Genomic DNA, 144,179 nt, shown 5'->3' with positions numbered 1-144,179 from the left:
GTGAAATTGTTTTTTTTGAAAATTGTGGTAGCGATTGGGTGCAGGAATTGACACATTGGCGTTGACATTTGGTCATAAAGTCAGAGCTGAATTTTATACAGATTGCCAATACAGTGCAAATATATTTTGGAAGTTGTCTTAATAGCTTCGAACGCTAGACAACGGCAACCGCTCTTGCTGCATGTGCCCCGGTTCGCATTAACAACGAAAAATACCCAAGAATGGAACTGTCTTAGAACAATTCTAGCTCGAGTTAGAAAAGACGTATCGTAATGAAATTTGGATTGGCGTAAAGTAGACGACTGAAACCAGTTACAAAAATTTTCCCCATCATGTTTTGGGGGAAAAATTGGTTTGTCAAAAGGCGGCAATTTTTTATATCCCAAAAATCAAACGAAAAAAGTTCTCAAAATTCTTTAGGAGTGAGATTTTTGGAGTCCGTTTTAAAGTTTTGTTGCATTTGATGGTTTCTATAAAAAAAAGAAATTTATGGCAATAATCCAACTTCTTATGACAGCAGGGTCTATTGTATGCAAAAATCATGAAATCCAGCTTTCTTCGCCTAATGGTCACTAATATATTAAAAAACAAGTAAGAGGGTGCTAAGTTCGGCTGGACCGAATCATATATATCCTCCACCATGGTCGCATCTGTCGAGTTATTTGCGCAGTATCTGTTTTTAGGCAAACAAAGTATTGCGTTGCTCAAACAGTAATTGCGGATTTTTCATATAGTCGGCGTTGACAAATTTTTTCACAGCTTGTGACTCTGTAATTCCATTATTTCTTCTGTCAGTTATTAGCTGTTACTTTTAGCTTGCTTTAGAAAAAAAGTGTAAAAAAAGTATATTTGATTAAAGTTCATTCTAAGTTTTATTAAAAATGCATTTACTTTCTTTTAAAAAATACGCAATTACTTTTTGGGCAACCCAATATAATGAATAAGGACGGAGGAGCAGCTATATCAAGTTATAGTCCGATTCGGGGTTCAAGAAGCGAAATCGGGAGATCGGTTTATATGGGAGCTGTATCAAGCTATAGATGGATTCTGACCATATTGCACACGTATGTTGAAGGCCATGGGAGGAGCCGTTGTACAAAATTTGTGCCAAATCAAATGTGAATTGCACTTTCTAGAGGCCCAAGAAGTCAAGACCCAAGATCGGTTTATATGTCAGCTTTATAAAAACATGGACCGATTTGAACCATACTGGTTTGGTCCATATCAAAGCTATATTCTAAAATGATAAGGATAATAACTCTTCTACCTTAATAAAATCAGCCTATATCGATGAACTGTCGAACTATACGAGTCGAAGCATTTTAGTGTTTTCGACAGTTAATGGCGAAATCTTTCGCACCAGTTTATAAACCCTATTCATATGGCAACCAAACAGCCATTTTTAATAATTTTTCTATTTTTATTCCAATGCCAGTAATACAATTGAGCCAACACTTGCAAGTGACATTATCACCGTCAACAAATCGATGATGATGATGAGAATGATGACGACGCCGCTAACACCAACGACTGCGTTATTGTTTGTGATGATTGTCCTTCTGCTGTCATAGCTATTTGATAGGCTGACGTAGATGTGGATAAAAATGGAGTACACTACACCCACAATGGCAAAGAATGGGAGATGCGAAAGCGAACGTTGAGCGCACCAACACCGCCGCGATTAAAACTGAAAATTAAAATGAACAAAAATGTTGCTTTTTTTGACATGCATTTGACATTGACAGATCGCAAAACGAATTGGCCGCCACAATGGCATCAGGTCCGCACTCATACTTGCTCACAGACAGACGGCACACAGATATGGCAGCCGAGAATGTTGATGGCTTTTTCTCTGCTCGATTACAAACCAAGTTCGGAATTTGAAAAGCGAAAAATATGTCTAGAATATATATCCCATTTTTTTTTAACAAACAATAGTTCATGCTCTGGAGAAAAAGGATAATCGCATTAGGGTGGGTAAAAGGACATGGCGGATATGCATGTATTTTTTAACATTGGCACATTCAAATCGATTTAAACACAAATATTTTCCAAGAGACCAATGTGTGTATTTCGATTTTTTACATACAGGGTGGCTGATGAATATTGCTACAATGATGAATATTGCTACATTTTTTTTTCGGTGTATGGAATACATTTTTCTTTTATTCATGTTAAATTAAATTATTAAATTAATTATTAAATTATTATTAATTAAATTAATTAATTAATTAATTAAATTAATTATTAAATTATTATTATTAAATAGAAAAAAAGTTATTACATTTTTTTTTGGTAGCGGCTTTCATCAGCCACCCTGTACATCCCTACAAGCCAAGCTGTAGCCTTACTTTTTCGTTAACAAAGTGTAAATTGTTATATTTTTAATTCCCATAAATATTTCAGAGTTTTTGTTGTTGGATGGACATATTCCTGAGAGTTCGGAGAAATTATGCGATGCATACGTTGTGATATGACAGCTAACATTTCAGTTTTTCTGACACCACAAAATGCCGAACAAATGTGCAATTGTAACAGGAATTATTTACACGTGAATGCGCGTCCATAGGAAACGTAAAATTATTGGTATCCTTGAGGTGTCAAAAAAGTTGACATGAAGGTTTACGTAAATGGTTGCATATCACTGATTTAATAAAATAAAACCATATCTGATTTTCTGCAAAAAGGATGATTTTGTATAATTTTATTAATATCGTAAGAAAGGTTCAAAAATCGAAAATTTTTTTTATTGGTAATTAATTCATCAGAAGCAAAACCCCCTTCCCTTTGCTTTCTATAAAACTAGCATATATACATACATTGCAGTGAGCAATGGAACCATACTTAACTTTTGCTTTCCTAACTATAATAAATTGTCAAGGAGTAACAGTATCCAAATTTTAAGGGCTTTGGATAAATTCGTAAAGAATGTACCATTTTCTACTTAAGTACCTAGGAGTACAAATTTCAGCAATTTCTTCGAAATAAATAAATACTTTTTAAGGTGTAACTGAATCACAATTTTGAGTGCTCAATACATAAAATAAATACATTTGTACCTTTTAGTACCCTAACGTACAAATTCCAAAAATCCAGATCGCTTAAAAAAGACAAACAACTTGCGAATGTTCACATCCGGTAAATCAGACAAGTTCTCAAAGAAATGAGACCCTAAAGTGGAACTCCTTCTGAGTTCTAGTGTGGTACATACACACAGCAGATGTCCCATAGTCTCTTCTTCCTTACAGCTCCTGCAAAAGTCGTTACTGGCAACCTTCAGTCTGTTGGCATGTTTTCCGATCAGACAGTGACCTGGCATGACGGACACAATTACTGAAACGTCTGTTCTAGCCAGCAACAGTAGGTTAGGTCGAAAAGAGGGTACATATATTAATCCGCCCCATGCCACTATGGACATACACCTAAGCCAGTAATCGACTTGTTGTGCGCTCTAAAAACTAGAAAGTAACCTAGCCAGCAACAGTAACTCGAGTTAGAACTTCGACCTCTAGTGACTCAAAGTGTCAAATTGGGAGTTCGGTTTATATGCCAGCTATATCAGGTTATGAAACGAATGAGACCGTACCGTACATACCAGAGCGACATATGCTAAATTTCAACCAAATTGGATACGACCTTCGACGTCTAGAAGCCCAAGAATTCTAATCGGGAGGTCGGTTTATGTGGCCGCTATATCAGGTTATAGACTGATGTAAACCATATTTGGCACTGTTGTTGGAAATCATTCCTTAACGATAATTACAACATTTCAGATAAATCGGATAAGAACTGCACTCTCTATAAGCTGAAGAAGTTTAATAGTGAGATCTGTTTATATGGCAGCTATATCAGGTTATGAACCGGTTTGAACCATACTTGGCGCAGTTTTTGGAAATGAAATCGGATAAGAATTGCGCCCTCTAGAGGCTCAAAAAGTCAAGACCCAAGATCGGTTTATATGTCAGCCATATCAAAACATGGACCGATTTGGCCCATTTACATTCCCAACCGACCTACACTAATAAGATGTATTTGTACAAAATTTCAAGCACCTAACTTTAATCCTTCGAAAGTAATACTAAAAAGTAACATCGAAAAGAAAATCTGAGTCAGGAATTCAGTGCTACTTACAAAATCTCTAATTATTCTCCATACCACTCCCCAAAGTTGGTTCATGTCTGGTATTGTATCTCCACCTAAATGCCGTTAATTGTCTCTTCACCTTCCCCATTTGGCCTACACATGTTAGCCCTTTCCGAACCGATTTTGTATGAGTGAGATCGTAGTCCTTTGTGTCCTATTATGATACCCACAGCTATACTGACCTCCTTCTTACTTCCTTTCAGTAATAACTTCGTCTCTCATGATCCGCATCTCCGCAAAGGATTTTCATCCCACCGAACGTTCCTTACTCACGCCCTTGACTCGGACAGCGCCGACCCGAAAAGGTTCGGGTTTACTACCAAATCGTCTGCTCGTTTATTCCCCCTTACTCCGCCACCGCCTGGGTACCTAAATGATACGGATCTTGCATTCCTCAGTAAAGGCAGTAATCTCCTTTTTACACTCCAAACTCCTTTGACCTTACCGTCCTGTTTGTTATTGTTCTGATGGCCAGTTTACTGTCCGTAAAGATGTTCACACTCAACGTTCTCGCGATAACACCACACCACCTCACGCATTCCTTGATCGCCCAGAATTTCGCCTGCAGCACCATTTTGTGGTCAGGCATTTGAAAACAAATCTCAGTCCCTGGGATCTCAATGCAATCCCCCACGCCCACTATGTACTTTATCTTTGATCGATCTGTGTAGCTTGATCTTTAAGGTGGCAATACCGGAGTTCCGTCAAACAAAGACTGTGCCACTGGCAGCAGTGCCACGTACTCGACCTCAAGTGTGATCTAAGGCATCCGATCCGAAACCTCTTCCATTCCTTCCAGGCTTTCTATCGAGACCTCGATTATACCGCGATAGTGTGACTGCTAGTATCCACTACCCATCCTCCCAACGCCTCATGACTCATAGCGGCAGTTGCTGCCTGAGACTGAATATGTGTGTCTATGGTTTGGATATCCAGAATGTTCTCTAGTGCCTTCGGGGCATTTTCCTTATCGCTCCGGCTTTGCCAAGACAACATTTTTTCTGAACTTGTTGTAATATTCTTATGTTGTAATTTTCTCCATCGCAGTCAACCAAAATACTGAGGTGTAAGAAAGTATTGCTCTAAAAACGATCCTGTGTAGCCTGTGGATAATCTAGGATTCAGGTCCCATTTCGAGCCTTCGGCCCGGCCCGCCTTCTCGGTACGCTCCTGAATATGACACTTTTAATTCGATTTCCTCTCCAAGAGCACTCATAAGTATTTGACCTTGCCAGATATCCAAATCGTTCTATTGAGGAAACGTGGTGCCTCAAATAAGCCCACCTTCGTCTTCCTTGTGAACAGGCAGTTTGCAATCTATGCACTCGTATGCCATCTCCATGACTCTTTCGGAACTTCTGCATAGCTGATTCGCATCCTTACCCCTAAGAAGGCTAACATCGTTTGTGTAACAGAAGGGTTCAAAACCCTTCTCAGTCAGCATTCGTAATAGGTTATTTATGGTGGTCACCCTTAAGAGTGGCGATAAAATTCTCCCCTGTGACACATTCTCCCTTATATTTATGCCATGCGACCCACAATTTATCCACCTTTTCCTTAGCATACGATTTACCCAGTCTTTAAGAACCCCGTCCACGTGGAACTGGTCAAAGGATTGGATAAGTGTCAGTCCGCGCATTGTTAAACTTTCCCTCGATGTTATATGCCTACCGCCAATGTGTACGCCTTGGCATCGAAGGATTCTTCTAATTCATGCACAGCCTCGAGCAGGGCAGTCTCCACCGACCTTTTCTTTGAGTATTTCGCTGGATGTTCTACTCTTTATCATGGTATCCACAATACGTTCCATAGGTTTGAATAGAAAGGACGTAAGGCATATAGATCTGTAGGGCTTTGGTGTCGTATAACTTGCCTTGTCGGACTTGGGTATAAATACCACATTTGCCTCCAGCCAGGCTTTCGTTTCGGAGTATATGCAAGTCCAAGGCTGGCTACGAAAATAGTGCCCAGATAGGGCGCCCGATAGTTGGCATCCTTCTGAAGTAACGCGAGAAATCTTCATCATCAAAAACTTCAAAAGGTTCTCCGTTGTCTCTGCTTTAAAACACACCCAAGTGTTTTAAAGGTTAGCAGCTCTTCAAGGCTTCCTTTACCATAAATTCTGTAATGATAAGCCTTCGATCAACCTCATTATTCCAAGATTCCGGTGCCTCAGTGAGTCTTGTCATATCATGTGGAAATGTGTTTTCATCAAAAGCCTCACAATGTTCTCCGTTGTCTCTGCTCTCACTCCCATGTCTTCTACTAACGTTTCAGTTCGGACATGGGTTTCTGAGAGAATCTATTTCATTTTGGCGTCGTCCTTAGCGGCCTGTTCACAGAAAATCATTCATGAGGCATGTTTTTTCACTCTGATAATCTTATTGTATTCCTAGAGCCGTGTGTAATACACATCCCAATAAACTTATAAAGTCTGCGGACTTCTTTCCCAATGTTGCGAATCTCCCTGGCTGTCCAGCGTTTTTCGTGGGCTGGTTTCCTTCACGAAGAGGACAATTATCTTCGAAAGACCCCACCAGTGCAGTCGTAATCCTGTTGACATTGTCGTTAAAGTTTGGAAAATCTAAATTGTCTTTCCTAAGTCTTTTTCTGAGTAGCCTTCCGAAATTTTTACCCTTGGTTTTTCAACCTATTGCTAAATCTTATCGGATTCGGTGCTGACCGTGCTATTATTAACATAACTTAGCGATAGCCATGTAAAGAGTGCTCCATGGAGACGCTTCAATCCCGAATCTCACCACATTTTGTACTTTGGCACAAAGAGTTCACACCGCACCCTGTTAGTACCCCATTTCCTTTCTGTTTGGTTCAGAAACTTTGTTCCGGGTCGTCCATAGCTCCTGAATTAAAGCAATATGAAACCTGTACTCTCGGATTTTCCCCATCAGAACGTGTGTAGCTGTCTTGCTCCGGTAGATGTTCATCTGGATGACCTCAATCTTTGGTCTTCCAGTTAAAGGGCTTATTGGAAGTGGGTGATGGTCTTATCATCTGCTCCCTGTTCTTTAGGTTGCATTGGATCTTTGCCTATCCTTGTCTTTTGAACTGTTCGATAGGTGTATTGAGTCTCCCGTCCCTGCACAGCCTGATGAGCCAATATTAGGATCTTTGCCTAACCTAGTCTTCCACATCATGAGTAAATGGGCTTCTTGGGATTGGCTTACTGTTCGTAAGGTTACATTGAGTTTCCTGTCTCTGTTCATTGCCTGATGTTTCAATATTGGGACTTTTGTATAGATATTAGAATCTTTGCCTAACCTTGTCTTCAGAATGTTAGGAAGGCCGGTGAAGGTTCCATCGTTGTTGTTGTAGCCACATTTTCATATAGAGGTGGTGATCCTCGCCAAGCTTATCGCCGCGGGAACTGGATGGCGATTGCTTATTCAAAGGCACTAATAACTCGCCTTGTCATATCGAGCATCATAGGTACTCAGTATTTGTAAGAGAGCCGGTGCCGACCGGCCTCTCGCTCAGACTCTCCGCTCTATTCCGCAGATTGTCCGCGACTGCTGTTGCAGCTACTCTGTATAGAGCATTCCGCTATCCGCAACCGCAATCCGCGCCCGGTAGCTCTCAGCTTAGCATCTTGTGGCAGCAATGAACACCACACAAATTGGGGCTAATGTTCCAGCCAGTGTACCAAATAGTACCAATTTTAGTACCATAATTACGTTTTATCTACCTTCTGGTACGATTTGTTACGACATATTGTATTTTTCTCAAGATTATGATCAGTTTTTTCGAATCGCTTAAGTTTAGCTATCACTTTTCAATGTAGTCAAAAATAAGCTAATTCGTACTATTTTATACTTTTTGGTACCTAACTGTATCAACTTTGAAAAAATCATTTTGTCAACCAACATATATATCCAACATTCCAAATTTCATAGCTTTACTCAGTCCATAAAGAAGGTATCAAATGGCACCGATTTCGGTACAAACGAACGCATGTTCCAAAATTCATAGCTTTGGTCAGACACTACCAATGGTACTTTTTAGTACCTTGGCGTAAGAACTTGGCCAAGCTCCGTCCTATCTCGCACCTACTACCTAAGGTCAACATTAATGCTAAATTTCATGACTCTTGCTTTAGCCGATTGGTTCGAGCAGTGATCAGTTAGCCAGCCAATCAATTAAGAACGCTTCTATTTATACCTTACACCACTACTGTGGTAAAGGATTTTATTACTTAGTGCATTTGCTTGTAAAACCTAGAAGGAAGAGAGCGAGACTCATGGATAAGTATACTAATCGAATCACAATCACTTTCTGATTCGATTTGGCTTTGCCCGTGCATCCGTTTGTTTTTCTGTCCATGTTATTTTGTGTAAAAAGTAAAAGTTGCATTTTTCATACGATCGTCTTCAAAGCTTCGCACGGGCATATTTTTTGCTTTGGAGACGAAGTCTATAAAACTTGGGAAAAATCGGGCCAGTTTGGAATATATCTCCCATAAGTATGTTCGTCCAATTTGGACTAATACTGTAATAATATACTAATTTGTGGACCGATTTTCACGAAATTTGACACAAGGAAGTCTCTTCTGAGTCTCGACATAACTATTTAGTTATGTTCAGATTTAAATATACCTCCCATATATATGTATTATATATATTTGATAACACGTTTATCAACCTATCTTCTTAAAATTTTGCATAACGATTTCTACTATGACTCGTCGACATTCTCCTTTTTCATTTTTATTTCATTTTTCATTTCATTTATTTAACACCAAGCACAACAAGATTATATCTTATATTTTACTGTGCTGGTTCACAACAGTGCAGTTTCATCAAATAATTCCATTATAAACTATAACTTATAAAAAAATAAATAAATAAATTAATTATAACTTATACTACTAGACTACATACAATTTCTACTTATAATAATCCTTTTTGAATTCAATAGCATTGCTTATGAGTTGTATATATGATGGGAGGGTGTTCCAGAGACGAATACTGTTTACAATAAATTGCCTTTCAGTGATTTGAGATTCAAATCTAGGTTGAATCAGTTTGCGCCCTCGATTTGATCTAGAAAATTGTAGGTGTTTGTAAAAATATTCAGGTTCTTTGTTATAAATAACCTTATGTAGTAATTGCAAGCATTTAACATTTAGTAAATTTTCAACTGAAAGATCAAAAATCTGATAAGCAAATTGTGATATGTGGTCATACCGTGGTCTGTTGTATACATATCGTGCAATATCATTGTAGGCAACTTTGATTTTCCTATTGTCATCAGCACTGCAACTTGCAAATAATTCACAATTATATAGAAGAGTTGGGATTAAGTAAGATTTAGCAAGAAGCATACGAATTTCGAAAGGAGTTGACAGACGAGCTGCCCACATATTCCGCAGCATACCACGAACTTTTCCCACAGCTGCATTTACATATATGATTCGTCCAAGTTAAGGTAGAGTTGAATGTTAAACCCAAGTTTGTTGCTGCTTGAACACGGTTTACAATCATGTTCTCAATCTTTGCTTCAACTTGGTCAGGGATTGTTACACTTCAAGCGAACTTTAGTTTCGACGACTTAGTCTGTATACCCAATGTGTTGTAATGTACGAAGGATGACTTTAGTCCGTTCATACTTATTTAAATATAGGGAAGAAGATGATCTTATGAAGAGAAACTTTAGAAGAAATATCCTTAAATTATTACTCTATTGTATTACTCATCACAAGTATCTGTCTCCAACTTCGTCCATGTAAATAAGCTTAATACAAATTTCGTTTCCACTCAATGCCTGCGACTTCCGTTTCCTTTTGATAACAAAACTTTACAGCTGCTGCTGTTGCCACAGAATTGTCTCCCACTCATACTCATGGCCACTCAACTCCTTCTCAAATAGGTCTAAAAGTAATTGCTTGCAATTTCCCTTTCCCTCGAAAGAAACAGGACAATGACGTCAAATAAAAACAAAAAGAAAAAATTCTTACCCAACCCTGAAAGCAAAATGAAAATTTCATCGATATTTTTATATCAAACCAATGTCTATTGAATCGTGATATGTGCACAACAGCAGCAGCACAAGAAAAGTCAATAGCAAATCAACAGAAATCAAATGAAGTATGAACAACATGAGGAAGGGGGGAGTGTATGAAAAAAAAAAAACAAAACAAGAAATGCTCCAAAGGACACAGGATGAGTGGTGGGAAAAACAAATGCGTTACTAAATGGCTAAAAGGCAATTTAGTTAAATTGTTGCAATGCAATCGTAAAAAATATTCATTCACTTCGAACTGAGCCAACTCATCGTAAAAGTTATAATGGAAAGCGAGAAAGTTGTTCTTTCTCTAGCCGGTTGTTGTTTTTTTCCACTTTACTGCGGAAACAATTCCCTCATAGTGACAGCTAATAATGCGGCTGGACGGCCGCATGGCTGCCATGCATTGCTCTGTTTTCAAGCCAATACCATTTAAGTCAATGTGATGAAGTTGCTCTTCTCGATGAACATGGAAATTCTGATGACTTCTTGGTGGTGGTAGAGTGATGATACCATTGAATGGTTCTGCTGACGAGCGTTGGCGTTATTGCAAAATTGTACAAGTGATTGTTTCTGCGTCTTTTTGTTTTGCACTCTTCCGTTCCGTTCAGTTGTTTTTGACGCAACTTCCGGCATTGCACGCGTTTTGGTGGAAAAATTGTGATTTTTCTTTATTTTTCCCTTTTTGGAAAATAATAAACAATAGAACAACTCAGTCATGTAAAAAGACATCAGCCGGCTGTTGTTGTGGTGGCAGCGGCATGTGTTGTTCTTGTTGTTGCGTATTTTCAGATGGAAGGGCCTTTTGATGTTAACGTAAAAGTTTTCAATAATGTTACACTTCAGTGCATTTGCAGGCGGTTGGCTTTCAAGTAAATTGACAACTGCACCAGGCAAAGAGGATGCAGGGGAAATGGTTATGGGTAGGCTGGGCTTTTAGCCATCTATTGCTGGTCCCCTTTTTTTAGAAGCAATATTTATTGTGGAATGGCTATTCAGTTGATTTGTATGAATGTTCAATAAGGGGAGAGCGCTCAAATGTGTTTTGGCAATTAATGAAATTGTTGTGAATAATAATTTTTTTTGCAGTTGAGCTAGGAGTTTAAAAACTTTTGAACATAACAAAGAATTGTTTGAAATTAAATATATATGTAGCTAGAGCCTTACACAAATCTCCTCAAAACAAATAATCGATTTAGAAATCCAAAAAAATTTTTAAAATTTTGTATAAAGGTATTTTAGTTTAAAAATACCGCAGAACCAATCCCTGATGATGGTATAGAATGTTTACCTCCTAGTCAGAATGAGGTCCAAGTAGCAGTGACCCGACTAAAGAACAACAAGGCAGCAGGAGCCAACGGGTTACCCGCTGAACTATTTAAGACCGTATGCATCAGCTCATCTGCGCAATCTGGCTAGAAGAACGCATACCCGATGATTGGAACCTCAACATACTATGTCCCGTACACAAGAAAGGAGACAAGACGGAATGCGCCAACTACAGAGAAATAAGTCTCCTCCCCATCGCATACAAGATACTGTCGAAAAATTGAAACTTAAAGTCAACTAGTTAATTGGGCCCTATCAATGCGGCTTTAGACCTGGTAAATCAACCTTGGCCCAGATAAATCCACCCTGGCCCACAAATCAACACCTACCATCTCTTTGTTAACTACAAAGCCGCCTTCGATACTCATTTACGTTCAAAGGTATTTCAAGCCATGTCTGAGTTTGATATCCCTCTAAATGAATAAGACTCTGCTGGATGACACATGCTGATACGCGTTCCTCAGTAAGAATAGCAAGGACAGACGAAGATTGCACTAAACAAGACACTGATATTACCCGTGTTGTTATATGGTTCTGAAGCATGGGTACTTGTGAAAGCAGATGAGGCAATGCTTGGAGTATTTGAGAGAAAGATTCTTTGTAAAATATATGGACCAGTTTGTGTTAATGAAGAATATAGGCGACGTATGAACCACGAGCTGTATGACGACGATAGCATAGTTACACGCATCAAAATACAATGGCTGCGTTGGTTAGGTCATGTTGTCAGAATGGATGAAGAAGCTCCAGCAAAGAAGTCTTTTGAAGGCAAACACGGCGGTACAAGCAAACCGGGAAGACCAAAAGTCCGATGGAAAGATTAAGTGGTGGGAGACACCTCAAAACTTGATGTCAGAGATTTTAGAATGAGCGCAGAAGATCGAGGCGCTTGGAACGCCATTCTATTTTCGGCTAGTGGAAAAAATGTTGTGCCATATCCAATTAAAGTTTCGCTCACTCCTGCGGACCTCATTGCAGCCTTATGTGTTTCATTGTCAATGGGTTTTCTTTCGCAAGTCCTGCTCAACAAAGATTAGAGAACATTGTTCTTGTTTCTCATCTTATCGCAGAATGCAAAAGCATGGGCTCACATCGAGATGTGGTTGACGAGGGTTACCCCAGTATGTTTGTGAATTATTTCTCGGGCGACCATTAACTCAAGTATTTTTGCGAGCTTACTTGTCCTGGTGGTGAATAGTGTCGTTGATGATTTCGTGGGTTGTATTTTCAGGTTACGACACCTGAAAAATATGAGTACGGATGTCGAGGGACCGCTTCCTTCAATGGGATCCGTGAAGCTACTTTCGGAGAACCCATATTGTCGATCGCTAAGAAGGGCATTAGGCATTAAGTATTTCACAAATAGTGGTTAACCATCATCTCCCTTACATTATAGAGGGCGGATCAATTCAAAGTGTAGTGGTTCCTTTCCTCTTTTTTGTTAATTGGCTGCAAGAATTTATACTCAAGCCCTACAAAGCAAGTTATAGGACGCCAAAGGTTTACAGTCAAATACGCCTTAGTCAGATACCATGGTGTCTGAGAGCTATAGCTCTTAACGGGGACTGTACCTCAAGATAGTCCAAAGGCTCTTTAAAAGTGTTGTCTGGCCGTTTCTGACATCGGAAGTGATGGATCACAATATAGAGGAAATCTAGCGTTAAAACATAGCGAAAGGTCCAACGGACGTGATGACTTGTCATAAGTGGGGCTTTGATACCAACTCCGACTAGGAGGCTAGATTAAGACGTTTTTGAACATCAGGCCCAGAGACATATCGATAAAATATGAGGCAGCATATGGGGCTAAAAGATTTGAGACGATGGGGGAATGGATTAAAGTTAGGAGGATATCTGATAGTAACACTGGTCAACACATTTTTTGTTCTTTTTAATTTGCTTGGTGCTTCTATTTAGGGCTGCAGAGTCGAGCAATATTTTGTTCGACTCTGACTCCAACCCAAACAGCAAATACAAAACAGCAATTTTTGCCTAAAATGTCAAAAATACTTCAATAAATTGTATATGACGTTTGCAAATTATAGTGTTAAAGGATTTTGTAATGCAATTTTACCAAACTTTCTACCAAAAAAAAAAAAAATTCTAGGGGTAATAGCAAACACTGTATGCTGACAGTTAGTAGTTAATTTTACTACTGTTACAGCAGTAGTTCTGCAGTCATAGCTAAATGTTTGCAATTTCAGAACAGCAATCTGACACCTTAAAAATCCGTTGTTTGCTGACAACAACTACTGCTTAATTTATAATGGGGTTGTTGGAAGCAAAATAAAATAAAATGAAAGAAAAGATTTTAATTGTTTAAAAGAAAAGAAATTACCTGATTGCAGCCAGAAGAAAATATCTGAAATAAACAATAAAATAATGATAAGAAATAATTGCATGATCGGTCGCAGAAGGAAAACATAAGCAATAGCATATCGAAACATTCCACACAACATAACAACATTCAAGTGATGTAACAAGTAAAAAGGCAATAAGTTCGGCCGGACCGAACTTTTAATAACCACCACCTCGGTTATGTATAAACCATATTTCGTCATAGTGCGATCAAAAATGCATCATTTATGAACCCATAACAGCTATATCTAAATATAGCCCGATTACAACCACATTTATTAAGGCGATGTCCTAACACATCCCACTGTCCCAACATTTCTGCGAAATCGAACAGTAAATGTGCCTTTAATGGGCCGAAGACATTAAATCGAGCCTAATTACACAACCTAAGAGCTTAAGTCGGTATATCGGTATATGTGGCCATCCTTCAAACTTAACCTGCCTGTGAACAAAAAAAAAAAAAAGAATTTGTGGATTTTTGGGTAGGCGGCCCAAATGGGCATATGACCCATCATGACTATATGAGACTCGGTTTGTTCCGTAGAAGCAAAAACAGGTGAACCAATTTTCTTAAAATGTTCATAGATTATGTAGGTTTTTGTGCAAGAAAACATAGGTTGTATAATTTTTAGACATTGGTTACTTGGATCCAATTTTTAATACCATATTCGTATTCTACTCTTCAGTACCCTTCATTTGATATCCATATTGTCCTTATCGGTTCACTTTTGATTTTGGATGGTGTTTTTGGGGTAACTGGGTAGAGACCGCCCCCTTCCGATATCCACAAATTATAAAGCCTATTCCTTTTTCCGGACTGTATTTGTTATCTACCCCCGAATATATTTCATTTGAGCTCCATATTGTTATGCTCGTCCAATAAACCTATTTTAGGGTGTTTTTGGATTGTGGGGGCCCCTCAGTTACTAGCACCAAATTTTAATATGAAATTCGTACTCTACTCCTGAATAGCTTTCATTTAAGTCTCATATTGTCCTGATCGGTACACAGATAGGAAAAATATGTTTCAAAATCATGCGCCAACGTTGCCATTATTATACACGGGCGTTGTTGGAAATATTGTCAACAAGCGTGGATGATTTTGTGAACAAGCGTTGTTGATTTATGCAATGACCGTTGTGGACATCATCCCTTCGAAATGTGTAAACACACAATGAAGTTGATGAAACACGGGTTCGATACTCATCGGCACATTGTGCACTAGAGGTTGTCAGAATGTCTGTGGATGTTTTGTTCAACATAACTGTTGTTGGTTTATAAATATTTGTTGTTGATTTAATAACACCTGTGTGTTGATTGACTTTTATAAACGAATTTGGCCACTTTGTCAACGCCGTGCTTGATTTTTTCTATGGGTGTACATTTTTATTTTTGGGTAGTACTGTTGGGGTAAGGGGGAGGGTCCGCCCCCCTTCCGTTTCAAAGTATTCGGTTCAGCCGTTTTTGGATCTATACGGAACAAATATACAAACAAACAATTGTCAATTGACTAGAAATTTCTCTCATAAGACTAAACAACTCTTTAAAAGCATTTGGAGAAATCCGTCGAGGTGAGTAATCAAAGTTTCGTCTATAACTCTTACATTTCGTTAAAGTTTCTGAAAAATTCTTTGGAAACGCCTATATCATGCAATTTATATTAATTTAAACGAAATTCTTTTAAAGATTTTAAAACTAATGGTGATTTTTTCATTCCATGCCAAACTCAAAGCACAGTTGTCCAAGCGAACGAAAAAGAATTTGTTTTTTTTTCCAACAAATTAGTTTTACCACAATGCCCTGCCACATATTGGACTCCAAGGGAGGTGTTAGTGTATCCTTTTTTTGTGCTGCTGCAGCAAATACCACATTACGAATGGAGGACAGGGTTGGTCTGGGTGGAATGGGAAGTACGAAAGGAAGTGTGTGTGTGTGTATTGGTGAGGTATGCGGAATGTTCCCATCATTTTGAGCCTTAAGGGTATAAAATGAAAATTAATACAACATTGCTGCAACAGCTATTGCTACAAATATTATAACACCCTTACCTTGAACAAGTGGGCCAGATAAATGGGGGATGGATGATGGCATTGTGGCCCAGCATAAGGGTACGAGTTCCTTGCTGGGCGATGATGGTAATGTGAGTGTTGCTTTTTTCTTTATTTTTGGCTGTTGGAGTTGATGCCAACCATAATTCAACTGCAACATTCATTTGGAGTTTTGGCCAGGAAAGGTTTTCCTGTTTTCTTTTTTTTTTTGGGCTATGCCACGTTTAAACCAAAAAATCTGTAAAATAATAATCCCTTGAGCCAGTGAAGTCACGTGTGGCCATAAACTTTACTTCTGTTTCATATATATGGGTATTTTTTTGGCCTCGTTACTAATTTCTCCCTCAAATTCATTTGTTTGATGCTTTTCAAAAGGCAACAACGAAATGTTTGGTGGCGCAAAAAAAAAGCCACAGTTATTTGTATTCATATGAAGAAAAGGACGAGTCAGCAACCATTCTTGCAACCCAAGCCCCCACCCTTGCTCTATTTTGTGATTAGTGCGAAATATGTTTACGGAAAATTGGCGTTTTTGGGGTTTAGCCTCCCAAAGAAAAGGTACAACAAAATGTGATGTTTACCTTGTTAAAAGAGATCATTTTTTTTTTCTGGGGAGGGCAAAACCTTTTAACCAAATTAAGAGCATATTTCGAATTCATTACCTTGGGAAAATCGGTTTTATTTTTTCGTTGCATGGAATATTTAAACATTTTTCCCATGGCCATAAATTTTTGTAAAGCCAAAAACACTTTAATCCTGGTCTAAGGCATGTATTTTTTGGCAAAATTAAAAAAAAAACCAAACCCACCCCTCCAAAGCCATAAAAGATCAATAGATTTGAAAAAAAAAATCTCAATATCACGCCTTAATTTTTCGTTTGCTCCCTAACTTTAGGAAATGTAAAAAAACAAACAAGCAAAGCCTGAAGTGTGCACTCCAAACTCCACCCCTAAATGGAAGGCAAAAGAAGCGCCGTTAATGACACATTCCCATGAATCCTTGAAACGTGTAATTGTTCCAAAAATATTACTTTTTAATACCCATAGAATTAAATAAGATTTCTTGCCTTTTGCCTAAGAGAGCAAAATGAACCTATGGCCCGATTAGTTCCAATGGCGCAATCACTTCCCTTTGCTAAAGTTCTCAGGCCACAGTGACATTTCCCAGACCACCACTCGCACCACAAAATTGTCACTTGGCAAAACGCCCTGAAAATGCAAACGGCACATGGAACGGAAAATGTATTTTAGCAGCGATCTTCAGATAAGAGTTTGTAAAACATTTTACAATCCAACCAAACACAACCAACAGATTCTCAACTATGGCAAAAGGCTATGGTCCAGAAAAGATTTTCGTTTGTACTCTGGGTGTGGTACCCCCTGAGAGTGTTTTCTGCTTTTTGATGGCCAACAGATTGCCGCTTGAGTCACCAGCCCATTCAGTCTGCCGTTGAGCTATCGAGCGGAAATATTTGCGTTTTTGTGCGTTTGGTTGATAACCATCGGCTGTATGCTCATTGTTTTGCCCTCTAAAAACAAAATTTAAAAGGTTTTTTCCTTAATTTCAACAAAACGGGGCGGTTATTGCTTATTTTGGTGCGGGAATTAGGGATGCATTTCTTCGGGTGTTTTAACATCCTTCGTCCTGAAATGGGAAGTGATGGTGCGATAAAGATCACTGGTACATGATGTTAAGTTGGAGATTGTCTTTTCGAATTATTCACTCGTATGTTGTTTGGCAAGAGGAAACGGAAACAAAGGCCACATGTTTAAATGAATGAGAGTTGTAGGGCTTTTGGAATGGAAGAAATATGTGCAAAACTAAATGATTGCTTTTAAATAAAGTGCCTTGTAGTAGTTCATAGAACAGTCTAACCATTTCTTTTAAAAATAATTATGCTGTAGTTTTAAATCGGAATGCATTGCGAGAGGCAAAGGAAGGTTGATGCGATATACTATTCACAACAACTATACTATTCACACCATTGGAAATAGTGACAAGGTTAGCTTTGGTTAGATTGAATAGAGAGTGGGGATATTAATCCGCCCATGCACCTAATCCAGTAATCGGCCTGTTGTGCGCTCTAAATACTTAAAAGTAATTTTAAAACAAGTAAAAGTGTGCTAAGTTTGGGAACCTACCACCATGGATTCTGCTAAAAATGTATACAGAATAAATTGAGTTGTAGGGCATTATTTTATTCTACATACAAAACTTCTGTCATACCAGCTAAAATTAAAGCTTCTAGGAACCGAACAAGGATGATCGAGAGACCGGCTTACATGGGAGCTATATCATGTTATAAACTGAATTTGGTCGTATTTGGCACAGTTGTTGAAAGTCGTAACAGAACATCGCATGCAAAATTTCAGACTAATCGGGCAAAAATTGCGGCTTCGAGGGGCTCAAGAAGTCAAATCGGGAGAAAGTTTTATATGGGAGCTATATCAGGTTTTTGGCCAATTAGAACCGTACCTTACACAGTTGATGGAAATCATAACAGAACACCGCATGAACAATTTCAGCCAAATCGGACAAAAATTGCGGCTTCCCGGGGCTCAAGAAGTCGAATAGGGAGATTGGTTCATAAGGGAGCTATGTCTAAATCTTAACCGATATGGCCCATTTGCAATCCCCATCGACCTACATCAATAAGAAGTAGCTGTGCAAAATTTCATGCGGTTAACTTTACGCGTTCAACTTTTATCGTGATTTAGACAGACGAACGGACGGACATGGCTAGATCGAGTCAGAACATCGAGACGACCAAGAATATACATACTTTACAAACGGAAAGACTAGATTAGTATACCCCCTTCCTATGGTAGTGGGTATACAAAATCAAATTCAGATATTCTGCGGTACTAACAAAATCTTAATTTGTGTTCCATACCCTGCCCCTAATTTGGTTCATGTCCAGTATAGTGTCCCCACCTAAATGCCGCCGTCTATCTGTCTGCATAAGCGAGCTAGTAGTCCTTTGTGTCCCGTTATAATACCGTAAGATACACTGATCTCCTTCTCACTTACTTTCAGTAATTGCCTTGTCTCCCCACGATTCGGATCCCCCATAGGATTTTCGTCGTCCTACCGACCGTTTCGCTGTTCCACAGTGGTACATGCGAGTTCTTCGTACATGCCTTTAATTTGGACTTTGTCGACCAGCGGTTCGAAATAATGGTGGGTCGTCTAAGAAAGCGTTGTACAAAATGCTGGTAAATAAATTCGCTTACAGTAGCTCTAAAAGTGAAAATCGGGCCATATATAAATATGCGAGCTGTATCAAAATCTGAACCAAATTCTATGAAAATCGGGCCATATATAAATATGGGAGCTGTATCAAAATCTGAACCAAATTCTATGAAATTCGTTAATAATGTCGAGAGACATAAGAAAATCCTTTCTGTCAAATTTTAATAGAATCGGTCAACAAATGACAACATTATTCCAATATTGCTCAAAATCAGACAAACATATATATATATAAAAGCTCTTTCTAAACCTGAACCAATTTTAACCAAAAGAATTTCATATTAAAAATTGGGTTCAAGTAGTTGGGGGGCCGCCCCAACCCCAAAACACCCTAAAATAGGATAGGATTTTTGGACGAGCATGACAATATGGGACTCAAATGAAAGGTATTCGGGAGTGGATTACGAATATAGACAGGAAAAAGGAATAGGCTTTATAATTTTTTTGATATGGGAAGGGGGCGGTCCCTCCCCCGTTACCCCAAAACACCACCCAAAATCAAAAGTGGACCGATAAGGACAATATGTATATCAAATGAAGGGTACTGAAGAGTAGAATACGAATATGGTATTAAAAATTGGGTCCAAGTACCCAGGAAGTCGCCCTAACTACAAAACTTCTAAAAGCAGACAAATTGAATGTCCATATCAATATGGGGCTCAAATGAAAGGGATTCGGGAGTAGATAACGAATCAGGCATACAAAATTAGATAGATCGAAGTGTTGGGGGTTACCCCACCCCCAAAAGCGGCCCAAATGGGCATATGACCCATCATGATTATATGAGGCTCGGTTTGTTTGTTCCGTAGAATCAAAAGCGGGTGAACCGATTTTCTGAAAATTTTCATAGATTATGTAGGTTTTTGTGGAAGGAAACATAGGTTATATAATTTGTAGACATTGGATGGTAGCGGGCCCTACCTCATAACCCAAAAACGCCACCTAAATCCAAAAATTGACTGATAGACACATCAGATGAAAGGTATTGGAGAAAACGAATATTGTATTAAATTTGGGTCCAAGTACCCAGCGGGCCGTCCCAACCCCAAAATTCCTCTAAACAGATATTTTCAACGTTTCTATCAATATGGGACTTAAATGAAAAGTATTCGGTAGTTGATTACACATATGGCATAAAAAATTTAGGTCCAAGTAAAGGGAGGTCGCCCCAAACCCAAATATCCCCAAATGGACATATCAGTCGACCATGGCTATACGAGATTCAAATGAAAGGTATTTGAAAGTAGATTACAAATATGACGCTGAAATTTGCGTTCAAGTCTAGGTGGCGCTTTACCTCCTAAAAATACGTCGAAGAGGTTAATTGGCCCATTGTGGCAATATGGGACTCAAATAAACGGTACTTGAGAATAGGAAACGAATTTGATATCCAATTTTAGAGCAAAGTGTCTGGGGTTCCGCCGCAAATCACCCCCTAAACTGAACTTCATTTTCGACTATGGGAATATGGAGCTAAAATCGACGGTATTTGGGAATAAAGAACGAATTTGATACCTTTTTTCAGGGCAAAGTGCTGGTGGCCGCCCCAGCCTCAAAACACCCTCCAAACGGTTCATATTTACCGACCATGACAATATGGGTTTCAACATGGTTTCTATTGTTGGGGTCAGGTGCCACGGGGGTCGCCCATTGTGGCAATATAAGACTCAAATAAAAGGTATTTGAGAGATGGAAACTAATTTGGTATCCAATTTTAGAACTAAGTGTCTGGGGTTCCGTTCCCAAATCACTCCCTAAACTGAACTTCATTTTCGACTATGGGAATATGGAGCTAAAATCGACGGTATAATATAAACGCTATTTGGGGTGGAAATTGGTTGACTTTCGGGAAATTGATATTAACTTTCGGGACAAAGAACCCATCCTCAAACACAACTTATTTACCGATCATGCCATTAAGGGGCTTGTATGAAATGCTTTTGAAAGTAGAGCATATTTTATTTACTTTAATGGCCAAGTGACCACCCACGGGAATATTTGCCAATACAGTAATATTGGACTCAAAAGAAAGGCATTTGGGAGTGGAGTAAAAATTGGTCCAGAAACCGAGCTGGGGTAAACTTCTCATACATCAATGAGTGCTATCCGATTCAATATGAGTTTATCAATGGGGACCTTTTTATAGCTGAGTTTGAACGGCGTGCCGCAGTGCGACACCTCTTTTGGGAACATTTTTTACATGACCATGCATGGCATGGAACCTCGCAAATGTTGCCAGCATTAAGAGGAAATAACCACCACTTTAAATTTTGTCCGATGTTCTCGCCAGGATTCGAACGGATGCGTTCAGCGTCATAGGCGTACCTAGGCTACAGTAGCACGAATTCGATATTCACATTCAGGGTACCCACCCTAAAAAGATATTAGAGAGTTAAAAAAGGCAAAACGGAGCGGGTCCGGTTCGACTAGTATATATATAATACCTTCTACCTTCAAATCTGAACCGATTTCTTTAAGTTTTACCAGTAATATCGAGAATCATGAGAAAAACCCTCCTGCCAAATTTATAGAGATTTGGTTAACAAATGACCATATTATTGCAATATTAGTATGAATCGGACGAACATATATACGGGAGCTATATCCAAATATAAACGATCTAGCCAGGTTCGTCTGTCTGTTTAAATCACGCTGCAATCTTTAAAAATTGAGATATTGAGCAGAAACTATGCACAAATTCTTTTTTTGTCCATAGGTGAAGTTCGAAGATGGGCTATATCTGTACCTTGATATAGCCCTCGTATACCCCGATCTGCCGATTTAAGGTCTTAGGCCCATAGAAGCCATGTTATTATACGCTTTTGCTGAAATTTAAGACAGCGAGTTGTGTAAGGCCACTCGACATACTCATACAATTTGGCCCAGATCGGTCCAGATTTGGATATAGCTGTCATATAGATCACTGGATTGAAGGTCTTGGGCCCCTAAAAGGCGCATTTTTTGTCCGATTTCGCTGAAATTTGGAACAGTGTGTTGTTTGGTTCAGATCGGTCCAGATTTGGATATAGCTGCGATATAGCCCGATGTGACAGTGACTTGTATTTATTAGACCACCTAATGTCAGTGCCGAATTTGGTCCCAATCGGACAATTTTTCGACATAGCTGCTATGGGTGCATAAATTATGTATTTTTCACCGGATTGTGACGAAAGTCATAATCGAGGTGGTGGCTATCCAAACTTCGGCCCGTCCGAACTTAATGCCGGTTTAGTTGTTTTGTTGTCAGAGCAGCTCGAGAAAACTAAAGTCTCTACTTTCACAAAGATTGGAAAGACCCATAAGTATTGCCACACAAATCCTTTTTTTTAACACAATACATATTTTGTAATTAAAGCTATTCTCAGCAGGAACTCAATGCTGCATAAATGCCTAGGGGGGGAAAATGCCCGAAATGTAATGAATGTTCTTTTCCTTAATTATGTTAAATTTGTTACGCAGATTTTTAAGTCAACGGAAGCCACTATGGCCAGTAATGGCAATGACAACATTACCACTGCAACCACCTACATCTTCATGGAAGTCCACAACCCTAAATTCGAAACGTTACGACAAAAACATTTGTCACTACCCGCCCATGGTGTGGCAAAGCCAAAAAACGCGTATCTTATAAGAAAATATCAACTAATGAGGGAATCTTGGGAATCTCAAATCTATAAACAGAAATTATGGTTATTGAACTTGAAAGTTAAGACTTCCAAAAAACAGCAAAAACCAACAACAAGAGCACCAATAAAAGACATTCAAACAACGAAACCAAGACAACAAAGATACAGACACAAAGTAATGCCAAAAAGGATTAAATTTTATAAAGTTTCCAAGACAAATAACTATAAATTCTCAACTCTCCAGAAAAAAAAGCAAGAAAAGATGAACCCAACAAAGTCAGTAAAATTTATGGCCAGCAACAAATGGTTGGCGGCATTGCTTTAGCAGAGAACATTTTTGCCCACGAATGAAAAGGCAAAAACAAAAATAATTAAACACTATACTCTTTGAAGAGTTTAGGACACCCACAATGATATGCATGCGAGGATTTTAAGATGTAATTATTTTTTTTGCTATGACTTTTTTAATTAAAATTGCCACAACTTTAATTTGCTGGGATGTAGTCAGATGAAATGTCCTCTGTTGAAATACATATGAAACGTTGACATTTATCATGAACTGTCTGAGTAGATATAGCCAAAAGTTGAAGAGTTGTAATTTGTCTAGTCGTTGCTAGATAATTACCTTTTATTAAAATAAACGATGACATTGCCCAGCAAACAATCTTACCGTGTTGCAAGAGAAATAGTAAGATGTTGTAAATAGACCAAGATATGGGTTGTCTAGCCCTTGTTTCTTACCAAATGAATTGGTTTTTTTTTTACTTTTATCTCATGATCGAGTGAAAGTCTTGGCTATTTTTGTAGGTATACAAGTCTTAGACTCTATTTTAAGCACTTTGGAATGTATTATTCCGTCGAAAGCATGCTTGACGGAGTTTACTGTCATCCGCAAGTAAGTAGATCGGATTCGATGTCTGACCCAACAGATCGTTGATGAAAATAAGAAAAGAGAATGAGAAGGAAAAGAGCCCTGGGGTACACCTGCGGTCAATTTATGCTCATTGGATGAGAACCCATCTATAACGACTCGAATAGTGCGAGAAAAAGCTGAGAAAGCTCGAAATAAATCGAACGAAGCCATTACCGACACCAACAACTTGAATCGGTCTATGGCAACTTATCTTACTTTTCAATTTAGCCCAGATAAGTCTAGATTTGAATATAGCTGCCATATAGACCGATATCACGATTTTAGGTCTTGGGACCATAAATGGCGCATTTTTTGTCAGATTTCGCTGAAATTTAGGACAGTGAGTTGCGATAGGGTCCTCGATATCGTTGAAGATGGCCCAGATCGGTCCAGATTTGGATGTAGCTGCCATATAGACAGTACTCTCGATTTAAAGTCTTGGCCCCATAAAAACCACATTTATTATCCAATTTCGCTGAAAGTTGACACAGTGACTTGTGTTAGGTTTCTCGACATCCGTGTTCTATATGGTTAAGATCGGTCTTATTTGAATATAGCTGCCAAAATGACCAACATTGAATCAAAATACAAAATTTTACAGTCACTTGTATTTATAAGACCACTCAATTTCCGCGCCGATTTTAGACCATTAAATAAAAAATCTTGTACAGATCGGATCATATAGGAAGAAATATACATATTGGCTCAGGCAACATTTTGATAATATCGGACGGAATTTTGCACATCTATTGGGACGTCAAACAAAATATCTCATGAAAATCTTGTTAAGATCGGATAAAAATTGTGACTACTACTGCCTTAATATGCCATATTGGATGAAAGTTATGTATGGGAGCTATATCTAAAACAAAATCAATAGCATTCCTCCTTAGATCAAAACAGAAACTTGTGCAAAATTTCATTTTAATCGGACAACAAATGAGCCTTGTATCACAAGAATACATGGGGAATCAGACCGAGGAACAGATGTCAATTGATTCAGTCATCGTTTTAATTGAATCTGAACTTTGTTTTATATGGGATCATGATTGAAATTTGTGAAGTTTTCAACTAAAAAATTGATTGATTCAATCATTTTATTAATTGAATTTTAAACAAATTTATATAAAAAATGTGATTGGAAATGTTATCGTTTTCAATTAAACAATTACGGTATAGATCACTACCGCTTTTCTCTTTGTCATACGATTCACCAATTCATTGAAAACAGCTGATTTTACAAAGGGAAAGCAGCTGTTTTCATTGAATTGGCAAACGGATCGAGTTATCACCAGTAAAAGCGTGCTACGTTCGGCCGGGCCTAATCTGGGGTACTCACCAACATGGATTCCGCTAAAAATTTATCCTTCCGTCAAAAATGTACTGAGTTTGTATTTGAATTATTTTGGTCTCAAGAAGTCATGCTGGGATGTCGGTACTTTTGGGGTCTATATCACCATATTGACCGATTTGGAGAAAACTTGGCACTAATGTGGTAAGTCAAAGAGAAGTTTTTGAGCCAAATGACAGCCAAATCAGGTGAACATTTAGGCTTCTAATGGCTGAAGAACTCAAATCCGGGGATGAGTGTATTTGGGGGCTATATCTGTTTATAGACCATGGGTGATCAAAGTCATAGCACAAGTCGTTGTTCTAAATTTCAGCCAAATCGGTGAAAATTGAGGCTTCTAAGTGCTCAAGAAGTCAAATCCGGGAATCGATTTTTATGGGGGCTATATCTGTTTATTGACCGATTTGGAAAAAAACTTGGCATAGATGTTGGGAGTCGTAACTCAATTGTCTGCTCCAATTTTTAGCTAAATCGGATGAAAATTGAGGCTTCTGGGGATTCAAGAGTTCAACTAGGGGGATGGGTTTATATGGGGGATATATCCAAATCTTGACCGATATGGCCCATTTGTAATTCCCAACGACCTTTACATCAATAAGAACTATCTATGCAAAATCTGAAGCGACTATCTTTACGCGTGCGACCACTGTCGTGATTTTGACAGACGGACGGACGGACGGACATGGCTATTTCGACTCAGAATGTCGAACTAATCCAGAATATATGTACTTCATGGGGACGCAGATCAATATTTCGACGTGTTATAACCAGAGTGACTAGATTAGTATACACCCATCCTATGGTGGTGGGTATAAAAATATGAGCGCAACACAAGTTGAAATTTTGAGCTCCGATTTGTGTGTCACGAATTAACCAATGGTAACAAGAGAAAAGTCTCACTTAGAGGGGTAACGGCACAGGCTCTTGCTAAAATACTGAGTACCTATGGTACTCCATATGACATGTCGAATTATTATCAACTTTAAATAACTGATGGTCATATTGTTCAGTCAGAGGGCTGACTGCACCGGCTCTTGCTTAAATACTGAGTGCCTATGCTCGATATGACAAATGAAATTAATATCGTCTTTTAATATCTAACGTCCATAATGGTTCGGCCGCGATCAGTCTGAAAGAAAAAGCTGTCAATCCTATTGGAGCTTGGCGAGGATCACTACCTCCACACGCAAGTTTGAGGTTACAACAAAGCAAATCATTTCATCAGCTTTTGTAGGCCATTTTTGGGTTAACGTATAGGTTACCAAAAAGTTTTCTTGGTTACTTCTCACCAGATGTTAATCCCAGAATATAAAAGAATGCCAAATATGATGTCTCTATGATGATGAGTTGGCGAAAATGTTTATTAACTAATTTTATCAGCAATGTAATAACAATTTCAGATTCTCAGCGGTAACAACCATTTCATCAAAACCATAAGTAAGACCAATCATTGTAGAACAGCAATATGAAAACAGGGAGGAAATTTCGCATGAGCTTTAAAAATTATGCCTTGTCATTTGGCATTCATAGTTCATTTTTGTCATGGGAGGCGGATGAGGATGTCGGTGTTGTTATAATTCTTACTTTTTTTCGGAATTGTTTTCGCAATTTGTCATTCGTAGAGGTGGTAGTTTTATTTTCCCGGGTCATTAACAGTTGTTTTATGAGAGTTTTGCAAAGTCAAAAAGTTAATATTAGAGTTAAGCTGCAACGCAGAATATGACTGGATATATTTTTTTTTCGAAGGGGAGTATAACTTTGCTTTTATGGTTCTATTTTTGTGAGTCTTTTGTCAACTCATCATCCGAGCGGCAGATATCACGTGGTAGTTTGTTGTGCTAAAGGCTTAACGAATTAATTGAGTTCCTTGCAATGCTCTCATATGTGGAGTCCTTGCGTCAGCTACCAGTATAGTTCCAAAGTGAGTACATGATGAATTATGGGGAGTTGATGGGAAAGCCTAAAATTGTTTGGTTACCATGAACTTTAGATGGATTAATGGAAATGGGGAGTCATTTGGGACAATGGTGCATTGCGAAATCTTGCTGAAATAATTCCCAATTGAATATAGAGTTCAACGGCATGCGGAGTGAGAACTTCTTCAAATGCTTGCATGAATCTGACTCCAAAACTTGCCACATAGATTGCGATAGAAGTTCTTTTAAGAACTAAAGGTCTAGAAAATCTATCACAACATAATTGAAAATACAATTGCATTGTTAATAGAATGTTTAAGCATCCCCCTTAGCATATTATCATGCCATGGGTAATAATTTATTTTCCAAAAGCATAAATTTGTCTGTAATGTCAATATATTTTCATTACATTGCACCCAAATGTATCCATATAAAAGGAGACAATATTCCGAAATATATGGTCACTCAACAACGATATAAACACTGTCATTACGTGTAAATAATCGCCTTTTTCTGCCGAGAGACAACAATCATTTAACAAAAACCCCTACGCAAAAGCAGCTGCAGATGCAACTGCATCCGTTGCAGGCAATTGACAGGCACACTTCGAATCGCCATTCCCAGCAGGCTATACAGAGTATTTGGTAGCGGAAATAGATACTCAATAATAGCACGAGCTGGTGGTTGATGTAGCAGACCATCATCAGAAAGAAGAACCCCAAAAATGAAAATATGCTGCTATTCTCATCATCAAATCATTCAAAGGCGACATTGGCATAGGCTTCGGCATCATCAACACCAACACCAACATCCTATTTACAAATGTCATCCGCAGCCTTAAATGTCTTCCGCACACTCAGGCATAACATTTTTGCTTTAGAATACCAAATATGTGCAATGTGGCACATGCATTGAACAGCCTTGCACTCTGGAGGTTTAAACCACCCTTTCATTTGGTATTGAGATGACTTTTATTGTCTGCAAGTCCGTCCCTACGTCTGTCCATTACATTTCATTTCTTCTTCCGCATGTTTGCTTGTTCGAAAATCCGATTGATCTGTGCGAGTATGATAAGCTGATAAATATTTAACCGTACCAATGATGGCCCATCTTCATCGCTTTAAGGCTCTCTTGTGCATCATTTTTGAAATCGAATGTTTTGAAAGATGATCAACATGTGTTCTTCAGATTACAGTTCTATATTTTATTCGAGATTTTGTTGGCATTTTTGTTAAAGTAATTCAAATTCAAATAAACTCTTGAAATTTGAATATTGGTTTTGTGTCAAGAATCCAACACATTTTATGTTGTGCCTCGGAGAAATCTCTAAGGATTGTAGTTTGGAATGAAGTGTGAAGTCATGAAGAGATTTAAACTGATTTTTTTGGGACATTGGATGCAATCCCCAGAAGGATTCATGTACTGAGTACACTTAACACTTGAAGGAAAGAAATGCTATAGTATTGAATGTAGAAAATTGTAATGGGTGAATATTTTTTTTTTTTTTTTGATTTCAACAAAGTCTGTCCAAAAACTAGCTACGCGGTTTTGTTGCTTAGTATCAGATCAATATACCAACTAGGGTGTGTCACTATCCGTATGGTTTGTCCGTGGGCCTTTTTATACCCTCCACCATAAGATGGGGGGTATACTAATTTCGTCATTCTGTTTGTAACTACTCGAAATATTCGTCTGAGACCCCATAAAGTATATATATTCTTGATCGTCGTGAAATTTTATGTCGATCTAGCCATGTCCGTCCGTCTGTCCGTCCGTCCGTCCGTCCGTCCGTCCGTCCGTCCGTCCGTCCGTCTGTCTGTCGAAAGCACGCTAACTTCCGAAGGAGTAAAGCTAGCCGCTTGAAATTTTGCACAAATACTTCTTATTAGTGTAGGTCGGTTGGTATTGTAAATGGGCCATATCGGTCCATGTTTTGATATAGCTGCCATATAAACCGATCTTGGGTCTTGACTTCTTGAGCCTCTACAGTGCGCAATTCTTATCCGATTGGAATGAATTTTTGCACGACGTGTTTTGTTATGATATCCAACAACTGCGCCAAGTATAGTTCAAATCGGTCCATAACCTGTTATAGCTGCCATATAAACCGATCTTGGGTCTTGACTTCTTGAGCCTCTAGCGTGCGCAATTCTTACCCGATCAGAATGAAATTTTGCACGTCGTGTTTTGTTATTATATCCAACAACTGTGCCAAGTATGGTTCAAATCGGTCCATAACCTGATATAGCTGCCATATAAACCGATCTTGGGTCTTGACTTCTTGAGCCTCTAGAGTGCGCAATTCTTATCCGATAGGAATGAAATTTTGCACGACGTGTTTTGTTATGATATCCAACAACTGTGCCAAGTATGGTTGAAATCGGTTCATAACCTGATATAGCTGCCATATAAACCGATCTTGGGTCTTGACTTCTTGAGCCTCTAGCGTGCACAATTCTTATCCGATCAGAATGAAATTGTGCACGACGTGTTTTGTTATGATATCCAACAACTGTGCCAAGTATGGTTCAAATCGGCCCATAACCTGATATAGCTGCCATATAAACCGATCTTGGGTCTTGACTTCTTGAGCCTCTAGAGGGCCCAATTCTTATCCGAATGGAATGGAATTTCGCACGACGTGTTTTGTTATGATACCCAACAACTGTGCCAAGTATGGTTTAAATCGGTACATAACCTGATATAGCTGCCATATAAACCGATCTTGGGTCTTGACTTCTTGAGCCTCTAGAGGGCACAATTCTTTTCCGATTTGAATGAATTTTTGCACGAAGTATTTCGTTATAATATCCAACAACTGTGCCAAGTATGGTTGAAATCGGTCCATAACCTGATATAGCTGTCATATAAACTGATCTGGGGATTTGACTTCTTGAGCTTTTAGATGGCGCAATTCCTATCCGATTTGGCTGAAATTTTGCATGACGTATTTTATTTTTACTTTCAACAACTGTGTCAACAACTGTGTCAAATAAGGTTCAAATCGGTTCATAACCTGATATAGCTGCCATATAAACCGATCTGGGATCTTGACTTCTTGACCCCTAGAGGTCGCAATTATTATCCGATATGCCAGAAATTTTGTACGACGGATCCTCTCATGACCATCAACAAACGTGTTTATAATGGTCTGAATCGTTCTATAGCCCGATACAGATCCCATATAAATCGTTCTCTCTATTTTACTTCGTGAGCCCCAATGGACGCAATTCTTATACGAATTGGCTGAAATTTTACACAGGTCTCCAACATACATATAATTTAATTGTGGTCCGAACCGGACCATATCTTGATATCGTTTTAATAGCAGAGCAACTCTTTTCTTATATCCTTTTTTGCCTAAGAAGAGATGCCAGGAAAGAACTCGACAAACGCGATCCATGGTGGAGGGTATATAAGATTCGGCCCGGCCGAACTTAGCACGTTTTTACTTGTTTATAATAAAGCTGCAGTTCGCATTTGTCATCCAATCATCGCAAATTTTTCTAACGGAAATGCCATGAACTATGGTAAAAATCGGTTCAGATCTAAATATAGCTCCCATATATAAATATCGCTCGATTTTTGAAAACCTCTGTTAAATTTCATCAAAACCAGTTCAGATTTGGATATATCTCCCATATGAAGACACCAACTGACGGTCGTATTTGTCGTCAAAAACCGGAAGCTTGATTTTGATTTTAGACCATGATTTCTTGGGCATATTGTCCTAGAATTCGTCGTAGACTGCGTTTTAATAACTGCTTTGTCGACCAAAATATTAATTCAGATATTTTATGGCGTCTAGTTCCTACTGTTGAACCATCCAGATAGCTTCAACAAGTCCAACAACCTGCGAATGTTCACATCCGCTAAAACAGACAAGTTCTCAAAGTTCTGTGTTGGAGGGCAAAAGTGAACTTTCAGCCAAGAAGTCAAAACCGCGGATCAATCTATATGGAGGCCATATCAGTTTAAAGACCGATACATGAAGTCGGTTTGTATGGGGGCTTTATCCAAATCTGAATCGATATGAACAATTTGCAATCCCCAACAACCTACATCAATAACAAGTAAATGCAAATTTTGCCCATGAACATTCCACTTAGGAAAAAGGGCAAACTTCCCACATATCAATGAGTGCAGTTCGATTCAAGTTTAAGCTCTAAATTTTTTCTGATAGTCTAGCCAGGATTCGAACCCGAGCGTTCATGGTCATAGGCGGGCATGCTAACCTCTGCGCTATGGTGGCCTCCAATAAGTATCGGTTCAAATAACAAGTATCGATGCAAAATTTCAACCGTACGAACTCTATTATAGCGTATGTCGATAGGCGTATGCGGTTATACTGACGATGAAGAATACGAGGGCTGCTATATAAGTTTTTTGCCTAGTTAATACTAGGTGTGGCCAGGTCCATTCTGACATTTCCATTGAAAAGCTTGACATTTATGTAGCATAACCTTACTGAAAACATTTTGACCATTAGGGTCTTCGAAGTCGATCCAAATCCAATGAAAGTTGTTCATGGAAGAAGCACTTCGAAGCAAATTCTCGCGTATTTCTTCGGCAAAACTGATTTTGTGGCGACTTTCCCGCTTCATCAACATAGGACGATGAATTCTGAGTGTATATCACAATTTGATTGCTTGAAGTCTCGGAAGAAATTCGAAAATGGAACAAGAGAAGACGAATGATTGTTCTCCATGATAATGCGAGCTTTCACATATCGCTTTAAACCAAAACGTCGATTTGGCCATACAGCCTTGATTTGGCACCCAATGACTTTTTATTATTCTCGGGTTCAATAACCATGTTTTGGAGGTGTCTCAATCGGAGAGGAAACAAGTAAAAAGGCACTAAGTTCGGCCGGGCAGAACTTTGGATACCCACCACTTTGGATACCCACCACCATCTTTCATTATAGGCCAATGGAAAATGCATTATTTATGCATCCATAGCAGCTATATCCAAATATGGTCCAATTTCGACCAAATTTGACATGGACATAAGGTGGTATAATAAATATAAGACACTGTTTTGGTTCAATATTGGTCTTTTTGGCAGCTAAATATATCCACATAGCGAAAAGCCTTACATGAGTCACTTTGTCAAATCTCATTAAAATCGGACAATAAATGCGCCTTTTAAGGGGCCAAGACCTGAAATCGAGGGATCGGTCTATATGACAGCTATATTCAAATCTGGACCGATCTGGGTCATATTGAAGAAGGACATTAAGGGGCCTTACACAACTCACTGTTCTAAATTTTAGCGAAATCGGACAATAAATACGCCTTTTAAGGGCCCAAGACCTCAAATCGATCAGTCTATATATGGCAACTACATATATCCAAATCTGGACCGATCAGGGCCAAACTGAAGAAAAACTCGAGTGCCCAACACAACTCACTGTCTCTAATTTCAGCAAAATCGAATGATAAATGTGGCCCACAAAGCCTAAGACCTTAAATCGGCAGATAGGCCTATATGGCGGCTATATCAAGATAAAGTCCGATACAGCCCATATTCGAACTTAACCTGCATAACCATGAAGGAATCTGTGCAAAGTTTCAGCTCCATATCTCTATTTTTATACTCTCCACCATAAGATGTGGAGAGTATGTGGAGTCGTCATTCTCTTTGTAACACCTCGAAATATGCGTCCAAGACCCCATAAAGTATATATATTCTTGATCGTCGTGACATTTTAAGTCGAACTAGCCATGTCCGTCCGTCTGTCTGTCGAAAGCATGCTATCTTTCGAAGGAGTAAAACTAGCTGCTTGAAATTTTGTCCAAATACTTTCTATTAGTGTAGGTCGGTTGGGATTGTAAATGAGCCAAATCGGTCCATGTTTTGATATAGCTGCCATATAAACCGATCTTGGGTCTTGATTTTTAGCCTCTAGAGAGAGCAATTCTCATCCGATTTGACTGAAATTTTGCACGTGGTGTTTTGGTATCACTTCTAACAACTGCGCTAAGTATGGTTCAAATCGGTCTATGTTTTGATATAGCTGCCATATAAACCGATCTTGGGTTCTGACTTCTTGAGCCTATAGAGGGCGCAATTCGGTCCATGTTTTGATATAGCTGCCATATAAATTGATCTTGGGTCTTGATTTCTAGACTCTAGAGAGCGCAATGCTCATCCGATTTGACTGAAATTTTGCATGAGGTGTTTTGTTATGACTTCCCAAAACTGTGCTAAGTATGGCGCAAATCGGTACATAACCTGAAATAGCTGCCATTAAATCCATTCTAGGATCATGACTTCTTGAGCCTCTAGAGGGCGCAATTCTCATCCGATTTGGCAGAAATTTTGTACAACGGCTTCTCTCATGACCTTCAACATACGTGTCTAAAATGGTCTGAATCGATCAATAGCTTTATACATCTCCCATATATACCTATCTCCCGATTTTGCTTCTTGTGTCCCTACAAGGCGCAATTCTTATCCGAATGAACTTTAATATTATACAGTGACTTCTGCTATGTTCAGCATTCATTTATGGTCTGAATCGGACTGGAACTTGATATAGCTCCAATAGCATAACAGTTCTTATTCAATATTCTTTGTTTTTCTAAAAAGAGATACCACGCAAGGAACTCGACAAATACGATCCATGGTGGAGGGTATATAAGATTCGGCCTGACCAAACTTAGCACGCTCTTACTTGTATTTATATAATTGGAACGATAAAAGTCCCTCCCTTTTTTCAATCCATATGTACACGGTGCTGCTAAAATTCGCCTAGATTTTCTCATATCAATGCATAAATCGGTTCTTCTATTTAAAAATTTGTTCAGCTGCTAGACCTAAGGTTTTTAACTTAGTCCATAGGATTTTTTTTAGCTGGGACATTTGGTGGAGTGCTAATTAGTTTTGGACTGGCCGAAATTAGCTTCGTTATAAGTTATAATAATAAAGTGCCATAAACAAATTAGATGGACATCCCAAAACATTCCATGTTAACTGCTTACAATGAAACACCCAAACCCCTTGTATAAAATCATATGTCCCAATGGCACGCGACTATTTAAGTTTTGTTAAAATTTTGATTAAAAATGTTTTAATCCTTTATGGTCCTTTCATAGTATTGACAAATTTTTAATATCATCTGTCGAACATATCTCTTGTGGCGTGCCAACCATCAGTTGTCATTCAATAGAAATTCTTCCATTGTTTATATTTACATAAAAATGTACAATCGAAATTCCATAGAGGATACTGCCTGACATCATGAATGAATGTCTAAATGAGAATAGCATCTGGTTTAATGCCAAAGAATGAAAGATGGAATGAATATACCGGATGGAATAGATACCTTGTGGTTATACCTGGAAAATTTATTAATTTTCCAAAACATCACAAAATATACCCCGTTCTTTTGTTGCTGTTTTCCCCATTTGTCGAATGTTGTGATAGAATCTAACCAAACTAAAAGCCAAAAATTGGAGACATGACACACGATAGAATTTTCTATTTGACAGCATGTGTTACGAATGGCTGATTGGTGATGGTGGTTGCATTGTTGTCATGGTGTGCGGATATCTGGGTGTGCATGTGAATTGATGGTTAAACCACATTTGTGCCACAATGCATGCAGGCACGCATTCAACGAAACGGCACGTTGCACATCCCCGTGGGCAGGAAGAAAAAGTGCGTCTAAATGTCAAATGTTTTTTTGTAAATATACAACACTGCTGCAAAGGATATTATGCACATTCCATGAATAAATTTATCGAAACTGCATCCGCTCATCAAATTCCATGTAAATGTTGTAATGGAAAGGGTTGTCAAATTATTTCTACACTTCAACTTAAATTTTTACAGACAGTAACTCAAAGTATTTTGGAGACATCCATATTCCATAGCTGGATTAAATGAAGGCGAAATGTTATACAAAAATCGAATAAAAAACTGAAATAGTTCTGTATGACCATAATATTATTTTTGCGGGTCAGGATGTGATATGCTTTACGCATGTGCCGAGCTCGTTTCTCGACTAAAGCTTACTCCGGTGTTTCCAACGGTCCGGCTAAAAATCCACAATGTGTCACCCCTTGGGATTAATTCCACCTTGGAACCGCTTTCGCATTACTTCGAAGTTGACCCATATCTGGGTATTATCCATATCTTCTTCATTGTGTCTGTGTCCAAACTCCGTATTCATAGTCTACGCCACTGCGTCCAGGTCCATCTTCTTCCTGCGCAGTACTTCAGCGCATCTCATTACAGCCTCCCAGTACTTCTTGTCTTTCAGCATCCTCTGGAATATTGTCCCAGGCGAACCATTACCAATCGCTGTTTTCAGTTAACTGCGTCTTTCGACACAGCGCTCACAGTGGAAGAATGTGTTTTTACATCGTCTGAAACCTCTGGAAATGCAAGCTAAAGCCCAATGATAAGGGACCTCCTTTTCGTAGACGATTCTGAATGGCGTGCTGTACCTCATTGAGAAGAAGTTCTTCTATGATAGTACCTCACAAATGTCACCAGCATTAGTAGGGGATAACCAACGCTGAAAAAAATTTTCTGATGTTCTCACCAGGATTCAAGCTCAGACGTTCAGCGTCATAAGCGTACATGCAAACCTCTACGTTGGCCTCTCTCTGGTACCTCTAGCTCCTCATAAATACACTTGCTATAAGAGCATATGCCAATTCTATTCTGAAGTAATCATCGCCTGTTAAATTCTGGACAATATAATGTTGAAGTCCTCGTGCTTTCTATCTCTCCACATCCGTACATTGGGTGTAAGCAGTTGCGTCCACCTATCCCGATTCTCATTCGTCCATCTTTGTTGCCACCTCTCGATAGTCTCCTCTCGTATGGCCCGAGTATAATACGTTTGAATTTCATTCTGTCCTCTCTGGGTGTTGCACCTCGCCGTGTAGAGCCTTTCGCGCTCCATGGCCTGTAAGCCTATCGTCATTCCGGCTATTGCAAGGTCTTCGGGTTCCGCCATTGTTCGGCAGGATGATATGACTCTATGAGCCACCTTCCTCTATACCGAGAGCTGGGGGTTCCCTCGACATGCTGTCTGTAATGTCTGGTCCCATATTTCACTCCCATTGTGGAGAATGCAATTGCATGTGTACATTAAGTATGCTCGAAAGAGATTCGGCCTTTGTTGTCGCGCGCCAGATATGTTCAGCCTTTGTATCCAGTATCCAGTCAGATTACTAGATATTTGACCGATCTCTTGGTCTTCACTGGTATATCTTCTGTGCGCATATCCATTTCCACTGGGATTCTTTTTTTTCGCTAGAAATAGCAATTCCGTCTTTTGCATCGCAAGTTGCAAGCCGTGGGAGTCCAGCCAGACGTTTGCCCTAAGAATCACCTGTCGTAGTTTGCGCTATGCACCTTCCGTGTCCCTTGACGTGATGATTTTAAGAATCTGTCCGAACCATTCAATACCAAACGAAGTGTGAGACAAGGAGACAGCCTCTTTAGTATCCTGCTGGTGAAGATTATACGAGATGCAGATGTGAATAGGTATGGCACACTAATCACAAGAGAACACATGCTACTCGCCTATGCCGACGACACCAACATCACCTTCGGTCGATCACTGGAGATTGGAACTGCAGCCTTTGAAAGAATCGAAAAAGAGTCAGCGAAAATGGGTCTGGTAGTAAATGGAGATAAGACGAAATGGATGGTTTCAACTCACAAAACGCCTTGTACAACCGAGCAGATAAAGAAAATAGAGAAAATTGGGAACCACATCAATGAGATAGTCAGCAACTTTATCTACCTCGGCAGCGCCGTAACCGAAACGAATGACACCAGTTTTGAGATAAAGCGATGAATAATACTGGCAAACAGATGCTACTTTGGATTGAGAAAGCAGTTTAGAAACAAGGCCACCTCTCGACAGACGAATATCACACTATACAAGACACTGATAATGCAAATGCAAATTTTTCCCATGAACATTCCACTAAGGAACAGGGGCAAACTTCTCACATATCAATGAGTGCAGTCCGATTCAAGTTTTAAGCTCAATGATAAGGGGCATCCTTTTTGTAGCCGAGTCCGAACGGCGGCCGACACCTCTTTGGAGAGAAGTTTTACTTGGCATTGTACCTCACAAATGTTGCCAGCATTAGGAAAACCACCGCTGAAAATTTTTTCTGATGGTCTCGCCAGGATACGAACCCAGGCTTTCAGCGTCATAGGCGGACATGCTAACCCCTGCGCTACGGTGGCCTCACTGATAATACACATGTTGTTATATGGTTCCGAGGCACTTGGGAAAACAGACGAGGCAGTGTTTGGAGTGTTTGAGAGAAAGATTATTTGCAAAATATATGGACCAGTTTTTATTGACTGTATGAGCAATATGGCGACATTAGCATAGTTAAACTTATCAAAATACAACGGTTGAGTTGGTTAATTCATGTTTTCAGAATGAATGAAGAAGCGAAGAAATCTTTTGAAGGCGTTCACTATAGTATACGCAAACCAGGACGGCCAAAAGACCGATGGAAAGATCAAGTGGTGAGAAATGCCTCGAAACTTGGTGTCAGAGATTGTGGAAAGAGCGCAGAAGATCAAGCGCTTGGCACGCTATTCTAAGTTTAATGGGACACATTTTCTGCCATAGCCATTAAAAGTAAAAAGTTTAATAATTTCACATTTTTTGTACCCATTTTTATAACCCTTCCTATGTTGCTGAGGATAAATATAACACTAGGTCTATTGTACATTGCCATAAATGTTGGATCAACTCTTTCACGGTGGTGGTAGAATATTGTTGCTCTTCATGCCTTGTCCAAATTCTGGAGTGAATACTCAACCTTTCGCTGGTGAAATTGAATATAATGCATTGTTGTTTTCCGTGTATCCGTCAACTCTCTTGCCATGGCAGAGTTCATAGTTGAGTGTGACGCGTGTTTTAATGTGTTTGCTGCAGATTTACGGGCATTTATCAAATATTACCAACTTTCGAACTTCACTATGCAGTGGAAGCGGTAGAAATGTCGCAGCTACTCCACTATTTTGCGTAAGCGTGCCAGTGCATGTGTTTCAGGGTTTATTAACCAAAAATTCAAACAACAAAAACGAAGGCATAATCTGGCAAATAAACGGACAGACGGACAGAAAAAAAGGCTGACTGTGTTTGTCTAGTCGGCGTCTGCAGCAAAATATCCAGACAGACGAACGGATAAACATTCGAATGTTGATTCATCGGTTCATTCATTTGTAGGTGGTATTATGAAAAAATGAATGCTACGCATGTATTTTGTGGTTTTCATTGCGATTGTTTTCCATTTGTCTTGCTCGAACAACAACTACCGAAAGAAGAAGTTTTTGCTGATTATTGCCTGTGGTTTATTATTCAAATGGAAAAACGACGACGCACTTTCGGAGCACACTCCCACATTCATACAAATGTTAATGGCACTGTGGCGGTGGTGGGATTGTTGCTTTTCTCTCTGCGAATGATATTTTCGACGTGTGCTATGAATCCGTGAATTTCCCAGGAGAATTTATTAATGCCACATTATTATTATTTTCAACAATATTTTGTCTAATTTTCGAAAGATGATTAGACTATGCATGATTTATGACAGGAAATCTTAATCATACGAAAGGAAAAGAATTTCCAAGTCTGATATCGGTGGATAGCTAATTAATTTTTAAAATAATAAATTGTAAATATTAGCAGATTGTTATTTGATTTATAAGTAAATTGCTATATGTTATAGGATTCACGATCTGTCTTTGACGATTATATATTTGCTTTATGCCTACAATTACTGTCCAAATCGGATTATTGAGCCTTGTGCTACTAATTAATAGCCTATCAGAAAGAGCTAAATTTATATTCTAATGGTAAATGATGGTCTCTGATAGGGATCATTATATCATGATTTCATTGAGAATTGTGGCATCTGTATAGTTTGTTATAAAACTTTTAATATTTCGATATTCTTTAATCAAAGTATTACAGTATTACAACTGAAATGGAAAAAAAGCAAGAAAACCGAAGAAGTTCCCCTTTAGGTTCTTCTTCCTTTGATGGTTGTCTCAATTAGCTGATGTGAACACTCGCAAGGTGCGATGGTATTCGGACAGTGATTCGAGGACTTATCAGAAACTGCAGCAATATGGATTCCGAAGCCACAGGAAACGGTTTCGTATGGATAAAGATCGATGAAGTAACAATGTTTAGTTGGTACTTCTCCCTAAGCGACAATATCGACGAATTTGGCACCGAAGGTCAAATCATAATGACAGGTGAGCTAAACTCACGAGCTACAGAATAAGGAAGTACACAATGTGGGAAGAGTTCCTACCTTCAGGCGGCCCAGTTGCAAGGGCACCATCCCCGATTTGATACTGGTATCAGATGCCATATCGAACAGAATAATAAACTGGAGAGTCCTAGAGATATGCACAGCAAGCGCTCATCAGTATATATGGTATACATTACAAATGGGCAACACAACCACTGATCGAATGACAGTAAAAAGCACCGCAAGTGGAATCTGAATAAACTGGAAAACTCTGTACTCATGTCTGATATTGATCGGCTAGCAGGTGCTCAACAGGTCGAAGGAGATGCCAGAGACATAGTACGCCAGACAATGGGCGTATTTACCAAAGCCTGCAACAAGGCAATGCCGAAAATCAAAAAACCTAAGAGGAAACAAAACGTCTGTCTTCTGGTGGAACAAGACAATCATCAGACCAAAGCAAAACTATCTTAGATATTGAAAAAAATATAAAAGAGCTAAGCGGAGAGGTCAATACGTAGACTTTAAAGAGGCAAAAAATCAAAGAAACGCCATACAAAATAGTAAGAAAGAACAGTGTGAAGCACTGAGAGAGGATAAAAACCAAGATCCTTGGAGTCTTGGCTACAAAGTTGTCAGGAAAAAGCTCAGCGGAAAAAATCCAACAAGCAAGCTAAACTATGAGACCATCGATAACATCATAAATACGTTGTTCCCCAGACGCGATATAGATGCGGGGAATACTGCTAATGAGCAAATACGAGGCTTTGCTACTTTTACAGTGGAGGAATTAAATTTGGCTGTTGCAAAACTGAACCAGAAAGGAAAGGCAAAAATCCGGGGGTGCAGACTCCATAATATCCTACACCTACTCTATAGGTACAAAGTGGGAGCTATCTCTTATTTTCAACCAATTTTGATTGACCTTTCCGGATATCTCATATGGGTTATTAAACGATCCGTATCACATTTCGAGCATTTAAAACAGCAATAACTAGGGTTGACAAATGACAACATTATTGCAAATTACCCAAAATCTGGAAGACGTATATACGGAAGCTATATCTAATTCTGAACAGATTTCGACCAAACTTCTTATACAGGGTGATTTTTTTGAGGTTAGGATTTTCATGCATTAGTATTTGAAGATCACGTGGGATTTCAGACATGGTGTCAAAGAGAAAGATGCTCAGTATGCTTTGACATTTCATCATGAATAGACTTACTAACGAGCAACGCTTGCAAATCATTGAATTTTATTACCAAAATCAGTGTTCGGTTCGAAACGTGTTCATTCACCGTAACGTTGCGTCCAACAGCATCTTTGAAAAAATGCGGTCCAATGATTCCACCAGCGTACAAACCACACCAAACAGTGCATTTTTGGGGATGCATGGGCAGTTCTTGAACGGCTTCTGGTTGCTCTTCACTCCAAATGCGGCAATTTTGCTTATTTACGTAGCCATTCAACCAGAAATGAGCCTCATCGCTGAACGGTGAATGAACACATTTCGAACCGAACACTGATTTTGGTAATAAAATTCAATGATTTGCAAGCGTTGCTCGTTAGTAAGTCTATTCATGATGAAATGTCAAAGCATACTGAGCATCTTTCTCTTTGACACCATGTCTGAAATCCCACGTGATCTGTCAAATACTAATGCATGAAAATCCTAACCTCAAAAAAATCACCCTTTATATTGTGGTATACATATATGGCAGCTATATCTTAATCTGAACCGATTTCTATGAAATTCACCAGTAATATTAAGAGTCATAATCACATCCTTCCTGCCAAATTTCGAGAGAATTGATTTACAAATGGGCACTTTATTGCAATATTTCTCAAAATTGGACGAACATATAAATATGGGAGCTACATCGAAATCTTCTCCGATTTCGACCAAACTTTATAGATATTGTGTAAGTTATCGAGGAATGTGATGTTAAAAAAATTTTGGGAAGATTGGTCAATAAATGAGTTTGCAGTGGCTCTAGGAGTGAAAATCGGGCGATATAGATTGTGTCCATGGTAGATTGTGGAAGCGGATACTACGTATGTTGCGAATAGCTCTCCTTGTTATTCCATTCTCAGTACGGCATAACAACATGGATATTTCTGCGAACCAGGCACCGCTAAGTCGACAAAAGTGACTCAGGCCCTAAGTTGCTGTTGTAGCCTGAGATTTGCGGAAGGGAGATTTGGCCATGAGTTATTCTAGATCAATTCGACTACGTGTCCAATCTTCCCTACTCTCGGGGTTCAAAAGTGACTTGACCATTCTAGGGTCAGTAAGAATTGTAGCCACAAATTCCGTCGCATTGTCTACGAATTGAGATATTCGCCCAGTTGGTATAAATGCAAATTTTGCGCATGAACATTCTACTAAGGAACAGGGATAAACTAAAGCGAGCCCCTGTTCTCGCCAGGATTCGAACCTGGGCTTTCAGCGTCATAGAAGGAATTGCTAACCTCTGCTCAGCGGTAGCTTCCGTTAAAGCGAGCGGCTGTTGCTTCAATTTCTTGGAAATTTGTCCCATCAACACATTCATCTGAGGGAGAGGTATATACGTGCGACTTTGGGTGGTTCGAAGGTCAAAACATCGGACTATTTAGAGAATTAGGGGAAGGATGCCAGAATGCCGGAGTCATAATGGAGGTGTCTGGTTAAATCCTGCAATCTCCAAAATTCAAAATTCGGGGCATCACCACTTTCACACTTGATTGGGGGAAGGATGGCAGGATGCCGGTGTCACAATGGAGGTGTCTGGTTAAATTCTGCAATCTCCAAAATTCAAAATTCGGGGCATCACCAGTTACACACTTGATTGTCCATAGCCCATACATTCCATATAGGGGTCGCTAACGTCAAACGCAGGCAAAATATGTATATTAGGGTGATATGAGGTAGTGAATAGGTCATCACCCTATACCACACGGAACGGTTGATCAAGAAAGCCAGGCTCCCATCTTTACTTCGTGTGCGATCCTTGTTCAGCATAACGTAGCCTTGACAATTATGCAGGCTTGAGTTGTCTGACGAGCGTTTTGTCCTTCCGACCCATGTAGCCTAAATTTCCTCGTTTTTGTCTAGCATACCATTGCAATTACATTTTTAGAAACATTGATTCAGCTGTTCAGGGATGTTGCTGCTCTACGGGATGTGCCTCTTCCAAGACAAAAACCTAACAAAGCAAGGATATAGAGGCGACCTGGCCGATAACGATTCCACCCGGTCCATTGAGCCGTCTGCCATGAAATTGACTCCAAAAATAAAGTTTACACTCAGCGTAGGTGGATGCTAAAACCATGGCGTTCACTATGAGTGCCCTTTCACCCTGTTATGATGTTTATGTGACTGTTATTATTATTCTTTGTTACAAATTACATAAATATTACATCTATCGCCGGCGCTATGCGTATGGCAATATAGTAGCAATTCCAGTTTTCATTTTCAAAAATAACAAAAAAAAACTGCCTTAAACACGCCTTCTGTTTCCCCCTTTTTGGTTTCTTTGTTTTTTATATATTGGCAAATGTCTAAGCGGAAAATTCTTAAACGGATTTTGTTGCCCTGGTTGCCCCAGGACAATTTGGTAAATTATTCCTTATATTTAAAATGGAACGCAAAAAAGCCAATGGAAACCGGCACACACACCCCTCTGAGGTTTAATAAAGAAACTTTTTTGACATGATGCTAAGATGATTAAAGTTTTCTGTTTTATTTTTTATACGAAATTATAAATGGATGAATGAAGAGCAATGTGTTGCATTTGCAGCCAGCAACCCCTGAGGTAGCTATGTTAGAAAATTGATGATGCAGCAGGAGGAGGGGAATTTTTAATATTTTTTTGGTGAACAAATATTGATGTGGTGGTAATAGTAGAATTTGTTAAGGAGTTGGATAGTAGGAAAGTAGAGAAAAATGTTAACAATGAACAAAACTTAACTTTTAAGTAAAATCTATGCTAGATCTGAAACTCATCTAAGGTTAGTGCATAAATATGCACCTAGATTTTTATACTCATCACCGTAGAATAGGGGTATATTCATTTAGTCATTCCGTTTGCAACACATCGAAATATCAATTTCCGACCTTACAAAGTATATATATTTCGGATCGTCGTAAAATTCTAAGACGATTTAATGATGTCCGTGTGTCAGTCCGTCCGTCTGCTTTAATCATTTTACAGCCTTCAAAAATTGAGATATTGAGCTGAAATTGGGCACCGATACGTCTTTTTGATGCACGCTTGTTAAGTTCTTGAACGGGCCAAATCGGACCATATTAGGATATAGCAGCCATATAGACCGATCTGCCGATAAGGGGTCTTATGCCCATAAATGCTTTATTTTTCATCCGATTTCTCTGAAATTTAAAACAGTGAGTAGTTTTAGGCCTCCAGACAAAGAAGGAAATCTGGTAACTGACACAGATAACATGCTGAGGATATGGAAAGAACCTTTTACCCAACTGCTAGTATCCGACGTTGGCGGCGAAGAGGATACCGCGGAACCAATCCCTGATGATGGTATATAATGTTTACCTCCTAGTCAGCATAAAGTCCAAGTAGCAGTGACCCGACTAGAGAACAACACGGCAGCAGGAGTCGACGGGTTACCCGCTGAACTATTTAAGACCGGAGGCGACTCGCTGTTAAGGCGTATGCACCAGCTTATCTGCTCAATCTGGCTAGAAGAACGCATACGCGATGATTGGAAGCTCAGCATACTATGTCCTGTACAACGAAAGGAGAGGAGACAAGATGAAATGTGCCAACTACAGAGGAATAAGGCTCCTCCCCATCGCATACAAGATACTCTCTAGCGTACTGTATGAAAGGTGATAACCTTAAGTCAATGAGACAATTGGCCTTATTAATGCGGCTTTAGACCTGGTAAATCCACCCTAGACCAGATATTCACACTTCGCCAAATCCTGGAAAAGACCCGAGAAGGACAAATCAACACCTACCACTTCTTTGGTGACTACGAAGCCGCTTTCGATACTCTTTTACATTCAAAGGTATTTCAAGCCAAGTCTGAATTTGGTATCCCTGCAAAATTAATAAGTCGCCAGGTTGACACTTGCTGATTCGCGTTCCTCAGTAAGAATGGGAAAGAATCTCTCCGAACCATTTAATTACAAACGAGGTTTCAGACAAGGAGACAGCCTATCGTGTGATCTATTCAATATCCTGCTGGAGAAGATTATACGAGATGCAGATGTTAATAGATATGGCACACTAATCACTCACACGTGCTACTCGCCTATGCCGACGACATCGATATTATATCGGTCACCGGAAGTAGTTGTTGCCTTTGAAAGAATCAAAAGATGGTCTGTGAAAATGGGTCTGGTAGTAAATGGAGATAAGACGAAATGGATGGTTTCAACTCACAAAACGCCTTGTACAACTGGAACCACAACTTTGAGACAGTCAGTAACTTTATCTACCTCGGCACAGCCGTAACCGAAACGAATGACACCAGTTTTGAGATTAAGCGAAGAATAATACTGGCAAACAGATGCTACTTTGTATTAAGTAAGCAGTTTAAAAACAAGGCCACCTCTCGAAAGACGAAGTTTACAATATTCAAGACACTGATATTACCCGTGTTGCTATATGGTTCTAAAGCATGGGTACTTGTGAGGCAGTGCTTGCAATATTTGAGAGAAAGATTCTTCGTAAAATATATGGACCAGTTTACATTAATGGAGAATATAGGCGGTGTATGAACCGCGAGCTGTATGACGACGATAGCATAGTTACACGCATCAAAATACAACGGCTACGTTGGCTAGGTCATGTTGTCAGAATAGATGAAGAAGCTCCAGCAAAGAAGTCTTTTGAAGGCAAACACGGTGGTACACGCAAACCGGGAAGACCAAAAGCCCGATGGAAAGATCAAGTTGTGGGAGACACCTCGAAACTTGGTGTCAGAGATTTTAGAATGAGCGCAGAAGATCGAGGCGCTTGGAACGCTATTCTACGTTCGGCTAGTGGAACAAATATTCTGTCATAGCCAATTAAAGTAAAGTAAGCAAAATTTCAAGCGGCTAGCTTTAATCCTTCGAAAGTTAGCGTGCTTTCGATAGACGGATGGACGGACGGACGGGTAGGGCTAGATCGACTTAAAATTACATGACGATCAAGAAAATTTGATGAATATTCATGGGTTCTCAGACGCTTATTTCGAGGTGTTACAAACAAAATGACGAAATTAGTATACCCCCATCCTATGATGGAGGCTATAAAAACAAATTCGAATATTCTTTTGTGTTTTGTAAACCAGGCGGATGGACATGGTCATGTTGACCCATAAGGTAAGCTTAATCATCATATGAATAATTTTTTTGGGTAACCACAAAATATTCAAAGGCGTCATCAATGGCACGGCAATGGAGAATGCTATAAAACTAGCATGTTCGACAGTGTTCTATCATCATTATGCACAGAATTTGTTAATTTAGTTAGACCTACAACATAGTTGCCATATTTTTCTTATCTTTACATCACTTTAGTGACTGAATAACTTCGTAAACACTTGTACATTAAACTGATAAATCCATAGTCAAAATCCTGGTTTTATGGTATTAACCATAATAAACCATTTAATATGGGTTTGAGGGGATTTGCCTCTTCATTTATGGTATACTAAAACTGCCATGACACATTGTATGCCAATATAAACATAAATCTATAATCCTTCAATACGGCACGGACTATGTGCTTGAGTTGCGCCTAGTATTTCTGCTCGTTGTGGGCGATAAACAACCACAACGAAATTAAATGTATTATTATACATAAATCCTGCTGCTGAACCAATGTATAGATGTATGTACACGCATCCTTCTTTATTATTGGCCCCTTCGAAAGGATGAGGGCGAAATTCAAACCAAAACAAATAAGAACGGGCTAAAGGCGGACAAAGCCGACCTTTTGATACCGTACATCACTTTAGGTGTGCAGGCTAAATCGTCGAAACTGAAATTTGGTTAAATTTTAAATGTAGAATTTCGACCAAAATCCGCACATATTCTAAGAGTCATGGAGGAATTCAATGTGCAAAATATAGTGAATATCAATTTAAAAATGCGGCACGAGAAAAACCTTCGGTCTCAATGAGATATATCAAATCAATATATCTAAATGTAAATTGATTTCAACCAAAATCGGCACACGTAAAATCCATGAGAAACATTTCCCAACCTCCCTGCTGTTCGAAATCAAAAATTTGCTAATCCCTTCTCTAAGGGTTGGTATTCAATTCGGATTTTCACGCGAAAAACTGTCAATATTGATCAATCACTACAATGTAGGCCTCAAATGATTCAGAACTTATGTACCTGCTATGGTAATATGGGACTCATATTAAAAGCAGGAAGTTTAAATTTACTTTAAGGCCCAAGTGTCTGCTTGGGCACATCACTCCCAAATACTCCCCAAACCGGACATATTTACCCATTAAAATATAGGAGTCGAACGAAAGGTATAAGGGAATAGAAGAAAAATTTGCCCATGAACATTTTATTAAAGAACAGAGTACACTTCTCATATATCAATGAGTGCCGTGTCCCAACGGCGTCCCGCAATACGACATATCTATGGTTCCCGCCAGGATTTGAAACCATGTGTTTACCAAATTTTAATATTGGTTGCCCAAAAAATAATTGCGGATTTTTCATATAGTCGGCGTTGACAAATTTTTTCACAGCTTGTGACTCTGTAATTGCATTCTTTCTTCTGTCAGTTATCAGCTGTTACTTTTAGCTTGCTTTAGAAAAAAAGTGTAAAAAAGTATATTTGATTAAAGCTCATTCTAAGTTTTATTAAAAATGCATTTACTTTCTTTTAAAAAATCCGCAATTACTTTTTGGGCAACCCAATATCATCAGCCATGGTCAGCTAATATGCCGATTTGGGGGATTTTTAGAGGTGGAGACACCTTCTATTACATGGACTTCACTTTTTTTCCATATTCGTAGCTTTCATCCGAATACCTTTCATTTGAGTCTCATATTGACATGAACGTCCAATATATCTGTTTGGGGGAGTATTGGGGTTGGGGCGACCCGCTGTTTATTTAGACTAAAATTTTTATACCATATTCGCATTCTACTCTCCAATACCTTTCATTTGATGCCCATATTGTTCTGATCGGTCCACCTTTGATTTTTGGTGGTGTTTTTGGGGTAAGGGAGAGGGTGCGCCTCCCCTTCCGATATCGACAAATTATATACCCTGTTTTACTTTACAGACCAACGAACACAATCTGTGAAAATTTCTAGAAAATTACGTTTGTTTGATACACCCAGAAGGAAGAGAGATAGACCTATTCATAAGCATACCGATCGACTCAGAATCACTTTCTGATTCGAATTAGCTACGTCCGTCCGCCTGTCTGTCTCCCCATTTTGATTTGTGTATAAACTACAGGTCGCAATATTCGTCCGATCGCCATAAAATTAGGTACACGCATGTTCGTCGGCCTAGCGACGAAGTCTACTGAAGTTGGAAGAAATATATGTTCGATTTGGACTAAAATTGCAATAATGTGGTCATTTGTTAACTGATTCTATCGAAATTTGGCTTGAAGGATTTTCTCTTGACTGTCAACATGGTGAATTTCATATAAATCGGTTCCGATTTAGATATGGCTGTCATGTTTTTATATATATCGCCCGATTTTCACTCCCCGCTGCAACCACAACGATTTCCTCGGAAAGGAAGTTCGGCCGAAATCGGTTGAGAATTAGTTATAACTGCCATACATATGTTTTTCAGATTTTGGGTAATTTGCAATAGTGTTGTCATTTGTCAACCGTAGTTATTACGGTTTAACCATATTTCCTCGAAATTGGTTTAAAATAAAAAATTGCTGCCACTTGGTACTTAAAGGGCCGGTGTAGGGAATTATACAGTCGGCACCACCCGACTTTTGGCATTTCGGAAAGGGTCTAAGAAATGGTATATAACTAGGGTAGTCCCAGAGGTCTGAATGCTAACCAAGAGAAAACTGAGATCCTTTTGTTCACGGGAAAGACGAAATGCTGCCAATTTAGCACATCGGCGCCGTGAAATCGAGGCGACGATAGGAAACCCGGAAGGAATGGAACAGGTTTCGAATCGGATACCTGAAACGACACTTGAGGTAGAGTGCGATGCACTGCTGCTGACAGAACTCAGGTGTTGCCATCGGAAAGTTAATGCTACACGGATTGATCAAAGCTTGAGGACAGAGTGCCCCAGGCTCACACTATGTTGAGAATCCAACGACTGAGATCTATATCCGATTGCCTGACTATAAGGTCCGGCAGCCGGAGATCTGGGCTATCGCGGAATGCGTGAGGTTGTATGGTGTTAACACAAGAATGTCGAGTGTTAACATCGCGACAATAAAAACCAGGACGATGAGGCTCAGAACAGTCTTGAAGAGTGAGCAGGAGACTAACGCCTTCTCTGAGGAAGGCGTGATCATCATTTATCGGGTTCCGGACCATAGCTAAGTAAGGGGAGCAGTCGTTCCGCCAATAAACTAAAACGACTTAGAGTCGTGGTATGGAGATCAATTAAGGATTTTGTTATCAGCACGGCATTTCCTTACTTGGATTTTTTTCTTGCAAAGGTCGGTTTTTAGTATTTAGAGCACACAACGAGCCCATCACTGGCCTAGCTGTATGTCCATAGTGACATGGGGCGGATATACTCGTACCCTGTTTTCAACTTAACCTAAAAGAAAAATGTTGATAGAAATATTCCTGAAAACAAAATCTCAATGAAAATTTCTCTAAGAACAAAACTTTAAATACAGAGTTTAAACAAAATTTTCTCAAAATTTCAACAAAATTATGTTTAAGAAGAAAAAATTCACTAAAATTTGTTTAAAGGGCACAATTTTACCAAAATTGTCTCCGATATTTGATTTTCTGATTTGATTCCTGATCTGATTATCATTAGATTTGACTGAACATTTTTTCAATATTTATTTTTATAACCAGTGATGCCAATCATTTACCTGCAGAAAGTGTAACAAAAATTTTAAAAAGGGTAAAAAAGAGTAATATTTTGTGAAAAGGTGTAAAGGACTAACATATATTATTGGAAAAGTTTTAGATAGCTAAAGGGTGATTTTTTTGAGGTTAGGATTTTCATGCATAAGTATTTGACAGATCACGTGGGATTTCAGACATGGTGTCAAAGAGAAAGATGCTCAGTATGCTTTGACATTTCATCATGAATAGACTTACTAACGAGCAACGCTTGCAAATCATTGAATTTTATTACCAAAATCAGTGTTCGGTTCGAAATGTGTTCATTCACCGTAACGTTGCGTCCAACAGCATCTTTGAAAAAATACGGTCCAATGATTCCACCAGCGTACAAACCACACCAAACAGTGCATTTTTCGGGATGCATGGGCAGTTCTTGAACGGCTTCTGGTTGCTCTTCACTCCAAATACGGCAATTTTGCTTATTTACGTAGCCATTCAACCAGAAATGAGCCTCATCGCTGAACACATGAATGAACACATTTCGAACCGAACACTGATTTTGGTAATAAAATTCAATGATTTGCAAGCGTTGCTCGTTAGTAAGTCTATTCATAATGAAATGTCAAAGCATACTGAGCATCTTTCTCTTTGACACCATGTCTGAAATCCCACGTGATCTGTCAAATACTAATGCATAAAAATCCTAACCTCAAAAAAATCACCCTTTATAAATTTTTTATATTTTTTAACGAAAAATATTTGAAATCGTGAATTAACAGTTGGATTGTTCATGGAAAAAACAAACGACCCAAGAAAATAATAACTAGCTGTCGAATAAACACACGATAGAAGGGCGTTGCACTCGAAAGTTTTCGCTTCAACCGCAACAATCTGCCATTCAGCCATCTAAGCGGTACGCTGTTCAGATGAGACAAAAAACGTTCCTGATCATTAGACCTAATCTTTAATCAGACAGCATTCATTGATATGTGAAAAGTATTACAATTACAATATTAATATATTTTGAAGAAAAATTTATAATATTTATGTCAAATGTCAAAGGGCAGTAAACGTCATAAAAATTGTGTTTTCGATAGAAAAAGAAACTCAAATTTCCAAAAAGGTTAAAAATCACTAACGAGAAATGCAAAAAAGTGTCCTCTTGGTGCCTTTATTTCGTTTGGGACTACGTGGTACCCTTTCGCATTTTACGTGACCTAAAAAGCACCAAATCTAGTGCGGAAAGCAATAAGTTTGCATCACTGGTTATGATTCTAAACATTCGTGTCATATATGATCCGAATCGGTATATATCCTGATATAGCCCTCATATAAGGCCACCGTAGCCCATGACCGGGTTAGCATGACCTCCCATGACGGTGAATGCCCGGGTTCGAATCCAGGCGAGACCATAAGAGAAAGGAAAAAATTTTCTACGGTAGTTTGCCCTCCTAATGTTGGCAACATTTCTGAGGTACAATGCCATGTAAAACTTCACTCCAAAGAGGTGTCTCACTGCTGCACGCCGTTCGGACACGGATATAAAAAGGAGGCCCCTTATTATTGAGGTTAAACTTGAATCAGACCGCACTCATTGATATGTGAGAAGTTTGCACCGGTTTTTAGGGGAATGTTCAAGAGCAAAATTTGCATTTGCAGCCCTCACATAAACCGATCTACGAATTTGACGTCTCGAACCCCTAGTGGGCTTTATTCCCCTTTCTACAAAGTGTTACAAAGAAATGCCTTAAATTAAAATACCTTGTACTACAATAGTGATATGGGTGTATATAAACAAAATGCCAATGAATCCTTTGGAAAAAAGTAAACAAAATAAATCAAGCGGTAATAAATCTTCAATATGCAATTCGATATGCCCGTAAAGACAAAATGTTTGGCTATGCTGCTGGCCCGGGTATTCTACTCCACACCACTTCAACAAAATAAGTAAATATTTACGGCTGAAACATCGAATATCAACAGCATCTCCACGTACACATGTTTCATTGCTGTTTCTATAATAATTCCTCATTTCGTCCTTTCGTTTCGTCACTAGCATGGGATACTCTTTTTGCTTCTTTCTCGTCTGCCTCGGAAGCCACATACATAAAAAGGAAAGGGATATGCCTTTGGTAAAACCGACAACCGACATAATGGATGAGTTCATAATTTGCCACGCTTTTCAAGGCCCAAACAACCGACATTATTGAAAACGAAAATTGACGTTTGTTTTGTTATTTTAGTTTCTTGTAATGAGTAATGTACGGACTGAAAAGGGTTAAAACTTAATTTCCTTAAACATTCACAAAGGAGAGAATGTGATTTAAAACTTTGGTTATTCATCTAAGAAGCTTCAAGGGACAAACAATGTAAAAGTGAATGTGATTTGTCATCAAATAAGTGACATCTTTACCTTAAGTAGTTTACACAATATGCCACGAAATAGTATCAATATGGGCTAAACAATAAAGAAAATAAATTTGGATAAAAAATCAATCTTATTATTAAAAATGGACTCAAAACATCTCTGAGAAAATAAGTGGTTGCAAATAATTCTCATAGTCATAGGCTCCACATCATCATCATAATAATATCCGACTAATTACTACGAAAGTAAAAACATTTAAATTTTTTTTGTTTGTTTGTGAACTTTCAATGACCACGTCTTCATGTACACCACCTTGAGTTGATTTGATATTTCCTTACGTTGTATATCATGTTTTGTTTTTACTAAAGAGTTCCGAAAAATATGTCATTGGGCGGTCTACTAATAGGCAGCAAATCATTTGAGTTTTGCCGCTAATGATTTATCAATCATTTGTTGTGGCATACCAAGCACGACAAAACAAGGCGGCTAAAAATAAAAGCCATTTAAGATTTTTTTTATGCCAAGTCATTAAAGAAGAAGCCTGGGAATTATTGGCCTCAAATTATATTTATATTTTTGTTTTAGCTCAAGACAATGTGAAAAAATCATTACATTCAATAACAAGTAACAAGCGAAAGTTGCCCAAGTTATGCTCAACTAAACCTTGGCCACACCACTTTGAATTTTGCTAGAAATGTATTTGGTTATATCCGTTTATAGACATATTCGGCGTGGCTATTTCAGGTAATTTCAAGAGAATACTCAGAAAAATAAATTCGAAGTTATTCTCAAAGAACAACATTGTACGTAATTCCTATGTTATAAAGTTTATTTTATTCCTTCATCTTGGGAAGCAATGTATTAACATTGGATTTGTGAAGTTTAAACGGTTTCATGGATATAAAATGTGGGAGTTTTGAATGAATCGAATTTTTTTGTACTTTAAAAACGACATGTCGTCCATTGAGTGTTCCTTGTTCCATACACCATTTTTGACTATTTGCGTTAGTTGCTTTAAAAAGGGTTTTGTCATATGATTGAAGAATTTTCGGTAGGTTCTCCTATTTCTATGGTCAACGTACTAGATCCCAAGATCTTATTTAAATTTATTTTAATTGAAATTTTATTACATTTGAACGGATAAGAATATATACATGAAACTCGACAATTATGCAAAATTTGGAGACCCTAGTAGTTCCAGGGGCTGACATGGGGCGTCAGTGTTGGTCACCTCGAGCACTTCAGCTTAAGGTGTTGCTAAATAAGCATTTATAGCTGGATCGTTATGATTTTATTTGTAAGAATAGAACTCGCAAAATCCTACAAAAACATGCCTGGAATATCTCTAATAGTTTAAGAGATATTGGAGTTATAATTTTTTTTGTCACTCCACCATTGGATGGGGACATACCAATTTTGTCATTCTTTTTGTAACTCCTCGAAATATACGTCTAAGACCCCATAAAGTATATATATTCTTGATCGTCATGACATTTTAAGTCGATCTAGCCATGTCCGTCCGTCCGTCGAAGTAGTAAGGCTAGCCGCTTGAAATTTTGCACAAATACTTCTAATTAGTGTAGGTCGGTTGGGATTGCAAATGGGCCATATCGGTCCATGCTTTGATATAGCTGCAATATAAACCGATCTTGGATCTTGACTTTTTGAGGCACCAGAGAACACAATTCTTATTCGATTTGGCTGAAATTTTGCATGAAGTGTTCTATTATGACTTTCAACAACTGTGATGAGTATGGTTGAAATTGGTCCATAACCAGATATAGCTGTCATATAAACCGATCTGGGGTCTTGACTTCTTGAGCGTCTAGAGGGCGCAATTCCTATCCGATTTGGCTGAAATTTTGCACAACGTGTTTCGATATGACTTTCAACAACTGTGCTAAGTATAGTTTAAATCGGTCCATAACCTGATATAGCTGCCATGTAAACCCATCTTGAATCTTGACTTCTTGAGGCACTAGAGGGCGCCATTCTTATCCGATTTGGCTGAAATTTTGCATGAGGTTTTTTGTTATGACTTCTAACAACTGTGTCAAATATGGTTCAAATGGATCCATAACCTGATATATCTGAGCTCTTGACTTCTTGAGCCTCCAGAGGGCGTAATTATTATCAGATTTGGCTGAAATTTTGTACAACGGTTTCTCTCATGACCTTTAAGATACTTGTCAAATATGATGCGAATCGGTCTTTAGCCTGATACAGCTCCCATATAAACCGATCTGGGATCCCCAATAAACATATCTCTCTATATTACTTCTTGAGACCCTAAAGGGCGCAATTAATCCTAATTTAAGTTGCCATAGTGTATCCAAATTTCAAAATTCAAAGCTCTACCTCAATTAACAAACAAGGTTCCAAAAAGTACCAATTGCGGTACTAAACTTCCGGTACTATTTTGGGAAATTGTTGTCACCAAATCTTATTTTTTTCGAGACGCTCTTTAATTTGTGCCCAAAATTTTAAAAGTCACAAGTCACTTTTTAGTACCTAAACGTACGAATTTCACAAAACCCCGTCTTATCGCGCTCCTACGACCCAAGACCCACAATAGTGCAAAATTTCATGACTATAGCTTTAGCCGTTTGGGATGGGCGTTTATCAGTCAATTAGTCAGCCTATCAGTCAACAACGCGTCTCTTTTATATATCGAGATAAAATTTCATCAGAGCGGACAAAGGAATCGAAGGTCAGGCGTTATGGTTAAAATTTTGTCTTTAAAAATATTTATCGAAATTTGTCTATAGAAAAAAATTGTTTGGAATGGATATGGACATAATAAAAAGACTTTAAAAATGTTTATATAAATTTAATTTTTGGTTTTGAAAAATGATCTCGAGGTTAGAGAAAGCTTTTCGCTGAAAATTAGGCCTTAAAAAATCGTTAAAATGTAGTCTTTAGACAAAATTTTATAAAATTTATTTTTATAAAAAATTTCAAATAAATTTTGTGGTAAAAAATCATTTTGAGAGGGGTCCGGTTCACTGAAATTTTGTTTCTAAAATAATATAAATAAAATTGTTTTAGAAAAAAGTTTTGTTTTTACTAAGAATTTCAATACAATTTTGTCGTTAAGAAAAACATTTTAGGACGACCCTAGCCTCAGCAAAATGTTGACAGACATAGCTAAATCGAATCGGAAAGTGATTCTGAGTCGATCGGTATACATATCAATGGGTCTATCGCTCTTCCTTCTTGGTGTTACAATCACCCAACTAAGTTATAATACCTTGTACCGCAGTAGGGTATAACAATGTACTTGAATTTGCTGCGGAAGTGTTTGGACTTTTCCATAAAACAATGATGCCTCAATGTTAAATAGTTGAAAAAGGAATATTATAGATCAAGAATCGTATAGGGTGACTTGTATTCCATGGATACTCCGAAATGATCTTTTACTCAAAGTCAAACCAATATCGTTTTAAATATTTAATTTAAAACAAAGAAACAACAATATATTATGAAATTGCTGCATATAAATATTTTCCATGAAAAAAGTTTTGAAATAATTTTCTTTCCTGTCATATGTATATTTCCAAATGCTTCGAAAAAAAATTTAATATTTTTAATTTTTTAGCACATTTTTACACAATGCATATGCATTTTTACACAATGCATAATCATAAATTTCGTACAAAGAAGTTCCGCGAAAACCAAAAGATTGTTGCATTTGGTGGATGGTCCACATCGGTTTATAACTGATATGGTTTTCAAATAAAACGATCTCCCTTAAAGACTTCTTGTGCCTCTAGAGGGCGCAATTACCAAACGATTTGGTGGAAATTTTGCACGTGGTATTTTGTTACGGCTTTTGAAAGCCAGGACAATAACGCTCCATAACGGCCCATAGCTTAATAAAGCTCCTAAATTTACCGAAAAATCTAAAGTTTAAAAATCGGTGAAAAAGGTTAAAGAGTTATTGATCCATTTTAATTTTGACTGCATTTTTATAAACTCATTGTCGTTTTAATAGACTTACCTGTGAAAAGACGAGCTGCAAATTTGATGACGATTTGAAGTAGAAACGAGGTGGTCTTCATGGTGTATAAAAGTTTGTTTATTAATGTTTTTTTGGTAAAAAGGGCGGTATGCCCTTCAAACAAAATTTTCGTTGCCGTAAGAAATAAGCGAAATGATCAGTTTGCTTTATGTGAACGTATGACGTTGAAAGCATTGTATATTGTTTTTTTTTAGTTTCGTTGTTTTTTTTTAGTTTCGTTGTAAGAAAACATTGCTTTGATCATTTTTTGCACCATATACTGGATTTATTTCTACAAAAAAACGCTGCATTTTGATAAACGCGCACTTTATTAGCAAAAAAGTGTGCCTGATTGGCCAAAGGAATACATAGTTATTTGTCACCATGTGTTTTCTAACGACAATTTCGCTGGAGGTGCATACGATGCATGAATTTGAATATCTTTTTTTTTTTTGCTAATTCAGTAGGGTGACGCAAGGTCTTTTATTTTCGTTGGTGAAGAACTTGAATAAGCGAAGCTTCATAGTAACCTTCTTCACCTTGGATAAACAAAAACACAACACAAAAACAAATTTGAGAAAATGACATGTTCACCTCTACCCTCTCTCTCTCTCTTTGCAAAAACACAACATTATAAATGAATACACACACACACGGCGAAACAAAAACGCAAAAACCGCAGCCCAACATAAAGAAATTTGGCAAATTCTTTTTTGCAAATTTCAATGCATTTTGGAATGAACTTTCATACAAATAAAGTAATATATTAGTTGCACTTCACTTTTCCTTCTGATTTATCACATTTTTGGATTATTTTCTTTGGTTTTCATCACTTTTCAACTAAAACTTTTAAAAGGGCTAAATTAAGCGACCGACCGATTGAAAAATTTTGCGTAACTGAACAACAAGTGGTAAATGGAGTGAAAAGCGAAGGTAGTGAGAGTGAAACTAATTATGTTGGCAGCTTAATGTCAATGCAATTGAGAGAGATTTGGTGTTTTACATGTTGTCTTTAGTGTATTTGGATACATATGAACATCAATGGAAAAAAAATTAAGGTGTGGGGGCATATTCATTTTGTGCTTGGACTTGCAATAAATCGAAATATCAATTTGCGATTCTACTTATTACTTGAACCGCGCACAGTGGTCAAAACGGCGAAAAAAATTTAAATAAGTGCACAACTTTCTATCTGTTGTTCTGAGTGGCACAAAATGTTGTAGACATTTGTAGAGGAGGACATAGGCTTTCAGGAAAATGCTGTTGTTGGTCTATATCTTTAATACAAGGTGAGGTACAGTGTGTCAAAGTTGATCACTTTTGACTTTTGCAACATTCTGGGGGCTATAACCTTTGATCTACTGAACCTATTTGCATGATTCATGACTGCGAAGAAAGAGCTTGGAACTACATATATATATACTCTTATTTTAAAATATCAAAAATATTCAGTGTTTTCTTAACTCCGTCATTTTTTTAAGCTAAATAATAAAAATAAAACAGTTTATGTATGCAAAATAACAAGAAACTGTGCTAATAACTACAACAGTTTAAAAATGGCAGCATTTTTAATATAAAAAATATTTTTTTCTTACAAAAATTTGCAAAATTTTACACAATAAGGTACGCATATTTCCATTAAGTTTTCTTAAATTATGACCATCAAAACATAATAAAAGTTTTAAAAGAAATACTAGGTCATTTTTATATGCAACTACCCTGTTATGGGCAAATTTGATAATTTTTCATTATTCCAAACAGGCAAAAAGGTTTCACGTTGACTTTTTCCATTGTTTGTTTATATTATTAAACGACCAAAGGGTTTATAATGGCGAGTTTGTGCTATATATTGGGTTGCCCAAAAAGTAATTGCGGATATTTCATATAGTCGGCGTTGACAAATTTTTTCAACGGCTTGTGACTCAGTAATTGCATTCTTTCTTCTGTCTGTTATCAGCTGTTATTTTTAGCTTGCTTTAGAAAAAAGTATATTTGATTAAAGTTCATTCTAAGTTTTATTAAAAATGCATTTACTTTCTTTTAAAAAATCCGCAATTACTTTTTGGGCAACCCAATATTATGTGAGTGGCTCATTGTTGGAGCATGAAATAACAGAGAGTAAGAGAAGTAAAACGTAAGTGTGTGAAAGATAGAGTATCAATATTATGGTGAGGGAGTTGTGGGGGGGTTTGATGTGAGTGGCGCTACTTGGCAGGTAGGCTCATTGTGGGAGCATGAAATAACAGAGAGTAAGAGAAGTCAAAGGTAAGTGTGTGAAAGATAGAGTATCAATATTAGGTGAGGGAGTTGTGGAAGGGTGTGATGTGAGCGGCTTGCATTTTTGTTGTTTTTTGTGTCTATTAAGAGCCTGTACAACAAGATGTTGTACATGTGTATGTAAGAGAAGCGTACGAAGTTTTCATTGAAATATAGGGATAAAAAGCCATACATCGTAATGTACATTTGTGGCAATTTTAGACGCACATATTTTGTTCAAAAGGGTTAATATAATTTGGTTAGATTTTTTGCGTTAGAAAATTGGATAAAATTGGATTGATAAAAATATAAATAAATAAACTAAAATTAAAATTAATAGATAAAATGTAATAGAGTAAGTGCTTCTAAGTGCTAAGAATGGGGACGGAACCCTCCCCTTTACGCCAAAAACACCAACCAGAATCAAAAGTGGACCGATCGGACAGTGTAGGTTATAAAATTTGAGTCTATTCCATTGGGTCGCCCCAATCCCAAAACTCCTCCAAACAGACATATTGGACGTTCATTTCAATATGGCATACAAAATCAGATCGAAGTGTAGGTGGTCACTCTACGCCTCAAAATAGACCCAAATGGGCATAAGACCCATTATGACTATATGATATTTGGCTGAACCGATTTTCTTAAAATTTTCATAGATTGTATACGTTTGTCTGGAAAGAAACATAGGCTATATAATTTTTAGATATCGGATGGAGGCGGACTCCCCCCCTAACCCCAAAAACGCCACCCATATCCGAAAGTGGTCCGATGGGCCCAATAAGGGTATCAAATGAAAGTTATTAGAGACCAGAAAACGAATATGGTATTCAAATTTGGGTCCAAGTACCCAGCGGCCAACAAATTTACACTCATCTTCGGGAAAAAGATCCTGAAGACTTATTTACCGATGATGCCATTATGGGGCTTATATAAAAGTATTTGAAAGTAAAGCACGAATCCTATATTTACCTTAAGGACCAAGTGTCTGGGTGGCCAAGAAGGTGAATTTGATATTCAATTTTGAGACCAAGCGTTTAGGGGTAGACTCACCCCATAAACTCCCCTTAAACCAATTCTAATTCCGGCTCGAATAAAACAAATTAAACAGTAGAGCACGATGCTGATATTTTTTTGGGCTGAGTGCGTGGGTGGCCGCCCACGATTAATATCTGTCAAATCTGATATCTGTCTGGCCAAGTGTTTCAGGGACGACTCATCTTATAAACTCCCCTTGAAACAAACATATATACCGACTTTAGCAATATGTAGCTCAATTGTGGTTTTTGGGAGTAAAGTATGAATCTGTAACCCACTTTCGGGGCAAAGGGTTTAGTTACTCCAATCCACCCTCAAAACCAAGAGAATGAAGTAGATCTAACATCCAAACTATAAGGGGGGACCCTCCCCTTACCCTATTTTCAAAAACGCCAGATCTCAGAGATGGTGGGACGATTAATGCGAAGTTTAGTTTGTTTATATAAACTCAAAAACAGAAATTTGTTATACTTATTTAAGGTGGGATGTCTAGAGCGACCGCTACACCTCCAAACCCCGCCAAATGTAAATCTAAACCAATAATGACAATAGGCCGTACCAGCACCTCCAAAGATAAAAAAGAGAGTGAAAGAAGGCGCAGCGGAGCGGGCTCGGTTCGGCCAGTATCAATATATTGTCCGATGTAGCCTATCTTCGAAATTACCCAGCCTATGGGCGAGATATTAATTTGTACTGCATTGCACAGAAGTTACTTGTCCGCCTATGAATTTCGAATCTCCGGGCTCGAAAGAGAGAGAAAATTCGAAAATATATCCCTTAACTGATACAATCACGCTGCATCCCCTTATTATTAAGAGCTGAAACATGGCACAGATTATTTTTTTTTTACCCAGTGTGGGGTTCAGTTCGATTATAGAGGTCCATTTTCGAACCACATCTTTATACAACACCTTTATAACCGATCACCCTGATTAACATCTTCAGCTCAGAAAAGGAATATTTTTTACACAATTTGTTCGAAATTTCCAAAAAATGTGTTTAACTAGATTTCCTTTTATTCTATGTAGTATTAGATTTTGAAAGGCTAATTTTTAAGCTGATTTCGCAGCTTTGAATATATGCATTGTAGAGAGAAGGATAGGATACTCTCTATATTCCCGTCGAAAATTATCTATATCGGACCATATTTGGACATTTATATATGTTGAGGATAGTTGTAAATTACTTAGGTGATTTAACGATATTCGTGTGTCTGTTCGTCCGTCTATTGTAATCACGCTAAGGCTTTCAAAAATTTTAATATTAAACTAATATTTGGCACAGATTCGTTTTTTTTTTGCTGCACGCGGGTTAAGTTTTTGAACGAGGTAAATCAGACTATATTTGGATACAACAGCCATATAGACCGATCTGCCGATTTAGGGTCTGAAACCCAATAAAGCAACATTTATTACCCGATTTCGTTGAAATTTGGACCAGTGAGTTTTCCTCCGGTCATCCGCCCAGAATAAGATCCAGATCAGTCTTTATTTAGATATAGTTGCCATATGGACCCATTTTCTAATTTAGCATCATTCCTCTACCTTATCTCAATTTTCAAAAACGACAGATCTCGGAGTTGGGTGCACCGATTCAAATTTTGTGTGCCACCTTATGGTACCCCAAAAAACACGAAATTAGTATAAAAATTTGGGATTAAATAACCAGGGAGGACGCCCCATCCCAAAATCCACCCGAACGGACATGCTTACCGATCGGCACAATTTGGGTATGAAATGAAATGTATTTATGTATGGTCACTACTACTACTACTACCGATAACCGACCCATGATATCGATGTGCTGTATCTATTCACATCTGCATATCGTATAATTTCCTCCAGAAGGATATTAAAGAGTTCGCACTATAAGCTATGTCCTTGTCTGAAACCTCGTTTGGCATTGAATGATTTGGGGGGTTTCTCTCCTATTCTAACTAAGGAAGTGTCAGAGTCTTATTTATTTTGCAGGGATACTAAACTCAGACATGGCTTGATATACCTTTGAACGTAGGGTCTATCGAAACTGCGTTGTAGTCAACAAAGAGAAGGTAAGAGTTGAGCTGTCCTTCTCGGGTCTTTTTCAGTATATGACGCAGTGTTGATACCTGGCCTATGGTGGATTTACAGGGTATAAAGCAGCATTATTGGGCCCAATTATCTCATTGACTTAGGGTTTTAATCTGTCACATAATATGCTCGAGAGTATCTTGTATGCGTTAGGGAGAAGACTTATTTCTCTGTAGTTGGCACATTCCGTCTTGTTTCATTTCTTGTGTACAGGACACAGTACGCTGAGTTTGCAAACATCGGGTATGCGTTGTTTTCAGTCAGATCGCGCAGACAAACTGATGCATACGCTTTTTCAGCGTTTCAACTTCGGTGTGAATTAGTTCAGCGGGCAACCCATTGGCTCCTGCTGCCTTGTTGTTCGTCGGTCGTGTCACTGCTACTTGGACCTCATTCGGACTAGTGGGTATCAGGAATTCTGCGGTATCCTCTTCGCCGCCATCTTCGGATACTAGCAGCTGGGTAATATGTTCTATCCACATCCTCAGCATACCATCTGTATCAGTTACCAGATTTCCTTCTTTGAGCCTGCACCAAAGCCATCGGCTTGATGTTTGATTCTTAGTAGGAATTTCCGGCCTTCTTCTGACTCCTGTACAGCTTAATTAGCTCATACTCACGTCTTTCCATTTTTTCCGTAATAGACGTTTGTGAAAGGCCTTCCATTTTCAAAAAATCTTAACAGGACGTAAAGGACGATCGGGACAATTTGCAATTAGCCCATGAACATTCCACTAAGGAACAGGGGCAAACTACTCAGCTATGAATGAGTGCAGTCCGATTCAAGTGTAAGCTCAATGATAAGGGGCCTCCTTTTTATATCCGAGTCCGAACGGCAACCCGCAGTGCGACACCCCTTTGGAGAGAAGTTTTACATGGCATATTACCTCACAAATGTTGCCAGCATTAGGAGGGAAAACCCACCGCTGAAATTTTTTTCTGATGGTCTCGCCAGGATTCGAACTCAGGCGTTCAGCGTCACAGGCGGACATGCTAACCTTTGCGCTACGGTGGCCTCGGGACAACATTGAACTCAAATAAAAGGTCTTTGGCATTCTAGTACGACTCTGATATTCAAATTTAGAGCTAAGTGTCAAGGACATTCGTACTCACAAAAAGAAAATCTTCTTCCGAACCTATACAACGATCGGGACTGCAGAGTACTCAAACGAAAGCTGTATGGAAGAATGGGACGTTACTTAATGTAGACCATATTTTATTTTAGGAAATACACAAATCGCTCAATAAAAAAGTTAAGTTCCAACATTTACACTGGCTTAGCAGCTAAATTAATGTTAAATTGGCAATATTTTGCATTTGCTTCAGAATTAATGTCAAATTCAAATTGTATTAAATTTCCAAAGTCGATTATGACCGTGTTGCATTCGAAGCCTCTGGTGGGGGGCTAGATGCTGGTAATCTTCTAACACCATCCCTAAGGGCTTTGGGTTTTTACGATTTCTGCCCTTTTAATTAACAATGATCCCACTTTTACAGACAACCAGGTTTCAGATTACACAGCTTCTGTTAGAGGCGCATAGCCGAAAGAGAATTGTAAGCGCACCTTAATTTAAAATTTTTCCCACATTTATATAGTTTTTAAATATTTAAATATTGACAATGCTTTGCCCAGATTGAACGAAATAAAAAACAACTCCTTCCATTTCCACTAAAATGGCATTAGGGTTGCATTGACAATACCATTATCCATTGAAGATGGCAAATAACAAAGGCAGCAAGTCCTGCAATGCCAACGGGCAACTACAAAAGCACAAAATTAGACAACTTTAAATGAGAGACTGTCTGTGTGGCATCCTGGATTGCTTGCCAGGACGTTTGTCAAAAAAAAAGGGAAACGTGCCGCCACTAAAGGGATTTACGCAATTTGAACTTAAACATTTGTCAAGTACCGCCAAATAACAAACAAACTGTTGTTGGTCTTGCCATCAAGCATTGTTTTAAGGATGAGAATGCAGTCGTGGCATCCTCACCAATACAGTACTCATATGACATAGAGCAACCGCTTAATGTAACCATAGTGCTAGGATTCTGTTTAAGGGTGCTTGTTGTTGCACCACCACTGCCAACCAAACATTCAAAAGGGGAGTTACAATTGTCAGTCGCTTTGTTTGTGGTGGGCTTGATGACGACTACGATGGTGGTGATGGGATGATTTTCATCATTTTTTCGGCGGTTGGTATTTTATTATGCAAATTGGATTAAACGCAAATAAGTTTAAAAAAAGAATAGTGAGTTATGACAAACCAAAAACAAAAAACAAAAAAAAAGTATTAAAGGAGACAGACCTCTGCGAGGGGTTGCAATTCGTCATAATCCTTTCTAATGAATTTGGGAAATGTAATCAAGTGCAATATGCGTATATTTGAATTGGATTAATTTTTTTTTTTTAGAATTGGATTACATGAGAAAGTTGGCAGGAAGGAATTTTTATTTTTCAAATTGCTAATAAAAATTCTTTAAGTATTAAAAAGAAAATTTCAAATATTTATAATTGCATTGTTAGGAGAGTATATTGGATTAGGAAAATGTGGCAATTGTATTGTTTTCAGGAGATATGGGTGATTTATGAGCAAAAGTACTTACATGTATACTCCTTGAAGATTGGGAAAAGTCCAAAAAAGTCAAATGTATAAATTCTGATCTCTTGGTAGCTATATAAAATCATACATCATAATGGGACGAAGGTGTTCTACGTTTGTCCTTTCGTTTGTAACGCTTCTTGGTCGCCATGAACAAATTTTGCACCAATACTTCGATGATTTGAAAAAATATTTCATCTTGCAATTTTGTCGATGAACATGCCATGAAGGAACAGCGCGGATACTTCTTTCATATCAATGAGTGCTATACGATAAAAGTTTAAGCACAATGATAAGGGACTTCGATTTTATTGCCGAGTACTAACTGCTTGTGGAGAGCCATACCATTTAGTAGAGTAGTTCTCTGGGCTTATTACCCGAGGTTAATACCTCATAAGTGTCGCCAGCACTAGGAGGAGATAACTACCGCTCAAAATGTTCACTGGTGTTCTTTTCATTATTAAGCTGCGATTTAAATTGATCTTCCACATTGAATTATGTCAACTTACACGACTGAAAAAAACAAATGAATTGAAGAAATACAAATCTGAAAGTGATTCGAGGTTGAACGAAAAATATTTGTTACCAGTATATGCACATCTTATATATAAAAATCAACTTGTGTTTGTTTGTAGGTTTGTTTGTGTGTTTCTTATAGACTCAGAAACGGCTTAACCGATTTTTTTGAAATGGCGCATAATGACCCCGTGGTGAAAATAGGGTGCTACATTTTTTGATATCTAAAGGGGGAGCAGACCCTCTCCCTTAACCTAATTTGCAGAAACGCCAAATCTCGGAGATGGGTGGTGCGATTTAAGCGAAATTTTGTGTGATCTTTTATAGTACCCAAAAATAAAAATTTGGTATCCCTAAAACATACCAAACATATATTTAGACCAATCACGACAACATGGGACTCAAATGAAAGGTATTTTGGATAAGAAAACATATCAGATATCCAATAGTCGGACCAAGTGTTTGGGGGACCACCCCAAGCCCCAAAACATCCCTTAATCGGAAAAGGTATCTACGAGTAGAATACGAGTCTAATATCGAAATGTGGGACCACGTTTCTGGGGGTCCACTACTTCCCCAAAACACCCCACAAACAGGACTTATTTACTGACCATGGCAATATGGGGCTTTAATTAAAAGGCATTTGAGTGTAGAATACGAATCTGATATGCAAATATGAGACCAAGTGTTTGGGAGGCCACCTCTCCCCAAAAACCTCCCCCAAAGGGGACACATTTACGACCATAGCCACATGGGGCTCAAATGAAAGATATTTGGGAGTAAAGCACAAATCTGATATCAATATTCGGAAAAACTGTCTATGGGGCCACCCCACCCCCACAACACCACCCAAATAGTAAGTATTTGCTGACCATTGCAATATGAGGCTCAAATAAGAGGTATTTAAGAGTAGAACACGAATCTGATATATATTTTCAAAGCCAAGTCATTGAGTGTCCGCCCCATTCCCCCAAAACACCCCCAAGCCGGTCATGTTTGCCGAGGAGCTCAAATGAAAGGTATTTGGGAGTAGGACATGAATCTGACTTCAACACTCGGGACCAACTGTCTAGGGGACGTTCCACCACCATAACCACCCCCAAGTAGGACGTATTTGCTCACCAAGGCAATTTGGGTCTTCAAGACAGTTGAGCTCGATATTCATAGTTTTAAGGGCCCATACCCCAAACCGGACATATTTGCTGGATTTTTCAATAAGGGGTTTAAGTGATTGGCATTTGAGATTTGAAAACGAATTTGATATCCAATTTTGAGGCCAATGGCAATATGGGGTTCAAATATATGAGAATAGAGCACGTTGCTGATATTTTTTCAGGGCTTAGTGATTGGGGGACCACCCCAAAACACACCTAACTCGGGCATATTTACCGACCATGTCAATGTGGAGTTTAAATGAATGGTATTGGGGGTAGAGCAAGAATTGATACACACTTTCGGGACCAATTTTCTGGGGGACTACCCCTTTCCCAAAATACTCCACAAACAGCAATTTTTTACTCACCATCGCAGTATGGAGCTCAAATAAAGGTATTTGGAAGTAGAATACGAATTTGATATCCAAATGTAACACCATGTATTTAAGGCAACACCCCTTCCCCAAAACACCCTCCAAAGAGTAAACATTTTTCTACCATGCCAATAAATGAAATGAAATGAAAGGTAATGAGACTGTTAGTCAAGCGATATACTATTTTCGTAGCATGGTATTTCACTAAAAGCTCTATAATTGTCGCAAATAAATATACCAAGGAAAATGTTGTTCTATATAAAGTAAAAGAAGGCGCAGCGAAGCGGGCCCGGCTCAGCTAGTTTCATATATTTAATAACTCAATCCCATGGCAGGCGGTTGTACGCACCGGATTGGCCCGATGGAACTTTTATCGGCAAGGGCTGCCGCCACAGTGTACATGTGCGTGGTCGATGGATGAATGAATGATTCCGACCATCAAGTGTCCCAAAATTACTTGGCGTCATATTTGACAGCTCTTACACATCCTCCCCACATGTCACAGCAATTTGCGATAAAGTCAAAAGTAGAAACAAGGTCTTCAAGTCACTTGCTAGCAGCATTTGGGGTGCACACAAGCAATTGGCCGGTCTGTGGTAAGTTTTGCAGCGCCAGTGTGGTATCGTCAACTTTGTGACACGCAGTGGAATACTATTCAGATCTGCCAGAATGCCGTCCTCCGAACTACGACGGGCTGTCTCCTCAGTTCTCATGTGGACCACCTCCATCAGGAGACAAAGATCCTACCAATGCGAAGACATAACTACATGCAGTCAAAGCAATTCCTTTTGGGCTGTTTTCGCAGAGACCATCCAAATCATCATCGTGTGTATAGATATCCACCGGTAGGTAGATCTATATGATCTAGAGCGTGAGATTCAGCGCTAAAAGAGAGAACCTCTAGATCAAGTGGCATATCAAGCAGGTCTAGCAACATTCATGCTAACACGGTAGCAGTGGCGGTAAATGGCTACCGGGTGAATGTAGTCCTTGGAGAACGATCGCCTCCCATTGCAACTGAAGAAATTGACCTCCGCCGGCAAACCATAGTAGTTCTGGCTCAATTATGTTCCGGCAGATGCAGCCGCCTCTACTCCTACAGAGCAAAGATTGATGTCGACGTACAAGATGCATGTCCCGATTGTAACCAGGGACCGCACGATACACGTCACCTGTTTAGCTGCCCAGCCAGACCCACTCGACCCAGATTCCTGTGGACGCACCTCATCTTAGTCGCAGAGTTCATGGGTCTTGATACTCAACAGAATCAAGCAGACGGAAGATAGAACACAACAAACTGCTACAGCAACAACAACAACATTAAATAATTTAAATTTCACTTTTCTTTTCCCTTATTTGGTTTAAAAAATGCTTTCGCAATAGCTATGGAATTTGCCACAACCCTTCACATGTATTGACCTACATATATTAACAATAACTCTGTTTTTAATTGATTACTTAGTTATATGCAATTCCCAAATCATTAATCACAATTCAATTAAATTGAAATATTCTTGTACATATGTCATGTTTGTATAAGAGTCATTTTATGTAGAAAATGTGTAATAATGAAAATTGAATAAAATTTCCAAGTAATAACTTCACTCCTACAAATACGTGCTGTGGTTTTGGTTGCTGTAAATCTTCTAAGCAAAATTAATATTATTAGAAGTCGGCCATTCTTTCGTATACCATAGGGTTTGTGTGTGATTTTTATATATCTCTTGGTTTTTTTGGTCAAATAAATTATGACCATCTTCGGTAATAACTCTTCACAAAGCAATGTACTTTGACAACGGGCACGTACAAACTCCACTGTGAGTTTGAATGAATTTGTCCATAATACATGTTATGTGTTACACTATACATTCCCAAATAATTTCTCATACATATGTATGAGAATGTAAGTAAGTTGAAAAGATATAAAAATAAATCAAAACACCCAAGTCAATTATTCATTTTGTCTGCCGATTTGTGGGCCAACCAGCCATCTTGGCAGCAAAGTTAAGTTAATTCACACAATTACAATGCTGGCCCCTTTTCATGGCAGTTCATAAGAAAATGTGATTCATTTAGTGATTGGTTTGATACTTTATTAAGGGGTGGGGATTTTGGACTCCATCATGTAGGGACTCGCATGCTTATATGACATTGTGATAGTTAATGCTCGTAATAGATAAGTAGTCAATAAAAATTTTAAGATTTGCAGGACATGACTAGATTTTACAAGATTAAGAGTATTCTATCAAAAACTGGGTTATAAAAATGACAAAAAACATTGTTTTGCCCCATAATGTCGACGACGTTAAACACATCTAATGATAGCATGTCCTACCAGCCGGAATGAAATAAACTATCAGAAACCTAGCTAAGAACTGAAAGGAAACAGGAAAAGAGTATTACGTATTAGCATTTTTTAAAACAAAATAATATATTTTATACAACCAGCCCAAAATAAAATAAACAAGTAAGAAGGCGTTAAGTTCGGCCGGGCCGAACTTTGGATACCCACCACCTCGGGTATATATGTGAACCACATTTCGTCAAAATCCAGTGAAAAATCCATACCTTATGCCCCATAGCAGCTCTATAGATATCATCCGATTTAAACCAAATGCTTATAAGTACAAGTCATTGTTCAACCGAGAGATCGGTCTTATGGCAGCTATATCCAAATCTGGACCGATCTGAGCCAAATAGAAGACAAATATCGAAGGGCCCAACACAAGTCATTGTCCCAAATTTCGGCGACATCGGACAATAAATGCGCTTTTTATGGGCCCAAAACCTTAAATCGAGAGATCGGTCTATATGGCAGCTATATCCAAATCTGAACCAAATAGAAGAAAGATGTTGAAGGGCGTAAGGCAAATCACTGTCCCAAATTTCAGCAAAATCGGATAATAAATGTGGCTTTTATGGGCCTAAGACCATAAATCGGAGGATCGGTCTATATGGCAGCTTTATCCAAATTTGGACCGATCTGGGCCAAATTGACGAAGGATGTCGAAGGGCTCAACGCAACTCACTGTCCCAAATTTCATCCAAATCGGATATAAAATGTGGCTTTTATGGACCTAAAACCATAAATCGGAGGATCGGTCTATATGGCAGCTATATCCAAATTTGAACCGATCTGGACCAAATTGACTAAGGATGTCGAAGGGCTCAACGCAACTCACTATCCCAAATTTCAGCAAAATCGGATAATAAATGTGGCTTTTATGGGCCTAAAACCATAAATCGGAGAATCGGTCTATATGGCAGCTATATCCAAATTTGGACCGATCTGAACCAAATTGACGAAGGATGTCGAAGGGCTCAACGCAACTCACTGTCCCAAATTTCAGCAAAATCGGATAATAATTGTGGCTTTTATGGGCCTAAGACCATAAATCGGAGGATCGGTCTATATGGCAGCTATATCCAAATTTGAACCGATCTAGGCCAAATTGACGAAGGATGTCGAAGGGCTCAACGAAACTCACTGTCACAAATTTCAGCAAAATCGGATAATAAATGTGGCTTTTATGGGCCTAAGACCCTAAATCGGAGGATCGGTCTATATGGCAGCTATATCCAAATCTGGACCGATCTGGGCCAAATTGACGAAGAATGTTGAAGGGCCTAACACAACTCACTGTGCCAAATTTCATCCAAATCGGATATAAAATGTGGCTTTTATGGGCCCAAGACTCTAAATCGGCGGATCGGTCTATATGGGGGCTATATCAAGATATAGTCCGATATAGCCCATCTTCGAACTTAACCTGCTTATGGACAAAAAAAAGAGTCTGTGCAAAATTTCAGCTCAATATCTCAATTTTTAAAGACTGTAGCGTGATTTCAACAGACAGACGGACGGACATGTCTAAATCGTCTTAGATTTTTACGCTGATCAAGAATATATATACTTTATAGGGTCGGAAATGGATATTTCGATGTGTTGCAAACGGAATGACAAAATGAATATACCCCCATCCTTCGGTGGTGGGTATAAAAACAGTAAGGATCGGACGGTGCCGACTTCATAACATCCTACACCAACCCTATAAGTACAAAGTAGGAACTATATCTAATTCTGTACCAATTTTGATGGATCTCAGCAGATGGTTTCAGATGGGTTATTAAAAAATCCGTATCAAATGTGGAGCAAATATCTTCAAAGTGTAATAAATACGGTGGACAAATGACAACATTATTGCAAATTACCCAAAATCTGACGAACATATATATGGGAGCTACATCTAAATCTGAACCGATTTTGATCAAACTTCTTAGATATAATGATTGGCATTGAGGAAATCGTTGTGCACAATTCTGGCAATATTGGTCAATAAATCTGGCGATATACATATGTCAGCTATATCTAAGTCTAAACCGACTTTTTTGATATTCACCAGTAATGTCCAGAGTTAAGAGAAAATTCTTCAGGCAAAACGTGCAGACAATCGGTAAACAAATGACGATTTTATTGCATTATAACTACAAATCGACGAGCATATATATGGGAGCTATATCTAAATCTGAACCGAGTTCGAGTAAACTTTATAGAAATTGTGGATGTCGTCGAGGAAAGCGTTGTACAACATTTTGGGAAGATTAGTCAATAAATGCGCTTTCAGTTGCTGTAGAAGTGAAAATCGGGCGATATGCATATATGGCAACTGAAGCTATATCTGAACCGATTTCTATGAAATTCATCGTAATATCGAGAGTCATAAGAAAATCCTTCCTGCCAAATTTTGCAAGAATCGGTTAACAAATCACCATTTTATTGCATTATTACTGCAAATCGGACGAACATATATATGGGAGCTATATCTAAATCTACACCGATTTCGAACAAATTATATATATATTGTAGAAGTCGTCGAGGAAAGCGTTGTACAACATTTTGGGAAGATTGGACATTAAATGAGCTTGCAGTGAAAATTGGGCAATATAACTCTCTAATATCGATTCCTTCTTTAACTCTCTAATGTCTTCATAGGGTGGGGACACTTCGCCCTGAATGCGGATATCGTATTCGTGCCATTCTAGCCTATGACGCTGAACGCGTTCGAATCCTGGCGAGAATATCGGACAAAGCGGTGTTGGCGATATTTGCGAGGTACAATGCCATGCATGGTCAATTAAAAAAAATTTTCCCCGTTCAGATTCGACTTTAAAAAAGGTCCCTTAATATTGAGTTCAAACTTGAATCGGAAAGCACTTTTTAATGTGTGAGAATTTGCTCCTTCTCCGTGCATGGTGATAATGTTCTTCCTAGGGTAATGTTTTCATTAGCGGAGGGATGGCCCCTCAGACATTTCGACTCAAATATGAATATGAAATACGTGCTGCAATTCCACATCCCTTTAATTTAAGTCCCATATTGGCATGGCCGGTAAATATGAACCGTTTGGAGGGTATTTTGGGTCTTGAACGGCCACCGGCACTTTGCACTGAAGATAGATATCAAATTCGTTCTTTATTCCCAACGGCAATGAAGCTCAGTTTAGGGGGTGGTTTAGAGATGGCTCCAATGGCAAAACACTTGGCTCCAAAATTGTATATCAAATTCGTTTTCTACTCTCAAATACCTTTCGTTTGAGCCCCATATTGTCATAATGGGTCAAATAACCCATTTAACGTATCTTTAGGAGGAAAAGCGCCATCTTACCAGCATTAGGAAAGGAATAGCACCGCTAAAAATTTTCTCTTATGATCTCGCCGGGATTCGAACCCAGGCGTTCAGTGTCACAGGCGCACATGCTACCCTCTTCGCTACGATGGCCTCCAGAATGTGTTGTGGCAAAATTTTATTAAAATTTTGGCTTAAAAAATAATCTTGAGGAAGGGTTGTCTTTAGAGAGATTTTCGCTGAAATTAAGTCTGATATAGCTGTCATATAAACCTATCTGGGGTCGTGACTTCTTGAGCTTCCAGAGGGCGTAATAATTATCCGATTTGGCTGAAGTTTAGAACAACGGCTTTTCCCTTTTCAACATACTTGTCAAATATGCTCCGAATCGGTCTATAGCCTGATACAGCTCCCATATAAATCGATCTCTCTATTTTACTTCTTGAGCCCCTAGAGGGCGCATTTCTTACTCGAATTATGGTCTCCAGCATTCAACTCAGTTATGGTCCGTCGTACCATAACTTGATATAGCTCCAATATTTTAGCAATTCTTTTCTTTTATTCTTTGTTTGCCTAAAAAGAGATATCGTGGAAAAGAACTCGACAAATGCGATCTATGGTGGAGGGTAAATAAGATTCGGTACTGCCGAACTTAGGACGCTTTTTCTTGTTAGGTTAGGTTAGGTTTAAGTCGCAGTCTGCCATCAGACTCATTTAGATGTTTTCGTCCATTGTGATACCACAGGAACAGAAGAAGGAAGCTGCCTTCTATTTCCTACCGTTGAAACATCCAGAGCACTTTAAAAAGCCCAATAACTTGCGAATGTTCACATCCGCAAAATCAGACAGCTTCTCATGTATAATAGATTATTCGATTGGGCTCAAGAATTCTACCAGTGCTTGGTCCCGCTTCCTCTTTGATCTGCTACGGTGGTTTCTCTTTCACTGCACATCCTTTTGTTTTTGGTCGTTAAACAACGCCGATCCTAGTCTAAGCCAAACTTGTCTCGGAGACTGTGTCAAGGTCTACCCAAGCAAAGTTTCTTCGTACTTCTACTCGCTGTTGGTCTTAGTAGTTTAATTTTGACCAAGGCTAGATTTTCTAAAGTCCCTTTGATCCGCTGCGGTGGTTTCTCTCCCACTGCTTAGCCTGTTGTTTATGGTCGTTAGAGCACGCCAATCCTAGTCCAAGCCATATTTGTCATGGAGACTGTGTCAAGACCCACCCAAGAACAATTTCTTCGTACTTCTCCTCCCATGTTGGTATTAGTAGTTTAATTTCAACCATCGCTAGATTTTCTATAACTTATAAACTATAAACAAATATATTTAACAAGCAAAATGCTTTTCCTAGAACTATATTTATATTGGCCTCCTATTTGATAACCCATTCATTGCATATTCATATTCCTAAATTACATTGAATCATTTCAAATTATTTCGAGCAAGTACAAGAGCGTTTGTAGCTGATTGAAGATAATGTCATGTACGTGATTATGATCATACTCCACATTGAATACTTCACAGTTTTAAATTGCTCTCCAGAAATATATTCCACATTTTGTACTTTTACAGGTAAAATAGGGACAAATTGCCGTTGTCTTTCTTCTCATTGTGGTTATTTTATTATTTTTATGTGAGGTTTGAGTGGCCATTCTTCGAAACAACAAAAGATAGAAAATTTTAATTGTTTTTGTCTTCTCAGTTGTTTTTCTGCTGAGTTTGATAAATGTCTTGACATTTTTGTTCTTAGAAATGTCATCGGTTTATAGTTTATATTCTCATGGTCGTGGTAGCCTCAAACAGGATATTGTTCAGAATATTAATGCCTTGACGTGATTTTATTTCATGACATTAGTTCGTAGTTATATGAGCTAAGGTTGAGGCCAATGAATCATAAAGAGCAGGTAGAAATGAATTAAAATTCATGTGGTACATTTGAAAAAGCTTAATGATTGTTTTTATTATTATTCGTTTTTTAGATGTAGTATATGATTCATGTGTGGTTTGGATGCCACTGTCAAACAAATTTAATTCGAAAGCAATGTTACATATGCAGTCATTATCCCAAATTCTCACAACTCCTTAATTTTTAAGAAAAATAATATCAACATTTTCTTTGAGAAAGAACGTAAATGTTATTGCTGTGGAGATGAATATCGAATTATATATGATATGAAAATTTAAAATCAAATGAAATTATCAATGACAAGAGTATGTAGTATAGCAAAAACTTGAAAACTTTGTAATACTTTTGAATGCTTTAATTATCTTAATTACCAGCACATTCCATTGCTGAAGACTTCGCAAATTCATCTTTAAATAACCTTATATAATTTAATCCTCCAAAATCATTCCCAATAAAACCTTGAATTCTGTTCTCCTTTTGATTTCCATTGCGCGAATCTAACCACCATTCGACACATGTAAATCATTCGTTTTTGCTGCAAATCAGTACCCAAGGTAAAACAATCCATAATATGTAATTTGCACCAACATACTAATTTATATGATTTGGCGACTTAAGTTCAATATACTGAAATGATTATTTGATTACAATAATATATGAATACAAATGATATTACAAACATTGGCAAATAAATAAATTATCAATTAATTAATAAATTCATTGTTAATAAAAATCATTATGTAATAATAACAGCCAAAGGGCTATAACAATAAATAAACAGCAATGATATAGCTGAAAAACTAGAAAAAGTAAGGAGGAATAAAACTTTAGCTTTTGAAAAGAAATTTATTATTATATTTTTGCGTAAAATGAATACAAATTATGTTTGAATTAATACGGGTAATTCCACGTTGCAGCACCCTAAAGAAAGTTGTACTGATTTGTGAAGAAGCCTATTTTGTTCATACCATGGAGTTTCATAAGAATGGATTGGCTAATGGTGTGGGAGTATATATTTGGAACTAGTGGGTTATATTAACCGATATGTTATCAGTGTCAAGAAATGAATAGCTTACGTTTTAGTTACAGTGTGCAGACAAACCCACTTGCACATTTTTTTCCATTGTAAAACCATCTGAAAAGGAGAAAGATGATGCTCTCCAGTTCTTACCGTTGAACTAGCCACACTGATTTTAAAATCGGTCATTAGGTTAAGGTTGAATGGTTGGCCACACCAAAAGGTGAGTTCACTCGGAGCCTAGCCCGGACGTTTGTGAGACCCTAGTAAGAACAAGTAAAAACGTGCTAAGTTCGGCCGGGCCGAATCGTGGGAATCTAGTTGAAGGGCATTTTTTATTCTCCATACCAAATTTCTGTTAAACCTGCAAAATTTAAAGCTTCTAGGGACCGAGCAAGAATGATCCAGAGACCGGTTTATATGGGAGCTATATCAGGTTATAGACCGATTTGGAGCATATTTGGCACAGATTTTGGAAATCGTCACTGAAAACTACATGCAAAATTTCAGCCAAATCGGACAAATATTGCGGCTTGTCAGGACCTAAGAAGTCAAATCGGGCGATCGGTTTATATGGGAGCTATATCAGGTTATAGACCGATGTGGACCGTACTTAGCACAGTTATTGAAAGTCATAACAGAATACTACATGCAAAATTTCAGCCAAATAGAACAAAAGTTGCGGTTTCCAGGGGCTCAAGAAGTCCAATCGGGAAAACGGATTATATGGGAGCTATACCAAGATATACACCAGTACTTGGCACAGTTGTTGGAAGTGATAAAAGAACACCAAGTGGAAAATTTCAGCCAAATCGGAAAAAATTGCTGCTTGTAAGGGCTCAAGAAGTCAAATCGGGAGATCGGTTTATAAGGGAGCTATATCAGGTTATAGACCGATTTAAAACGTACTTGACACAGTTGTTGAAAGTAGTAACAGAACGCAACATGCAAAATTGCAACCCAATCGGACAAAACCGATATGTTCTATGGGTTAAAGAAGTCAAATCGGGAGATCGGTTTATATGGAAGGTTATAGACCGATTTGGAGCGTATTTGGCACATTTTTTGGAAGTCATAATTGAATACCACATGCAAAATTTCAGCCAAATCGGACAAAACCAATATGTTCCAGGGGCGAAAGAAGTCAAATCGGGCGATCGGTTTATATGGGAGCTATATCAGATTATAGACCGATGTGGACCGTACTTAGCACAGTTATTGAAAGTCATAACAGAGCACTACATGCAAAATTTCAGCCAAATAGGACAAAAGTTGTGGTTTCCAGGGGCTCAAGAAGTCTAATCGGGAAATCGGATTATATGGGAGCTATACCAAGATATACACCAGTACTTGGCACAGTTGTTGGAAGTCATAAAAGAACACCAAGTGCAAAATTTCAGCCAAATCGAACAAAAATTGCTGCTTGTAAGGGCTCAAAAGTCATATCGGGAGATCGATTTATATGGGAGCTATCAGGTTATAGACCGACGTGAACCGTACTTAGCATAGTTATTGAAAGTCATAAAAGAACATCAAGTGCAAAATTTTAGCTAAATCGGATAAAATTTGGGACTTGTAAGGACTCAAGAAGTCAAATCGGGCGATCGCTTTATATGGGAGCTATACCAAGATACAACACAATTGTTGGAAGTCATAAAAGAACACCAAGTGCAAAATTTTAGCCAAATCGTACAAAAAAGTCAAATCGGGAGATCAGATTAGATAGGAGCTATATCAGGTTATGGACCTATTTACACCGTACTTGGCACAGTTGTTGAAAGTCATAAAAGAACACCAAGTGCAAAATTTTAAACCGTAAAAAATTTTAAACCGTAATTGACACTTAAAAGAACACCACATGCAAAATTTCAGTAGGTCGGACAAAAATTGTGGCTTCCAGGGGCTCAAGTCAAGTCAAGTCAAATCGTTATATCGGTTTTTATCGTAGCTTTATAGGTTATAGAAAGATTTGGACCGTAGTCGACACAGTTGTTGGAATCATAGTGGAATTTTTGAATTGGATTTTAGACAAATCGGATAAAAATTGCGGCTTGCAGGGGCTGAAGAAGTCAAAGCTGGAGATCGGTTTATACGGGAGCTATATCTAAATCTGGCTAGCTTTGCGCGTTCGACCTCTATCGTGATTTCGACGGACTGAAGGACGGACGGACATGGCTAGATCGATTCAGAACGACGAGACGGTCATAACTTTATGGGGTCTTAGACGAATATTTCGAGGTGTTACAAACGGAATGACTAGATTATTACCCCCGTCCTATGGTGGTGGGCAAAAAAAAAAGAAAGAAACGAAGCAAGTAAAATAGTGCTAAGTTTGGTCGAGCCGAATCGTGGGAACCATCCACCATGGATTCTGCTGGAAAATGTCCACAAATTAAATTAGTTGAAGGCAGGGATCCGAAGCGGTTACCTTTTTTCCGCAATTTTTTTTTTCGCTCTGCTCCTTTACTTGACTATATATTCTAACGGCCTTATTGACAAAAAATTTTAAAATGGTTTTAAAATCTCCTTTAACTATTTGTCACTTTTTGCTTAATAAATTAATTTAAAAAATTCGTATTCACAAACGCATAATAACAGCCAAATAATTATTGAACGATTTTGGAAATTTTTATGTTTTATCTGGCAATTGCGGTTATTGGTAATGAAAATAGAAAATAAATTATTTTTTGTTTTCAAACGATTGGTGGTGATTTAAAGATTTTTGTAACGGCTTTCTGTGTGCTCTAAGTCATGAAATCTATACAATTAATTTTGTAATCGTATTTCCGTAACGGCTTTCTGTGCGCTCTAAGTCATGAAAAGTCAATCTATACAATTAATTTTCTATTCGTATTTCTATTTATGGCCTGAGAGGGTTCCACAACACGTCGCCCACGCCCCTTATCTTGGACTGCCTTGAAAGACTTCACAATCACCAAGTTTATTGAAAGCAGTCATCTAGCTCTTACTGTCAAGACGTCTACCCTTTCATTCCCCTTTACTCCTCCATGGCCCAGCACCAAATCGATACGGATTTTGTCATACTCAAGGAAAGCAAGGACTCCAAGATAGTGCTTTGACTTCAACATCTTGGTTGATATTTCCCTATTGGTCAACTAACTGTCCACCCTCGACGTTCTTGGGTTAACACTGCATCATCTCAGGTTATTAATGGTGGTCTGTAAGATTTTTTTAAAATATTACGATAATGTCATGTTCGAGAAAGGCATCAATTGCCTCCTTACACTCTAGGACTGGTTGTTATGGACCTAAGGGCCGTTTACTATCTGAGAAAATATTCACACCCGACAATCTCGCACTTAATCTGCACCACCTGACGCATTTCTGCTATGGTCAGCAAACGGAAACAGAACTCGGTCATGGGTTCTCGATTCAGGCGCCCAGACGAGTGAGTCTCTCTTCTAGATTTTATCTGTCCGCGTAGCACGAAATATTTGGTGTCAATAGATGATTGTGACGTTAGAAAAAGATTCAAAATGTTGTTGTTATTGGCGCCACATTTGTTTGTGGTCTTAAGCTTATTCCGATCCATACAAACGCCACTGGTACTTTATAGCCATTGGTTATTTAAAGGCGCCAATAACTAACCTTGTCATATCGATTATCACAGGCAGTCAGTATGTCGTTGCCAACTACTTAGGAGTCACATGGACAAAGATGCTGTTGGACGCAACGTTACGGTGAATGAACACACTTCGAACCGAACACTGATTTTGGTAATAAAATTCAATGATTTGCAAGCGTTGCTCGTTAGTAAGTCTATTCATGATGAAATGTCAAAGCATACTGAGCATCTTTCTCTTTGACACCATGTCTGAAATCCCACGTGATCTGTCAAATACTAATGCATGAAAATCCTAACTTCAAAAAAATCACCCTTCATTACTGTCTTTGGAAGAAAAAGGAGTAAAAGTGATCGCGTATGCTGATGACGTGGCAATTGCGGTTAGGGGAAAGTTTTCCAGCACTCCAAGAGATATACTTCAGGAACCTCTAGGTGCAACAGTAAAGTGGGCTACCGAAAGTGGTCAACGTATAAATCCGTGCAAGACAGAAGCAGTTCTTTCTAGCAGGAGATACAAGTTACTTACAACGGCAGCTGTCTCCTTGGGAGAAGAGAATGTTCCAATGGAAACGCAAAATACCTAGGTGCAAGATTTTGGAAAGGGCAAGAAAGGCAACTCTTGCCCTATACACCTGCAAATGAGCCATTGGCAAAAGTTGGAGGTTTAGACCACGTGTCATGCATTGGGTATATACTGCAGTTGTCAGACCTATAATACTATAAGGTGTTGTGGCCTAGTGAATGGCGCTTCAAAAGTCCACCTACTACTCAATACTTAATCGGATCCAAAGGATGGCTTGTTTGTGCATCACAGCCGCACTGACGACGACACCATCTGACGTAATGAATTTAATGCTACATCTTATGCCCCTGGACATTGTGGCTAGACAAATTGTATGTCTCATTGGTCATGAGGCGGCTAGGGACACTGTGTTATCATTGATACAAAATCCGATGTTCCAGGCAGTGCAGATTACAACCTACATGAGCCACTTTTTGATAAAAAGTACTGTAGCACTATTTCAGTTGGAACAGATTGGAACAACGATATCCCTGGTAACAGAAGTTACATAGACTTCTGTACGGATGGTTCCAAACTAAACGACCAGGATGGCCTTGGTCATATCGAAAGAGTTACCCGACAACTGCAGTGTGTATCAAGCGGAGATCCTTGCAGTTAAGGAAGTGGTGTAATGGCTAAGATATAATGTCATTACGACGATTGGCATAAATATCTCCTCAGATAGCCAGGCAGCCACTAAATCGCTAGAGAATGTATTTGTGAACACAACAACCGCCCTCGACTGTTGCAGATCTCCTAACGAGATGGCTGAACAGTCCAAAATTCACCTGATCTGGGTGTCGGGCCACAGAGATATCCCAGGGAATTGTAAAGAGGATAAGCTTGCGAGACTAGGAACTACCCCACACATTCCAGGGACACTGGAAACTGTAGATATGCCTCTAACGGCATGTAAGCTAAGTTTTCAGGATCAGTCTCGAAGGATATCGAATGATATATGGTCACAAAGAGGGGGTGTGAGCGTGAGCTATGTGGCCTAATTTAGACTTGAATAAATCTACCGCTTTGCTGTCACTGGCCAGAAAAAACGTCTCTGTCATTGTGTCCCCCATGACACTGGTCACTGTTTAATCGGAAAACATGCTGACAGACTTAAGGTTGCCAGCAAGGACTTTTGCAGAAGCTGTGAGGACTTCGATGAAGAAGAGGCTATAGAACACCTTCTGTGTGTGTGTCCCGCACTAGCAGTCAGAAGGAGTTCCACTTTAGGTTCTCATTTCTTTGAGAACCTGTCTGATTTAATGGATGTGAACATTCACAAGTTATTAGGCTTTTATAAGCGATATGGATGGTTCATCGGTAGGAACTAGAAGGCATCTACCTTCTGCTGTTCCTGTGGTATCACAATGGATGAAAACGTCTAAGTGAGTCTGATGGCAGACAGCCACTTAAACCTAACCTAAAACCAAAGAAGGAGGTCCGTATAGCTTTCGGTATCATAACGGGACACATAGGACTATGAGCTGACTTATGCAGAATCAGTGCGGCAAGTGATAGTATTGTATGGTATATGGGGAAGATGATGAGACGTTGGAGCATTTCCTATGCAATTTCGTGGCTAAAAGACACCAATGCTTAAGTGAGGACACACAAAACCAGACAGTAGCCAACTTAGGGGCGGGATATGGAAAAAATTTATAAATTTTGTGAGCAACTATTGATAGTGCGCTATAATTTTCACTACTGATAGCGCGCTAATAACGGACTAAATTCAGGCACAGGCAACCTTTGACACCCTTCAACTCCATAGCTTCTGTATAACTGGTTAGTAATCCCATCCTATAAAACTTTTTACATATTATTTTTTCACCCACAGACGAATGTTAATGATTTCAGGAGCAATGGTTCTTGTTTCGGTCCTCTGCTTTGTGTTTTTTGTTTAACTTTTAGTTGTAGCTTAAGTTGGAATTCAATGAAATTTCCCATATAAATCTAACTATGTTTAATGTCCTTTTAACAACTGCCAAAAGGCAAAGACCAAGAGCAGTCACGTCTATTAAGAACTCAAAGTCACGGATTTTCGCTATGAATAGCGTCTATAACGAACCGAGTGGGAAGTTGAAATAACAAAACTCAAATCAAAGTACATTAATGCCAGAATAACCAAAATATTATTAATTTATTTACTACACTATTTTGTTGTGTAATACACATTCGCACAATGGCACTCGCACTCACATTGGCATTGGTTCCGCCTGATGCGGTCGTTACTGCTTTAGTGCTTAAGTAAAAGTTTATGTTTATTTCGAGATATTTTATTGCTATATTTACGCTTACTTGGAAGTTACGTTACGAGTCGCCACGAAGCCAACTTATCCCATGAAACTTTGTGATACAATAATTATCGAAAATTATTGATACGAAAGAGAACCTCATGCCAAGCCAACACCGATAACGACACACAGACAGCGACTGAAAGCGAAAGAGGCAGCTAGTCCTGCCTTATTTCTAACCTTTTTCGTTGAGAACGTGACTTTATAGTCGCTAGAATTTCTTTGTGCCGTCAGTCGACAGTTAAGCTTGTCTGTCGCCGTCTGCGTTTATTTATATATTTTTTGGTTTGTGGCCTTTAATATTTATTAAATTTTGTTTTGCCTCAACCTAGCATACGTATACATACTCGCACATAGATATAAGTACGACAAAATGATTTCGGTACAAATCCCTTTTATTATCCGAAAACCTGCAATAAAGCAGTAACAACAACACCAACAACAAGAACATCAGCACCAACAACAATAACAAAAATCGAAAAGCCATGAAATATTATTTAACAAGATGATTATAGCACGTTGATTGCTTCCAAGAGCAGGCACCTTGTTGCCCTCCTTAATCCCCGTTCAAGCAACGCGTCATCTTTGCCTCCAAAAGGGCCAAAGTAAGTGTTATTATTAAAGGTTTAAAGGAAACCCAAAATGAAATGCTGTTATGGAATAACAGAGCGCTAATGTTTGTTAACAGTGGGCCTTATAGGTGTTAGTATGGGAATAAGGGACTAGGAAAAGTTTTGAAAACTTAGATGAACTAGTAGCGTACACAATAATTTGTATAAAAACAAAGTAATATAATCTTCGCATTGAGACGGACTACAAACTTTATTTCGTTAAATTTCTTTAAAAACGCTGTATGAAAAATTGTATTACATTCAAAAAACTAACCGTAACTTAACGAAAAATGAACTAAATCATAGTAGATTAGGTAGTTAGGTTATGGACATACACCTAAACCTGTAACTATGCGCTCTAAATACTAAAAAGTAATGTCGAAAATGAAAATCTAAGTCAGGAATTCTGTGCCACTAACAAAATTCCAGATTGTCTTCCATACCACACCCTTTCATCAATTCATATCTGGTATTGTATCCCCACCTGACATAGGAAATGCTCCAATGTCTTATATCCTCTCCACATCCAATGCACATGCTATCAAGCTATACAGACATTCTTACTTCCTTTCAGCATCGTCTTCTTGCGATCCGGAATGCCCCATAGGTTTTTGTCATCCTGCTGATCGTTTCGCTGTTCCACCGTATTTATTCGAGAGGCCTCGAGATGAAAAGAGGGTGCGGATAGTAATCCGCCTGATGTCATTATGGATATAAACCAAAGCCTGTAGTCGGCTTGTTGTCCTATCTTAATACTAACACATAAAACCGTGCTAAGTTTGGTCAGGCCATATCTTATATACCCTCCACCAAGGATCGCATTTGTCAAGTTCCTTGAATGGCTTTTTCAGATATATATGAGCTATATCAAGTTATTCAAGTTATCGATATGAACAGTACTCCAGAGGCCCAGTAAGTCAAATTGGGAGATCGGTTTACATAGTAGCTATTATTTTGTGTTTTTGACCGATTTGGACTGTACTTGGCACAATTTTTAAAAATCATAACAGAATACTATGCGCAAAATTTTAGGACGAATCGGACAAAAATTGCGGATTCCAGGGGCTAAAGATGTCAAATCGGACGATCGGTGTATATGGGAGCTATATCAGGTTATAGACCAAAAGTGATTATTTGTGCAAGATTTCAAGCGCCTAGTTTTACTTCTTCGAAAGCTAGCGTGCTTTTGAAAGATAGACAGACGGACGAACGGACATCGCTAGATCGACTTAAAATATCATGATGATTATGGGGTCTTGGACGAATATTTCCCAGTGTTACAAACGGAATGACGAAATAAGTTTACTCCCATCCTATGGCGGAGGGTATTAAAGGCTCAAAAAAGAAAATCTAAGTCAGGAAGTTCTTAATTGACTTCCATGCTACGGCTCTAATTGACTTCCATACCACGGTCCTTATTGACTTCCATACCACGGCCCTAATTTTGGTTCATGTCTGGTTTTGCGTCCCCAACTAAGTGCCGGTGTATGAAAGGCTTCAGGTTAACCATGTTTATTGACGGCAGTCCTCTGGCCATTACGGCCAAACCATGTATTCTTTCATTCCCCCTTACTACGCTATGGCCTGGTACCTAAACAATGCGGATCGTGCCATCCTTAGAGAAGGCATGTTGATGACCATTTTACTGACCGTACAGATGTTCACACTCGATATTCTCCTGTTAACACAACACCACCTCACGCATTATGTGATCGACCGGATCTTCGCCTGCAGGACCTTATTATAGCCAGGCAGTCTTAAACAGATCTCAGTCCCTGGGTTCTCAATGTAAACCCCCAGGCCCACTCTGTCCTCTAGTTTTGATCCATCAGGTGTAACATGATCTTCCAGATGGCAATACTAGGGCTCCGTCAATCCAAGACAGTGCCGATGGCAGCAGTGCCCCGCACTCGACTTCAAGGTTCATCTCAGGTATCCGATCGGAAACCTCTTCCCTTCCTTCCAGATTTTCTATCGTCGGCTCGATTATAACGCGATGGTATGAGCTGCTTCCATCCTCAATTCATTCTCCCATCACCTTAAGTCGCATAGCCGCAGTGGCTGTATAACACTTTGTCTGTACGTCTAAGGATGCGATATCTAGAATAGTCCCCGGTGTCCTTGTGGGCGTGGTCCTCATCGCTCCGCCTATGTGAAGAAAAATTGTTCCCTTAACCCGTTGTATTATTCTAACGTTGCACTTTTCTCGATTGCAGTTCACCAAACTATTGAGGCGTAAGTAAGTTTTGGTCTAATCACACTCATATAGAGGCTGTTGAGTGTCTCAGACCCCATTTCGAGCCTACAGCCCGTCGACATTGTACAATATTTGTGAGCCTTCTCGGTTCGCCCCTAAATGTCACACTTCCAATTCAGATTCCTGTACAAGAAAACATCAATTTTTTGACTCTGTCAGATATCGAAATCATTCCATTGCGGAAACGTGGTGCGTCAAATTGGCCCACCTTCGTCTTCCTTGTGAACAGGCATATTGCAGTCTTCTCTGGGTTAACACTTAGACCCCTAGGTCTAGCCCAGTCGTTTGCCATCTCCAAAGTCTTTTCGGCATTTCTGCATAGCCGATTCGTATCCTTTCCCCCTTAGAAGTATTAAAACATAGTCTGCCAAGCAGATGGGTTCATATCTCTCGTTACTCAGCATCCGTAATAGGTTATTTATGGTGGTCACCCATAGGACTGACGACAAACTTCCACCCTATGACGTGACCTTTGCCACTTTCTCCCTAATATTTATGTCATGGAACTAACAATTTATCTTAGCATATGGTAAATCCAGTCTCTAAGAACCCGGTCCGCACATTGATGGCGATATGCATTGAAGTCGCATATCGCCAATGTATCGGAGGATTCTTCTATTTTATGTACAACCTCTTGCAGAGCAGTCTCCACCGACCATCCCTTGACATAAGCATGCTGTTTGTGTTTGAGCAGTTCGCTGAATGTCCTACTCCATTGTATCCACAATACATTCCATGGCTTTGAGTAGAAGGACCATAAGGCCTATAGGTATGCAGGCCTTTGTTAATTTGCTTTTCCGGGCTTGGGTATAGATACCATCCTTGTCTACTGCCAGGTTTTCGGAATAAATGCAAGTCCTAGGCACGTTGTGAAAATACTGGCCAGATGGGGCGCCAGATGCTCCGTGTCCTTCTGTAGTAATGCTGGAATATTCCATAAGCTTTGCGAGACTTAAAAGGTTGGAAGCATCCTTGCCTCCTGCCAGGTTTTCGGAGTAAATGCAAGTCCTAGGCACGTTGTGAAAATACTGGCCAGATGGGGCGCCAGATGCTCCGTGGCCTTCTGTAGTAATGCTGGAATATTCCATAAGCTTTGGGAGACTTAAAAGGTTGGAAGCTCCTCAAGGCTTCCTTTACCATAAATTATGTAATGAAAATTCTTCGATCAACCCCATTATTCAAAGATTCTAATGTCTCCGTAAGTCCCTGCGTTTACTGTGGAAAATACGTTTTCATCAAAAGCCTCAAAATGTCCTCCGTTTTCACTGCTCGCACTCCGTTGTCATCTACGAACGTGTCAATTTGTACATGGGGTTTTGAGAGAAACTTTTTCATCTTGGTGGTGTCATTAACGCTATTGAACAGTTCGTAGAAAACCTTCCAGGAGGCACCTTTTGCCAATCTGATCATCTTATTGTTTTACACTTCGCAACAAACTGTCGCGTTTTTATGACGTGCTTTGTTATAAGGTGTGCGGACCTCTGTTCCAACGTTGCGAATCTCCCAGGGTTTTTGTTGGTGCTGATTTGCTTTCTTGAAGAGTACAACTATCTTCGAGTGACCCTTCTATTGCAGTTGTAATCCTGGAAGCCACCACAGCGCAGAGATTAGCATGTCCGCCTATGACGCTGAACGCCTAGATTCGAATCCTGGCGAGACCATCAGCGGTAGTTTTAACCCTCCTAATGCTGGCAACATCTGTGAGGTACTATGCCATGTAAAAACTTCTCTCCAAAGAGGTGTCTTACTGCGGCACTCCGTACGGACTCGGCAACAAAGAGGAGGTCCCTTATCATTGAGCTTAAAATTGTATGGGACAGCATTCTTTGATACGTGAGAAGTTTGCCCCTGTTCCTTAGGGGAATTTTCATGGGCAAAATTTGCATTTGCAATCCTGTTGACATTGTCGTCAACGTTTCTATGCTTGAACAATTGAAAGTACTTTGTCCAAGTCTATCTCTGAGTTGTTTTCCGATTTGATCCATTTGGTTTTCACCTTTTTTCGGACGAGTATCAAATTCGGCGATGACCGTGCTATGTAGCGATGGTCTGGAAGAATGCTCCATGGAGACCTTCCCATCCTGAACCTCATCGACTAGATTTTCCGAACCTATTAGCCCCCCTTGTTAATGTAAGTAGTACCCCAAGAAATGTAGTGGGAGTTCCTCCATTTCCTGTCTGTTTTGCCCTCCTCATTTGTAGTAATATTGGTCATAAATTGGCGGCAAAGATTTTTACTCCCTTTTAAATTATAGAACTAATTTTTTGTGGTACAAGACTAGGGTCCAAAACACAACTACACAACTTCTTATCGAATTGTTCTTTGTCTTCATTCGCAAGCCAAAATTTGTTTCTTCTATTCTTCTATTGTATTTCTCAAGTTCTTTGGTTTGTCCTACATAGGTTATAGGCACAACGATGGATGTGGGTCTCAAATGTTCATGATCCCTCTTTCTCCACACATGTGTGTGTTAACTTTCAACACTCAGGTATTTTCTATCACACAACTGTCATAAACTCTTCTATTAAGATGAACTTAATCGTGTCTCTAATGAAATTGAATAGCAGACATAATCAGCAAACACCAGACTTTTCAGCAGTCAGGCTGCTTTACCTTCTTCCTTTCAGTAATGAAAGAGAGTTTTATAAGCCAATGAATAAATATTTTTTCTTTTTCATACAATTTATATTTTTGTCCCACAGTTCAACAGATTGCATGGTATCACCTTTAATAGCTTTGCCATTGGAAATGCTCAAGCAAGGTCCTTTTGATTATCTTTGATTACTATTAAAGGTTTTCAACGATTGGTGGCTGCTCAAGTTTACCAACCACTGGTTATGGTGCTACAACAGCTCGAGGAGCAGCAATAACCAGCACCAATGGAGGAGGCACTCTGACGGTTGTTATAGGGACACCTGTGAATGGGCCAGAGTATGTTATTATTACTATTATTACACTTTGTGTCCAGCGCTTTGCTTTTTGGACAATCTGACGTATATTAAACACAGGTTTTGTGGAATGGTATCACCTTGATGGTACGTGGTCTAGGGACTTTAACTTAACTATATTTTTTCATGACCATTTAAGATGTTTAAGAGGCCATCGCTTGACGACTTTTTCCTCTGCACAGGTGTTGACAATTTTAATAAATTACATTTAACGGATTTTCACTTTGAATATGGAGGAGGTTTAAGTATGTGGAAACTATCAAATATTGTTATCTAATGTTTGAAAAATATATCTTTTAAATTAAGTACTTGAAAGTGTGTTAGTTTTGAGGGAGTTTTTCCAATTCGGACGGAAATGTCAATTCTCAAACTCCATGCGGTTTATTTCCTTCGATATGTTTCTACGGGGGTATGTGAATTAATGCTGAGTGGTTTTCTTGGTTTCGCTCTCCTGTCATTGAGAATGTTGGTGTAATTAATTATGCTGGACGTGTGCTGTACTGCTAAACGTTGATGGCAGCACCCGTTAGTAACGGGTCACACTTTGTCTGTGTCACCAGCTTATCTTGAGTTTTTATTTTACAATTACAGTTGCTTTTAATTTTTCATAGGTTATTCATTGTTAAGAGGGTGCTTAATATGCAGATGACTAGTGAGTATGTTAGCTGATCAGAGGTATTACAAAGAAAATTCTGCGGGTTGAGGGTTTGAAGAGTTTTAAAATTTTCATTTAAATACAATGAGGGTATAAGGAAATTTCTTAACGATCCATTCAAAATCTTTTCAAACCAATTCTCAGTATTAAATAGCTACCAAATTTAGTTATGGAGGAAAGATTTAATTTGGTGGCAATGGTGGTGACATTGGAAATGAATATATTTTGATTTAAATAAATTACTTTTCTCTTGGCAAAAGAAGCCATTCGAATAAGTCCTTGTTGACAATATGCAAAATGTATTCAAAAATACATTTGGCTAGTTCAAGAACTTTTTTTGTATATAGAAAAATAATAATATCTGCAAAATATCAGTTCAAAACCTTTATTATTTAATGCTGCAGCGTCACTATAACTGGCACACCAACATTGGTAAATAGTCTTCAAATGTTACTACAAGAATAAACATATACTTGACAAAAGAATCAGAAATGTTATCTTCAAACCAGGGCTGCAAAGTCTGACCTTTGATAGCGAGCACGGACAGAATCGGGGTGATCTTACTTTACTTCGCAGCTTTGTTTCAAACCTTAAGTTATTGGTGCCCCGTTTTAGGCACGAAGAAGAACCTCATTGTGTGTGGTAATGCTAATGCACTATGTACCAGATATGGTGAAGTTCAGATGTAAATGAAATGAAGGGGGAGCTATAAATCTGGCGATTTGTATTAAAGGCAATACAACGAATATAAAGTCTTGCATGTCAGAAGCTTCTCTGGTCATCGTTACATTTACTTCAGCCATTGTGAACATACAACAAATAGTACCCTCTGCTAAACAGAAGGATGACGGATTGGGATAAGTTTTGGAACTCATTTCACAGCACTATCCCTTGTAGAAGAGAGAAGAATGTGGAAAGTGCATAGAACATTGAATTGATGGTCAAGCAAAACACAAACGCCACTAATGGACTCGCTTAAGCGGACATGTCCAACAACCAAACCAAAAAACCAGTGAGGCAAAAGTTGTGCGGTGCCGACTTTATAATACCCTACACCTACACTTTAGATACAAAGTGGAATCCTTATCAAATTTCGAGCAAATATGTTTAACCTGTAATAACTACGGTTCACAAATGGCAACATTATTGGAAATTACCCAAAATCTGACGAACATATATATGGGAGCTTTATCTAAATCTGAACCGATTTTGATCAAACTTTTTAGGAATTGTTGTAGGCATCGAGGAAAGAATAGTGCACAATTTTGGTAATATTGGTCAATAATGAGCCTGCAGTGACCCTAGAAGTGCAAATCGGGCGAAATACATAAATGGCAGCTATATATAAATCTGAACCGATTTCTATGAAATTCACCAGTAATATTAAAAGTCATGAGAAAATCCTTCTTGCTAAATTTTGAGAGAATCGGTTAATAAATGAGCAATATAAGTCAAAATCTGACGAAGAACATATATATGGGAGCTATATCAAAATCTGAAACGATTTCGAGCAAACTTCTTATATATTGTGATAGTCGTCGAGGAAAGAGTTGTACAAAGTTTTGGGAAGATTGGTTAATAAATGCGCTTGCAGTGGCTCTAACGACTAAAAACGGCTGAACCGAATACCTTGAAATTTTCACAGATTGTGTAGTTTGGTCTGGAAGAAACAAAGGCTATATAATTTTTTGGTATCGGAAAGGGGACGGACCAAAAACACAACCCAAAATCAAAAGTGGACCCATCGCGACAATATAGGTATCAAATGAAAGCTATTGGAGAGTAGAATACAAATATGGTACCAACATTTGAGTCTAAGTACCCACCGGGCCGCCCCAACCCCAAAACTTCACCAAACAGACATATTGAACGTTCAGTAGATTTCGGATCTGCCATACAAAATCAGATCAAAGTATAGAGGGTCTCGCCACCACTTAAAAACGCCATTAGATCCATTATGACTATATGATACTCGGCTGAACCCGGAAAGAAACATAGGCTCTATAATTTTTAGATATCGGGTGGAGGCGGATCCCCCCTTACCCCAAAAACGTCACCCATATCCGAAAGTGGTCCGATGGGCACAATAAGGGTATAAAATTAGACCCATTATGACTATATGATATTCGGCTGAACCTATTTTCATATATTGTGAACGTTTGCCTGAAAGGAAACATAGGCTATATAATTTTTTGATATAGGGTGGAGGCGGACCCTCCCCCTTACCCCAAAAACGTCACCCATATCCGAAAGTGGTCCGATGGGCACAATAAGGGTATCAAATTAAAGGTATGGAGACCAAAAAACGAATATGGTATTAAAATGTGGGTCCAAGTACCCAGCGGGTCCCCCCAACCTCAAAATCCCTGTAAACAGATATATTCGAAGTTTGTGTCAATATGGGACTCAAATGGAAAGTATTAGGCAAAAGATTATAAATATGCCATAAAACATTAGGTCCAAGTAATGGGAGGTCGCCCACCCCCAAATACCCCCAAATGGGAAATTAGCTGACCATGGCTATATAGGACTCAAATAAAAGGTATGACGAATATGACATTTAAATTTGCGTTCAAGTCTAGGTGGCGCTTTTCCTCCTAAAGATACGTCAAATGGGTTATTTGACCCATTAAGACATTATGGGACTCATGAAAGGAATTTGAGAGTAGAAAACGAATCTGTATCCAATTTTGGAGCCAAGTGTTTTGGGTTCAGCACCCTCTAAACTGAACTTCATTTCCGTTGGGAATAAAAAACTAATTTGATATCTTATTTCAGTGCAAAGTGCCGGTGGGCGCCCCAACCCCAAAAAACACCCTTCAAACGGTTCATATTTACAGGCATGGAAATATGGGGCTCAAATTAAAGGAATTTAGAAGTGCAGCACGAATTTCATATCCATATTTGAGTCGAAATGTCTGAGGTGCCATCCCTCCCCTAATGAGAACATTACCCTAAGGAAGAACATTACTATCAGAAACCGAGAAGGGGCAAATTCTCACACATCAATTTAAACTCAATGATAAGGGACCTTTTTTTTATAGCCGAGTCCGAACGGCGTGCAGCAGTGCGACACCTCTCTGCGGAAAATTTTTTAAACGACCATGATCTCGCAAATGTCGCCAACATTAAGAGGGGATAAACACCGATGTTCTCGCCAGGATTTGAACGCGTTCAGCGTAATAGGCTACAATGGCACGAATTCAATATCTGCATTCAGGGCGAAGTGTCCCCACCCTAAAAATATATTAGAGAGTTAAAAAAGGCACAGCGGAGCGGGCCCAGTTCGGCTAGTATGTATATATATGAGACCTATATCTAAATCTAAACCTATTTCTATGAAATTAAGCAGTAATGTCGAGAGTCATAAGAAAGTTCCTCCTTCCAAATTTCGAGAGATCCGGTTAACAAATGACTATTTAACTACATTATTACTGCAAATCGGAAGAACATAAGTATGGAAGCTATATCCAAATCTGTACCGATTTTTTCCACTTTCAATAGGCTTCGTCTGTAGGCCGAAAAATGCCTGTACAAAATTTGAAAACAAATTAACATGGACAGAAGGACAGACAGACATAGCTAAATCGAATCAGAAAGTGATTGTGAGTCGAGGGCTAAATTATCAACCGATTTTCTTGAAATTTCAATAATGGTACTTTTATTACCTCTAAGAACGGTAACAAGTTCAGTTTCTGTGGTTCGCATATCACAATGGACCAAGATGTCTTATTAAGTAAGTATTAGTATTAGAAAGTATGATAACAGGCTGCCACTAAAACTCATCCTACGACTCGCAGTGTCGTTTCAGATAAAATAATTTCGAAGACGTTACTCAATGTCAATGTTTAATTACCCTACATGTTGTTTAAGAAATCGAAACCAATAATTTGACAAAATTAGCAATTAAGCTTATCTCAAATAATTATTTAAAAGAATCCCCTTTTACAAAGAGAAAAAACTCGGCAACCGTTTTGAAGCCCTCTTGAAATTTTCGGTGGGAATTTTCGTAGGCATATTTGCATAGTCTCGATTGTATTGCGCCTACTTTGAAAACACTTTCATTTCAACTTCGATGGTATTTGGGCATTAGCGCGATAATTATTCTAATATCGGAAGTTTTATTTCATGTCCAATGTGTATCTTTGTTTGAATGGTTATTCTTTTTAATTATTGGGTGTGTTAGACTAGGTGGTTGCCGGTGCCGATGCCAATGCCGATGCCGATGCGTTGCCTAGGTTTCTGTCCCATTATTTGGTAGTAGGCACATACTTGATAATTAACGATCATAAATAATAATTTTTTTCCTCCATCTATTTGATGGCTACATAGCTCTCGTTCATGTTCAGTTGTTTCTGCTGTATTGCCTAATTATAGAGTAGGCAATTGTAGTTGGTGCGCCTGCGCGTTCTTTCTTAGTTGTTGTTTCTGTTAAATAGCTGCGCCAGAGCAGATGCTAACAATGGTCTGTTGTGTTATGTGTTTTTTGGGGAGTACTTCCTTTGGCTTTATTTTTGGGAAATTTTAATTGCTTTTGGGCCGGTGTTGTTTTTTTTTTTTTTTCTGAAAATGAACGGCGGCAACAATTTGGGTGTTGTTTGAATTTTTAAACACCCGTATATGCAAAATTTTCCTTCAAACTAACACAAACACAATTGTGGGGGGAAAACAAATTTTAAATTAGGTGTGAGAATATTTCAAATGATCATTGAAGTTCGTTAACAACTATGGACTTTATTTAAATCCATTGCCGGCAAATGTAAGATTGTCATTATTTGGACTCTAGTTATCAGGAATGTTATTCAAATGTTTTGTTTTCAAAATGGGGGTGGTCGTGGAAATGTACAAACATGAAAATTCTTTCTTATTAAGCGACTTAATGACAACCTTTGGATTTTTTTCTTTTCATTGCAGAAGTATTGTGTGTTTTGTGTATTATACAAAATAAGGCAGTCTAAGACCGTGGGTAAGGTATTGCTCGAATTCGAAAACTAAAAGTAACAAAGGTAAGCCTAAAGTCGGTTTATAAAGGGTGATTTTTTAGCTATTATCTTTTTGGCAACACTGGTTTAGACAGCTTACGATCATTTTGTGTTTTGTTTCACTGTCACACATCTTCAGTTTGGTCTATAATTTAACCATCAATCGTCTTACAAACGAACAACGCTTGCAAATTATTGAATTTTATTATCAAAATGCGTGCTCTGTTGAGAAAGTTCTTTGCGCGTTTCTTCTGTTCAGCGACGAAGCTCATATTTGGCTCAATGGGTACGTAAATAAGCGGAATTGTCGATTTTGAAATGAAGATCAGCCAGAAGCATTGCAAGAGCTACAAATGCATCCAGAAAAAGTCACAGTTTGGTGCGGTTTATGGGCTGGTGGCATCATTGGACCATACTTCTTCAGAGATGATGCGAATTGTAACGTAACTGTGAATGGTGAGCGCAACGGTGAGATGATATCCAACTTTTAATGCCCAAAATGCAGGAGCTTGACTTGTGGTTTCAACAAGACGGTGCCACATGTCACACTGCAAGCGTAACAATGCACATATTGAGAGACGAGTTCGGTGAACATTTTATTTCACGTTTGGAACCGGTCAATTTGCCGCCTAGATCATGCGATTTAACGCCTTTAGACTATTTTTGGTGGGACTATGTTGAAACTCATCGGATAAGAATTGCGCGATCTAGAACTGATATAACATTTGATCTCAAATGTAAATTTTGCCCATGAATATTCCACTAAGGAACAGGGGCTAACTTCTCACCTATCAATGAGTGCAATTCGATTCAAGTTTTAAGCTCAATGATAAGGGGCCTCCTTTTTATAGCCGAGTCCGAATGGCATGCAGCAGTGCGACACCTCTTTGGAGAGAAGATTTACATGGCATAGTACCTTACAAATGTTGCCAACATTAGGAAGGGAAAACCAGCAATGAAAATTTTTTCTGATGGTCTCGCCAGGATTCGAATACAGGCGTTCAGCGTCATAGGCGTTCAGCGTCATAAGCGTTCAGCGTCATAGGCGTTCAGCGTCATTGGAAAATCGATCTATATGACAGCTACATTTAAAAATGGTTCGATCTGGGGCCTATTCGGGTCGAATATAGGGAGTCTTATTGTATCATGATGATTCAAGTTTTAAATCGGGGAAAGAAAGAAATCGGGTAATAAATTCGCCTTTTATGGGCTTAAGATCCTTTATCGGCAGATGGGTCTATATGGTAGCTATATCTCAATAAGGTTCGAACTGCACCATATTTGGGTCGGACGTGGGAAGTCTTAATGTAACTCCCTGATTGAAATTTCAGCGAAATCAGATAATAAATGCGCCTTTATGGGCTCAAGATCCTATATCGGCAGACTAGCTTTTATAGCAGCTATATTCAAATATCGTCCGATTTAGCTCGTTTAAACTCCTTACTTGACCTGACCACGCAAAAATATGGAACTGTGCCAAATTTCAGCTCAAAATCTTAGAGTTTAAAGATTTCAGAGTGATTACAACCCTGATACACTTCTGAGTTGCCACCCCAACGACACATACTCTAATCGGTACAATAAGGAACCTTTATGATTTATTTACGCGCTATCCTCAGACAGACGAGCGTGGCTACTCAGAATGTCATGACGATAAAGATGTGAATATAAATACTAAATTGGGTACTGGACCCATATTTTGAGAACGACTACATTTACTCCACACTATGGGATGGGAGATGTATCCAATGGTGTGGAGTTTAAAAGCGGAGTTGGAGATTTGAATGAGAAACGTTTTTCTGTCTAATAAAAGTATTTAATTTCTATAACTTTAGACTGTCAGCAAATTCAAAGAAAGTAGAAAACTGTTTAAAGAAGCAACAAGAAATACCAGTATCAATTCAAAACCACCGCTTCCGCTGTTCATTATCTGACTTTGAAAGAAAAAAATAATCTTTTGTTAAGAATTTAAGAAAACGCAAATCTTAAAAGTTTTCCCCATTAACGTCAGTCATTATCAATGTTCCCAGCAGCTATACAGGGCGTAGTTTAGCATTTTTAGACTACTATTAATGCGAAGCTATAGTGAGTCTTGGTAAGAAACAAAGAATTTTTTTTAAACACCAACACCCCGCTGCGTTTCGAATGACATTTTACTTAACATCAATCCTCAATTGCAAAAATCTTTTGTACTGACTACAAAGAAATCGTTTGCTAGATGTCTTCATTGATAAGCTTATCAAGATTGAGATCAATTTCGTAAATGCTGCATTTCCCCAAAAAAAAAATTCCCATGGATTTCCTTTCCAAACACAGACCACAAAAGCATTGGCTTCCTCAACTTCATAAGAAAACCAATCCCAATCGTTTGATGATCTACAGCTCTTCAATTGCAGTCAATTTCAACTAAAACTCAATCTTTCCAATTAATAACAACAACACCGACAAGATCTTGTTTTCAAGAAAAGCGAATCTTAAATTACTTAAAAAACAAGATGAGCAGCATCATCCCATCAATCTCCCCAACCCAGGTGATGTGTGTGATGCCAATATACAGCTGATGGTTGGCTGCTTGTTGTTCTAAGGAAGACAACTGCGACGATGACGACAATGGTGCTGGAGCTGATGATGCTGCTGCTGATGATGATGAACCTTAACACAGATATGGCATTAAAAGCAGTCCAAAGTACATGCCATTAAAAGGTAATTTAAAAATTGCATCAACATGAGACACGGCAAGAAGAGGACAAAAAAAAATTAAGTTAAAAACTAAAAGTTAAATAAAAATCAGGGAAAAAATCAAAAGATCATCAGCCGCAACAACGAAAAAAGAAACAGATCAACAGCATACACTGCATAGCTACATCATACATACAAACATACTGCAAATGCTGCTGATCGCATTCACACATGCGCATGCGCATGCGCACAAATGTTGCGGTAGAATTCGACTTATGCTCACTCCAACGAAACAAAGAGTGAACGGTGGCCAACATGTGCAACAGCGCTCATTGAAACCAGTATGTGGCTCCAATTTTAGGTACTTGAATATATTAGGGTGTGCATACCATTTTAGCATCCCAGTAAACCAATTTTCAAATGTCAGACGTTCTGTACAAATTCTAAACTTTTCCGACAATATCTTATCGAAGTTATTCCGAATTCTGTTTGAATTCTGAGGGATTTTTTCCGACAGTTCTGAACGATTCCTGAATGTCCTGTTGTAGGAGTTCTTTTGAAGTTTCCTTCGACAGTTCGAAAGGAATTTTGAACGAATTCTGGAGTGCTTGTCCGAAGAAATTATTTTCCGATAGTTTTGAAAGAATTCTAAACGATATCTGATAGTCTTATCGTACGTTTTTCCTTTACAATGTTTGCTTCCGACACATCAGAAAGACTTCTGAACGACTAGTTTGTCTGTAGGACAGACAGTTTGTGTGTAGGACAGTTCTGAAGAATTCTGAATGATGTCTGAACGTCCTTTCATATATTTTTTCTATACCCACCACCATAGGATGGGGGTATACTAATCTACTCATTCCGTTTGTAACACCTCGAAATATTGACCTATGACCCCATTGAGTACATATATTCTTGATCGTCCCGTCATTCTGAGTTGAACTGGCCATGTCCGTCTGTCCGTTTGTCGAAATCATGATAGCGGTCGAACGCGAATGGCTAGCTGCTTGAAATTTTGCACAGATACCTAATATTGATATAGGTCGTTGGGGATTCCCAATGGATCATATCGGTTCAGATTTAGATATAGCTCCCATATAAACCGATCTTCCGATTTTACTTCTTGAGCCCCTGGAAGCCGCAATTTTAGTCCAGCTTGGCTAAAATTTTGCACATAGTGTTCTATTATAACTTCCAACAACTTTACTAAGTGGGGTTCAAATCGGTAAAGAACCTGATATAGCTTCCATATAAACAGATCTCCCGATTTGCCTTCTTAAGCCCCTGGAAGTCACAATTTTCATCCGATTTGGTTTTGCATGTACTGCTCCGTTATGACTTTTAACTACTGCACCAAGTACGGTCTAAATCGGTCTATAATCTGATATAGCTCCCATATAAACCGATCTCCCGTTTTGACTTCTTGAGCCCCTGCAAGTCGCAATTTTTGCCCGATTTGGCTGAAACTTTGCACGTAGTGTTCCGTTATGACTTAAAAAAACTGTGCCAAGTATGGTCCAAATTGGTTTAAAACCGGATATAGCTTCCATATAAACCGATCTCTCGATTTGACTTCTTGAGCCCCTGGAAGCCCGCAATTTTTTATCGGATTTGGCTGAAACTTTGCACATAGCGCTCAGTTATGACTTCCAACAACTGTGCCAAGCATGGTCGAAACCGGTCTATAACCTGATATAGCTCCCACATAAACCGCTCTCCCGATTTGACTTCTTGAGCCCCTGGAAGCCTCAATTTTCGTCCGATCTTGCTGAAATTTTATTTGCTGTGTTCTGTTGTGACTTTCAATAACTGTGTCGAGTAAGGTCCAAATCGGTCTATAACCAGATATGGCTCCCATATTTTAGCAAAATCCATGGTGGTTGGTTCCCAAGATTCGGCCCGGCCGAACTTAGCACGCTTTTACTTGTTTCAATTTTTCTTCCGACAGTTCGGTAGGAACTCTGAACGAGTTTCGTCTAAGACTTTTTTTGAGCTTGCTATTTCACATATATACTTGTTTGAACCACAAGAAATTTTATTTTCTGACAGTTCTGATGGAATTCGGAACGAATTCTGAACTCTGTATCGGATTTTTATACCCTCCACCATAGGATGGGGGTATACTAATTTCGTCATTCTGATTGTAACACCCCGAAATATTCGTCTAAGACTTCATAAAGTATATATATTCTTGATCGTCATGACATTTTAAGTCGATCTAGGGATGTCCGCCCGTCCGTCTGTCTGTCGAAATCACCCTAACTTTCGAAGGAGTAAAGCTAGCCGCTTGAAATTTTGCACAAATACGTTTTATTAGTGTAGGTCGGTTGGGATTGTGAATGGGCCAAATCGGTCCATGTTTTGATATAGCTGCCATATAAACCGATCTTGGGTCTTGACTTGAGCATCCAGAGGGCGCAATTCTTATTCAATTTGGCTGAGATTTTACGTGGCGTTTTGGTATCACTTCCAACAGCTGTGCCAAGTATGCTTCAAATCGGTTCAAAACCTGATATAGCTGCCATATAAACCGATCTTGGGTCTTGTCTTCTTGAGCCAGTAGAGAGTGCAATTCTCATCCGATTTTGCGAAAGTGTTTGGTTATGACTTCCAAAATCTGTGCTAAGTATGGTTGAAATCGCTCCATAACTTGATACAGCTGTCATATATACCGAACTTTGATCCTGACTTCTGGAGCCAATAGAGGGCGTAGTTCTTATCCGATTTGGCTAAAAATTTGAATGAAATTGTTGGTTATGATTTCCAACAACTGTGCCAACTATGGATCAAATTGGTCCTTAACTTGATATAGCTGCCATATAAACCGATCTTGGATCTTGATCTTGAACCACTAGAGGGCGCAATTCTTTTCCGATTTGGCTGAATTTTGGCATGAAGTATTTTGTTATGACTTCCAACAACTGCGATAAATATGGTTCAAATCGATACATAACCTGATATAGCTGCCATATAAACCGATCTGGGATCTTGACTTCTAGTGCCTCTAGAGGGCGCATTTCTTATCCGATTTGGCTGAAATTTTGTACAACATCCTTCAACATACGTGTCCAATATAATCGATTTAATCGATCTATAGCCTGATACAGCTCCCATATAAACCGATCTCCCGAATATGCTTCTTGAGCCCCTACAAGGGGCAATTATTATCCGAATGGACTGAAATATTACCTAATGACTTCTACTATGGTCTTTAACATTCAATTAACCTATGGTCCGAATCGGACTATAACTTGATATATCTCCAGCAGCATTAGGAATTCTTTCCATTATTCTTTGTTTGCCAAAAAAGAGATAATGCGCATAGAACTCGACAAATGCGATCCATGGTGGAGGGTATATAAGATTCGGCCCGGCCGAACTTAGCACGCTCTTACTTGTTGTATTTTTTTAATTTGAAATTTGTAATTTATTTATTTACACCCGCACAACAAGAATATAAATTTCTTATAATTAAAGTGCGGGTAATATCTTCTGTTACTGTTTTTGTTGAGGCGCATTATTTTACCGGCAAAAATTTTTCCCGATAGTTCGGAAGGAATTCTGAAATCATGTCTGAACGTGTCGAAAGTGCTTGCCTTTTTTTGTGGATACCGTTTGATACCACCAGAGGTTAGCATGCTCGCCTATGACGCTGATTGGCTGGGTTCAAATCCTGGCTAGAACATCAGAAAAAGCTTTTGGTCGTTGTAATTCATGTTGGTGACATTTCTGAGGTACTATGCCATTGAAAAACTTCTCCCGCTCGGACTAAAAAGTAGTTAAAATTTGCGATGTGAACCGTTGGAAAACCCTTCTAATACTTTAATCTATAAGAATTCTTTCAGAATTCAGTTCAGTTTCGATAAGCCAAGTCGGAAAGTACATCCGAATTCTAAAAATCGATACGATGAGTCGGAAAAAACATTCCAATTCTTAAGGAGTTCTACAATGCTTGCGGACAGAAACCGATAAAACATGTCAGACAACTTATCCGTATTTATTAAGATTCAACATCAGAATTCGGTCAGATGTCTTAACGATAACTTAAAAATTCCTTCAGAATTTCCCATAATTTTGGTTCAGAATTCTTTCAGAAATCGGTGCGAATTGTCGGCAAATACAGCAGATTTCCTTCCGACATTTTGTTCGAAGTCGTGTCAACCACTCCATATATTTTTTGGTTAGAATTCGGAGAGACTTCGGATCCGAATTCGGATTAATTTACCGAATTTTCATACAGACTTCTGAACGTTTGGTTCACTGAAATGATACACCCATACTGGAAGTGCTTTCTCTAATCTCATCATTTTGTTTTTAAATAACGAAATGTTAACTCACAAGCTGACTAACATTTTTGTTGTTAAATAGTTTTCACAAGTTCTCTGTATGACTTCTTCTGATAAACAGAATGGGCATAAAAGGAACTCATAACCGTAAATGTTTGGTCCTAGTCATATCGAAGGTTTTCGTTTCTTTACAGGCTGTGGACCTATTGAATCATGATTGGCATGTACAGAACAAAGCATAGCAAAACTCTAATTTTTGTGAAATCTGTTTGAAAGTTCTCTACCTAGATGCTCAAGATGTCAAATCAGGAAAGAAAAGACATTTCCGAGTATTTTACATGGGTGTGTACTATTTTAACTTTGGCTGTCCTTTTTACGCTACATATTTCCTTTATGTTTTCGTGATTGTGCACCTTATTTGATTTCCTATCTCATGTGCATTCGACTCTAATATTCTTAAGGTACGACCAGTTTATTGCTACCCTTGTTGTCAGTAAGCCAAGTGTGGAAAAGAATTACGATTCTTAAGCGCTTGTGGTAACGCTGGTATTACACACTTGAAAAATTTTTAATTAACGATCTAAAAGATCGCGTCAGACAAGCGATTGTACTTAAACGCAGCCTTATTCACGGCAGCAACAACACAACCTCATTGGGCACAAACACTCACACATTTGAATTATATGTAGTATGTGCCAAGTGGTCGATGCGCATGCGCAATACAGCATTCACTGCACACAAAAAGGAAACCAGTTAACATAAACAGATCATCAAGTCAGCCAAACGAAAAATGGAAGAAAACAATCTGTATGCTCCTCACTTTTTCTTTTTTTCTTTTTTTTTGGTAACAATGTCTTTTTGTCGGTTGTCTGTCCACGACTCAAGAGCATTAGAATCCGGCAGGACCTTGTTGGTACAAAAAGAAGAAGAAGGAGAAGAAAAGCAGACCGAGATGGAGAATGAACAACCCAAGTTTACCCATTCGGTGGTGGTAATAAAACATCCAAGTGTTGTTATCAATTCGATCATCAAAGCATCATTATCTTCACATTACTGACCACACCATTTTTAGCTAAAACAATGCAATTTTTTTCAGATCTTTTATGGAGCAGATGCTGAGCTACATTGGTTGGGTTGATACATTTGGAAGCTTGAGAATGTTATGATATAATTTTGGCTTATTTGTTATGACAAATAAGTTGAACAATTCTAAGAGCAAGATGCCCAGTTTAAATTTTAGAAAATAATCCATTTAGCAAGCACGTGGGTAGGAATTTTGCCTTACTTTACAAATAGTTTTATTATTTTTCAATTACCAAATCAAACCAAGAAACGAAATGACCCAAACCCCACAATCACCTGTTAAATCACCAAATGATACATTATTATATAGAAAGTCTCATCTTAATACCAATCTACGAGCATTTTAACTTCGCATGTCTATAATTTGCCAAGGCCATCGGCCTTCTCTGCTAAACCAATACGCTCTTTGAGGCTTTGTGCGAATGATCCTAAAACTCTAAACGAAAATCCCCCTGACACGATCAAAACTCGAGACGAAAGCTTCAAAACGGAATCTGACAAGCCCTGTGTAGGTGGGACATCCGGTTGTATTGGGCTCAAGGGGTGCCCCACGGGGAGGGACGGAACTCTAAAGGTACTTCGGCAGCAGCTACAAGTGAAACATTTAAAGAGGAATCGCCCACACCGCAAGGGTCCAGTGCCCTCAGGAAGAGTGGTGCCACAGTCTTCTCAACTGCCCCTGGATGCGTAAGGAAACTCATCATCACAGGATCGAAAGAATCTTATGAGAAGTAACTCCTGGCGGACTCAGAAGACGATGCTAACACACAGTAGTGATAATTCCGAATCCTGACAATGTTCCGGTTTCTGCAGATAAATATTCACCATTGTAAGGCCGCTTCGACGGCACTGAAGGTCCTTCTGATGGCAGGAGGATATGATGTGGTTCTTATCCAGGAACCATGAGTGTGCGGAGGAATGATTAATGGACTTCGAATTCCCAGATTTCAACTACGCAAGAGTACTGTAAATTCTTGTAAAGAGTAGTTTTATATGTTCTTCTATTTCCGTACCTAAGCACTGAAAATTCAGTGGCACCCTTGAAATTAATAATTTTCAATACTGGTTGGCTTACCTATATATGGTACACGATTCAAAGATGCTGGCTTCAAGCCTTAAATTGATCATCGAAGCTGCTTTATATAGCAGCTATATCAGGTTATGAACCGATTTGAAACATACCTAGCACAGTTGTTGGAAGTGATACCAAAACACCGCGTCCAAAATTTTAGCCAAATCGGATGAGAATTCCGGCTTCTAGAGAGACCCAAGATCGGTTTATATGGCAGCTATATCAAAATATGGACGGATTGGTCTGCGATGGCTCGGGAAGAGCTCCACAACAACAACGAGAGATGACGCCCTTTATTATAGCTACCTTGAAACGAGGCATGAATTTGGCTGTGGATTTCTGATTCGTCGGAGTTGAAATACCTTGTCTCTAGGTTTACTCCGAGGGATGAGAGGCTAGCCATAATCCGCTTAAAGGCCAAATTCTTCAACATCAGCCTTATTTGCGCGCATGCTCTGACGCAAGACTAGGTCGAACAGACAAAGGATATTTTCTACGAGCGCCTAAAAAGAGAATATGACCGCTGTCCCGACCATGATATTAAAATCTTTGTGGGATATTTGAATGCGAAAATAGGAAATTGAAATATATTTGACCAAACAGTCGGAAAATTTAGCCTACACGAAGAAACTTCCGATAACGGATAGAGTCCATATTGAAGGATTGACACGGCCACATGGCTTTCACCCGATCAAAGCACGAGAAACCAAATACATCATGTTGTGATATATGATTGACATTCAACCAGCGTGTTAAATGTGCGATCGATCCGAGAGGCGAACATCGATTCGGATCATTACGTTGTTGCAGCAAAGGTTCGCACACATCTTACTGTGGCGAGAAACGTACGATCTGGCACTGCACGGAAGCTGGACATCGGAAAGCTGCAAAAAGAAGAGGTGGTAACGGCATACTCCCCTCGGCTGACCCAATTGCTTTAAGAAACCACTCCCTGTCCTGATAGTATAGCAGCGCAATAGCAAACCATTGGCCACTCAATGGAAAGAGCCGCAACATCTGTACTTGGGTACCAAAAGCCTCACCATAGGAATACCAAAAAGCTACTGACGTCAAGAACGCGGCATACAGGCAACCTTACAGTTAGCAGCAACGCGTCAAGTGAAGGAGAGGCATTGGGAGAAAAGGAGAGAGGAGAAACGTTTCTTCCGCAGGAAGAAGAAGAAAATGGAAGGAAGCGAATGTGAGCAAATCGAGATGTTCAGGAGTCAAAATGAACTCCGAAAATTCTACCACAAAATTAAACATCAAACCGATTACTTTGGTACAGGCACATCCTCCTGCAGAGACAAAGAAGGAAATCTGGTAGCTGATACAGATAGTGTGCTGAGGATATCTAAAGCACACTTTGCCCAGCTGCTGGTACCCGGCGATGGTGACCATGAGTATGCCGCAGAACCCTAATGATGGCATAGATTATACTACCTAGTCAAAACTAGGTCCACGTAGCAGTAACCTGGCTGAAAAACAATGGGGCGGCACAGGAGCCGACGTATTGTCGGTTGAACTGTTTAAGGCCGTCGGCGACACGCTTGTAAGGCGTATGTATCAGCAATAACGTCTTGCTGCCAACTACAGAGGAACAAGTATCCTCCTGTGTGAAAGATAATGGATCGATCACCGAAAAAATCAAATGCAGCTTTTGAAAGTGTCGAAAGATAATCAACGAAAATGGGTTTAGCAGTAAATGGAGATAAGACAAAGTGGATGACATCTAGTTCCATAAAGCCCTGTAAATCCAAGCAGAAAATATTAATGGAGAAATTTGGAAACTACTGCTTTAAGATAGTCAGCAACTTTATCTAACTCGGCACCACCGTAACCGAAACAAATGAGACCAGTTTTGAAATAAAACGAAGCATAGTACTGGCTAACGGAAGCTACTTTGGATTAAGCAAGCAGATGAGGAGTAAAGTCAATTGTCGACAGTCGAAAATTACACTATACAAGACGATGATAATACCCGTACAGGTGTATCTAACCACTTCGTTTTGTCTCCATATGTTACCATTTTAACTGATTCTTCTTCGATCTTTTGAAATGATGTAGTTTCTGCTTTCGATGATCGACCCATTGTTAGGTTACCTATGTATCAGAACCACCCGTCTGTCCGTCCGTCCGTCTGTCTGTCGAAAGCACGCTAACTTACGAAGAAGCAAAACTAGCCGCTTGAAATTTTGCACAAATACTTCCAATTAGTGTAGGTCGGTTGGGATTGTAAGTGGGTTATATAGGTACACGTTTTGATATAGCTGTCATATAAACTTATCCGGGGTTTTGACTTCTTGAGTTCAAATCGGTCCATAACCTGATATAGCTGCCATATAAACCGATCTGGGGTCTTGATTTCTTGAGCCTCTACAGGGAGCAATTCCTATCCGATTTGGCTAAAATATTGCATGATGTGTTTTGTTATGACTTCCAACAACTGAATTAAAAATGGTTTAAATCGGTCCATAACCTGATATAGTTGCCATTTAAACAGATCTGTGGTCTTGACTTCTTCAGCCACCAGAGGGCGTAATTATTATCCAATTTAGCTGAAATTTTGCATGGGGAGTTTTGTTAAAACTTTCAACAACTGTGATAAGAAAAGTTCAAATCGGTCCATAAGGTGATAAAGCTGCCATATAAACCGTTATGGGATCTTGACTTCTTGAGCCTCTAAAGGGCGCAAGTATCACCCGATTTGGCTGAAATTTTGTAGAACGGCTTTTCTCATGACCTTTAATATACGTATCGAATATGGCATGAATCGGTTTATAGCCTAATACAGCTCCCCTATAAACCGATCTCTCCATTTTACTTCTTCAGCCCCTAAAGTGCGCAATTCTTATAAAATTTGGCTGAAATTTTACACAATGTCTTCTACTATGGTCTCCAATATTCAGTTCAATTATGGTCCGAAATGAACCATAACTTGATATTGTTCCAATAACAGAGCAATTCATTTCTTTTATCCTTTATTTGCCTAAAAAGAGAGACCGTGGCAAGAGCTCCACAGATGCGATCCATGGTGGAGGGTATATAAGATTCGGCCAGGGCGAACTCAGCACGCTTTTACTTGTCTAATATTATTCTCCGTCTTATTGTTCAAATGAAGTCTTTCGTTTCCACTTTCTTAATTTGTCCGGCCTTAAAGGGCGTTCCTATTGTTGATGTTATCCACTCCATTTTATCTCCATTTGAACTGACTCTTTTTGCATCTTCTTAAAGGCGAGGGTTTTTGATTTCGAGGTCTGATCCATGGTTAGGTTAGGTTGAAGAAGGTGTGCAGATTATAACCTGCCTTATGGGACAAAGCCAGAAATCGGGTTGTTGTGCTCTGTACATATATCGCATAGTAACGCCGAAGAAATTTATGTCAGTGAATCCGTGCTGCTCCGAAAATCCTTAATAGTTCTCCAATCTATGCTCCTAAGATGGTTCAAGTCTGGTATCCTAATGGCTGCTAAACTGACCTAATGATCAATTATCATCCATGTTGTAGGCATAGGCGAGATGCATATGTTGTTTTGGGAAGAGTGTGCCAGGGCTATTCACTCTGTATCTCATACTATCTGTTCCAGAAGGATATTGAAAAGACCTCATGATCTCTTAAGCGTCTCATAGCGTCATCCTGCTAACTTTGGATTTGTTAGGCTGTATAAAACGGGTTTTTAGTGGACAAAAAAATATGGTTAGTTTCGATTTGATATTGTTTTGGGTCTTTTCCAGGTTTTGAAGCACTGTGAATATATGGTTTATGATGGATTTACCAGGTCCCAAATTCCCTTTGATAGGTTTGTTGCTATTGTCTCATTCACCTAATAAATCTGGAGACAAGATGTTGTAGTCACACACAAATCCACAGTCAAATTCATGTCTTGTATCATGGCAGCTACAGTTCAACGTGTCACACATGGTGTTTTTGTGAAGCCGCTTCCAAGTTACTGCCTTAAAGATGAATAAAACTTGGGTGACAATACTGGCCTAAGCTGTAGCTGCCTTAAAGGTCAGAGCCCACAATTGACCATAGATAGAAGCAAATATTAACCTAGACATTATCATGTAAAAGTCGCTAAGAACCGATTTCTTGGTTTCCCTTATCCCTTATGTCGCACTATTAAAAACACATAAAATCATATTGGGTTGCCCAAAAAGTAATTGCGGATTTAAAAAAGTAAATGCATTTTTAATAAAACTTAGAATGAACTTTAATCAAATATACTTTTTTTACACTTTTTTTCTAAAGCAAGCTAAAGAAGAAAGAATGCAATTACAGAGTCACAAGCTGTGAAAAAATTTTCAACGCCGACTATATGAAAAATCCGCAATTACTTTTTGGGCAACCCAATACTTTTGTTATAGTCGAAAAGTCGATGATCTTTGTAGTAAGTACCCAAAATTCGACCTAAATGAGTTTTTTTTGACAACATTTACTTTGCTTCCTATTTACAATGTATGTACGTCAGAATACAGTACACATACAGAACAATTCACCAGTTACCAAACATGTTTTGTTGCCTCGACTGTTAAGGCATAAAAGTGCAACACCATGTATTACCATTTTTAAGATAAACCAACCTGCCTGCCATCCATCCAAAACAACAGCCTCTATCAGCCTTTCTACCCCATATCACGATCACTAAGTGACGATCATATGTTAGCAACAACGTTGTGCAAAAATATACGAGCAGTTTGCCAGTTGATGGTATAAGCGCGCCTTGGTATGTTCTGTCTGTCTGTTCCCTACCCACTAAATAAGTGATGGACCGAATGAGTGACTGACTAACTGACTGACCGGCCGGAATTAACACGTGAACACAGTGCACACCTTGCTTACTTGTCTCACTCCTGGTTCGGCCTTCTCCTGCGGAGCAGGGCAGCTTGGTTGCGTTGTGGTTGTACAACAGAGGCATTGCAAATTTCAACTTAAATTTGGTGTTATGAAAACTAAATAAGACGATTTGCCATCACATCAGACCGCAGGAGTATTCGTGCATCTCAGTCACATGGCAACGCACTGTGTGATTATAGAAAGATGAGGGAAAAGCGTGGAACAGTGTTTCATCATGCATTGTAATTATAGCTTGTGGAATATATTGGATTGCCCAAAAAGTAATTGCGGATTTTTCATATAGTCGGCGTTGACAAATTTTTTCAACGGCTTGTGACTCTGTAATTGCATTCTTTCTTCTGTCAGTTATCAGCTGTTACTTTTAGCTTGCTTTAGAAAAAAAGTGCGCGAAATTTTGTTTATTTTGCGTCAATTTTAATATGGAGCCCACAAAGGAGCATTTTCGTCATATTTTTCTTTATTATTTCCGTAACGGAAAAAACGCGGAGCAGGTTGCTAAAAAGTTACGAGATATGTATGGGGATAAAGCCTTAAAAGGAAGACAGTGTCAAAATTCGTTTCGCAAATTCCGTTCTGGAGATTTTTCACTTAAAGATGAGCCACGTTCAGGTCGGCCAAATGAAGTTGATGATGACCAAATCAAAGCATTAATCGAATTGGATCGTCATGTAACTGCGCGTGAGATATGCACCTTAAACGCAATGAATTCGATCCGTTTTTAAAACGAATCATAACTGGAGATGAAAAATGGATTGTTTACAACAACGTTAGTCGAAAACGATCATGGTCCAAGCATGGTGAACCACCTCAAACCACTTCAAAGGCTGATATCCACCAAAAAAAAAGGTTATGCTGTCTGTTTGGTGGGATTGGAAGGGTGTGGTATATTTTGAGCTGCTTTCAAGGAACCAAACGATTAATTCGGATGTTTACTGTCAACAATTGGACAAATTGAATACAGCCATCAAGGAGAAGCGACCAGAATTGGTCAATCGTAAAGGTGCCATATTCCACCAGGACAACGCTAGACCGCACACATCTTTGGTCACTCGCCAAAAACTGAGTGAGCTTGTCTGGGAACTTTTGATGCTTCCACCATATAGCCCTGACATTGCACCATCAGACTACCATTTATTTCGATCTTTGCAGAACTCCATAAATGGTAAAACTTTCGGCAATGATGAGGCTATAAAATCGCACTTGGTTCAGGCCAGAAGTTCTATGAGCGTGGAATACTAAATTTGCCAGGAAGATGGCAAAAGGTTATCGAACAAAATGGCAATTATATATTTGATTAAAGTTCATTCTAAGTTTTATTAAAAATGCATTTACTTTCCTTTAAAAAATCCGCAATTACTTTTTGGGCAACCATACTTGCCACCAAAGATATCATTCATAACCAGTCTCATTACAAGTAGTACATAGTTTCTTGGGAAGTTAGTAACGGTGATAATGGACATGAGGAGGACCATATTGCACCATTTAGGAGATACTCTTTCCCAATTTTCAAATCATTTTTAGCTTATATTTATTCTTTTTAATTCTTTATGCCACCGAATACTGTGACTGATTTGAAAACAAGCCGTCTCAAAGTAGTGCTGCTGCTGTTGCTGCTTACCACTGATGGTTACCCATCAAGGCGTCAGGGTAATTTAGTCCGAAATTAGCAACCACAGCACACGCTGGTGTCGAAAAAGACTGAACCCAGTCACGGCCTAAATGACTCCTAGATAGAGTTCCTCGTCAGACTTAAATATGGTGAGGTCTGGCCGCCCGGTAAAACTCACCAGCCGATAAGTGGTGGTGGTGGTGGTGATGGTGATGGTGGGACACAGAAGTGCCGCGAAACTGTTGCAAGTGTCCGCCATCGAGTTGAGTGTTTATTAGGTTTGGCCCATTGCAAAGTTGTTGTGGTTAAACCAGTTTAGTGATTTTATTTTTAAACCATTTCTTGGACTGCGTTTTTCTTGTATTATGGCTTGTTTTTGTCCTCCAGTGGTCTGTAACAATGTTGTTCGCTGCTGCCATTGCAAAACTGCGAAAATAAGAAAAATTTATAATGCCACCTTGAAAAATATTTTTGTTTTATGTGGAATTGGTTGTTGGCCGCAGAGGATGTACTGTGTTGATGACAATTACAACAAAGCTGATGATAAGGATGGTTGTGATGGTCAAACTAAACGCCACTTGTTGGAAGATTTCATTGAAAGCGGAGATGGAGATGCCATATGTTTACAACAGAAACGAGGAAAATGGTTGAACATTGTATAATATTGGGTTGACCAGAAAGTAATTGCGAATTTTTTTAAAGAAAGTAAATGCATTTTTAATAAAACTTAGAATGAACTTTAATCAAATTTACTTTTTTTCTAAAGCAAGCTAAAATTAACAGCTGATAACTGACAAAGGAAAGAATGCAATTACAGTCACAAGCTGTGAAAAATTTTGTCAACGCCGACTATATGAAAAATCCGCAATTACTTTTTGGGCAACCCAATATACAAAACCCGAAAACTATTTCAGCATCATCCTCCGCAAATTTGGACTTTGAATGGCCGAACTCTTAACGGAGAAGGTGTTGCATACACACTGAGAGGTGAATTGGAAATTTACAAGGCCGACATTACCACTTACAGGAAGTGCGATTCATGCGAAATTTTTCATAAAAATTCCTATTTTGGACAAATATGATTCCCAATCAGCATTTTTCACTATATTGGCTGTGGAGGCTACCAAAAATTGTTTGGTGCAAATTTTTTTTACATGAGTTTGAGGTAGATATGCAGTAAAACAAGTAAAAGCGCGTCAAGTTCGGCCACGCCGAATCTTATATACCTTCCACCATGACACAGTGGGATAGAAACGAAAAAGATAGTAAAAAATATGCCATATGAGAACGAATGGAGATAAATCTTTAAAATTTGAAATGAATAAAGTTGAAGAGTTATCGAGATCCTTTTGCAGAAAAAAGTGCCTCAAAAACCAAACAAACACTTAGGCGTTTTTGTCCATTGTGATACCACAGGAACAAAAGAAGGGAGATACATTCTAGTTCCTACCGTTGAACCATCTTGAACTCTGCAAAAAGCCCAATAACATGCGAGTATTCACATCCGCTAAATCAGACGGCTTTTCAAAGAAATGAGAACCTAAGGTGGAACTCATTCTGACTGCCAGTGCGGGACACATACACAGAAGGTGTTCTATAGTCTCACCTTCATCGATGTCCTCACAGTATCTGCAAAAGTCGTTGCTGGCAACCTTCAGTCTGTCGTACGGACACAATGACTGAGACGTCGGTTCTAGCCAATGACAGCAAATTGGTAGACCACTTCAAGTCTAGATTAGGTCACATAGTTTTGGAATGCTCACAGCCCCCTCTTTGTGACCATCTATCATTCGTTGTCCTTCGGGCCTGGTCCTGAAAACTTAGCTTACACACAGATTCCAGTATCCCTGGAATATGTATATTAGTTCCTAGTCTCGCAAGCTCGCCGCTTTAAAATTCCCTGGGATATCTCTGTGGCCCGGCATCCAGAACAGGTGAATTTTTAATTGTTCAGCCATCTCGTTGTCTGAGAAGATATTTATGCGAATCGTCGTAATGACATTATATCTTAGGCATTCCATCGCTTTCTTAATTGCAAGGATCTCTGATACACACTGCAGTGGTTGGGCAACCTTTTCGATATGACCAGTTCTAGATCCCCAAAGCCCACCTGGTCGTTTAGTTTGGAACCATCCGTATATCGGTTTGAAAGTCATAACAGAATACTGCGTGCAGAATCGAATAACATTGCGGCTGCAAACAGCCCAATATGTGAAATCGGGAGATCCGTTTATATGGCGGTAGACCGATTTGGACCGTACTTGGTGTTTGGAAGTCGTAGCAGAACACTTAGTGCAAAATATAAGCTAATCGGATAACAATTACGGCTTTAAGGAACTGAAGATCTCAAATCGGGAGATCGGTTTATTTGGGAGCTATATTCAAATCTGTAACGATATTTCCCATTTCCCCAACGACCTCAGTCGATAAGAAGTAGTTGTGCATAATTTGAAGCGATATCTTTATTCATTCCACAGCTATCCCACATCCTATGGTGATGGATATAGAAATGAAAATTGACCAAGAACATTCTATTAACGAAAAAAAAGAGGCAAGCTTCTCACATATCAATGAGTGCTGTCCGATTCAAATTTAAGCTAAATGATAGGGAACCTCCTTTTTAAGACGAGACCGAACGGCGTGCCTCAGTGCGACACCTCCTTGGGAAATAGTTTTTACATGACATAGTACCTCACAAATGTTGCCAGCATTAGGAGGGGATAGGTTAGGTTAGGTTAGACGGGCGGGCTTATTCCTAAACAAACTTATTTAGACTATAACCGATTTTTATACCCCAGTAGCGAGAGAACAGACCTTTGGTCAGTATCTTTACCTCATACACACTGCGCAAAATTGATTCAAATTTCTCATCTTATCTATAGGAAACAAATGGGGATTTTTTGCTTCGAAACGGAGAGATATTAAAGCGACTGCAATATTAAAGTTGATTTCAATTTAAAAAGCTTAAACTTCTGCTGTGACTTTCGCAAAGACGTAATCAGACTTACTTACCGAGCTGGGATGAACCGTAGGTCTTCGCTGACGACCCAGGATTGAGTAAGCAATGAGACTGGGGGTAAGGTTGAATGGATTTCGCACCAAAGGTGCGTTCACACGTTGGCCAGTTTGGTCCATTGGTATACCCTAGAAAGAAAGAGAAGAGAAAGAAGATGTGAGTCCAGAGGTTATACACGAATTAAAGAAACATTGGAAATGCAGAACCAAAGAGGGGGAGGAACGCCCATCCCTCACGCAAGGGCGTAAGTGCCTTCGCCGAAGCTTATGGCACCCTCCGTCGTAACCATCCCGGCTCGTCGACATTTCTGAGGGGGCCTCCCAGATGTACGTTCGCAAGATCACCGAAATCGCCGAAGAACCGCCTCTCCAGAAAGGTGAGCCTGCGTCCTTGCAGATCCGGACATGAACATAGCAAGTGCCCGATAGTCTCCTCCTCATCCTCATCAAGATAAGTCCTGCAGAAGTCACTGTGCAGTATACTCATGCGCGCCACCATGCGACCTACGGCATAGTTTCCGATAATGGCCACTGCTAAGGTACTCATCGACCTGTTATCAAGCGCCAGAATCTCCTTCGTCCTACCCGGGTCGATGACAGGGTAGAGCGCCCTAGCAATTCGGCAACCATCCGCCGAGTCCCATCTTGCCTTCTTTTTTACTATGTTCAGTAGCTCTACAAATGGCACGTCTACAAGAACGGTGATTGGTTCGCCCGGCGCAGATGAACCCCTATTGGTGCATTCGTCCGTCCCCCCCATTTCTTGGAATCCCTTCATGTCCGTTAACCCATGTCAGCATTACATCGTGGACTCGGAGTCTACCCAGAGACTCCAAACAACCTTCAACACATCTCGACCTCACCGTACTCCAACCCAAGGCCTTGAGCACCGCCATGCTGTCAACATAAATCTTGAGTTTTGAGGGCGGTAAATCCAGAATTTCTCCTGCGGCTACTTTTATGGCACAGAACACCACCACGATACTGTGTGCGTCGTATTAGAACCCCAATCCAGTTTCTGATTTCATCTTTGAGCCATCAGTGAAGATCGAGGTTTAATCATCCTCCTCCTCCAATCATCCCTTCCTGCAAAACAAATCCTGAATGGGTGCCGGTGCCAGTAAGTCGGAGATCCTCCTCAGTCTCTGGCACTGGTACCAACTAGGATAAGGGTCAGAGGGTTTACTTAGAGATACCCCACACCTGTGTGACAATTAGACTGCCTGATGAGTACACGATTTTTCAGTTAGAGGTTAGTGACATTAATGTTGGCCGCAAAGGAGATCCGGCGGATGGACCTGCCACCTTCAAAACTCACCACCTTCGACAACTGTAAACGATGTCTTGGTGAGGATGAGGAGAAGGCGATCGAACACCTGCTCTGCTCATGCACGGGTCTACATGAGCATAGGCTTTCCATCCTACAAAGGCGATTATTCTCCAATCTTGGTTAACGTGTTCCTGAGGAGTCTCCTCAAATACGTGAAAAAGACTGGTTTGATTCAACGAGGGTCGCGATGAAATTTTCAACACTCTGCTAGGTATGCGGGAACGCGAAACACCAATGATTGGCACTAGACGGGTGAATACTTGAATGAGTATTGCCATACGCTCCGGGGAAGCACTCGCATGAAATCGAGATGGATAGGCGCTTACACCATCTTCTATTCCCATTAGGTTAGGTTTGATAAGAATAGCAGTCCTTTTCAGACTCACTTAGACAATTGTAAGTCCATTTTGATACCACAGTAGCGACAGACCAAGGCATCTGGCGGGGATCGAACCCACAACCCCTGCATTGGTTAATCCAAGCACGCTACCAACTCGGCTACCGGGGCGCATTTCTATTCCCATTACGAATACTTATTTTCTCATGAACATTCCATTAAGGAACAAGCTATACTTCTCTCATATCAACGAGTGCAGTTCCTTTTTTATGCCACGTCCGAACGGCATGCCGCATAGCGACACCGCTCGGTAGAGAATTTTAACATGGCAGGATACCACACAAATGTAGCCAGAATTAGTAAAGAGATAACCAACGCTCAAACTTTTTTCTGATTTGCACTCCGAGATCTGATTCCAGGCGTTCGGCGTCATGGGCGGACATGCTAACCTCTGTGATCTCCTTCTATTCCTATTATTCTTGTATTTTTCATGTCTTGTCATCTCCCTGTCCCCACTTCGGGGCGGGGCGAAGTAAAGTATTTAATCGCAATAATTTTTCACAGTCTTCCTTTTGCCTTTTCTCCTTTTTTATACTAGGATGTCACAATGGGACAGACTGGCCTCCGAGTGAACTCACCTTTAGGGGTGGACTACCCATTCAATCTAAACCTTACCTTTTCTGATTTAGTGTTAGCATAAGGCTCGCCAATGATCTATGGTGGGTATATACAAAATTGGCTGTCTAAAAACGATATGGCAACCATTTTCCATTTCCCATTAATTTTATCTGCTCAGATACGTGCACACATCCCATAACAAATGATCGCAAACAAAAACAAGAGTTACGCGAAAAAATTATTCATCAACGTGATTATCAAAAGTAATGAGCTTGTTATGACTTTTATGGTTCAACTACAAAACTGGTTACAAACCAAAAATGGGGGGACCCTTACTGAACTTGCCTCGCCCTATTCAACTCCCCTCATCTGGCCTGGTCCTGAGCGGACTTAAGCAAGCATACGCTTGATCGCCTTCAAGCCGGCATTTTGGTGTGCACATTTTTCCAAGGAATTTCATTTCAAAAGTATGGCCAGTGTGAAGTAATATGTCCACTGGTGCCAAGGGAATTTAGCACTTGAAGTTATGCTAAGTAAATTTTTATGATTATTAACCAAGGTTTGGTAATGTATGGCTCCCCGAATACAAGTGAAAAGCAAAAGCGGCTACATTAACTAGCTTCGAAGTGTACTATTAACAAGCCAAAGCCAAGCCAAGCCAAGCTTATGTTATGGAACGCCATCGCCTATAACCATTAATTTGTATATGTTCCGTACAATTGTGTTTTTTGTTTTGTTTTGTGTTTTAAATATGTAGAGAAAATTAACAAATTATACTGGGGGTTCGTTGGTGCCTGCTTATGCCAAATGGGCGATGGCGTCCGTATCCCAAAACTAATCATTATGTTGTAAAACGAGGCAGAAATTTCATGCCATATGAAAAATACATCTGCATAAAAACATGATTTGAAATAGTTGGTAGTGTGTTTTTCCTATATTTTCTTTCTACCTGAACTAAGTGGTAACAAGGTATGGAATTAGTTTTTCTGTTATTCTTTTCAAAACGAATTAGTTGGCCTAATAAACCATGGGTAAGCATGTACAATTAAAGATTCAAGCATGCCAACCGAATCAGAAATACCCTTTACTGTGAAACAACTGTGGAAATAATACTCAAAAACGGCTATAGAAGGAAAACATCGATGAATGACAGAGAGTAGGATATTGGCATTTAGGCCGGAAAAAACATTAAAAAATATAAATACTGATTAGAAAAAAAACTAAAAAGGCATTATGTTCGGCTGGGCCGGACTTTGGATACCCACAACCTCGGGTATATATATAAACCACCTTTCGTCACAATCTGGTGAAAAATGCATATTTTATGCCCTCATAGCAGCTATAGCGAAATATGGTCCGATTTGGACAAAATTCGGCACGGACATTGAGTGGTCTAATAACTACAAATCATTGTTCAATTTTGTAGAACAAAATATTAGTCTTTATAGTAGCTATATCCAAATATAGACCGATCTGAACCATATACGACACGGATGTCGAAAAGCCTAACAAAAGTCATTGTGTCAAATATCAGCGAAATCGGATTATAAATGCGTCTTTTATAGGGTCAAGACTTAAAATCGAGAGTTGGATCTATATGGCAGCTATATTCAAATCTGGACCAATCTGAGCCAAATTGAAGAGGGATGTCGAAGGGCCTTACACAACTGCCACACTTTTCAGCGAAATCGCATGATAAATGCGATTTTTATGGGCCCAAAATCTTAAATCGAGAGATCGGTCTACATGACAGCTATATCCATATCAGAAGCGATCTGCGCCAAATTGAAGAAGGATGTTGAAAGGACCAACACTACTCACTGTCCCAAATTTTGGCAAAATCGGACAATAAATGCGCCTTTTATGGGTCCAAAACCTTAAATCGAGAGATCGGTCTATATAGCAGCTATATTCAAATCTGGATCGATCGAGGCCAAATTGAAGAAGGATGTCGTGGCACCTAACACAACTCACTGTCCTAAATTTTGGCAAAATCGGACAATAAATGCGCCCTTTAGGAGCCCAATACCTTAAATCGAGAGATCGGTCTATATGGCAGCTATATCCAAATCAGGAACGATCTGAAGAAGAAGGACTCTGTCCCAAATTTTGGCAAAATTGGGCAATAAATGCGCCTTTTATGAGCACAATACTTTAAATTCAGAAATCGGTCTATAAGGCAGCTATATCCAGATATGGACCGATCTGAGCCAAATTAAAGAAGGTTGTCGAAGGGCTTAACACAACTCACTATCCTAAACATCAACAAAATCGGATAATAAAAGTCCTTAAGCGGATAATAAAAGTCCTTAAGTCCCGAGCGGCCTAACGCAATTCACTATACCAAATTTCGGCGAAATCGGATAATAAATGCGTCTTTTATGGGCCCAAGACCTTAAATCGAGAGATCGATCTATATGACAGTTTTATCCAAATCTGGACCTATTGGGGCCAAATTAAAGAAGGATTTCGAAAGGCCCAATACAACTCACTGTCCCAAATTTCAGCAAAATCGGATAATAAATGTGGTTTTTATGGGCCTAACCTTAAAACGGCGGATCGGTCTATATGAGGGCTATATCAAGATATGGTCCGATGTAGCCCATCTTCGAACTTAATTGTCAATGGACAAAAAAGAATCTGTGCAAAGATGCAGCTTGATATCCCTATTTTTAAAGACTGTAGCGTAATTTTAAAAGACAGACGGACGAACATGGCTAGGCCGCCTTAGATTTTTACGCTGATCAAGAATATCTATACTTTATAGGGTCGGAAATGGATATTTCGATGTGTTGCAAAAGGAATGACAAAATGAATATACCCCCATGCTTCGGTGATGGGTACAAAAAGACTTTACCAACTGTGAAAATTTCAAGAAAATCGGTTAAGTCGTTTTTGAGTATATTCGGAGTTCCATGATAATTGTCTTCCTTGGCACGCCACCGACTTGGTGGCTTGGATTCATACCTGGTGTTGTGGCCCCATCTAATTTGCGGCGTCTATTAGCCGTGAATGCCGGGCAATGACAGGGCACATAGGTTTATGTGCTCCGTTATGATAACTAAAGCTGTACTGTCCTCCTTATTACTTCATTTCGGTATTAGCCTCGTCTTCTCACGATCCAGATCTCCACATCCGCTTCGCTATTCCATAGTGTCAAATGCACGATCTTCCCGACGCCCTTAACCCTCAACTCAGACTGCGTCGACCCGAAAGATAACTGAGTTTATTGACGGCAGTCCTTCGGTCTTCACTGCCAAATAGTCTGCTTTTTCATTTCTCTTTACTCCGCTATGGCCCGACAACCAAAGAATACGTATCATTCCGTCCTCGAAGAAGGCGTTAACTTCCTTCTTGCACTTCAAGGCCGTTTATGGCCTTACTGTCCTAGTTGTTATTATCCTAAAGATGTCACACTCGATGTGCTTGCGTTAACACCACCCCACCTCACGAGTTACATGATCGCCTTGGTCTTATCTTGCAGGACCGCAGTTGGAAACAGATCTCAGTTGCTGGGTACTTAATGTAGACCCCCAGGCCCCTTCTGTCCTCTAGCTTTGATTCATCCGTGTAATATTATGTTCCAGTTGGCAATACTTGGGTTCCCTCAATCCATGTTTGTGCAGCTGGTAGCAGTGCCTCGCACTCGACCTAAAGTGTCGTATCAGGAATCCGATTGGAAACCTTTACTATTCCTTTCTGGTTTTCTATCGGGGTTTCGACTGTGCCGCTATAGTGTGTCTTGCTTATCTTCTCCATCCATTCTCCCATCACCTTAACTCCCATAGCCACAATAACTGCCTCACCCTTTATCTGTATCTCTATAGACTGGCGCGGAGACTATCCTCCCCACCTAACCCAAGACCAATTGTTCTCTAAACCTGTAGTATTATGCTAACGTTGTATTTTTTCTTTTTCTGAGACATAAGTCTGTATGGGTCTTATCGTGCTCCTATATAGCCAGTGGACTACCATCGGATTCAGGCCCTATTTCGAGCCTACGGTCCGCGTCCACAATGCCCAACTTCTGTGAGCCTACTCCTGAATGTCATACATCCAATTCAGTTTCGTGCCCAAGATCACTCCCAAGTGTTTGAGCTTGTCATGAATCCTTTTTTTTTTTTTTTAACGTGGTGCGTAGAATTGGTCCATTTTCGCTTTTCTCGTGATCAGGGAGACTTAATACTTATCCTGGGTAAAATTACGACCTCTAGGTGTGGACCAGTTGCATAACTAGTCGAAACCCTTTTCTGCCTTTCTACACAGCTGGTTCAGATCCTTACCTCTTAGAAGTATTACGCCATCATCTGTGTAGCAGACGGTTTGAAATCCCTCCTCAATCAGCATCCGTTTTAGGTTATTTATGTTGGTCACCCATAGGAATGGCGATAAAATGCTCACTCTTTCTCATGGTTTCCACTTTGAAGAAGTACGGTCCAATGATGCCACCAGCCCATAAACCCCACCAGATTGTGACTTTTTTTTGGATGCATTGGTAGTTCTTGCAATGCTTCTGGCTGATCTTCACTCCAAAATCGACAATTCTGCTTATTTACGTACCCATCGAGTCAAAAATGTGCTTCGTCCATAAAATGGAAGAAACGCGCGATTAACTTTCTTAACAGAGCACGCATTTTGATAATGAAATTCATAAATTTGCAAGTGTTGTTCGTTTGTAAGACGGTACATGGTTAAATAACAGAGGCAAGTGAAGATGTTTGACAATGAAACAAAACACGAAACGTCCTAGAGCCGTTTAAACCAGTGTTGCCAAAAGATAATAGATACAAAATCACCCTTTTCTTCACAAATGTCGCCAGCATTAGGAGGGGATAACTACCGCTGAAAAATTTTTCGCATGTTGAGTCCAGGCGATCGACGTCATAAACGGACATGCTAACCTCAGCGTTACGATGGCCTTGTCCTACTATTTCATAGTATTTGCCCTTTTTTCTCAACGAGGATATATAGGGAAACAGTCAACAAAAGATTTTTAAGTTTGTACTAGGGGAAGTAAAAGTTTAGTCAACCCTACTATCATGTAGGGTATAATATCGGTGTTGCATTTACATCACAAAGAGTTTGAAATTAAAATCATCTGTGTTTCAACACACAGTGGCGATGTGCGATGGTACAATATTTTGAAACATCCATTTATAATGAAAATAGGGTATTGTATGCAAATTTTCCACATTTTTTTATTTACAATGCCGGATAATTTTTGGTAATTTGTAAATTAAATGGTTTGTAACGAATGGCCTATGTCAAGGTGAAACCAATGACAACAGTTGGTCATCAACAATGTAAAATATGTTGGTGAGCAGGTATACTACGTACTCTCGGACTAAAACTTGTTCCATATTTGAAAAGCTTTATGGAAACACAAGAAAAACGGCCACCAACTTTGATTCTTCCAAAAATTCTGCGAAATCAGGTATTAAATAAACCATTTATGGTCTGTAAATCGAAAAAGTTGCCATATACCCCGGTATATGGCAACTATATCCACATATGATCCGCTCAGCAACATATTCGGGAGGAATGGGTAGGGATCTAATACAACACTCCATACCAAAGTTCAGCATAATCGGTAATACATACGCAACATTATGGTTGAAAGTTCTTTAATCGAGAGATGGGTAAATAGGGCAGATTTATTCAAATATGTTCCGATTTCCACCATACTCTGTACGAATGAAGAAAGGTATAACACACATCGTTTCAGCGAAATCAGATAACATGTTTGGCCTTCATTTTTCTTAGACCGTAAATAGGAAAATTGGTCTATGTAGGGGCTATATCAAAATATTGTCCTATCTTGGTGATATTCGATACCGATGTCAACTCAATATGCTAAATTAATAAATGCGGCTTCTATGGGCTTTAAATATTAAATCGGGATATCGCTTTCAATATTGGGCCAAGAACGTGGCCAGGGGGACGTCTATAGGGGCAGAGCCCACACCCCCTCTCACCCACCCATCGAAAGTCCTATTTTTGGATCTGGACCATAATGGATGTGGACCATAGATGTCAAGCGTCCTAAGACAACTCGCTGTGCAAAATTTCAGCAAAATCCGGTAATAAATGCGGCTTCTAAAGGGCTTAGACCTTAATTTGGGATATCGGTCTATATGGGGGCTATACCAAAATATTGTCGCATCTGGACCATATTCGATATAGATATGGAGGGTCAAATTTGAGCGAAATCGGGTAATAAATGCAGCCTCTACGGCCCCTAGGCCTTAAATAGGAAGATTGGTCTATGTGAGCGCTATATCAAGATATAGTCCGATATAGCCCATATTTGAACTAAACCTGCCTATGGACAAAAAAAAAGATCTGTGCAAAGTTTCAGCTCAATACCTTCATTCTTAAAGACAGCAGCATGAGTTCAACAGTTAAGGCCTGGTTATGAAGTTTGGAGATGATTTCAACAGTTAAGACTTGGTTATGAAGTTTTGGAGACTTTTCAAAACCAAAAAAGTATGTTTCGAAAACTGATATTCTCCTATTTTATGATTTCTCTGTAAAATTTATTACAATTTATTGTCAATAATTAAAGTTGAATGGGTAGCCCACCATGAAAAGGTGGCCAGTCTGACCTGTTGTGAAAAGTAAATGAAAAAGTGAGAAATATGTGATACCAAGAAATTACATTACACTATGTCATGATACTGTGGTCTATTCACAGTACCACTGTACTAGAACCCTTGACCTTGAGGGCCGCCATTTACATATACTCATGTTGACCCGGCACGGGATGATTATAAACACCACATCAGTTGAAACTCTGAGCTCCAATTCGTTTGGTGTTCATAGTCTTTATGAGAAGCTCAGCTGAGAGCTACGGCGCGTGTTCACAGGTTGCGAATAGTGGAATGCTTCATATTCGAAGTGGCTGATATTGCAGTCGCGGACAGTCAGTGGTATTGAGTGGAGAGTCTTAGTGAGAGGCTGGACGGCAACGGCTCTTGTTGAAATACTGAGTGCCTGTGTGTCTCTACAATCTATTGGCGTCTTTATACAACCAATGGCCATAACGTTCCCGCGGCGATCAGTTCCATGGACCGGAAATAGCTTGCTTACTTTTGGAGCTTGACGAGAATCGCTATACATGCAAATGTGGCTACTACAACTGATTTCGAAAACTGTAAATCCCTTTCCAGAAATTCTTTTGCGTCTATCGTTATGGCAAATAGCTCTGCTTGAAATATTGTATATGTCGCCCCAATCCTGTCCCTGTCACCTGAAGGGAACCTTGGCCGTATTCTGTCTCCCCGTGCGGCTCAGGGCGGAGACTGACGACCTATCTCATCGTTGTTAAATGCGTATATCTATCGAAATTCTTTTGCGTCTATCGTTATGGCACATAGCTCTGCCTGAAATATTGTGTATGTCGCCCCAATCCAGTCCCTGTCACCTGAAGGGAACCTTGGCCGTATTCTGTCTCCCCGTGCGGCGCAGGGCGGAGACTGACGACCTATCTCATCGTTGTTAAATGCCCTCTTTATATTTAAAAAGTCCGCTATCGCGTACTCCTTCAGTTGGAGAAACGTCTCAACATCTAGCATCACTGCATGGAGAGCTGTCTTCTCCGAACTGTCCTTGGGTTATGCCTGAAGTTCTCTGATGTCAGACCCTCCCTCACCAAAATTGTTTTGTTTGAAATGTCCAATGTTATGAATGTTTAAAATGTCCAATGTTATTTTTTGTAATAAGCGTAATTGCCTCTTTACATTTACGATACATTTGTTCTACATTTTCACTACATTTACAAGAGCATAACCAGGGCTTTAAACAGACATAGCTCGATCGTCTAGAAGTTTAGAAGGATCATGAAAATTACATCGAGTAAATGACGACCCCCATTGCGCATACTTGTGTCTACTCTTTGCAGCATATCAATCGATATGTTGCCAATGGCTTCGCAAATGTTTACGCGGTTTTACTTCAGTAAGGTATGGTTTGCCTGTTGACGCAGTCGGAAATATGAAAGTGAGCCTCGTCACTGGAAAAAAATTGCCGCGTCATCAGTCAGGATGTCAATCGCCATTTCATATACATCTTGTGATATGAGTAAACCCACGAAATGAGTAAACCCACGACAAAATCGGATTACGGACAGGAACGAGTCTCTGAGGAGGAATTTCCAACAAGTGAGCGACCGATAGATAAAAAACTCTCGACGCCGAAGGCTTGCTTGATCAGAGTATACAGATGAAAATAATTTTGAAAAACCACAACTTTGATCGAAAAACAACTATCAAAGTTGTTAATTTTCCTGCAACAATTTATTTTGAATTTCAACGATCCAAAGTACAAATTTGTTGCAAACAGGCACTATTTGCAAGCCAACATTTAACAACAACAACAATATGACAATAACAATATAAGCAAGACAAAAAACCATCTTTTGAATCTCAACGACCGAAAGTACAAATTTGTTGCAGACAGACACAATTTGCAAGCCAATATATAACAACAACAACAACAATATAAGCAGGACAAAAAACCATCCAATGAGCCACCACATCTGCTTTGCTTCGGGTGGTGGTTTTTTTTTTCTTTGCTCGGGGTTTCCTCGGGTTTTTCTCAGTCACTCTCTCTCTACTATTACCCTTAAAAACAAATTTTAATAATTTTGGTGCTGCAGAGGATTGAACTCATGATCTCATGCTTGACAGTTTTGCACGCATTCACTAGCCTACCGACATAATCTTCTTTATGATGAAATAACTCAATAAGTACTGCTGCACAGAAATCATTGTCTCAATAAATTAAAGTAAAAGAAAGGAAAAACCACTCTAAAAATGTTTTTTTCTGATTACCAAATTCATAATTTTTTTTTGCCCAATTTTCTAAAAAAAGTTTAATGAAAAAAAAAAAAATTTTTTTTGACCGACTGACTCGAACCTTGGTTTGCAAGTCATGAATGGCATTGGAGATTTGTGCGCTACATAGTAGTACGCCTATTTCAAAAACTACCTCAACTAATGAATTGGTTTAAAGTCCACAAAATTTCAATAATTTCGACGGAACGATTTTTTTGACCGACTGACTTGAACCTAGGTTTGCAAGTCATGAATGGCATTGGAGATTTGTGCGCTACATGGTAATATGCCTTCTTCAACAACTACCTCAACTAAAGAATTGGTTTAAAGTCCATAAAATTTCAATAATTTCTGTCTGTCAAGTCTCCTCTATTCAGTGGAAAAATTCGTTCTGAATGTAAGGTTTCACATACAAATTTGGTATTTAGTTTTTTCTTAGAGTTATTGTTTTTCTGTGTATGATGACAACTGACTGGAGAGAGAAATAAATTTGCAGACTTCCCCTCCAGATGCGCCCCTCTCGACCACTTCCTTGGCCAACTTACCGCTCAGTAGTTTTTTCTCTGGCACACCCTCTATATATACTTTAAAATGAATACACCCCCGTCCTTCGGTGCTTGGTGGATAGAAGCTCAATAAATCCTGTTGATCTATCTGAGTGATATTTGGTGTGAGGATTGAAAGGCTTGTGTATTTCACTTGCCGTTTAAAAAACAATTTTGTTTTTCCCCGCAGTCAGATTATAAGTTTTGAAAATCACTTCACATAACAGTCTTATAGTTAAACAATGTGTGAGTTTCTAAAAACTGTATGGGCAATATTCTCTAACATCAACTGGATTATAGCCAACAATTTTACCAACTGCAATAAACTGTCGTTTAAAATGCATAAAGGTGAAGTCATGCGTTTTCTGTATGGCCCTTTGATGTCACATTTGAATGAGGGCTTAACTGGCATTGCTCGATTTTCATGGTTGCGGCTGGTCTCCGCAAATTTAGAGTAATATTCCTGGGAGCTGATTTTGTTTCCCCCTATCCTACACTTCATTGCACTCATATTAATGGTTTAGTAATTAATTTCAATCAGAAAAATCCTAAAGTACTTGTAATTACATGTCAATGGCAAACAACTTATCAAAGCTGGCAAAAAGCCTATAAAATTTAAAACCCTGGTTTTTCATAGTATGTATATAGTGGGTTAGTTTTTTGGCGAACGTCCTTTTCGTCCTATTTGCATTTCCACATAGCAAAATACATATGGTGGTGTTCGTGTGTTAGCCGCTGACCTGGGCAATACATATGATGCGGTTATTTGGCCCACTAATACTCTTTACAAATGACCGCAAGCGAAAATGGAGTGTCCTTGTTGTATACCAATGAAAAGTCATTTCTATTGTTGGTTGTGTGGAAAAGTAATTCCACTTCTACAGTGGTTACAATGAAAAATAGAAAAGAGAACAAATTGCGATAGAAACTTCTTTACCTAGTTTTAGAAAGCCCTTTGAAATGGGTTGTAAAATCGTTATTTATCCCATTCAAATAAAAGTTTAAGTACAGTTGTACTAAAGGAGACCTTAATCGGAATAGTAGACTCCATGTAACATCTTTATCTTTATATGTCCGCCTATCGAAAGCATTCTATCTGTCTAACGAATATTGGTTTATAACATGCAAGAGATGTTCGATGTATTTAGAACATTGGGGCCATACCGACCCTTAGGCCCATATTCTTGAACTGGAATTCATTGGCCATTTACTTGTACTGCAAACCACTGTAAATTATCGCTTATATAAAATTGTACCATTTGTAGCGATTAAAAGTGCAGCAACAGCCACCATGAACATCATTACCGTAAAGTGGTAAATTTATTTATTAGATTTTAATTGAAAATGAAATGTACAGCAAAAGTTAGAGCACACTTTGATGCAAAGCCACATTGTGTTAAATAGCTTTCAAAAAACTCTTGTTCAAAAACACATGGTTAAGGTTTTGTTTTAAAAATAAATTTAAATCGTGCCATATACAGAGGCTAACATGTAAATATTAGACGATTTGGATAGTTGGAAATTGTTGAAAAGAGGATATTATTCACTCCATCATAGGATGGGGGTATATTGATTTCGTCATTCCGTTTCTAACACATTGAAATATTGGTGTAAGATCCAATATATATAAATAAAGTATGGTTGCCTAAAAAGTAATTGCGGATTTTTTAAAAGAAAGTAAATGCATTTTTAATAAAATTTAGAATGAACTTTAATCAAATATATAATTGCCATTTTATTCGATAACCTTTGCTATCTTCCTGGCAAATTTAGTATTCCACGCTCATAGAACTTCTGGCCTTTATCTGCAAAAAAACTGAACCAAGTGCGATTTTATAGCCTCATCATTGCCGAAAGTTTTACCATTTAAGGAGTTCTGCAAAGATCGAAATAAATGGTATTCTGATGGCGCAAGGTCAGGGCTATATGGTGGATGCATCAAAAGTTCCCAGCCAAGCTCACTCAGTTTTTGGCGAGTGACCAAAGATGTGTGCGGTCTAGCGTTGTCCTGGTGGAATATGACACCTTTACGATTGACCAATTCTGGTCGCTTCTCCTTGATGGCTGTATTCAATTTGTCCAATTGTTGACAGTAAACATCCGAATTAATCGTTTGGTTCCTTGGAAGCAGCTCAAAATATACCACACCCTTCCAATCCCACCAAACAGACAGCATAACCTTCTTTTGGTGTATAGCAGCCTTTGAAGTGGTTTGAGCTGGTTCACCATGCTTGGACCATGATCGTTTTCGACTAACGTTGTTGTAAACAATCCATTTTTCATCTCCAGTTATGATTCGTTTTAAAAACGGATCGAATTCGTTTTAAAAATGTTGATTCGGTTTGTTAAATGAATTTCTTTCAATACATGTGGTACCCAAATATCAAGCTTTTTCACCAGTCCAAGACTTTTTATGTGATAATGAACGGTTGATTTTGGTATATTTAACTTCTCTCCTATCTCACGCTCAGTTACAAGACAATCGAATTCGATTAATGGTTTGATTTGGTCATCATCAACTTCATTTGGCCGACCTGAACGTGGCTCATCTTTAAGTGAAAAATCTCCAGAACGGAATTCGTGAAACCAATTTTGACACTGTCTTCCTTTTAAGGCTTTATCACCATACACATCTCGTAACTTTTTAGCAACCTGCTCCGCGTTTTTTCCTTTACGGAAATAATAAAGTAAAATATGACGAAAATGCTCCTTTGTGGGCTCCATATTAAAATTGACGCCAAACAAACAAATGTAAATAAAATTTCGCGCACTTTTTTCTAAAGCAAGCTAAAAGTAACAGCCGATAACTGACAGAAGAAAGAATGCAATTAAAGAGTCACAAGCCGTTGAAAAAATTTGTCAACGCCGACTATATGAAAAATCCGCCATTACTTTTTGAGCAACCCAATATTAGTGTAGGTCGCTTGCAATTGTAAATGCGGCACTCGGTCCATGTTTCGATAAAGCTCCCACATAAACCGATCTCGGATCTTGACTTCTTGAGCTCTTAGAAAATGTAATTTTTACCCGATTTGGCTGAACTAAAACGTTTTCTATGCCCTTCAACAAATGTGTCGTGAATTTGCCGATTAGGTCCCAAACATTATATAGCTTCCATATAAACCTATCTACCGATTTGATTTCTTAAGCCTCTAGAGGGCGCATTTCTTATTTGCCTGAAGTTTTGCACAACGACATTTCCTATGACCTCAAACATACATACGTTCCAAATGTGTCTGAATAAGTCCATAACCTGATATAGCTCCCATATAAACCGATCTTCCGATTTTATTTCTTGAGCCCCTATAGGAGGCAAATCTTATCAGATTTAGGGGAAATTTTTCACAATGACGTCTACTATTGTCTCCAATATGGCCTGAATCTGATATAGCTTCATTAGGATAGCAATTCTTATCCATTATCCTTTGCTTGCTACAGGCAAGAGACACCGGGCAAGGAACTTGACAAATGTGATCCATGGCTGAGCTTAGTACGTTTTGTGTTGTGACTTCATCACCCATAAGCATGCATCATCTTCTCACAATTATCTCCTCGAACTCCTCCTCGTCATTATAGACATTGCAGAAGATCGACCCTCCTACGTCCAGCGCGACGTCAAAAACTAGACATGACAAGTTAGGTCAGAGATCATTATTCCTTAGCCTTAGAATAAGTGACGTCCGGTTCCGCAAAACTCTTGGCCACAGGACCTTAGCCCCTCTGCATTTCCAGGCACTTATTGAGTTATTGTATGTCGTGACAGTCCGATTGGAGACCCGCTTCCGTATTGGCATGTTGTTGTCCCGGCATCCAGCAGAGCGCATGCATATCGTGACAGTCCGATCGGACAGCCGCGTCTGTATTGGCATGTTGTATTCGGTGAACAAGCATGTTACAAACACGACTGGAACTTCCAATCGCCGTTAACAGTGCCTTAAGAATTACGAAAATCTCTTTTAGAAAGATCCTATACCAGTCCAAAAACCTATGTTCGCCGGACAGAACATAACTCGTAAAACAAGGTTAATGACTCCCTCAGTCTAAAGGCTATATCGTACTCCCCACATAAGGGTGCAAAGGCTTGAGATCGAGCATGACATTCTGCGTCTCTCTAGGGAAACTTCTCTTTGCCCCAAAGACCGGCACCACAGCGATACCCTATACGGTATCGACCCTATTGACGACGGCATAGTTGACCACAGCCTAAAGCTATACCAGGCATCCATTATTGAAAATCTACCGAAACTCCGCTGTAAACATTCACTAATGAATCACGCACAGGCCTGCGAAGAAACAGTGAACACTGCGCTATAAAGGACAGGTCCCTTTTAAAAATACCATTTCAGTCTTTTTGCGGTTTATGGCAAGTCCATTGGCCTTAGCCTATCCAAACACCTCCCTTGGTAGTATAAAAAGGAATGATATGATATGGCATACTATGGCTCACATCGTACGCCAGAGATCATTATTTCTTAGCCTTATTCTAAGTGACGTCCTGTTCCGCAAAACTCTTGGCCACAGGATCTTAGCCCCCTGCGTTTCCAGGCACCACTTGATGTCCCGGTATCCAGCAGAGCAGAGACAGTCCGATCGCACAGCCGAGTCTATATTGGATTGTTTTTTTCGGTGAGCAAGCATTTTCCGATCATGGCGGGAACTTTTAATCGCCGTTTCTTGTGCCTTAAGAAATGCGAAAACCTCCGGCAGAAAGACTACACCAGTCCAGAAACCTATATCCGTATGATAGAACAGTACCTATAATACGAGGTTCACGACTCCCTCAGTCTAAGGGCTATCTCGTACACACAACATAAAGGTGCAAAGGCTTGAGATCGAGCATGCCACTCTGAGTCTCTCCCAGGAAACTTCTCTTTGCTCCAAAGAGCAGCACCACAGCGGTACCCTCTATATTATCGAACCTGTTGGGGAGGGCACAGCTGTCCAGAGCCTAAAGCCATACCAGGCATTCAGTGTTGAAAATCTTCGGAATCTCCGCTGTAAACATCAATTTTATCCATCCCGGCCTAAGCATCATATTCCTTCCCATCGACTTTCAACAGGAGTAGACCGCATTTAGTACCCTTCTGACACTTTCCACGACCTTCCTTCTTTTGTTCAATTTCAAGTCATAAATCTCGCACAGAGCTGCGAAGAAACCATCAACTCAACGCTATAAAGAACAGGTACCTTTCAAAAATACCATCCCATCTTCCTTAATGTCATCTGATCGAAGTCTGTAGTATAAAAAAAAAACAGACACCCACCATAAGGACGACATTCTTCGCGCAGACAAAAAAAAAACCTACGTACAAAATGTTAAGAAATTTGTTTAAAAAAGTCCACATTGTTGCAATCTTAGTTCAAAGCAGAGGTCACTGTGGTCATATCAAGTCAGCATGTCCGCCTATGACGCCAAACGCCTGGGTTCAAATCCCGTCGTGAACATCATACAAATTTTAACGGTAGTTTTCCCCTTACTAATGCTGACTGCATTTATGAAGTATCCTCCCATGTTAAAACTTCTCTACCCAGTGGTGTCGCTAAGCGGTACCCTGTTCGGACTCCGCAATAGAAAGGTAGCCCCTTATCATTGAACTCAAACATTAATCGGACTGTACTCATTGATATGAATACACACTGCACTAAATTGATTAAAATTTCTTATCTTATCTATACAAATGGGACTTTTTAAGGTTGGAAATGGCCAGGTATCAAAGCGTTAGGTTAAAACAGCTTCAACATCTGCTGTGACGGCCGCATAGATGTAATTTGATTTACTTACCATGTTTGGATCAGATCTCGGTCTTCACTGACAGCTCCAGGATGGAGTCAGAAACGTGACTGGAGGTTATTTTAGATTAGGTTAAATGTGGGTTGCCCACCATAGCTGAGTTCACTCGAAGGCCAGTTTGGGCCGTTGTTACACCCTAAAAAGAAAGAGAAGAAAAAGAAGATATGAAACCTCGGACCATATTTAGAGGTTATACATGAATAAAAGAAACATTAGGAATGGTGAACCAGAGCAGAGGGGAGGCAGTGGTGAAACTCCCATCCGTAACGCTAGCACGTATATGACTTCTATGAAGCTTATCTCACCCTCAGTCGGAACCATCCCTTCCCATCAACAAATCTCAGGAGACCTCCCAAAGATATGTTCCCAAGATAACCCAGATCACAGAAGTGCCGCCCCCAGAAAGGGGAGCCAACGCTCCTGCAGATCCAGAAATGAACATAGCAAGTGCTTCAACCTCAAGACAACTCCTGCAGAATTCATTGTGCGGTATTCCCAGGCGCGCTACCATACGGCATATCACACAGTTTTTGGTAATAACCCCTATTAAGATACTCATCGATCTATTACCGAACGCCGGTAACTCCTTAATCGTCCTCCGGTCAATGACAGGCCAGAGCGACGTAGCAGTGCTGCAACCATTCGCCGAGTCGCATCTTGCCATTATCGCTGTTCTGACCATCTCTTCTACATTGTGCAGCAGCTGAACAAATGGCATTTAGGTGACCCGGCGTAGACGGACCTCTCTTATTGCATTCGTCCGCTCCCTCATTTACTAAAATCCCTTTACGACCGAAACACATATCTGCGTCCCAGAGTGGACTTGGAGCCTATACAGGGACTCCAATCAATCTGAAACCCACCTCACCGTCCTCCAACCCAAGGCCTTGAACGCCGCCATACTGTCCATATAAATCCTTAATTTTGAGGGCGGTAATCTCTTACCAAATGAGGTTTCAGACAAGGAGACTGCCTATCGTGTGATCCCTTTAATATCCTGTTGGAGAAGATTATACGAGATATAGATGTGAATAGATATCACAGACTAACCACAAGAGAACTCATGCTACTCGCCAATGCCTACGGCATCGACATCATAGGTCGGTCACCGGAAGTATTCACTGCAGCCTTTGAAAGAATCGACAGAGAGTCAGTGAAAATGGGTCTGATATTAAATGGAGATAAGACGAAATGGATGGTTTCAACTCCCAAAAAGCCTTGTACAACCGAGCAGATAAAGAAAATGGAGAAAGTTGGTAACCACAACTTTGAGATCGCCAGCAACTTTATCTACCTCGGCACCACCGTAACCGAAACGAATGACACCAGTTTTGAGATAAAGCGAAGAATAATATTGGCAAACAGATGCCACTTTGGATTAAGTAGGCAGTAAACAAGGCCACCTCTGACACTGATACTGACCGTTTTGTTATATGTTTCTGAGGCATGGGTATTTGTGAAAGCAAATGAGGCAGTGCTTGAAGTATTTGAGAGAAAACTTCTTCGTAAAATATATGGACCAGTTTGTGTTAATGGAGAATATAGGCGACGTATGAACCATGAGCTGTATAACGACGATAGCATAGTTAGATTTATTAAAATACAACAACTGCGTAGGCTAGGTCATGTTGTCTGAATGGATGAAGAAGCTCCAGGAACGAAGTCTTTTGTAGGCAAATACGGTGGTACATGAAAACCGGGAAGACCAAAAGCCCGATGGTTGGAGATACCTTGAAACTTGGTGCCAGAGATTTTAGAATGAGGGCAGAAGATCGAGGTTCTTGAAACGCTATTCTATGTTGGGCAAGTGGAAAAAAATGATCTGTCATAGCCGATTAAAGTAAGTAAGTAAGTAATCTCTTCTCAGAATTTCTATTGCAGCAATTGTATTAGCACAGATCTCTGCCAGAAATTACGGTACGAGTGTACCGTCACTCGCACGGTTGTCTCGAAGACCTACCGATATTGAGTGCGTCGTATTAGACCCTCAATCCAGTCCGGGCTCCATCAGTGAAGATAAAGGTCTTATCCTCCTCAAATGCAGCATTCTCCCTCCATCCATTGGGACATGACAAGATTGACTTAGAATGTTAAGACGACCATGGCGCTTTTGCAAAGGTGTCATTGCCAAATTGAAGAATAATGTTAAAGGGCCTAACACACTCACTGTCCCCAATTTCGGCGACATCGGACAATAATTACGACTCTTATGGGCCCATAACCTTAAATTGAGAGATCGGTCTATATGGCAGCTATATCCAAATCTGAACCGATCTGGGCCAAATTAAATAAGAATGTCAGATGGCCAAACACTACTCAGTCCGATATAGCTCATCTTCGAACTTTACCTTCTTATAGACAAAAGAAGAATCTGTGCAAAGTTTAAGCTCAATATCTTTATTTTTAAAGACTGTAACGTGATATCAACATACAGACGGACGGACATGGCTAGATCGTCTTAGATTTTTACGCTGATCAACAATATATATATTTACTTTATAGTGTCGGAAATGGATATTTCGATGTGTTGCAAACGGAATGACAAAATGAATATACACCCTTCCTTCGGTGCTGGGTATAATAAGCGATCTAACACTGAATTTGTCCTATAAGATACATTGCGCCTATAGATGGCGCAATTCTCATGCAATTAAATTTAAATTTTGTACAACGATTTTTCTCATGACTTCCAACTTCCTTTATTAAATTTGGTTTTATTCTGTCTGTGCGTTGATTTTTATTTCCCATTTGTTTCAAAATCCAGGTGATGAGAAATTAACGATAGTATCGATAGAAAAATATCAGTTATCAGTATTCAGACAAAAAATAAAATATCGATAGTGCCTTCGATTTTTATTTTTTAATAAAGGAAGTTGGAAGTCATGAGAAAAATCATTGTACAAAATTTAAGCCGCTGTACTTCAAGGTGTTACGAAGTTACATCGGGAGAATGCATTAAAGATCTACCCCAGAAATAATTGGTAGTCATTATTAAATTTATTATAAGAAATATTTAATGTTGCGATTATCGATAGTTTGCCAGCTCTAGCTTCAGGGCAACATATTCATTTTGATTCATTTATAGGTTAGTACTACATTCAGTTATATGCACTTGTCTTCCGATTTGGAAAATTTTTATTTCAATAAATATTGAATTAAAACAATATTTCTTTCGTTTTTTTAATATCTTAATTAATATTCCACTTGAACGTTTAGTCATTACACGTGAACAACTATGTTCCTAAACTTTTATATCATTAATGAATTGGAAAAAATCTCTCTCTTTCTCACCTTACTTTGATTTGTTTTACGTTTTCACAATTAGCACTTCAATGTTGTTACTAGATTAGAAATTGGAACAAATTGATTGAATTCATGTGCACATTCATGAGAAAACTATTTTGCAATCATCAATTATGAATGCTTACTAGGTGCAAAACGAATACACTTCATCAACATCAGCAAGCAAATATGAATGAATGTAAATTTGAAAAGCAATCGTAGTGGAAAAATTGCACTGCCATATGCACTACGATTGATAATTCCAATTAAAAATTGCAATTTGTTTTTCGTGCAATATTTGTTTTTCACTTCATATGAAACACCAATTATATTTTCTTATTAAATCATTACATTTATAAAACTCTACAAACAAACAGCATCCCACGATGCCATCGAAGAGGACAACGACAACCGGCCATCGACGAAATGAGATGGATATGACAAACACCCATTGCCTTACAACAACATAGGATGATACAATTGCATTATACAATTTTTAATTAGTTTTTGCCAATAATAAACACTGACCGTCCAATACAAACATGTTACAATTTTGTATACTTACACAACAAAACTACGATGCCCTAGTAGGTAATGCCCATACTTTGTATGAGGGAATGTTAACTAGTATCCTTGTTGTCTATGGGCCATAGCAGATAAAGGGTTATTAAATTGAACATACATATCATGTAATGTTAAAATTTTTCTTAGGAATATCCTTTTTTGAAAAAGGGGGAAATCTCTCTCATGTCTATTAGTCTACCCTCTGTTGCTAAATGAAATGAGTACAAAAGATTAATTACTGAACTATGAATTGAATATGTGAAAACAATACTTTTGGGGGAACAGAACGAAGTGAATTTGTATGTAACATGCATTAGGAAGACAGATGGACCCATTTTGAGTATATTGAACAACACAGAATCACTTTTGATTCGATGTATTCATGTTCGTCTGCCAAGCTCACTGTCTGTCTATGTTATCAACTTAAAGATCCTACATTTTGTAGGTAGATCTTAAATATTTGGCAAGGACATCTTCATTAGTCTTAATATTTTTTTTTCACGTAACCAACACGCAGGCCATGTCCCCTATATATGCAGTGCATTGCGTTGGCAATTAGGAAAGTTAAGGGTTGGAGGGGGGAAAGAGGGAGTAGTGTTTATTGATATTAGTTTTACATTTCTGAACGTCAATGTCGGTGGGAAAGATATAGCCGGAAGTCGATTCCACTTACGAATGGTTCGGGCGAAAAATGAATCTTCTCGGTAATGCATGGTTTTTTCGACTGGCCAATCAATTACAAATGGGTGTGAGTTCCTGGCAAGTCTTGTATTCCTGGTAAACATCCTAACGCCAGGGATAAGAAGACGAATATCCCTGGAACACACGACATGAAAATAACGATAGAGCAATACAACGCTACCCACATTCCGACGATGTTCAAGAGAAGCAATAGAGTTGGATACCCTACTGTCCCCAATCAACACCATCGCTCTCCGTTGAACCCGGTCAAGTAGCTCCAAGGATGATTGACATCAATACTTAATATTGATGTAGGTATTGGGGATTGCAAGTGAGCCATATCGGTTCAGATTTAGATAAAGCTTCCATATAAGCCGATCTCCCGATTTTAATTCTCGTGCCCCTGGAAGCCGCAATTTTTGTTCAATTTGGCTGAAATTTTGCATGTGGTGCTCTGCTATGACTTCCAATATAGCCCCCATATAACCCGATCTTCCGATTTGAATTCTCAAACCCTTATAAACCGTAGTTTTTGTTCGATTTGTCTGAAATTTCGCGTGGGGTTCTGTTATGACATCCCCGATCTCCCGATAATTTTTGTTGAGCATCTAGAGATATTTTGCACATTGACTTCTTCTATAGCCTCTAATTTACATGCCAAATATGGTCTAAATCGGTTCATAACCTGATATAGCTCTCATTCAAACCGATCTCCACATTTTACTTCTTTACTTCTATCTAGGGCGCAATACTTCCGATTTGGTTGAAAATTTTCACAATGGGATCTACTATTGTCTGTAACTTCCGCGCCAGGTATGGCCCGAATAGGTTTTTAACCTGCCATCAGACTTTCTTTGACGTTTTCGCCCATTGTGATACCACAAGAACAGAAGAAGGAAAATGCCGTTGAACCATTCAGATCGCTTTAAAAAGACCAATAACTTGCGAATGTTCACATCCGCTAAATTCGACAGGTTCTTAAAGAAATGAGAACCTAAAGTGGAACTCATTCTGAATGCCAGTGCGGCACGCACACACAAGAGGTGTTCTATTGTCTCTTCTTCTTCGATGTCCTCACAGCTACTGCAAAAGTCGTTGCTGGCAACCTTCAGTCTGTCAGCATGTTTCCGATTAGACAGAGACCTGTGATGACGGACATAATGACTGAGACGTCTGTTATAGCCAATGACAGCAAAGCTGTAGACCTTTTCAAGTCTAGATTAGGTCACATAGTTTTGGTATGCTTATAGACCCCTCTTTGTGACCATCTATAATGCGTTGTCCTTCGGGCCTAGTCCTGAAAACTTAGCTTACATGTCACTAGAGGGTACCCACAGATTCCAGTATCCCTGGAAAATGTTGGGTAGTTTATGGTCTCGCAAGTTCATCCGCTTTACAATTCTCTGGGATATCTCTGTGGCCCGGCACACAGAACAGGTGAATTTTGAATTGTTCGGCCATTTCGTGGAGAGAATTGCGACAGTCGAGGGCTGTTTTTGTTTTCAGAAATACGTTTTCCAAGGATTTAATGGATTTCCCCTTGATACACATTGCAGTGGTCGGGCAAACTTTTCGAAATAACCAGTTCTAGATCTTTAGAGTACACCTCAAAGCCCACCTGGTCATCTAGCTTGGAAACATCCGTATAGAAGTCTATATAACTATTACCAGTGATATCGTAGTTCCAATCGGTTCTATCAGGAACGGTGGTACAGTACTTATAATCAAAAAGCGGCTCAGGTAGGGAGTAATCCACACTGCCTGGAACATCGGACATTGTATTAAGGATAATACAGTGTCCGTAGCCGCCAGATGACCAAAGAGAAAGCTTCCTTAGACTCACAGCTGTGGTCGCAGCAATTTGTCTAGCTACAATGTCCAGAGGCATTAGATTTAGCATTAAATTCAGTGCATCAGATGGTGTCGTCTTCAGTACGGCTGTAATGCAAAAACAACCCATTCTTTGGATGCGGTTAAGTATTGAGTAGTAGGTGGACTTTTGAAGCGCCGTCCACCAGACCGCAACACCATATAGCGTTATAGGTCTGACAACTGCAGTTTATACCCAATGCATGACACGCGGTCTAAACTCCCAACTTTTGCTAATGGCTCTCTTGCAGGTGTATAAGGCAAGAGTTGTCTTTCTTGCCCCTTCCAAAAGGTTAGATTTGAAGTTTAATTTCCTATCCAGCAAAACACTCAGGTATTTTGGGCTTTCTGTAAATGGATCATTCTCTCCTCCCAAGGAGACAGGTGCCACTGTAGGCAACTTGTGTCTCCAACTGAAAAGAACTACTTCTGTCTTGCACGGATTTCTACCTAGAGCACCTTCGGTATCCCACTTTGCTGTTGCACATAAAGTTTCCTGAAGTATTGATGATCTCAAGTAATGTCCAGTATCAACGACGAGGAGAACATTTTTGATTCGATGCGTTCAAACTAAGATCATTTTGACAAGTATTTTGGATTTTTATCTCTTAATGGTTTCAGATTTTAGACTTATTGAAATTCCCATTTCAAACTCACCTATCCAACGAAGAAAAATAAAATTTGTCTGTATGTTTCGTTGAAACTTACATAGGACACCGCCTGCATGCCTGGATACTAACGAGAGCTCAGGCAGACACACATATATACCGACATAGTCATCATTTACATTAGGTGCAAGCAGAGTTTTTATTGGTTCATTCATAATGCGTTGCTCAGGGTTTCAATGAAATGCAATTAAACATTGACATAATTGAGTATCAACAGTCATACTATATGAAATGACATATTAAAACTTTTGTATTTGTATTTTATTATGAAGTGAAACTTTATGAATGACATCAAAGGCAACAGTGACACCAAACCTTTACCAATACATTACAGCTAATATGAAGCCACGTTTATTGCGGTCCTCGTGTTTTGATCGGGTGACAGCCATGTGGCTTTGTGAACATTTTTATGTTGAAATCTGGTGCTACTAAGTACCATGTTTTTTTGCCGCGCCGAATTCTATCAGACTCAAGCCATTACTGAACGTTTCCTCGTGGAGGCTAAAGTTTCCATGTGTTGGACCAAAGAAGGTTTCCTTTCCTATGTTCGCATTAAAATCTCCCAAAACGAATTTAATATCATGGGCGGGGCAGCGGTCATATTCTCTCTCTAGGCCCTCGTAGAACATATCCTTGGTCCTTGAGTCCTTACAAGTCGCAAGTTTTGTTCGATTTGGCTGAAATTTTGCAAACGGGGTTATGTTACGACTTCCAAAAACGTTCCAAACTCGTCCATAACCTGATATAGCTCCCTTGTAAACCGGTCTGTCGATCGTCCTCGTTCGGGTTCTAAAAGCTTTAATTTTTGCTGATTTGGCAGAAGTTTGGCATAAAATTGAGCCCTTCAAATAAATTTCTTATGCATACATTTTTAGCAGAACCCAAGGTAGTGGGTTCCAAAAATTAGGCCCGGCCGAACTTAGCACGCTCTTACTTGTATTTTTTTTTTTTTTTTGACTCAAGACTTTTTATTACAAAATCGGTCGGTCGGTATATGCTACCCGTATCCAAGTATTATATTGTCTGGGCTATATTTGGCATAAATGTACGAAACCAAACAGATTTCTAAGTTTGAACTATTTTGGTACTTAACGCCTATAGCTTATTTGACTCATTGGCCATGATTGGAAATATGTTATTAGTGCTGAGGAAGTGAACATATGATTCAGTTTGGCATAAACCCTAATGTTCAATTAACTTTTAATATCAAAAGCACACTTCCAAACCAGGCTATGAACCAAATAATTTTTGTTTAAAGAGTAATTTTTTTAACAATGGAAATCAAAGTGAAATAAATTTTCCGAAAATTTTCCAAAAATTTTTACTTAATGCAATGAAGCAACAGAACTTGCAAACTTTCTCAGGCTGGAATGGCCATATTTTAATTCCTGCTAGTAAGTCATTTTCCGTGACCTAATTTTAAAGTGGCTGTTGTAAACAAAATGGTTTGGTATTTCAATTTTTGCCCTCATGTATTTTAATCTCACTTTGCCATAAAGTTGGAAAAAAAAGATTCAGCACAGAGCTTAAGTATAAAAGGACTTAGTATCACAATTGAAGGTGTGACTACAATTGCTTGGGGTACCAACCGTTCAACTTGTGTTGGAGTTGTCAATGAAACAGCTTTTCAGAGCACCAATAGCTATAGACAGACCAACTATGACAGCAACCAACAGCATTTCCATCCGTACGTGTATGCATTCACATTCACAATTCTAAACAAAAGATGTCAACATGCTGTAATGAAAATAGCTAATGGGCTTGATTTTGTATTGCCACCTAGAACAGCACCATTACCAGCAACACTTTGTATGCTGCTGCTGCTGATGCTGTAATGGCACACGCTGTTGCAGCAACAACTATTTCAGTAGTGGACCAACCAACGACTATAATTCTAATACGTTTTAAACAATTTGTAACATATTTGGCCTTTTGTTGTTTGTGGTCATTGTTGGTTGGATGATGTGAAATTGGCTTCAGGCTGTACAGGATGTGTTTGCATTTGGAATGGTGTATGGCAGGCAGTCGGATCGGTGCGCCATTTGCTTAACTCAACTATGGTGTAACTGGCTATCACATTAAAGTTCATCTCTGCCACTTTAATATACAAATGATATACAGATTTTGTTATTGTACCCTACATAATGGTGTTGATAATATTAGTTTGGCAATATGTATATGGAAAATCAACGCTCTTCAAGGCATTGCATATCTAGCCTGGGCTTTAATTACCACCAAGTGTAGCTTATAATTGAAATTTAAAGTACTTAAGTCTTACAAATGAAATGGTGGATAAAAAAATTTGCAAAATCAAAGAAATGTTGGTCTTACTACCTTTTAATATCATACGATTTAAGTCTCAATTGAACTATTAAAATAACACAAGAACAAGAGCGTTCGGCCGGGCCGAATCTTATATACTCTCCACCATGGATCGCATTAGTCGAGTTCTGTGCGAAGTATCTCTTTTTAGGCAAACAAAGCATATTGAATACGAATATGCAATTGTGTAAGAGGTTAGCATGTACGCCTATGACGCTGAACGCCAGGGTTCGAAAACTGGCCAGATCATCAGAAAAAATTTTCAGCCCCTCCTAATGATGGCAACATTTGTGAGGTACTATGCCATGTCAAACGTATCTCCAAAGAGGTGTCGCACTACGGCACGCCGTTCGGACTCGACTATAGAAAGGAGGTCTCTTATCATTGAGCTTAAACTTGAATCGGACTGCACTCATTGATATGTGAGAAGTTAGCCCCTGTTCCTTAGAGGAATGTTCATGGGCAAAATTTGTAATTTTTTGTGTAATATTTCAGTTCATTCCGATAAAAATTGCGCCTTGTAAGGGTTCAAGAAGCAAAATCGGGAGATCGGATTATATGGGAGCTGTATTAAGCTATTGATCGATTCAAACCATATTAGACACATATGTTGAAGGTCATGAGGGAAGCCGTTGTACAACATTTCTTAAAAATCTGATGAGAATTGCGCCCTCTAGAGGCCCAAGAAGTCAAGACCCAAGATCGGTTTATATGGCAGCTATATGAAAACATGGACCGATTTAAATCATACTAACCACAGTTTTTGGAAGTGAGACCAAAACATCACGTGCAAAATTTCAGCCAAACCGGACAAAAATTGCGGACTTTAAGGGCTCTAGAAGTCAAATCGGGTGATATGTTTATACGGGAGCTATATCAGGTTGAAGACTGATATCGACCGTACTTGTCGCAGTTGTTAGAAGTCGCAACAGAGCATGGCATGCAAAATTTCAGCCAAATCGGCGAACAATTGAGGCTTTCAAGGGCGCAAGAAGTCAAATCGGGAGATCGGTTTATATGGGAGCTATATCCAAATCTTAACCGATATGGCCCATTTGCAATCCCCAACGACCGAGGTTAATTATAAGTGTCTGTGCAAAATTTCAAGCGGCTTGCTTTACGCGTTCGACCGCTAATGTGATTTCGTCAGACGGACGAACGGATGGACGGACATGGCTAGATCGACTCAGAATGTCCAGACGATTAAGAATATAAATACTGGGTCCTAGATCAATATTTCGAGGTGTTACAAACGGAATGACTAGATAAGTATACCCCCACCCTATGGTGGTGGGTATAAAAATCATGCCACTTGTCACAAAGTCTATGTCACTTTTAATTGTGCAATAAAGGGTACACACAAATTCGACCCACTCAGCAGCCTACAGGCAAAGATTATTTGCATTTTATGATTTATTTTCTGAAAGAACAACGGATCTTATATATTCCTATCTTACGAATAGAAGCCAATCGGTATGTGTTGATAGCCGCTGTTCTAGTTATCTTCCAGTCTCAAGAGGTGTTCCACAGGGGTCTGTATTGGGCCCACTCCTTTTTCCTTATATAGCAATGACCTTCCTGGACAGTTGCGCAACTGTGGTATTCATATGTATGCCGACGACGTACAGCTGTATATGAGCTCCTCGCCGGGGAGGTTGATCGATGGCGTACTTCGACTAAATAATGACTTGGATAGGATAAACACATGGGCAAACGCCAACGGACTACTTTTAAATCCAATAAAGTCAAAGTGCCTTGTAATTGGTAGGAATCGGGTGACAATGCCGCCCAATCTTGATGTGGCAATTGCTGGAGCCCCAATTGGGATTGTTTCATCTGCAAGAAACCTTGGTTTGGAGTTTGATGATAGACTTTCATGGAAGAATCATGTCAGTATGACAGTGGGCAGGACCTACGGCGTTTTACGAAACTTATATATGAGTCGACAGTATACCCCTTTGTCAATAAGAATGCTTTTGGCTAGGACATTTATTCTGCCGAAACTATTATACTCTTGCGAGGTTTTTTACGGTTGTGATGTAACTCATAGGAATAAATTGCACGTGGCCTTTAACGATGTCGTTAGATACATTTTTGGTTTGCGTAGAAGAGACCGGGTATCTGACTTTGCCAGACAAGTATATGGTGTCTCTTTTAACTCGTTCCTTAAGGTACGCTTGTTGCAAATGATCCACAAGATAATTTATACCAATGATCCGTCATATCTGGCTTCTGTTTTGCGTTTTGCGAACTCTACAAGAGGTAAACAAGTAATACAAATACGTCATCAATATCGTGTATCTGAACAACAGTTCTTTGTTAATGCTATACGTCTCTGGAATAATCTTCCCAATAGTATTCAAATTATAAGTAATGAACGACAGTTCAAATCTTTGATTTATAATCATTTTAATTAATTATTTGTTTTGTTTTTTTTTATAACTATTTTTTTAATTTATTTTATTAGTAACTTTGATTAAATTGTTAAATTTTCTTTAAAGTTTCTTTTTCTTCTTTTTTTTTGTTTTGTTTAAACCTTTTTTTAACTTAAATATTGTATCAGTAACTTTGCTTAAATTGTTAAATATTTTGTACCAATTATTGTTCTATTTAAATGAAAACTTGTTGAACTCATTGTATTTATCAATTTACTAACCCATGCTTTATATAAGACACTGTCTTTTGTATGGGTTTTATCATAATAAAATACAAATACAAATACATCCACCTTAAATTGGAGGTCAATATGGGAGCTATATCTACATATAGTCTGATCTGAATTATATGCTGATCGGATGACGGGAGGCGTAATACAAGTCACTGTGTCAAAATGCAGCTTTTATAGACTTAAGACCCCTAATCGGCAGATCGGTCTAAATGGCAACTATATCTGAATCAAAACCGATCTGAACCATATTTGAGTCGGATATTGGGAGGCTTTAATCAAATCACCATTTTAAAAATTTCAGTGAAATCGGATAATAATTGCAGCTTTTATGGGCTTAAGACTCTAAGTCGGCAGATAGGGCTATATGGCAGTTATACCTAAATATAGTCCGATCTGAACTATATATGAGCCGGATGTCGGGAGGCTTCAAACAATTCACTACTTCAAATTTTGGCGAAATCGTATAATAATTGCGGTTTTTATGAGCTTATCGGCAGATCAGTCTATAAAGCAGCTATATCTGAATATTGTCCGATCTGGATCATATTTAGGTGTGATGACGAAAGGCTTAAAGCAATTCACTATTTAAAGTTTCAGCGAAATTTGGTTAAAAATGCAGCTTTTATGGGCTCAAGACCCTTGATCGGCAGATCGTTCTATGGAGCAGCCATATCTGAATATGGATCGATTTGAACTATATATAACTCGGATATGTGGAGGCTTAAAATAACTTACTCTTCCAAATTTTAGCGAAATCGGATAACAATAGCGGTTTTTATGGGCTTAAGACCCTTAATCGGCAGATCGGTCCCTACGATAGCTATATCTAAATATGGTCCGATCTTAACCATGTTTGAGTCGGATGTCGGGAGCCTTAACACAACTCACTGTTTCTAATTTCATCGAAATCGGATAATAAATGCGCCTCTTAAGGTCTTAGACTCTGAACCAGTATATCGGTCTATATGACAGCTATATGTAAATATGATCCGATATTCCATATTCAGTTTAAACATCAGGGTCCCTAGTACAATTTCTTATTTGAAATTTCAGCGAAATCGGGTAATAATTGCGGCTTTTACAGGATTAAGACCCTATATCGCCAGATGGGTCTATACGGCAGCTGTATCCAAATATAGTCTGATTTGGCCCGTTCAAGAACTTAACCTGCGCATAGAAAAAATACGAGTCTGTGGAAAATTTTAACTCAATATCTTAATTTTTAAAGACTGTAGCGTGAAAGGCGCAGAGGTTAGCATGTCCGCCTATGACGTGCCCTGATGCCTTGATTCAAATTCCGACTTGAACATCAGAAACTTCTCTATCAAGTGGTGTCGCTATGCGGCAATCCCGACTGGAATATCAGAAAAATTTGTCAGGGGTTGTTATACCCTTATTCATGATGGCTACAGTTGCGAGTTATCCTTTCATGTTTAAACTTCCGTGCCCGCTAGGGGGCACGCCGCTCGGACGCGGGATAAAAAAGGAGACCCTTTATCATTGAACTTAAACTTTAATCGGAATGCACTCATTGATAGGAGAGAAATATCCCCTAATCCTAAATGGAATGTTCATGGGGGAAATTTGGTAGTAGTAGAGTGACTATAACTGATGGACAGACAAACGGACATCGTCTTAGAATTTGATGATTATCATAACTATGTATGCCTTGTAGGATCGGAAATGGATATTTCGATATGTTGCAAACGGAACGACTAAATGAATATACCCCTTATTCTATGATGGTGGGTATACAAAATCAACTTTAAACCCCTTTAAGCAAATTGCATATCCTGCGTGTACTACAATGCAATTTACATAGATTGCAACTATCAGCTATAGGAGCACAGAACTACCTTAACCATATCGTAGTGCAACAACCAAAATAGCGTTGATATTAAACGCACGCCAGACAATAACAGTGGCAGTAACAAGAGCAGCAACATTGTCGACTTTCCAACAGCATTGACAGAACGCGAATGCAGCATTTCAAACGATACAAAAAGAGCGTCGTTCTTTCGGTATTCTCTATGCAGCACATGGATATTATATTAAATAGATATGGTAGCCATTGCAGTTGTGTTATTTTGCTGCTGGTGTTGTTTACAGCATCCGCTGTATTACGTACCAGACTGGATGTGATGAGATGAGAATGGGCGCTCGGGTGCCTATTGGCAAGTGTGTGTATACAGTGGCACGGAGAAGTTTGCATACTTCACTGAAAAAACAAATTTCACAAAATTTTTAGAACGAAACATATTTTCTGCCAAATATCTGCCAAACGGTAGGGGTGTTTTATTTACACATTGAGAGGATTTGCTCGCTTAGTTTGTATAGAGAATCAGTAAGGAAAGGCAAAAGTAGGGCGGTGCCGACTGAATAATACCCTACACCTACCCTATAAGTACAAGGTGGGAGCTATATCCAATCCTGAACCAATTTTGATAGACCACGGCGAATATTTTTAGATGGTTTATTAAACAATCCAAATAAAATTTCGGGCAAATATGTTCAAAGTGTAATTAGTACCCGCAATCTCACAAACTCATATATGGGAGCTACATCTAAATCTGAACTGATTTCGACCAAACTTCTTAGACATTTTGGTAGTTGTCGAGCGAGTCGAAAGTGTGGTACAAAACTTTGGGAAGATTGGTAAATAAATGCGCTTGCAGTGGCTCTTGGAGTGAAAATCGGGGTATAAACATGTATGACAGCTATATCTAAACCTGGACCGATTTCAATGAAATCAATCAATAATATTAAGAGTCATTAAAAGTAAAAAGGCGTTAAGTTCGGTCGGGCCGAACTTTGGGTACCCACCACCTGTAAACCAACGTTCGTCATAATCGTGTAAAAAATGTATAATTTATGCCGCCATACCAGCTATATCGAAATATGGTCCGATTTGAACCAAATTCGGCACGGAACCGATCTGAGCCAAATGGAAGAGGGATGTCGAAATGTCTACCACAGTTCACTGTCCCACTTTTCGGCGACATCGGACAATAAATGCGTCATTAATGGGCCCAAGACCTTAAATCGAGAAATCGGCCTATATGACAGCTGTATTCAAATCTAGACCGATCTAGGCCAAATTGAAGAAGGATGTCGAAGGTCCTAACACAACTCACTCTCCCAAATTTCGACAAAATCGGACGATAACTGCGCCTTTTATGGGCCCAAGACTATAACCAAATCTGGACCGATCTGGGCCAAATTGCTAAAAAAAAACGTCGAAGGGCCTAACACAACTCACTGTTCCAAATTTCGGCATAATCGGACGATAACTGCGAATTTTATCGGCCCAAGACCTCAAATCAAAAGTTCAGTCTATATGGCAGCTATATACAAATCTGAACCAATCTGGGCCAAATTGCAAAAAGACGTCGAAGAGCCTAATAAGAGATCAGTCTATGTGGCAGCTATATCCAAATCTGGACCGATCTGGGCCAAATTACAGAAAAGACGTCGAAGAGCCTAACACAACTCACTGTCCCATATTTCGGCTAAATCGGACGATAACTGCGCCTTTTATGGGCCTAAGATTTCAAATCAAGATATCAGTCTATAAAGCAGCTATATCCAAATCTGGACCGATCTGGTCCAAATTGCTAAAAAACGTCGAAGGGCCTAACACAACTCACTGTTCCAAATTTAGGCATAATCGGACGATAAATGCGGCCTATATGGGCCAAAAACCTTAAATCGAGAGATCTATCTATATGGCAACTATATCCAAAACTGGACCGATCGGGGCCAAATTGTAGAAAGATGTCGAGTGGTCTAGCACAACTCACTGCTTCAAAATCCAGCAAAATTACAATAGATGATAAATGTGGCTTTTATGGGCCTCAGACCTTAAATAAGCGGATCGGTCTATATCAGGGCTATAGTCCGATACAGCCCATCTTTGTTAATGGACAAAAAAAGAATCTGTGCAAAGTTTCAGCTCAATATGTAGCGTGATTTCAACAGACAGACGGACATGGCTAGATCGTCTAGGATCGGAAATGGATATTTCGATGGGTTGTAA

The sequence above is a fragment of the Stomoxys calcitrans genome, chromosome 5, assembly GCF_963082655.1.
Source record: "Stomoxys calcitrans chromosome 5, idStoCalc2.1, whole genome shotgun sequence".
In the NCBI taxonomy this organism is placed as follows: Eukaryota; Metazoa; Arthropoda; class Insecta; order Diptera; family Muscidae; genus Stomoxys; species Stomoxys calcitrans.
The sequence above is the reverse complement of the archived record's forward strand: the minus strand, read 5'-3'. Positions refer to the sequence as shown.